The 144,179-nt window shown below is 38.8% G+C and overlaps 1 protein-coding gene across 1 annotated transcript; it reads left to right on the top strand.

The window, feature by feature from the left end:
• The first annotated feature begins 55,307 nt into the window (after positions 1–55,307).
• On the top strand, positions 55,308–137,559 carry LOC149227039 (purple acid phosphatase 23-like). Its single transcript, XM_089377679.1, has 7 exons — positions 55,308–55,618; positions 55,716–55,907; positions 76,535–76,871; positions 110,566–110,783; positions 111,036–111,226; positions 136,721–137,002; positions 137,099–137,559. The coding sequence occupies exons 1-7, from the start codon at positions 55,330–55,332 to the stop codon at positions 137,369–137,371; spliced, it is 1,782 nt and encodes a 593-aa protein (XP_089233805.1). The 5' UTR covers positions 55,308–55,329; the 3' UTR covers positions 137,372–137,559.
• The last annotated feature ends 6,620 nt before the right edge of the window (positions 137,560–144,179 follow it).

Below are 144,179 nucleotides of genomic sequence, written 5' to 3'. Positions count from 1 at the left end.
ATCTTCATCCTTTAAATATTAAAAAATACACTATTTGTAACATTTCTTCTCATACAAACGACTGTTTTAAGAGTACTGTCCTAACACATGACCTAATATATCTATGCGATTACCAATAAAAACTTAAACTTTATAAAATAACACTATTTTGGAGAAATCCCCCTTCGGCCGGGGGGTCTTTATTTCCAATATTATCTAAACGTGACATGGAGAGTTCCACTACCTGAGATTCCATAATCATTCATCTCTTGTTGCACTCTAGAGGTTTCTTCTTCTTCATCGTTGTCCCCTGCTTCTTCAGATTTGGAAGGAAAAACAAAGGCACAAAGCTTAATGTTGATTTAGTCACATGCCACCAGAAAATCTAATTTCTTGTTTATCAGCTCAACACGAGCTCTAGACTCTAATAGGACCATTTCACCATACCTACTTATTAAACTAATTATAAAATCCATTGAAGCCAACAGGTGAACGATATAATAGTTGTTACCCTCCTGCCCTGAGTTATTGCGACTCTCCATTAATTATGACATATTCAACTCTCCCTATTATGTCTTGCAATCAAAGTGAATCACCAACAAACTTCTCTGAACATGCGAGGGAAATCCCTCTCTTCTTATAACCAGGGCCTTCTACTTTTTCCTGGCTCGTGATCATTCCTACATAATGAATGACGCATTGATGCCTCTATAGCCATCAAACATGCAAATCCTAAGTCATGATTTGCATCCTGAATTCTAAATCTTTCCCCATTAATTTATGCTTTCTTGAGTGTGTTTTCTGGGCAGCTAATGCAAAGGTGCTAATAATAAACTTCAGATCAAATTTAATAACAATGGGAGGAAACTTCCATATGTGCCTTGATAGATCTGGTGATGCATGGGAGAGGAGATTTGGTACACAAATCGGTATCACTTCATGAGGAAAGGGCCCCTAAAACCTTATGAATGACATATTACTTAACTCGACTGATGACGTCTCTTCCTTTAATTTGAATATTGAATCCATCTGCGATATGCATAATGAGACAACCGATGTCTCTTCCTCTAATTCCAACATTGAATCCATCCACAATATGTATAATCAGAGATCCATTGCATAATTGTGCCATTTAATGAAATTAAGGGTAATGGGACTGTCGATGTCTCTTACTGGTTTTCTAACTTGATTAGTTAAAGTTCTAAATTCTAATACAGTGATATGGGGTTTAACGGTAAGTTTCATTGGGTGAAACCCACGAGATGAGGGTTCAAATCTCATTGAGTATATATATGCCCTGTTGTGTCTTGGCTAGAAGAGTAGGCGACCCCATAGCGAACGTCTTGGCTCTTGTTGAGGCATAAGTTTCCTGCTATTGTGCGGCTTGCAAAGGGTTGCACGTAGCCTAGGTTTATAGTGGCAGCTAGTTAGATTTGATCCTGGGTCTATTCAGGATAACTCTCACCAAGGGTTGCACGTAGCCTAGGTTTATAGTGGCAGCCAGTTAGATTTGATCCTGGGTCTATTCAGGATAACTCTCACCAGTTACCGATTATCCTAGATTTAAAAAAAAAAAAATTAAAAAAAATAAAAATTCTATATCCATTGCATAATTCCAAATTTAATGAAATTAATGACAACGGGAGTGCTCTCATCTCTTACTCATTTTCAAACTTAATCTAGTTAAAGTTCTAAATTTTAGTTCCATTCCATTATTCTAAATTTAATGAAATGTGTTTGCAATAGGTTCTTGGAATATAATTTTTCCAATTTTACGGAAATATGTGTTTTATGTTGATAGGTGTGTTTATTATAATGTAAAAGGGCTTTTATAATTTTAATTTAATTATCAATAATTATTAGGTGTATGGTAGAGATTTAACCTCCATAGAATATTATAGAATATTCATAGTTGTATACACAAATCAAAGGTTGAAATTTATCTCCAAAGTAATTATGTCATTTTTTCCTTTTAATTAAATTGATTAATTAAAAAAAATGGCATATGAACAACTGTCATATGAAGTGAGTTATGGTTTTTTGGGCATGCGGTATTAATAAGCCATTGTATTAGTCCATGGTATTGTAACAAATCCTATTTATAGATGAATAATCTCCATGACAAAGTGGGGCTAAATCTCCATGGTTAAGACTCTTGTTCCATGTTTTTTATATTATATATATATATATATATATATATATATATATATATATATATATATAACTTTTACATATCAATCCTTTTAATTACTTATTCTTAATAATAAAATTTAAAATACCCCCTGATCGGAGTGACAACCAGGGAAAGCATGTGAGGGGAGGGGAGGGTTGGCCTTCACCATCACCCAACTTCACTAAGGGAGGAGAAGATGTTAGTTTTCCCTCAACTTGGCATCAAGCCTCAATGCATTAACTCATGATACTCTCTTTGATTACTACACCTCCCAAGGTGCTCTAGGGATGCCTCAATTTGATAATTCCTTTGTATTATCCGCTGCGACGAGGTCTATTTATAGTGGTGAGTGGTAACCTCAAGCGACAACTTGCCATATTTCTCACTACTCCCTTGTCATTTGTTGTTGTTTCCATCATTGTTAAAGGGGTAGGTCTAGGTCCTTCTGACATGACCTCCCTTGGAACCGTTAGTGTTTCCCAACTGCTCATAGAGAATCTAATTTCAAGAATTGTAACAATGATGATAGTCTGAGTGACACTTGAAATTTTCTTTGTTAATGCTCGAGAAGGTAGTCTTATGATTCCAATATATTCTCGTCATTAGTGCACACCCACATTAGAGAAATTTTGAGGTTAAAAATGGGCCTCAAAACAAAAATGTACAACACAAATAAACTTTATAAGAACCAATAGGATTCAATATGATGATGTCAACCATGAGGGCTAATTCACTATTTTTTGAGTAAAAAGATAAAAAGATAATAATAATAAAAAACACGTTTTCAACTCATTTTTTCAACTTATGTCCCTATGATTCACTCAAATTTCGAGTGGGAGCACTTGTTGGACGTGGAATTTAATTTTGTATCCAAGGAGTACCCATGTTGTATATTTTCGATGGACCCTACTACACGAAAAATGTGAAATACATGAAAAAACATGATTGCAATTACATTTTTTATGTATTTCACATCACACTTTCTCATGTATTTCACATTTTTCGTGTAGTAGGGCCCATCAAAAGTATGCAACATGGGTACTCCATGGATGCAAAATTACATTCCACTTCTAATGAGTGCTCCCCCTCAAAATTTGAGTAAAATCATAGGGAGGTAAGTTGAAAAAGTTGTTTTTTCATTTTTTTCTCCAAAACTTGATGAGGTAATCTAATCTTATTTTATTATTTCCACTATTATTTTATAATATTCCTTAGGAGGCCCATTTTAGACCTCAAAATTTCTCTAATGGTACTTGCCTTGCATCTACTTAGGTGCTCTCTTATAATGGTACTCTAAAGTCTTTTATGAAGTGCATCAGTCTAGCATTTAAATTATGTTTTTACCAATATTTTTCCAAGCTCCGATTTAGTCTCTCGTTATACTTTCCATCTCATCTCTTTTCCGGTTAATTCTAGTCACAATTCGAGTCCACCTATGGAGGTACTTTGTTGCAGTGTTTGACCTATTATGGGCCTCCCTTAGAGTCTATCTTTTATTGCATTTGTGGTCTCTTTACACTCCCCTGGAAATTGCCTTTATTTTTCCCTCTTCTCGTCACCAAATTATAGTCAGTCTTTGTGTTTCTCTTTGTTTCAGCCCTCAAGAAGCTCATGTCCTTCCCTTTACCTTCCATTTTCACTCCTTCATAGAACACACTGTCACTCTACTCCAATATAATTACACCATTGACTGTCAACGCACGAGATGTCGACATGGCTCTACTAGTCGTGGTGAAGGTAGATCCTACACTGAGGCTACACCTGAGCACAATCATCACCGAATTTACCATGTAGTCATTGAATCTATGCATGTGCACGAAACTCACACTGATGATGATATATTTTCTCAAGTTGATTGAATTCTTGATCCTAGTCACACTCGTGGTAAACATAACCAATACTTGTGCACAATAGAGCTCTACTAGCACATCAACACTCTTAATAGTAAGGTTGTCAGAGACAATTAAGATAATAAAATAAAATATTCCCTCGAACTTAGCATCCTCATGCAGAAAACAGGAAGATGTCATTGGAACATAGAGACATGGAAATGAGGCTTGCAAAAATTGGAGTGCTCCTTCACAAAGGGAAAGGTACAACCTCTATGGTCACTCCTACTGCAACTTTTAATGTATCTACCTCTGCCTAGTCATCACTCCTTCTCTTGTTACAACGGTTGGAAGTGTTTCTCTATGGTTGGCATTCCCACAGTCACGATTGACCAAAGACAGAGTTTTGGGCATTTTGTTTAACTTAGCATAACATATATTTTTGTTATATTTGTATCTCATGATGATACTCTCTCTCGAGCCTGTTTTTTTACTCTGCTTATACTCTTTTGGACTATGGATTTACTTTCACTGATCTAGTTTCCCTAGTGGTAGATCGCAATGGAAAATACATTGATGTATGATCTTTTTTAATAATCAATAGAAATTTTAATTAAAAAAAAAAGTTATAATCTAGTCAGTTTTTATGATTTTTATTTTATTTTATTTTAGCAACATGAGATGTATCATGTAATAAGTGTTTGATATGTATTACTCCTTGCCTAGACCAGAATCTAACAATCGATTTGTAGTTTCACTGCTATTAGTTTAGCTTTGCCTTATGCAAAACCTAATGTTGAACTTTAGAAATAAATAACATATTTTTTATTATAATTAAAAGAATCATTTGTAAACACTTGATTGGACAAAATAATTGATGTATTATTTCAGCTTTAATGCCATTCATCTTAGTTTCACCAATAAGCTCTACACTCTGAGAAGTCATCGCTATTCACAACCATTATATGCCACCATGCTTTAAAATTTGACATCATACCATATTTATAGGTATATACAAATGCAAAACCCATATTTTAAAACTGTGATTGTTCACTAAATTGTGACTAGCAAAGATGGAATGTCATATGTACATGATTGTGGATGCATCAACCTTAATGTCATGATTTGAGGCCAAATCTAAGGTAACCAGTGCACTAACATAAGGTGGCCAGTACGTGATAGTTGTCAGTGATACTTGCCAGTGACAATTGTAAACATGATTTTGGAACTTTCACCGGAAAAGATGGATAATAAGTTTGAAGGTGACAAACATCTAATTCCAACCGGCCCCGATCCGCTACATAAAAAATACTGGAGTTCGAAATATCATAAATGTGTTGAATGGTGTTGTCATTGTTGTCAACATCAGTTCTTGAATGCTCTGAATATACATTATGAATTACATCAATGGAAAACTTCAATGAACAAGTAGTCCTGGAAGGATGGCAAGAAACCCTAGTAGCCTCACATTTGCTAAAGTTTTTGAGGATGAAGATCAATGAATTTGATCTCAATATCATTGTCATTAAATGCTCCTCCTCAAGTTGATTCTGGTGATATGTGGCATGACATGAGAACCCTCACAGTTTGAGAAATATACCCTCTTCAATATGGCAACCATAAAGCCCAAAACAATAAATGATGTGGCGCATGGCACATTGATGTTTTTGTGGGTCTCACGTTTATTTTTAAATTCAAATACAGGAGGGATTGTTTGTTTGAATCCAAATGAAATTAAAACTTGATCCTAATAAGTAAACAACCTGTTAAAATTAAATTAAGGATTTCCCCTAAAAAATCTGTGTCGCCTCTCACCAAAAAAAATAAATTCTTCCTCCCGGCCTCCCAATTATATATATACATGACTTACTGCTCTTCAAAAGTATCATGAATCTAATGCTTAACGTATTGAATTCTGAATTAAAATTTCGACCCTGTGGATCAATGCGTTAAATATTTTGGGATGTCGAGATTTGTTGACGTTTTGAAGTCTGGAAATATCTCACTGGTCTAGCTTGAACTCTAATGAAAAATTTGTCAGCCTTTGCTAATTACCTTGAAGAATCATGCAAGACATCAAGGGTTTTTGAAATTGTCTCTAAAACTTCTTGAAGATTAGAAGCCAGTGAATTTATTTGACATATCCTGTAACTTTCGACACCCTTTTAGGCCATTTTCTGAGCATTATATTGACATTTTGGATTCGGATTTGTTGAAAGATCAAGGGCCCCATATGTGCAGCGAAGATTCAGGAATGGTCTAAGGTTTATTGGGTATGATCTCTGAGTCTTGACCCTTCTTGGGGTATCACTTTTTTTTTCAGTAAGAAAAAAACTATATTTATATTATCAGATGGATCATGTACATCATAGCAACATTCATTTGCTCGTATCATCATAAAAACCAGAAATTTCGGGTTGCATGATCAGCCAACCCCTATAAAGTGACCTTATAAAGAGATGTACATACAGAGAGTGTATATCTAAATATGAACTGCATATGGAATATAGCAGATATATGAGAGAAAATTAAAACAACTAATTCCATCAAAATAGCTTTGTGATGAAACCATATCAACTTGTATTCATAGTGAATCATATAAAGAACCATATCACCCTCTGATTCCATTTTTTACATGTTGCATAAAAAAAAGAAAATCGCTTATACAAAAAAAAGATCATAGAGTATATGCAAAAACTATCCTGGAAACATGAACTCCACAGCGCCCATAATATTGCCCTCCATAAATATATCCATATGCACTTCTCCCACTTTTCCTTGCAGTCCTTTCTTTGAGAGCTCATCCGCAAGCTGGTTATGCTCTCTGCCGGTGTGGTTGATTGGAGGCCTCCCGAGCTGAAACCAAAGACTTTCAATTCTCCTTAACCAACCAAGAAGAGCTGATTGTTTGATCTGTGCCTTGCCATTTACATGATCCATGATAATCTTTGAATCCCCATATATATGGATGTCGGGATGTTGACAAAACTTGTGATCCATAAGATGCCCTATAGATCCATTGCCTCAGCCTTGTTATTCGATCCCATACCAGCATTCCAGTGGGCTCTGTATTGTAATTCATTTGACATCGCTATCCAGAATCCACAACCGCAGACATTATTTTGTGACGCACTATCAAAAAAAGCAATCGGGTACACCATGTGAGGGAAGTTGCTCCTTTGTTGATTTTTTTTGGAAACATTCTCGCGTATAGGAAATAGTGAGTATAATGATATGATCTTCTCATATACCAGTCCAAAATCCTTGGCAGAGTTCTCAAATATGTGTTTATTTGAAAACATAAAACGTCTTGGGGTATCACTTATGAACATAAAACGTCTGCGGAAAACTTCTGGACACACATCCTTTGGTTTCATGTGCATTTTTGAGCAAAATATTTCCAGGTTCAAGTGCAGATCAGTTAAATATTTGCGTCCTGGTAGAATCCACATGGAATTATAAATTGTTTGAGGTGTATACGCTGCTCAACAACTAAGGACTCTCTACGGCTTTGTGGTGCAAGACAAATCAAAAGTAGCTCGAATTGATTGAAGGTTTGTATGCTCCTTTTAAGGGTTATTCTACTTGAAATTTATAAAGTCAAATGTTGCAACCTTACTTCTGTTACAACAGAATCTTCCAATATATTAAGGGTTATTTCAAGGTTTGGTTGAAATCAAATTCCTGAAGCATTAAACTAAGTAGATTACAAATATTTTCCTTTAAAAGGTCACTGGAGGCGCAAATTTAGCTCAGGTTATAATATCCTATCATTCATTACGACTCAACTTACTTTGTTACAAGATCAAGCTTTATTGATCACTGTACACTGAACTTCAACTTGTATCACGCACAAACTGATATCTTCCACATTGCATGAGAATACACTTGTAAGCAATATTGATAACCTTAGATCTGAACTGTCCCTGAAGCATTTGAGGCCTTGGTAACTTGTGAGCAGTCTACATAGGGTCCCTTGTTCAAAGATAAAAAAAATTAAAGATCATCATCAACATATTCAGGTCTGTAGTAAGGGATTTTAAAAGGAAGAAATATAGTATGGTCTACAGTGACATTTCCTTCTAAGGACAGTAATTGAACACTCGTTGTGGAACTATTTTGTAATTGTTAAAGAAATCTGAAGAAAGGGTATTTTAGCCACAGTTAATATTTTATGATTTCTCAGTTGTTTCATCATCTTTGTATCAATTGCCCAGAAAATCTTCAATGCATCTATTGATAAGGAAGAGTGTTGTCATCATTCAGAATTGAAGTGGTCGGACTTCAGAGACATATCATTTTGCAGTAGTCTTGTCATCTTGCAGCACCAGATTCATTTGTTTCTAAGGGATTCATTGTTTCATTATTTGTTCTGGGATTTCTTTGTATTATTACATATTCAATGTACATTTGTAGCAAGATTTCATCATTCATACAACTGTAAGGGTTTCACTGTCTTATTATGCATCTGAACCAATGTTTTTAAAACCGGAACCGGTGACCGGACTGGTCCACCTAATTAACCGGTTTACTGACCGGAACCGGTCTAACCGGGACTGGTTTGGTCTAAACAAACCGGTTTTAGAAAAATACATTAAATAATTAATTTTTAATGAAACAAAACTATTTTTAAGATTTAAAACCACGATTCCAAGCCAATAGAGACAAAATATGCAAAGTTTGCTCATTTATATACCATGCAAAGGTGAATATATCGAAATGGCACTGAGTGCAATACATATCATCAACAAAATAGCAAAATACATAAGCAATGAGGTTCTAAATGGCCTATAAAGTCCAAAAACAATGCTGCAAGCTATGAGGCCATTGGCCTACTACAAGTCTACAGTGTACACATGATCAATCATCAAGTTCATCGCCACTACTAGCCACAGGATCATCATCAGGAGCTACATAGACATCATCTAGTTCAGAGTCTGAGGATGCCTCAGCCTGATTTGCAACCTCAGTAGCAATGCCACTAGGTGCTTTGTTCATCATTTGGTTCCTCCTCAGTCGAAGATTGTATTGCACGAAAACAAGGTCACTTAACCGTTTTTGTTCCTTAAAGGCTTGGAGAGGGTGTTTTTGGAGGGAAAGCACCCTTAATTTCCCTCTAAAACCCCTAAACTACTTTGGAAAAGCCGCACTGTGGGTCCTCGGTGGGCATGGCAGGTAACCGGCCGGTTTAGGACCAGTTAGGGCCAAATTCTCGCCACAGCGCCTCCTTAACCGGGTTTTTCAGCCAGTTCCAACCAGTGGCCCTACTGACCGGCCGGTTAGACCGGTAAATGGTTAGCTAGGCCAGTTTTAAAAACTATGATCTGAACCTCATTAGTGGTAAGAGTTCAATTGTCATTATTGAAGAAGCATAACAATTAGGGTTTGAGACAGTAGAGAGGGCTTGTATGATTTTGTTGCAACAGTTAAGACAATGTAAGGTTGGATACATGACAGATTGATGGCATCTAGGTTTGTGCTCTTTGCCACAAGTCAACAGTGGGAGCAGTGACAACTTTGAAAGATTGTGATGCTAGAACAAAGACAATGTAGAATGTTGTGATTGAGAATTGGATTCACCATTTCTAGAGTCATTAACATATATATCTATATGACGAGACGAACAATGTTTATCACAATTGTGGAGCTAGGGTTGAATTACAACATTGAAATTGACATTGAAAGCTAGGGTTTGATGTTCAAATTGAGCAAAGGAAGAATTGATTGAAACTTTCTTATGTTACAATATTGATATTGAGCATAGGTGGATCTAGTCTAAAAATTGTGAAACATGGTTCGTCAGCTGATAAGGGTGGCAGGGTGGTGCAAGGCAGGAAAGTGGAGTCTCCTTCAGGTTGGAGCTTGAGAACACTTTAGGGTAGCAGGATGGTGCTAGGGCAAGTCAGAGTCTGCACGGGGCATTGGAGTTGTTGAAGGAAATGTAACTAGGTTCGGTCTTCATAAATGTACTTTTGATATTTGTATTTATTCAAGAAAAGAAATGTTATTTTTATAATATATGTCAATGAGTTTCTTGCTCATTGAAACAGGTCTAGCACATGTTAAGTGTTATAGGTGAGTCAAGGAGTTAAAAGAAAATGTTGAAGACCTTAAGGGCATATTACACCATGAATGTTTATGTATTAGAGTCAAGAGAATACCTCCAAGCAAAGTCAACAAGTCTCCTCCATGCAACGAACGACACATACAAAAGAAGCAATTCGAATTATAAATGTCAAGTCGGCCTGCAGTCTTCTAGTCGTCCTAAAAGGAGGGACAATCCTCTATATATAGAGGTTGTCCACTCCATTATAACGTCAAGTATTCTCTCTGAAATCAACAAAGGTAGAAGGTCAAATAAAGGGTTGTTGAAGGACGAAAGAAGAGTCTCCAAGGGCAGGGAAGAAGGACAAGTCATCACCAAAGGGTTAAGGACTGTTTCTAGGGTAAAATGTAGTCACACATGCGAAAAGAGAATGGTTTTCCCGCGCTCAGAACAACAGCAACTTGCAGTCAACATATATCATCATTTAGGCTAAGAAAATAGGCCTAAAGGGTCTCCCACTCAAGCGAATAAGTAAGGAAGAAGAGAGAAGGTAATAGGATTGTTCTAAAGCCTATTGCAGTCACACATGCGAGGAGAGGGATGTTGTCCCTGCTGTTATAACAACCCTCCCATTACAGACATACAAGTTCGTTGGTTGGTGTAGAGAAGGAAGAGACCATTATAAGGGAAGGGTCTCATCAAAGGTATGTCTTCTAGAGCAAGTATAACAAGACTTACCAACAGTTGAAAGAAGAACAAAGTGCCGGAAGAAGGAAGACAAAATGCCGGAAGAAGTGTCGGGGAACAAAGTGCAGAAAGGAGGAAGGACTTGACTTGTGCTTGGAGGATATTCTTGTGAAGGGTCTAGGGTTTGGCATTGATCAATAAGAAGCTTCAATAAGAGAAATTTACCAAAGGGTTTTCCTCTCAAGAGAAGATAGGTTTTGGCCCTGGTAGAGAGCCAAAATCTTGTGTTCTTGTTCTTATGTTTTTTGGTAGCAGTTTGATGAAGTACACACACATGCATTAATAATAAGAAGAAGAAGATTAAGTGAAAAGACTCCACAAATTGTTATCAAGCAAGAAGAAACACACTACACCTAATTGCCCTTGATTCTTCAACAAGAGTGTCCTTCAAGTCAGAGCTGGTAAATAGGGTGTTGGAGCATCCTTCGGGTTGGAGCTTGTAAACTAGAGCGTTGAAACGTCCTTCCAGTTGTATCTGATAAGTTAGGGGGTTGGAGCTTCCTTCTAGTTGTAACTAGAGAATCTTGAAAGTTGGAGCTTTCCATTGATGTAATCTTGAAAAGACATATATTAAGAAGTGTTTGGTGGTTGTTCTCCTCTAAGTGTTTCCACCTAAAAATTTGTTGTCTACTGTCTTTGATATTATGCATTGTTGAATGATGTTGATTTATGTATTGATTTGATGCTTATAATTAATTAATGCTCTGAAAATAAAAATTAACTAATTGAAGAGAAATATTGATTCAACCCTGATCCGGATTTAAACAGAAACGCAACAAATTACAGAGAAAACCATAAACACAAAGATGCAGCGGAAATAATACTTCATTTCATTAATGTAAAACACTGAAATATGCTTACAAATAGCAATGGAAATAGACCAGCTAGGGCGATGGTAGCTTATCTCTGAGAAGAGATGTGGCGGCTACATGCCTTTGAACTGTCTTACAATGAGGCTCGAAGGCCTATTTATTGTTGAGAAATAATGGAAAACCCTCAACATCCAAAAACCTAACCCTAGAAGATGAAACACCAAACTGTGGGCCCCGTTTGGGTAAATTGGTAGATCAACTTCCCGGGGTTGTAACTTTGGCATACGATCTCCGTTTGACGTGTATAATATCTCGTTAGAAAGATCTATCCGAGAACTACAACTTTGGGAAGAGCAGCATCAGTCCATGGACCCATGTTGCTCCTAGTTTTCCCGAAAAATGTCGTTTAGGGCCTCAAAATGGCTCCGGAAGTTCAGGACCCGAAAAACTGCTAAAAATAGTAAACTGTGCTACAATTAAGGAAACTAAAGAGCTGAAAGAAACAATGGTGGGGGTCCAAGTGGACTTGGCAGGTGGCCGCCAATATCCACCTGGATCATTCCTCCCCCCTTAGGAAGCAATGGTCCCCATTGCATTGAGTTCCTCCATGAGATGAGGAAACTTCTGCTGAACTTGGTCCCTGGTGAGCCACTTGCCCTGGTGAAGGAGTTGTCCTACTTTGACAACTCGATATAGCTGGATATTCTACTGGCGAGTGTGCTTGACCTGTGTGTCCATGATCCGATCAGTTGTAGTTTGTTCTATGTAATCTGGATTTAACTCTGTGGGTGTGAGCTGTTGTGAAATGTCGGATGTGTCTAGTAATGGTGGAAAGTAAGGCCGAAGGTGGTCCACATTGAACACTGGGTGCAGGCCAAGGAATGGGGGAATGCTGAGCTCAAATGCATTGTCTCCCACAACCTTGGTAATGGTGTAAGGACCATATCGGAGTGGTTTGAGTTTCCGATAGGCTCCGGTAAGGCATTCCTTTTGCAAATGCAACCAGACTTTGTCGCCCACCTGAAACTTGTGTGGCACCTGATGTTGATCATGTCGCTGCTTGTACTTGGCATTTGATTTCTCCAGAATGTCATGGACCTACTGGCGAATATGTTGGATGTGCTCAATGAAGCTGGTTGCCTTATCTGTTTCAGACTGGACATGAACCGAATCTGCGTGAGTAGCTGCAAATGGCATGGCCACATCAATGGGACATAATGGCTGGAATCCCAAGCCCACCTGAAAAGGGATGTGGCCAGTGGAGTTGTGGAGAGCCTGGTTGTAGCTGTGTTGAACATAGGGGAGGCTCTCATCCCATGTGCGTGGATGCTTTGAGTTGTACATGCACAGAAAGTGTACGATCATCCTGTTGACAACCTCTATTTGGCCATCAGTTTGAGCATGGAAGGCTGTGGACTTAGCGAGTTTGGTGTCCAGCATCGATTAGAGACTGGACCAAAATGTACTGAGGAACCTGCTGTCCTGATTTGAGATGATAGACTGTGGGATCCCAAAGTGTACCCACACTCGTTCAAAGAAGAGTTTAGCAGTGGCTTCTACTGTGATATTCTTCTTGCAGGCCGCCATAATGGCCATCTTCGAGAACCTGTCGACGACCACAAAAACACAGTCATTTCCATGCTTAGTGGAAGGAAGGCCTGACATGTAATCCATGGAGATGGATTCCCAAGGTCGACTAGGGGTAGGCAGCGGGGTATAGAGGCCTTGCTTCTTGATGGTCAGTTTGGCAATGGCGCAGGCAGTGCATGATCTGATGTACTTCTCGACATCCTATCGAAGATTTGGCCAATAGAAATACTTTTGCAGTACTGCCACCGTTTTCTCGACCCCGAAATGCCCAGCAGCCCGACTGTAGTGTGCTTCCCAAATTATCTTGGCACGCTTGCTTGAAGGAACACAAAGGTGACCCAGGTGGCATAACAGAGCATCCTGGAGGTGAAAATCTGGAACATGTTGATCCTCCAAGAGTGTCTAGTATGTGTGGCCGAATTCTGGGTCGCTTTTGTAGAGAAGTGGCCAATTAGAAGTCTCGTGCCCACAAGAGTTGAGCATAGTGGTTAACGCCATGATCGGTGGTCGACTGAGGCAATCTACAACATTATTGGTGCTACCCTTCTTATACTTGATATTCTAATGGAACTGTTGCAGGTATGTGGACCACTTCTGATGGCGATCATTCTGCAATTTCCCTTGGGTCTGTATGAACTGCAGGGGTCGGTGGTCTGTGTGGATGATCGTTTCCTTCCCCAAAATGTAATTCTTCCATTGTCGGCAGGCTTGCACAATGGAATACATCTCTTTGTCATAAGTGGGATACTTCCGGACTGTGTCTGAAAGTGTCTCACTGCGATATGCCACTGGATGCCCGTGTTGAGTAAGGATTGCCCCAATAGCATAGTCAGAGGCATTTGTCTCGACTTCAAATGGTTGTTGCAACTCTGGTAATGCGAGCACTGGTACCGTGCAGAGGCGATCTTTCAACTCTGTGAATGCCTTTTGTTGAGATTAAGACCAAAAGAATTTTGCTTTCGCTCCTCCCTTGGTGACTTGACTCAAGGGCCAAGTGATATGAGAAAATCCCAACACGAACCTACGGTAGAAGTTGGCAAGACCTAGAAAGCTGCGGAGCTCTGTTAGAGTGGTTGGAGATGACCAATCCCGAATGACTTGGATCTTGGATGGATCCACATGCACCCCCTGTTCATCAATAATGTATCCCAGATACTGAACCTGGGTCATGCCAAAAGTGCATTTCTCCAAATTGGCACATAACTTGTGTTGTCGCAGTGTTTGGAGAACCTGTTAGATGTGGTGGAGGTGCTCTTCCCAACTCTGGCTGAAGATTAGGATGCCATCCAAGTATACCACTACAAATGAGTTGGTGAATGGTTGCAAAATGTTATCCATTAGCCTCATGAAGGTTGCAGGAGCACTCATCAATCTGAAAGGCATAACCAACCATTCGAAAAGGCCCTCCTTGGCTTTGAAGGTAGTCTTCCACACATCGGAGGGTTCGATTGGTACCTGGTGATATCTTGACTTCAAATCGATCTTGCTGAAATATTTTGCCCCCTTCAGTTGGTCTAGGAGGTCATCAATTCGTGGGATCGGGTACCTATTACGGACAGTGATCTTGTTCAGCGCCTGATAGTCAATACAGAGTCTCCAAGTCCCATCCTTCTTCTGTACCAACACGATCGGGCTCCCACAGGGTGATGAACTCGGACGGATGTGACCTTTCTGCAGCAGATCCTGAATCTGCCTCTTGATTTCATCGTTCTCCAGAACGGAGCGCCGATAGATTGGTCCATTAGGCAGTGGCGCACCTGGGGTCAGATCGATGGAGTGCTTGACCTAACAGTGCAGAGGAACCCCTGCGGGAGAGGTGAAGATGTCCTTGTACTCCTCCACGACCTTGTCCATCTGTAGTTATCGTGTGGAGGGGCCCTGTCTGGAGGTCGTGGCCACCGTCTTCTTCTTTCCTTGAGGGCGTATCATCAGGAAAACAAATTTCCCGGTTTTGGAAATGAGCTTACTGCATTGTTTTGCAGTAACCAAAGAGATGGCGGTAGGTGGTGCTACCTCCGATATCCTGTACAACTTATTTCCCAAAGTAACAATAACAGCACAGGGCCTTGATTCATACACAGCATGTCGCTTCCACAAGTATGGTTGTCTTAATAATACATCACAAACTTGAAGGGGAGCAATGTCACACAATACCTCATCCGTGAAGGGCTTGATGTTGTATGGAAGGCGACACTGTTGGTTCACGCAAAGATCCCGTCCTTGGTGAAGCCACCCGATGGTGTACGGTTGTGGATGTGCTGTGGTCGCTAAGCCCAGCCGCTTCACGACCTCTGCCGAAATGAGGTTCTTTTGGCTCCCTCTGTCAACAATGAACTATAGCGGGAAGCCAATGTGGGAGTGGAAGAGACGCTCCTCCTCCTCTGGATCTTTGGGTTCCTCCTTCTGGATCTTTGTAGTGGCAACGGTGGCGTTGGGATCCCCATCGATAATCTGCTTCCCTTTGTCATTCCCCTTGTCGGGTTTTAACTCAGAGTCGGAACATGCATCTGATTCTGAAACCTTTAGCTCGGCCACCAGTGACTGCTTGGCCCGACACTCACTTGTGTTGTGAGTGGAGCTCTTATGGAACTCACACCACTTTCCTGTGTCCTTTTTCGGCTTCACGACATTGTTCTTTGCTTGCAGCTTTGGCGGGTTGTCTTGGGCCGCCCCGCCTTGGCTTTGTCCTTTGTTCTGCGGTTTGGGGCACCTTTCCCTTGCTTTGGATTCGCAGATCCAAAGTCTCGCTTCTTCTGTTTAAACTTTTGCTCGACCTTGATGGCATATCGGTATGTTGTGCCGAGCGAGGGGATGTTCAAGAATTCTATTTCTTCCTAGATGTACTTGTGCAGGCAGCCACGGTATTTGAGTACCAAATGCTACTTTGAATCCTTGATACCCAACTTTATGCGAAGGGTATGGAAAATATTGGTAAACTCCGGCATGTCTTGGTCCCTTCCCTGCTGCAGCGTGGTCCACTTTATGTATTGATCCTCATAGCTTTCGACAGGGTAGTACTGCTCCTTGATGACATCCCGGAATGAATCCCAAGTGGGTGCGGCTGAAAATAGTGAGCCTGTACTTTCATCCTTCTGCTCGCAGTAGGTTTCCCACCAGTCCTTTATGTGGGGGGCTGTTTTGAGAAGAGCGAAAATAATCTTTTCCCAACTGGAAAAATCATGAAAGAAAAATAAACCTCTAGCAGATTTATCAATTTATCAATGGCATCTGCGTCTATCTGACCCTCGAATATGAGGATTTCAAAATTAACTTGTACCTTAAACGGTGTGGCGTTTCCAGAGTAGTTGTTGGAAGTCGATGTGTCTCCCCTGGGTAGTCGCTTAAGGATTTGGGCAAAGTTGTCCATCATCGCGTTCCTTTGTCGATCGAGGGCTTCTTCGAGCAAGATTTTGATAGGATCTCCTGCCTCCTCGTCTTTCTTTTCATCTGCCAGGGGAGGCCGTCGGGATTTGCGAGGCTGGTCTTGCAAAGGTTCAACCAGTTCAAGCCCTAACTCCTTATATCCTGACCTTGTTGGGGACATGCAAAGAAAAACAGAGAAAAAGCAGACCGCTCTGATACCACTGATCCGAATTTAAACAAGAACGCAACAAATTACAGAGATAACCATAAACACAAAGATGCAGCGGAAATAATACTTCATTTCATTAACGTAAAATACTGAAATATGTTTACAAATAGCAATGGAAATAGACCAGCTAGGGCGATGGTAGCTTATCTCTGAGAAGAGATGTGGCGGCTACATGCCTCTGAACTGTCTTACAATGAGGCTCGAAGGCCTATTTATTGTTGAGAAACAATGGAAAACCCTCAACATTCAAAAACCTAACCCTAAAAGATAAAACGCCAAACTGTGGGCCCGTTTTGGGTAAATTTGTACATCAACTTCCCGGGGTCGTAACTTTGGCATACGATCTCCATTTGAGGCGTACAATATCTCGTTAGAAAGATCTATCCGAGAACTACAACTTTGGGAAGATTAACATCGGTCCATGGACCCATGTTGCTCCTAGTTTTCCCAAAAAACGTCGTTTAGGGCCTCAAAACGACTCCAGAAGTTCAGAACCTGAAAAACTGTTAAAAATAGTAAACTGTGCTACAATTAAAGAAACTGAAAAGCTGAAAGAAACAATGGTGGGGGTCCAAGTGGACTTGGTAGGTGGCCACCAATATCCACCTGGATCAAACCCCCTCTCAATATTTCCAACAAAATGCAAGTTGGTTAATGCCAATACATGTGAAAATTTTCAAGTTATCCTCCAAATTTTGGTCATTAGGTTTTGAAGATAAGTCTGGTATCGATTGAGAATCTCCAAAGCTATAAGGAAGTGGTGTTATGCTTGTTTGCTCGACTTGCCTCTTTTATTTTCCAGCTTTCCCTTCTTTTATAAGATATGTGTGAAACAATAGTTGAACACATTTTATCTTGTAATTTCTTGGAAATAGCATCTAATTTTATAAACTTCTCTGCTTCATGTACTAGCGATTTTGATTCAACTCCAGCATATAATAGTCAGAAATGTAAAATAGAGGAGATTGTTCTGTCTGTCCCTTAGTTGGGTTGATTCTTCATAGTAATCATGTCTCGCTTATATAATTTATTTGAATTTAATAGCAATATGGGTATCTTAACTGTATTGTTTGCAAATTTTTATTGGGTGTAATGATCACTGGGGCAATGTCTCATTTTTTTTTGTTTTGCTTTCAGGCAGTTGTTCCTATGATCGATGAACACATAGAAAATGCATCTGCTCCTATTATCGATGAACATATAGAAAATGTATCCTATTTGGGAAACTTAATTAGGAAGTCGAACCTGTGTTATAATGCACAGTTGTCGTTCCTCAAGGGGTCACTATTGAGACCAACAATGCAAGTTGAACAGTATTTTGGATGTGTGATTACTTGAACCATATGGTTCGTAGCCTGTACTGTACTGTCTCACTATTTGAATACTTTCTTTGATTTCTTTGTGTGTAATTGCAATATCAATCTCTAGCAGGAATATGATTGAAATAAAAACTGAATGGGGACAAATTTCCTTATCTATGAGTTATAGCTGAAAAGCGTAAACATTTATTGCTGGCAGGGAAGCGAGGTGATCTTCAATACTTCGTGTACCAACAAAAGAAACCCAAAAAATGCTAATGTTGAATTTAATTTAAATGGTAGCCAGTTGTCGAGTTCTTCCTATAAAATTTATTTAAATTTTTAAAGTTGTCCATAAATCCTATCCTATTTTGAAACTGTTGAAATGAAAAATTACCGTGCTAATATTAGTTCATTAGCAATTGCAGTATTTCTATTTCTGGTATCAGTGTCTAGTGTATTCTGTATTCTTTAGCAGCTTCAATAGATTGAAGACAAAGATATAGACAAATTCCACTTCATCCTTCTACAAAGATGTGATATATTGATTAAAACTTATTGCAATGTTTGAAAAATCTTGTTAGCATAATTAGATTTTGATGGACTCGATAGTCCTAAAAATAAATCCTGTCATTAAAATTTGTCAAAATGTTTTCCTTGCATTGTACCATAAAAATCAAGCTTCATAATATTAACAATTCCATGATAATTATGCTTGAAAATTCACAGTATAATGAACGTCTTCTGTATCTTTTCTAAACAATTGCGTAACAGGTATAAAAAATGGTTATTCAAAGATAAATAGAGACTGTAACTATAAATGAACCACCAACTCACTGCAAGTTTTTGGCGGTCATTGCACAGTGAGGAAGTGCTTTGCCTATTTTCTATGCCTAAGTTGAACTTTTGGAAGTTGCTCATCTAAGAGTCGTGGCATTTATAAGTAGCAATACAATTAAAATTCATAACCAAATTCCATTAACAAATCAGTAATCACTTAAGAAATAAATTATAATCTAGGGCAGAATGCAAGAAGTTTCGTGTGAACGATAGTATATGCAATCTTTTGACTTTTTGCACAGCAAAATATAGATGCAAACACGTGTTTGGTTATTCCCCGGATAGTTATATGAATATCTTTTTACGAAACAAGAATATATAAAATTAAGTTCTGGAGTAATGGAAACAATACAATTAATTAAAAATTAAATTTTAATGTTTTTATTCATATCATGTTTGAAAATTTTTGTTTTACTTATTATTAGGCTTTACCAACTATTTAATTTATATAGTTGTGCTACTGTATATTTATTTTCATTATGATGATCATTCTTCATAACTATGAACAATTAATTAATTAAAGTATTTTGATAATTATGTTGATAGGTGTGTTTATTTTGAAATAGGGATTCCAAATTTTTAATTTAGTTGTCAATAATAATTAGGTAGGCAACTATTAACAATTAATTAATTAAAATATTTTAATAGTTCGCTGATAGGTGTGTTTATTTTGAAATAGGGCTTCCAAAATTTTAATTTAGTTATCAATAATAATTAGGTAGATGGCAGGAATTTAATTTCCATAGAATATTTATAGTAGTATACACAAATGGATTGTTGAGATTTATCTCCAAAGTAGTTATGATCTTTTAACCTTTTAATTAAATTGATTAATTAAAAAAATGTCATATGAAAAAGTGTCATATCAAGTGAATTATGGTGTTTTGGGCATGTGATATAAGCCTATTTACAGAGTAAGAATCTTCATGGTAAAGTGGGGGTAAATCTCCATGGTTAAGAATCTTGTTCCATGTTTTTTTGAACAACTCTAGATGTATTATAGAGTGTTTTGATGCTTATTAGAGATTGATGCCTATTAGCATTTACCAACCATTTAATTTATATAGTTGCCCTAGTTTATATATATATAAAGAGTATGAAAATAGATAATGTTGTAAAAATGATTTTTATGTTTATATAACTTTTGTATTAAAAGGTCATGAGAATCCATCAATTCCATGTTGCAAGTTAATTTGAACATTTAAATGGCCCGTTAAATCTAAAATATTTATATGATTCCGCCTCAACAATAGGGCTTTAACTTGAGGCATTATGAAGAAACAAAGTTTTGAAGGACTTAGTAGATGTTGTCTTTGGGAAGTTGATTTAAAAGCCAATTTCCATCTCATCATCTCTTCCCATATTCGAAACAATTCTAGAGAGATATAGATGGACTAATATGTTTCCATAACTTTCACGACCTCAGGGCCTCCTACGGTCATAAGGTGCCTATTGCAATCCCTTGAGCATGCGACACTAACATGTATCATAGTTGCTTAGTGTAGCACAGTGTTACTTCACCCGGACTACGCCTCACAATGTAATTACCTGTGTTGTTTTTAATATTTATATTAATGTGTGGAATCCATCAAACATAGAGTTATAACAACATTGTCACATCATTTTCCATTAACAAAAATTATGTACATCATATGCAATATATAAAACATCGTCATAAGCATATACAATTTCAAAGGAGATGATCCTTTGGCCTTCTGCTTTTATTAAAATATCAATGTACAGGGAACCAACAAGACAACGAATCAGTCCAACCAAAACATAAACCAAAATCACTAGGAGAATAGGAAGAAACCAACTAAGAATCTTGTTGACCTTAGCAAACCACCCTACCACCTATCCCCTAGGTTGTTTCAGGTTGTCCTCTTTTCCTCAGTTAGGTTAGTCGATTGGTCGCCTTCGCCCTCGGGCCTTGCCCTACCGCAAGCCCGAACCATTCAGAATCATTTCTCCATCCTTTGCATCTTGTTCTGTCTCATTTTTTTGGTTTGATCAAGTTTGGTTCATTTTGTCCATGTCTCAACTCATTCCACGTCACTTTATTTATATCGCATAAGCTCGCTCATGCTACTATGTCTTCGCCCATTCATGCAAGTCGGCTTGATCACGCCAACACTCGTCCCACATCTGATGAAATTTTTTGTTTAGTCAGGTGCCAAATTCCATTTGACTCGTTTGTGCTTTTGGTTCGTCCGTCCTTATAAGGCCCCAAAATTTTCGTATTTAATACATCCTTTTGCCCCTATGATAACCTATTTTGTTCCCTTGTCTTACTAATTTTGAACCTCTACCTTGTACTTTCGCGTCCATTTGATGTAATAATGAATATTTCTGCTCAATTTGCATTTTACCTAAAAAACCTTCAGTTGTGTGAAATTTTCAAGATTTATGATTGTTTATAAGTCACTAACAAAGGTTGCACAATTCTTGTACTATGTATAGAGGTCATGCACCAAGGAAATGAATGCGTGGACTTCTTTGGCCATTGAAGTATGCCATGAGGGCCAGTGATTAATCAATATTGTGTACCCCTGTTAGAGATCTTTTTGGAGTTATATCAAGGTCACAGAGTGCCCATTATGATTACAGTTAACTCCAAACTGAGGAAGAAGGAACTAATCTCTAGCTCTTCTTGTAGCAAATCTATGATTTTCTTATTTAGTTTGTGGTTGCACCAGATTTTCCTTCAAGAAAAAGTTGTTATGATTCTTGTTTTGTATTCGATTGGTTGTTTTGAAGCCCAATGATGTATTGTAACATTTATAAAATCCAAGCCATGACCATGTGCCTAAGGCAGGTGGTATTATTGTAGATCTATATTTTTTATTGCTTCTTTGGTCAACTGGACCTGAGACATTGATATGGTGTAGAGACTAGGAAAATCTAATACAAAGTTTTATGCCAGGTTCCATCTTACGCTTTTTGTGCATTTGTTGAATTAAAGTTTCTTTGTGATTTAAATTTTCTATAGGAGGCACGAGCTGGTTGGATGGGCCCTCCAATCTAGCTCATTGTCCTCCTCCTTGTGCATTCATTTAGCTAGGTTTTAGATTTGTTGATTGATGCTTGATATTTATCCATTTGTTGTGCTAACTTGTGTGTTTGATCTCAAATCTAGAGGTTTCCTGTGTGAAAACTACACACTCTGACTCCCTGGTAGATAAGTCTTTATTCTATGTTTTCTTTACATTTACGAATCTGGGAGTGTTGAGATTACAAGCATGATGCATTTCCATGGAAAAAATTGCACATATAATTCACTGTTGTAATATATTTTCATGTGATGATATCTATAAGCTACAACAAAGATTGCTTATGCATATTGTAATGATCAAACCAACAGATATTTTGTTTTCTTACGATCCATCGCTTAGGGTTTCGATCTTTAGTCCCAATCTAGATTGCTCCATTGAATGAGAATATAAGGTGTGTTGGATCTAATGAGATTTGGGTTTTTCTCTCATAACAATGAACAATAGATTGACTGAGATTTAAAGTTCTCCTTGTATAAGTATAACAATTCTATTAAGATGTGGGATCCTTTGGTAAATTTATAGTTTGGGTTATCACAAATCTATTGTAACTTTAAACCGGTTGTTGAACAATTACGAGAACCATATTTTATTCACTATTATTCGTTGAGTTGAGACATGAATTGCTCTTTGATTTATCTATGTTTGTGTAGAGTTTATATAAGTGTTGCTTGGTGTATAAGACTCAATGATAGGGATGTTTTACATGTATAATGTGTTGTCACCTTTTTGAAAAGAATTAATCTCTTGAGGATTCGAATTATGGTTTCAATCCTGAGACATTCCATCTAGCACAAATCGTATTAGAGCCATTGAAATCCAGTATCTGAACTAACACAAGTTGTAATGCGACTTGGAGTTATTGATTGATTTGAAACATAAGCTACAAATCTAGTGACCCTCTTATGCTTGTGCACTGAAACATAACATATATGTATTGTTGTTTCGAGGTTTCACAACAATGGTATAAGTGATGCATTGTCTTATCTACTCGGATACATGTCAAAGGAATTGTTTATAAGAGGGGTTTGATTATTTATAAGGCTATAACTTTTTCATTGTAAACAAAGTGATGATTTATGCTCTGAAGGATTATAAAATTACTTCTTTCCTATGTCCTTTTTATGACCAAGATATTCTCTTTTAGAATTCATATTTGATTGATTTTGCTTAGAAAGATTTGAAACTTTTATACTAGTTTGAAAAATAATGTGAATAGATTTACTTGCAACTTTTATGAAGCTTTAAATGAGTGTTGTGTGTATAAACTAAGTATGGACCTTGTTATTCATGCATATGGTGTTTTACATAGTTTGCACATATTTTATAATGGACTGATGTGTGTGTGGAACAAATTTGGAATCTTTCTTTTATTTTACATAGAGTGCAATATCAAAATAGACTTAGTTGTTTCTTTTGATTTAGAGGCTTGCATTGAGTGTGGAAAGATTTTACAATGTGTGGATTGACTAAGATCTCAACTCTTTTTCCCTTCAAAGACAATCTTTACATTTTCTCAGTCGATGCTCAAGTTTCCAATTAATTAGTAGCTAGGGTTTTCATTTTGATAGTTAGGGTTTGTTCTTTAATTGTCAATAGTTAAGGGTTTGCCTTTCAATTATCAATAGTTAGGGTTTTCTTTTCAATTGTTAATAATTAGGGTTTGCTTTAAAATGTTGGTAGATTGCAGGATTAGTATTTGTAGTAGTTAGGGTTTCGCTTCAAATGAATGCCTTTAATTATAGGATTAGACCAAGGAAATGATTATTGCTTGTCAGAACTTGAGATGGACAATTTCTAGACAAATTAGTGCTTTTTTTTGTAGGTCCTTGGAGTCTTTCTCTGACATTTCCAGTGTTGCGTCTCGAAGTCTACGAACCTCATATTGATATTAAATTTTGGTCCATTAATCTACCATATACTAGATCCAACAATCCTGTCTCGGTTGATGCCCTCCACTCGTCTCACCTCATGTGATTTTGGCATGTCTTTCCCAAGTCGTCTCGGTTGGCAGACACAACTTTTCTTTACGACACGTCCTCCATAATGATACATTTCTTACAACAGGGGTGTCACCCCAAATAAGTCGCCTGGTCAAGGCTTCAAGGAGCATGCCTTGGCACCATGGGGCTTGATATCCTCCCCCACCCTGAGTTGTTTTCGTCCTCGACAACCTTGGTACTTCCAACTAATGCTTCTCCTCATAAGCTCTTAGATCCTTTTCCCATTTCCACAAGGACTCACGGGTCTCCCATCCATTCTCTTCCGGAGCATCCTTTTATTTGACGAAGCACTCGCCCTTTCTGTTGCTTCCAATGCCTGAATTATAGTATCTTGTGATATCATTAAGCTCTAACTCTAGAGGATGAAAAATCAATACAGGGGCTTGTGGCGGCTCTACTTTGCTCAGATCCTCTATATCCACCTTTCCCTTCTTCAATTGACTGATATGGATCACTAGATGTCGAGCTCACAAGTGAAAGGAAATTATAGCTTGTGGGTGATGTTATCTGCTTATATGTACATGTTAGGAAACGAAGACTCCATTCCCTAATGGACAGGGCACCTATCAATTTTTTTGAAGATTTGAAGTCCAACAAGGCATTTTGCCTCTTTTGACTCTCTATATTCTCTCTTCTCTATGTAAATTCCGCAACTCCATGGGGGAATTGTAATAAATGACACTAGCATGATGAAATCATGTAATAGGCTTAGACCCTTGGGACCTGGTTACTAAGAAAGTCACTCTAGAGTGTTTTTCTTACTTGATTAATAATTTTCGCTTTTTAACGATAAATAATTAATCAAGTTTTTTCACTCATATCATACAAAGTTGTAGCATGTCTTAATAGTAGGGCTTTGAGTGTGTTTTTAAGTCTAGTGTCAATGTATATTAGCATGCTAGGAATTTCCCAAAGTCTTACAAACTTGCATTTGGTATTTTTAGGATTTTTTAATAATTAAAATTTCCTTTAGAACAAGAATTTTTAATAAATTTGGATGTAATAAGTTAAAAAGTGGCACTGGGAAATTGTATGGCATTTGAGTACTTAAAATACCAATATTATCCTAGTACCCACATTAGGGTGCAAAAAATAAACATTTCCCCAAGAAAAATCATTTTTACTCATAAAAGTGAGAAAAAGACAAGGAAAATTCAAAATTAAATAATTGGGAACAACCCAGAAGCATGTTTTGAGATGACTAAAATTCACAATCAGTTAAGTGAAGTGATTTGGCATCCAAAGGCTGAGTTAAGCCCATATTAAAGGGCCACCTAAGAGCATCACGAGTTTGTCCATGTGGAGGTCGAGTTATCCCCTGGATTGTTGTAACGAGTTGCCAAATATAGGAGGTCAAGTTGGTTCTCTCATTGCTGCTAAGATAACTTGAAGTTAGTGGGAGTTATCTCCCCCTTCACTCCTCTCCTCCATACTTGGAAACCAAATTCCATATGCATGCTTGTGACAACCACCACACAACTCTCCATAGCATCCACACGTGACACATTTGGTTGTCCCTCTTGTTGTCTACGCATAGTTAGGAGATATGCTACAACCACTTGTATCATCACTTGAAGAACTCGCAAACCATCTCAACCACCTTGCAACCATATGCAACACTCAAGGGGCAGTTGTCTACACTTGGATATTCAGGGGCATTGTAAGGAGATCCACGCTGCCACTTATAGCCACTTGGAGTAGTTCATTGGCCTTGGTATTATCATCAACTTGGACACTTCTAAACCATTTTCTCATTGGGATTTTCTCCCATTATTTTGTATATTGTAACCACCTCTCTCATTGTAAGCTAGTGTTGGAAGCTTGAGCTCGGGGAATTGTTGTTGGTACTATTTTGCAATTGTTTCATATCTATCAATAAAAAAAGACATTAGAGGTCAAATGGTGTCAAGAATTGTGTGGTGTGCTTGAGATATTTGAGGTAACTTTGTACATGTTCATATTTTGAATTGCTTTCAATTTTGTAGCCTAGGCCCTAGAAAGGGAATTGTTGTTTAAGGAGAAGGTTAGTAATTGTTTACTACCATATTTTTTACTTATATTCTAGACTTTATTAACACATGCATTTCTTGGTTGAATAACATGTTTAATCTTGTCATTGTGTAAGTCACCACCTATGCCACTAATATTGTTTTGCAAGATTTTTAGTGTGATACAGGTTACCTCTATGTTGGAGTTGGCGACATTCTCGATTGAACAAACCATCTTCAAGCCTACTAAGAAGCAATAATTCCACTCACATCAAGTGATTCTAAAGGACTTTAAGAGGAATTCAAGAGGACTTCAAAGGCCCCAAAATTTCTCTCTTCCTTCCTCATAAAATTCTAAAATTCTATTCAAGTTTCTTGGTTCTATTTGTGAGGGCTACATTTTTATATTTAGCATCTCAAGGATTGTTATTTACAGTTGTTATGACAACAACCATTTAGCGAAGAAAAGACCAAGTTATCTTTGTATTTCCTTAGCTTTGTTTCCACTGGAAAAATCGTAATCTTTCATTGATTTAGAAAAATTACATATTGTAGATGCATTTAGCATATGCTGTAAGTTCTTCCACCACACATGTGGATAGCTGTATGTTCTATTCTGTCTTTTCAAAAAGCAAAAATCATCTCGCAGGATGTTCTTTGTTGTCATATATACATATTGCCACGCAGGGCTATCAGTTATAATATTTATCATCTATGTACAAAATTGTTCAAAAAAGTATCTGTTCATATCTGTTCTCATGGGTTGGCTGCCCTATGATACTATGCATCTATATATGGGCGATGGTAGTACTGATATGCATTCGTTCCTCGCTGCTCCTGTATCATCCACTCTCCTCTGGGAAGTGCCGTGGCCTCCTTGGATAGTTGGCCGGCACTGTTGTTGTGTTCCCTGTAGATGTGATGACAAGTGATGTCATTAAATTGATCCTTCAGTAATTTAATTTCATCCAATATGTTGCTGAGTGTGTGAGAGTGGCAAGCGGTATTATTATTGAACCAATCAATGACAATCTTTGAATCCCCATATATGTTTATGTGCGTGCAATTGTGACCCAATGCAAAATGTAGTAGATGACGGAGGGTGATAATCTCAGCAAAGTTGTTAGTGCCAGCTCCCAGACCCAGTTTTGCTTTATAGAAATGCTGTTCATTTATGAAGAGAAGAAAACCCCCTCCACATCCTTGTTGTTGGGCAGCGCCATCGAAAAAAGCCCATGGGCTGTTATGATCGATTTGTGGAGGGTCACGAGGTCTTCGAACCTTTGGCTGTGGTGGCTCAGGAGTGTCATTAAAGGCTGAAATGATTTTGGCAATTAGGTGCGGCCAGTGCACCGATTTATCCTCGAAGATCAATCGATTTCGGACAAGCCAGAGGTACCAACAGGTAATGATGGGCAAGCTTTGCAGCTTGGAGTTTTTGTGCTGATAGAACCAAGATTCCCATGTTAGATTAACGTCTTCACCCTCCCATTTGCCGGTATGATGTACAGTAGAGGATATTGAGTGCCATATATGCGTCGTAGCAGAGCATTGAAGGAATAAATGTGTGCTCGATTCGGATGACTGTTTGCACAGGATGCACCAAGACGGTCCATAGACCGCTCGTCGCATGAGATATTCCCCAGTGGGAACGACACCCTTTAAGATGCACCAAAAGAATAGCTTCTGCCTGGGTGGGGCGGTGAGTTTCCAAATGGAGTTCCACCAAAATGATATTGAGTCCGGAACCTTGTGAGATATCAGAGATAGATAGCCGGATTTAGGGGTGTAAATACCGTGCTCCGAATGATGCCATATAAGTTCGTCATGTCCCTGCTTGATCCTAATGTGCGATTCGGTTAAAGCATTGATATATGTCAGCCAATCTTGATGCCAGAGTGGTGGAATATTTATCTGAGATACGGTTTTCCAGCGCTGTTCGAAAATGGTGGTGTGATGTGGATCATCAATATCCGCTATGAACTTGATCCCTTTTGAATGTAGGTGCCGGATGAGAGCTTCAGGCAGTATATGCCTTCCTCCGCTTCCATTCCAAGGATCCAGTCCGATCCTAGCCTGAGTGCCATCATTGATTTTCCATACCAAGTTATCTCTGATAAGTGGCATAGAATGTAGAAGCGCTTTCCATACTGATGATATGCCAGCTTTTGGCCAGGTCGGAAGGCGAATCCAATCCATTATTTGGAGGGGCCATATATATTTGTGGTATGCAATGTGGGTCCATAGGTTGTCTCCAGTGAGTAAAGTCCATCCCATCTTTGCTGCCAGGGCCTGAGCGAAAGAAGGGAGATCTTTGAGCCCCCAACCACCCCATTTCTTTGGGATGGCAATCCTCTTCCATCCAACCCATGCAAAAATGTGTTTCTCCTTATTCCCATTCCATAAGTACCTATTGCAGATTTGCTGTAGTCTGGCCAGGATGCTGCGCGGGATCCAGGCTAATGCCATCCAAAAGACCGGGGTAGCCTCCAGAACAGCTTTTATCAGAACAAGTCTACCAGCTCTTGAGAGGTATCTGTGGCTCCAGATATTGAGCCTCTTCTCCAATTTAGCGACTAGCCAGATCCAGTCCGCTATTTTTGGGCTGATAGGCTTGATCCAGTACCCCAAATATTTAAGACCCTGATCCAGGGGGTGGATGCTATAAGGAAAAAGCCGAAGGGCCAGATGAGATTCATGGATAGTGGTTCTGGATAGGATAATGGATGATTTCGAATGGTTAGCCAGCATCCCGGTGGCGGCAGAGAAGAGAGTGATGATATTTGAGAAAGAACGAGAGTCCCGGGTGCTACCATCAAGGAAAATCATAACATCATCCACAAAAAGAAGGTGGGTAAGGAAACAGTCTTCTGATATCTTGTATTTCCTTAGCTAACTAGTGTAGGAAACTTAACAGTCTAATTGTAGATTTTTCACTTGGTTTTCTAACACATGCTAATATTTTTTTAGGTTTTCTAAACTCGTTTCCATAATTTTCTAAGCTAATAGCTTGAAATTTTTTAGCAGACCGATGCTTTAACAAGGGGAGATGCTAGTGATATTTCATCAACATTGAATATTTGGAGCATCCAAAGAAGGCCTATAACCTTGTACCTCGTAAAAACATCAATTTTAACCGTTATAACCTCTCTAAGGGCCAAAATAACCCCATTGTTTATAAGGGAAATCATTTGTAACTCCATATGTCATTTTTCAAGACCCTTTATTCATAAGGGATTCCTTTTTCTCTTTTGACCCCTTTGATTTCAAGGGATTCATTGCAGCATTGTAGCTCTTTTAGGAGTTAGGGGAGTCCCCAAAACATCCCTACTCCCCATTTGGGGATCTTCTTGTGGTTCTGTCTCTTTGTGATTTGCTATTGTTTTTTGCATATAAAATTAACTTTATAGTATAATAATCACATTACAATATAATAGATTATAGTTTCTTTTGATTTAAATTCACTCATGCAATCTAGTGTAGATTTACTTTCATTTCATTAGAACAATCTAACTATAGTCTAGAATAGTTTTCCTTTTGTTCTTATATTAGATTAATTCTAATTTATTTCTTTAGATTAGATTTTATATCATGTTATTACCTTAAATTTCATTTCTTGAAAGGAGTAATGAACCTCCATCAAACTATTTCCTGCTCTCTGCCATTGCAAGCTTAGCCTGATCTTTGTGTGTGATCATGAAAGAACCTGCTGGTTGAAGTAGATTAATTAGGTCCCACTCTCTTCTATGTTTTCTTATTTTGATATGGGGGAAATCGGTAAACGTTTGACTTGCTAAATTAGGCTAGGGGCTCATTATCCTTAGTGTTAGATATGCTTACGAACATGATGAATTGTGGGCTCTTGGGGATACTCATTGAAGCCTAATATTCCCCTTGTAGGATCCCCTCACAAATTTTGTTAACCCAGCGAGGATAAGACCTGAAAAGGAAACCAACTTTAGATTAGTTTTATCTTTTACAGCCACACATTTCATGTTGTGGACTCACACACTTAATCAATCTAAATATTAGCTTTGTAACATTGAACAAGTGTTATAGTCTCAACTTTGGTCAGAGAGGTTAAGGAACATAGGAGCTCCAAAACCCAGAAAAAATCTTAAAGATAAAACACCTAGAGATGTCTCAATTAATTTAATTAATCAATAATTAAATATTTCCTAAGTATAACTTTGGAAAAGTGATTAATTAATAGTAATTGATTGAGAAAGGTGAGATTTCTCTATAAATTCACATGGATCGACTTAGAGATGATCTTAGTTGTTGATGGGGATCTAATCATGGTCGTTGGTTCACCAACGAGAGATTATAAGAGGATTTCATGGGGTTGGAGATAAATATACTAGAGAGGTTATTTTCCTTGGCAAATTGAGCAAAGAGAGTTTGAGGCAGAAGGGAAGCAGAGACATAGATGGAGTAGATACAGTGAGTCAGGAGGAAGATTTTCAGTTTTGGAGAGGCAAACGCAAGAGGTCGAGTTATTCCACTAGAGGTTGCACAAGGACTGCGTAGACAAATTCAAAGTGGCAGATCGATTTCGCTGAGCAGGGGGTCGATTCAGCGTCAAGAGGCCGAGAAAATTTCCAGAAGGCCGAAAGATCACTTCCAGCAACAACAGTAGACAAGATGTCTGACTCAGAGGAAGATTCCATGAGTGTGAGTTACAGGCTACACAACATATGTGAAGAAGCCTATGCAGGGGTTTTGGATGGCCAATTTTATGAGTGGTGTTGTGCTGAGATTCCCCATGGAGGAGGGAGAAAGTCCCTCAATAATTTTTGCTAGTTTTTCTTGCTAAGGATTTCCAGTTTTCAACATCCAGATTGTACTCAGATGATTCACTATTGCATAATAATAAAACCCTCATTTGTTGCACCGATTTTCCCACATTGGTTTTTTCCGGGGACAATTGTCCAAAAATAATTGTGTCAATTTTATTATGTGTATGCTAGCATTTTCTCAGTTTCCAACATTTTCCGCAACATTTTTTATGGTGAAATTGCAGTTGTGATTTTATTTTTTATTTGTTGTAGCATATAAAATGCACTTAATTTTTAATCAGTTAGAAGAATAATTTCCAGTTGCTGTAATAGGTTAAAAATATCACACTAAACTCAAGTGAAAATCTAATCTTAACTAAAATTAACCAAGTACACTCCATCACATTTCCATTTTGCAACACCTGGTATTGGATCATTATCTCATTGCCACTTTACCTTTCAAACTCATTTACTTTTGGCAAATTTATTTCCAAGTCCAAATACATTTATATTCAAGCACTTTATTTCTGAAATACTTTTACTTCAAGCATTTTACTTTCATGTCTTTACTTTTCAAGTAGTATCTCACGATTTGATCATTTGCTTTCCAAGCTATGTGACTTTGCACTGGTCTCTATTTGGTTATCATTTGTGAGCATTTCATTCAATTTCTTATCATTGTTACATATATTGTTTATGAATGATCATGGTGCTTATGGTTATTTTCTTGTTAAAACATTTACATGCTTTGAAGATTGCATGTTGCAATTCATTTATTAATGGTTGAATGTATCTTGTGTAATTTCTTTTAACTCTTATAACTTAATTTAGTTTAACTTAGCTTAAATCAAGCCTTAGTCTTTTTTGTCTCATATGGTCCACCCCTTGGCTTCGCTAAGAGTTAGCTTAGACATAGAAGTTGAGATTTGAGTGACAGGTATTCAACTCGAGACTTGTCCCCAAGGCCATACCAACTGGAGTTAAATATTTCCTCCATGTTAGCCTAGGTGTGGATTTAGGCGACAACATTTTTTGGCGCCATTGCCGGGGATAAATCTTGGGAGACCCATACGACTTCTTTCTTGACTTTATTTTTGTTTTTTTAATGTATTTTTTGTCATTATAAATTGGCTTGTGTCCAACTGGTGACTCCACTCACTGAAAATTTTGCAAGATATTTTACTAGAAGAAACTCAAGTAATTTTCTTAATCCCATTCTTGAACCTGAAGGGGATTGTAAAAGGAGATTAAATAGACTCCTTGCAAGTCTTGGATAGGAATTGATCTCTGATATCCACCATTTTGAAGCAAATAGTAGCCAGGTAGAAGAAATCAATGATTTATTTGCTCCATGTGAATTTTCTAACATTAATAGTTATCCTCATAAAAGTCCTGACAAAGCTATAAATAAATTGTCAATCTTTTCAGGGTAATAATGCAATAAGTGTAAAACACACATAAGGAACTTCAATCGTTGCATTAATAAGTGGTGCAATAACGCAAATTATGAGGATGTAAAGATGAATTTGTTTGTCTTGTCATTAGAGGAGGATGCTTTAGATTGGTTTGAAAAACAAAATAAAAATTCATTCACAACTCTTAAGCAAATCATTAATGCTTTCAAGAATAAGTGGGGAGACAAAAAATAAGATTATCACCTATTGGATACTTTGAGTGGAATTAAAAAGGATGAGAATGAGACCATGGAAGAATTCAACAAAAGATTTAATGATATAGTCTAGAGTCTTCCTCAAGACATTAAACCTCCATTAAAGTTTATTCTCATATACTACATTAATGCATTTAATGGTGATATATCATATGAACTAAGAGGTAAGGAACCAAGAAATTTGAGGCATGGACATGCTATGGTTATAAAGATTGAAAGGAACCAACAAGCTTTGGGAAAGTATAAATTCCTTGGTTTTATAAGAGGGGCTTCTTTAATGTCTCATGAGTCTAAATGAAAAGAAGTTAAGGAAGTAGCTAGTGACCCCATTAGGGAATTAACTGAATTAATAAAAAAAATGGGGGTTAATTATGAAAACAAAATTAAATCCAGGGAAATTAGCCATGCAAACCAAATGAATGCTATTTAGAATCAACTAATTGCCATGGAAAGGTCACAAGCTAGTAAATTCCCTCCTAAGAAAAATGGTAGGTGGCAAAAAAAAAATCCTTCTCAAGACCAAAGGCCACCTAATCCTCTGGATTCCACAAATATGGTTGACCATTCAATGATTTATTTTTGTAGGCCATGTAATGATTTCCATAAGGAATCTACTTGCCCTATATATTATCAAATTGTTGAAGGGGATATGGTTGGGACGAGTGAGCAAATAAACAATGGTGGGAAAAATGTATACTCTTTCCATGGAGGATTAGATGGAAACCATTGAAAGAAGTCATAGGGTTAATGATACACTGCTACTTGTAGTATTAACAATATGTTTGATTATTGTGATAATGCCACTAAAATTTATGAAGAGAAACCGACACCGGAACAAGTCCTTACAATGGCTAGGCACAATGGGTTGACACATCAAAGAAAACGTAATAAAGATCAAAGTGAATCACAACATAGTATGACTGAGGTTTTTACTCCTTCTACATTAGATTTAAACATTGATTTAGGTGGCTGGATTAGCAATGCAAATTTTTTTGTTCCAGTGGCAAAACTACTTAAAATACCATCCTAGGGCGAAGTTGTTAAAGGATTTAGAAGTCTTGCAAGGAGGAGCTAGTGAAAATATGTTGAAAGATACAACTAAGGATGCTCCAGTGATATTACAGAATATGGATAGGGGCATAGGAAATGAACAACATCGGCCATTCTTTATAAATTTGTCAATGAATGACCACCTCTTACATAATTGCATGCTTGATTCAGGTGCATCTTCAAATGTAATGACTGAGAAAGTCATGGAGCGACTAAATCTAAGAATATCTATGCCATACCACAATATTTGTGTCAACGATTAAAAAATAATTCAAGTATATGGGTTGGTAAAGGATCTATGAGTTCATTTAGCAACATACCCAAATAAAATGATCACTATGGATATTGCGGTAATAGATGTACTTGATGCATGGGGCATGCTCTTATCTAGGAAATGTGCAACACACTTGGGTAGTAGCATCCAAATGGACTTATCATATTCCACCATCCCAACAATGGATAAAACTTTTGTCATGCTTGATCAGGAATTTGAAATAATATACCATGTGCAAAAGCCATAAGGAGCCAAACGATGAGATAATTTGTGGGTCATATAAGCATGGGAGTTTGTGGTATTGTCAAATTCTTTAGCACCCATGAATGATAAAGTTAAATATGACGAGGATGATAAATTTGGGCATTCAACAAAATAATTTGATATATCAAACTTAAATACAATACCTAAGGAACCAAGAAGTAAGGTAGAGAAGTCGGGTGTTCCATCATCACATCAACTCATAGAGAAATCGACAAAAAATTAGCAAAGAAAAAAGACAATCACCTTTAGACTGTTAGCACTGGACAATGTAGATCATCAGTGGGTTGGAAATCATAAAAGAAAAATAAAAAGGAGAAATAAAATTGGTGGCCACATATAGGTTAGCATTGGGACAAGTCAAGATCACAAATTGGTCAGAATGGGAAAAGTCGCATCGGAGAAAGAGCCAATGGATTCCCCTGTGAGCAGGAAAGTACTCAAGGTGGGCTTCACTGAGAACATCTAATGCCTAAGGGGCATTCTATGTAAAATATTTCTTCCCTTGCCTTTTATTTCTTGTATTTTATTTCAACAATTTCATTTAAGCATTGTCATTTCCTTTTATTTAAGTTGTTAGAATAATTATGACTTTATATGATGCATCTGTTTCTAATATCTTTTGTTGCAAGATGTTTGTATATATTCTAGATTCTAGAGTTCTTGCATGCTCTCCTGAAGATCTAGCACACGTCCCCATGTGGAGCCAGATGTTCCTTTCTCATATGTACATGGAAAGAAGTGAAGGCCCCATTTCCCAATGGATAGGGAACCTATCAATTTTTTTGATGATTAGAAGTCCACTGGGACATTTTGCCTCTTTTCTCTCTCTGTATTCTCTCTCCTCTCCATGCAAATTTTGCACCCCATGGGGGAATTGTAATGAATAACACTAGCATGATGAAGTTATGTAACAGACATACCCTTGGGACCAGGTTACTAAGGAAGTCACTCTAGATGTTTTTTTACTTGATTAATTATTTTCGCTTTTGAGAGATAAATAATTAATCGACTTTTTTCGCTCATATCTTCCAAAGTTGGAGTGGGTCTTAATAGTTGGGCATTGAGTGTGTTTTTAAGTTTAAGGTCAATGTATATTACCATGATAGGCATTTCCTAGAGTCTAATGAAATTGCATTAGGTATTTTTAGGATTTTTTAATAACTAAAAATTTCCTGCAAAACGAGAATTTTTAATAAATTTGTATCTAATAAGTTAAAAATTGGCACTAGGAAATGTTGTATGGCACGTGAGTACTCAAAATTCATACTCATAGTACTAGAATTATCCTAGTACCCATTTAGGGGTGAAAAAAAAAATATTTCTCCATGAAAATTCATTGTTACTCATAAAAGTGAGAAAAAGCCAAAGAAAATTCAAAATTAAATAATTGGGAACATCCAAGAAGCATGTTTTGATTTGAATAAAATTCACAATTAGTCAAGTGAAATGATTTGGCATCCAAAGGCTGAGTTAAGCCCAAGTCAAAGGGCCACCTAAGAGCATCACGAATTTGTCCATATGGAGGGAGGGTTCTTCCTTAGATTACTGCCACAAGTTGCCACATAGAGGGGGCCGAGTTGGTTCTTTTATTGTTGTTGAGTTGACTTGAAGTTAGTGAGAGTTATCTCCCCCTTCACTCCTCTCCTCCACACTTGGAAACCAATTTCCATATGCACACTTGTGATAGCCCCCACGCGGCTCTCCATAGCATCCACATACAACACAATTGGTTGCCCCTCTTGTTGCCTATGCATAGTTAGGAGATATGCTTCAACCACTTGTACCAATACTTGGATAACTTGTCGACCATCTCATCCACCTAGAAGCCATACACAACACTCAAGGGGAAACTGTCTACACTAGAAATTCATGGGGATTGCAAGGAGATCCAAGAAGCCACTTACAACGACTTAGAGCATCTCGTTGGGCTTGGGATCACCATCAACTTGGAAACTTGTAAACCATTTTGTCATTGGGATTTGCTCTCATTATTCTATATATTATAACCCCCTCTCTCATTGAAAGCTAGTGTTGGAAGCTTGAGATTGGATAATTGTTGTTGATATTACTTTGCAATTGTATCATATTTATCAATAAAGAAAGACATTGGAGATCAAATTTGAGGTAACTTTGTACATGTTCATATTTGAATTGCTTTCAATTTTGTACCCTAGGCCCTAGTAGGGGCATCGTTGTCCAAGGAGAAGGTTAGTAAGTGTTTACTACATTTTTGTTCGCTTACATTCTAGAATTGATTAACACATGCATTTCTCAGTTGAATAGCATGTTTAATCTTGTTTAAGTCACCACCTATGCTACTAATATTGTCTTGCAAGATTTTTAGTGTGATACAGGTTACCTCTAGGTTGGATTTGGGGGCGTTCTCAACTAAACCAACCATATTCAAGCCTACGTATAAGCACTAATCCCACTTGTTACCACACAATCTAGCAGGGCCCTATGAGGGGAAACCTAAGGGACAACTACTATACTAAGTAATAACAATGACCCATTGTCACCTCAATCAATGTCCCTTGCTCTTTATGAAATTTCACGGATGGGAGGAGTCCCGGTAGGTAGAAAATCACTTGAAATAAATACGTCAGTAACTAGGGACTTAGTGATTGCATAAATCCCATTCAAGGAGAGACATAATAAAGGCTCGATGCTCCAAAGAAGCTAACACACTCTCCAAGAAAGACATTAGGGAGAGAAGATGAAGACCTGGGGTTTGAGATATGCAATGATAATATGTATTCATAAGGTCAAGACTTTAGGGGATGGGGTAGGGCCTCACAAAGGAGCTCTATGTAATAATTTAACACTTCTAAAAGTCTCTTCACTCTCTTTGAAAGAACTAAGGAAGGTTTGCTCTAGACTTAGGTTTTATGAATAAGCGTGGGAAGAAATACTTCCAAGATACTCGCTAGGTCAAGGAAATGAAGGAGAAAGGATTTCTTATGATTTATTCCAATGAATATTAAGCTCATACAACCCTCAAAGAAGTCCCCAAGGTGAGAGAGAAATACCTAGGTTTCCCCTCTTGGAGTGACACCTAGGGAAAGAGATTTTATGGAGCTTAGACCCTAAGCTTGATGTGCGGACCCTCAGATTCCCAAAAATCACCTCCCTAAATTTTTTCTGTTAGCCCTAGATTTCTGCCCTACCTTTAGGGGATAAAAATTTAGAAAGAGAAAATATGGAGAACAGAAGAGTTTATCACCAAACTTTTTGGATTAGTGCCTAGTCCTTTGTGCTATGGAGTCTTAGATGATTTAAAATTGCCCCAAACCGTCCTTAAGGAGGCTAAAGATTGATGCCACAGAAACCAACCTTTAACATTTACCCACTCAAGATTTATGGAGTTTTATGGAAGAAAGACTAAATTTCATCCACTAGGAACATTCATCATTTGTCATACAATGAGTAACATATGCAATTTCCAACCAAGAAGCTTTCCAAAAAATGATTTTCAATAATTAGGGAAAAATAACATTAACCTAGTTGCAACAATTCCATACATTAGACCAAATTCCAAGAAAATATTCAACAAGAAGCACTTGCGAGATGACAATATGATATATCCATCCACAAATCATGAGATAACTCCAAAGAAGATCGAAAAATCTCAGCTTCAAATGTCAAAATGCATCTAAGAGAAGAATCCAAGTGATGATGATGATGCTCTCACAAATGAGAGTCATGTTTATTTATATGATGCTCCTATTAATTCAAATTATCCTAATAGCCCCTACAATGATAAAATAATGTGCAAGTAACATGTCCTTGGTGACAAGCCCACCAAAGCTCATAAAGTGATGAAGAAGCCATAAGTGAGCCAAAATGATGAAACCATGGTGTAGAGGCGTTGTTGGAAGGCTGAGATGAGTCCTCAAGGTGCCATAATGAGGGCGAGGGCTCCATGAATGATGAACAAGGGGTTGGTCCCTCAATCTTTGTGCAAATGATCATGTGGTGCTCCAAAGTGGCTCTAGCACACAAGTAGTGGTCTTATAGGTATCTTGATGAAAGATAAGCCTACAAATTGCTCTAAATGAGGGCATGGAAGATGGTGCTTTCCCTCCCATGTATCAAGGATGAGACAAACCTCCTCTGGGCCTTGTATCATCTACCAAACCATGTATATATTGCCAAGTCGGTTGGGGGCACTGCTGGTCCAAGTGCATCATCTCACATATTATGTGGGGCAATGAATAAGTTGATGAAAGTGTAGAGGGAACCCATAAGATGAGACAATGCTATCTCACATGACGGAGTCCCATGGCTCTCAACACATCCCCTACAAGTGTTAATATGATCCTCTAGTGGGATTGGGACCCAGTTAAGTTGCCCAACCCATGATGAAACCATCTGCTAATCCTGTATAAGATCTAATGCGTCTCCTCACCTCATGTACAATAATTCATTAGTGCATCTAAGTGAATCAAACTTGTTATTCTAGGGAACAAATGAGACTTTATGATGGGTTTCCCTTCCAAATTTTTGGCTTTGAGCGTGTAATGGTGTTACCTCCCTAGGCAAGAGTGGTTAATAAATAACCCTATTAGGTTTTCCTAGCCCCTAAAGAGAAGGACATGTCTAAGGTACATCCTTCAAGTGGTAGGTGTCATGTGGATAATGATGAGGTGGATTGGGACATAGGGGTCTCAAGGCCAAATGCCATGAGCTCAAGGGTGGTAATGACGAGGGATGTCCACATATTTGAGTGTATGAATGTAGGAGGGATCGATTGTGGTACATGAGTTACCCTGACCTTTATTTTTCCACCCTTCTTCATTTTCCTTTTGGCTTTTATTGAATTTTCTTTTATTTCACTGCTTGGGGCTCCAGGGGATGAGAGCATGTTGTGTATGATATAACATAGATTACCCCCTTAAGGTGGCGTAGTTCATTTCCCAACAAGGGTTGGGACATGCATGAGTTCCTTAATGACATAGGGGTCACTCAAGGGGGCCCTACAAACCAGGGTGATGGCCATAATGATAATGCGTAGAGCTCATGTTTGTTTTTTTCCCATGTGCTAAATTCATTGCCCCGACCATATTTTGCATTTTGTGGTATTATTTCCTTTTGTATGTGGCCATGATATGCTTTTATCTTTATTTTTTTAGTTGCATCAACTTTCGAGGCATCATTCTAGGCCCGACCGAGACATGTGGACAAGGGGAGGGTGAGTACCAGAGCCTTGCGAACCCCGTGGTCATGTGGACCAAGAGAGGGAAGATGATGAAATAAGGCATGTAATGTGTGGCGGGGAGTGAAAAATGTGGAATGGGAAAATGAGACTGCACTACCAAAATTGGGGTTTCCCAAGTAGTGCCCATCCTAAATCGTAAGCCAGTAAGAGAGATCCCATAGGATTAGGGTTGAGGATTAACCCCCCATTTAAGGTGAGGGAACAAGGCTATAGTTGAAACTCTTCCTCCTTCCAAGTCACCAAATAATCCATACCCAAGTGTGCCTAAGATAAAAACCACAAATACCTGATTGCACAATGAAAGACATACCTTTCGTATTGGATGGACCACCTTCAAACATACACTCTCGACAGATGGGCGAAGGGACATATGAGTGGCTTAGGGAGATAATATTAACTGGCACGATATCGACTACATTGGTGGTTGCAAGGTTGCTGGCTTCCCACTGAAGGCAAAACTAAAAGAAAAAATTCTACCATGGGGTCACCCACTGGTGGTGGGTAACATCTAGCTCCAACTGGGACATGAGATCTCTATGGAGTGCACATGTACTCGAACGAGAGGTCATGAGAACACTAGAAATCCTCTGGGACCTCAGATCTATATCATGCACATCACAAACAAATGTTGGATGCATTTGTCCTGCACATACTTTATCACCCATGTTTTCATCAAAATAATAAAACCATATAAAAATAAAATCTATTCTAAAATGAAAATTTAATCTACATGCATCTACTCTAGCATGAGAACATGACATGATGATGTTAGATATGCAAAAGCAATATGTAATGCATCCCACTCTAACGTGCATATTCCATTATGCATATGCTAAGTGTAATCATAGAAACAATGTAACCAACATATCATTAAATCAATATAAGGACACTTTCCCTTTTGATACCTCATGCTATAAGTCCAAGAGAAAAGATAGGAACAATCATATGGAAGATCACAAGGGTGGGAGGCGGGAAAATATGAGATCCATACATTATAGAAAGGAGTAATGGATAAAGGGAAAGACAACAATTTGCAAAATCAGATCCTCTCCTATAAACAAAGAATGGAGGATTGAATGACCAAGTTCATGAACTTTATATCAAGATCCTTCTTAGTGATGTTGTGATCCATAGGGTCCTTAGAAACGTGATGAGAAGGATGAAGGGCTAGCTGGTATGAAAGGCCATAACCATATCTAGGAGTGGGAAATGACATATGCTCGTCATCATTAATAATTATGGATCGTGGAATGATGAGGGTATCTGTGGATGGCTCGAATATACCCCCATGATTATAATGAAAAGTAGGGAGATTCAAGGCCACTGTTGATCTTATCATCATCAACATCATAGATAAGGTCCTTATCAAAACGATGTCCATCGATCTCCCACTTCCCTTCTTCAAGATGCATGTAATCACTAATGTCAACGTTCAAGGGGTTAATGGGGTCATCCCTCTCAAGGTCCTCCTCATGTTCAATGAAGGCTTCCTCTTGAATATCTAATGCTTGGAAAGCTTGTTCCCTAGCTCGAAAATGCTCAAGGAAGTTGTTAAAGAATGGTTCAATTAACGAAATGCTCCTAGGCTCACAATTTTTAGAACCATGAGTTGTGACCATAGAGGGACCTTATGAACAACATTATGAGGCCATCATGATGAACCACCTTAGCCTTTGAGGTATATGTAGCAAAATTTTCCAAATGATCAATTGCAGAAGATGGATCACCATCAAACTTGGGCACCCCACATATTGTGGTCTAGGTGACATGATTAGGGTGTTTAGGAATGCCAACGAAGTCCAAGGTGCATATTTGATCAAGGTAAGACATTCTATTAGGTTAAACATATCAAATATGCAGGAGTCACCAAGGTGGATTCAAAATGCCTTGAGAGATGCTTGCTTCACCCTACAAGCATTGACTTTGATGTTCAATGAAGAAGAAGGGCTTCGTTCTTCCAATGGAGTCACCAAAAGAGGATCTATATTGTCTTAAAAATAATCACTTATTCAAATATTAGACCAAGGAAGTAGACCTGCCTCCTCCCCGACAACGATGCCAAAAATGTTACCAGAGAATCTAGAAAGGCCCTAGGAGGGGAAATCTATGGGAAAACTACTAGACTAAGCGACAACAATGGGAAAATGACCTACTGTCAGCTCAGTTGATGTCCCCTACTCTTTACGAACTTTCATCAATGGGAGGAGTCCCGACAGGTAGAAAATCACTTGAAATGGACATGCCAATAATTAGGGACTAAGTGATTTCACAAAGCCCATTCAAGGAGAGACACAATAAAGGCTCAATGCTTCAAAGAAGCTAGCACACTCTCAAAGAAATACCTTGGGGAGAGAAGATCAAGACCTAGGGTTTGAGATATGCAATGGTAATATGTATTCCTAAGGTCAAGACATTAGGGAATGAGGTAGGACCTCTCAAAGGAGCTATATGTAATGATTTAACACTTCTAAAAGGCTCTTCACTCTCTTTGAAAGATCTAAGGAAGGTTTGCACTAGACCTAGGGTTTTATGAATAAGCGTGGAAATAAATACTTCCAAGTTACTCACTAGGTCAAGGCAAGGGAGGAGAAAGGGTTTCTTATGATGTATTCTAATGAATACTAAGCCCATGCAACCCTCAAAGAAGTCCTCAAGGTGAGAGAGAAAGACCTAGGTTTTCCCTCTTGGAGTGGCACCTAGGGAAAGAGATTTTATGGATGAAATTCGGGCGAATGCCCACCGAACTTGGAGCATAGGTAGCCTAGCATCTAAGCTTGATGTGTGGACCCTCGGATTCCTGAAAAATTACGTCCCTAAAATTTCGTTGGAAGCCCTATATTTTTGCCCTACCTTTAGGGGATTTAAATTTAGGAGGAGAAATTATGGAGATTCAGAGAAGAGTTGATCACCAAGCTTCTTGGACTAGTGCCTAGTCCTTTGCGCTATGGAGTCTTAGATGATTTAAAATTGGCCAAAACCATCCTTAAGGAGACTAAATATTGATGCCCTAGGAACCAACCTTTAACATTTACCCACTCAAGATTTATGGATTTTTATGGAAGAAAGACTAAATTTCATCCACTAAGAACATTCATCATTTGCCATACAATGAATAACATATGCAATTTCTAACCAAGAAGCTTTCTAAAAATGATTTTCAATAATTAGGGCATAATAACATTAACCTAGTTGCAACAATTCCATACATTAGACATAATTGCAAGAAAATATTCAACAAGAAGCACTTACAAGATGACAATATGATATATCCATCCACAAATCATGAGATAACTCCAAAGAAGATCGAAAATTTCAGCTACAAATGACAAAATGCATCTAAGAATATCCAATAGTCTCCAAAGAAAAAGTGTGAGTTCTTTACAAGAGACGAATCCAAATGATGATGATGATGCTCTCACAAATAAGAGATCTTTATTTATATGATCCTCCTACTTATTCGAATTAGCCTAATAGCCCCTACAATCATAAAATAATGTGCAAATAACATGTCCTTGGTGACAAGCCCACCAAGTAGCTCATAAAGTGATGAAGAAGCCATCCATAAGTGAGCTGAAATGATAAAACCATGGTGTAGAGGGGCCGTTGGAAGGCTGAAATGAGTCCTCAAGGTGCCATAATGAGGGAGAGGGCTCCATGAATGATGAACAAGGGGTTTTACCTTAATATCTTCCCAAATGAGCATGTGGTGCTCCAAAGTGGCTCTAAGGCACAAGTAGTGGTTGCATGAGTCTCTTGATGAAAGATAAGCCTGCATACTACTCCAAATGAGGGAATAGAAGATGGTGCTTTCCCTCCCATGTCTCAAGGATGAGACAAACCTCCTCTGCGCCTCGTATAAGCCTCCAAACCCTGTATATATTGCTAAGCCGACTGGGGGCATTGTTGGTCCCAGTGCATCATCTCACATATAATGTGGGGCAATGAAAACGCTGCTGAAAGCGCTAAGGGCACCCATAAGATGAGACAATATTATATCACATGACAAAGTCCCATGGTTCTCGATGCATCCCCTACAAGTGTCAATATGATGCTCTCGTGGGATTAGACCTCAGTTAAGTTGCCCAACCCATGATGAAAACCACTTGCCAATCCTGTATAAGATCTAATGCATCTCTTCACCCTCATGTACAATAATTCATGAGACTTCATGATGGGGTTCCCTTCCAAATTAGGGGCTTTGAGCATGAAATGGTGTTACCTCCCTAGGTAGGAGTGGTTAATAAACAACCCTATTAGGTGTTCCCAACCCCTAAGGTACGTCATTCAAGAGGTACATGTCATGTCGATAATGTTGAGGTGGATTGGGACACAGGGGTCTCAAGGATGGTAATGCTGAGGGATGTCCACATATTTGGGTGTATGAATGTAGGATAAAGAAATTATGATACATGAGTTACCTCGACCTTTGTTTTTCCACTCTTCATCATTTTCCCTTTGCCTTTTATTGTTTTTTTTTTTATTTTACTACTCGGTGCTACAGTGGATGAGAGCATGCTATGCATGATATAGTAGTGATTACCCCCTTAAGGTGGGGCAATTCATCGCCCACTAGGTGTTGGGACATGCATGGGTTCATTAATGATGCATGGGGCACCCAAAGGGGTCCTAGGAACCAGCGTGATGGCCATAATGATACGGGGTAGAACTCATGTTTGGCTTTTTCCCATGTGCTAATTTTATGGTCCCGACCATCTTTTGCATTTTGTGGTATTATTTCCTTTTGTATGTGCCCATGATATGCTTTTATATTCTTTTTTTTCTGGCTGCATCAACCTCTGGGGCATCGTTCCATGCTCGACTCAAACATGTGGACAAGGGGAGGGTGAGTACCAAAGCCTTGTGGACCCAGTGGTCATGTGGACTTATAGAGGAAAGATGATGAAATAGGGCATGTAATGTGCATAGGGGAGTGAAAATGTGGAATGGGAAAACGAGACCGCACTACCAAAATCAGGGTTTCTCTAATAGTGCCCATCCTAAATCTGTAAGCTAGTAAGGGAGATCCCACAGAACTAGGGTTGAGGATTAAGCCCCCATTTATGGTGAGGGAACAAGATTACAATTGAAACCCTTTCTTCTTCCAAGACACCCAATAATCCATACACAACTGTGCCCAAGAAAAACACGCATAAGCACTTGATTGCATAATGAAAGACATACCTTTAGGATTGGATAAACCACCTTCAAACATATACTCTCGACAGATGGGCGAGGGGACATAGTATTGGCTCAGGGAGCGAAGATGAACTGACACAATATTGGCTACACTAGTGGCTATCAAGGTTGCTAGCTGCCGATTGAAGACAAATCTAGGAGAAAACTTTCTCATATGGGGTCACCCACTGGTGGTGGATAACACCACTCACATTAAGTTACTCCAAAGGACTTCAAGAGGATTTCAAGTGGAATTCAAAGGCCCCAAAATTTCATTCATCCTTCCTCATAAAATTTTAAAATTCTATTGAAGTTTATTGGTTCTATTTATGAGAGTTACATTGTTATATCTAACATCTCAAGGCTTGTTATTTTTTGAAGTTATAACAACAATCATTTAGCTAAGAAAAGACCAAGTTCTCTTGATATTTCCTTAGCTAAATAGTGTAGTAAACTTAGTGGTTTAATTGTAGAATTTTCACTTGGTTTTGGGATAACACATGCTAATATTTTTTAGGTGTTTTAAACTCATTTCCATCATTTTCTAAGCTAACGGATTGATGGTTTTTAGCAGGTCCATGGTTTTACAAGGGAAGATATTGGCAAAATTTCGTCAATAATGAAGATTTGGAGCAACCAAAGAAGACCTATAACCTTCTACCTTGTAGAAACATCAATTTTGACCATTTTAACCTCTCAAAGAGCCAAAATAATCCCATTGTTTATGAGGGATTTCATTTTTAATTCCATCTATCATTTTTCAAGCCCCTTTATTCACAAGGGATTGCTTTTCCTCTTTTGATCCCTTTGATTTCAAGGGATTCATTAGAGCATTGTAACTTTTTCGGGAGTTAAGGGAGTCCCCTAAGCATCCCTTCTCCCCATTTGGGGATCTACTTGTGATTGTACCTCTTTGTGATTTGCTTTTCTTTGTGGGATCTAAAATTAGCCTTAGAGTAGAATAATCACATAACATTAGAATATGTTGCAATTTCTATTTATTTAAATCACTCATGCAATATAGTTTAGATTTACTTTCATTTCATTAAAACAATCTAACTACAATCTAGAATAGTTTTCCTTTTGTTCCTAGATTATATTAATTCTAATTTCTTGCTTTAGATTAGATTTTATTTTATGTTATTAGCTTAGATTTCATTTCTTGCAAGGAGTAAAGAACCTCCATCAAATTCTTTCCTATTGTCCGTTGTTGCAGACCTAGCCCAATCCTTGGAAGAAATCACAAAAGAGCCCATTGGTTGAAGTAGATTAATTAGGAACCCCCTCTTCTATGTCTTCTTATTATGAGATTGGGGAATATCAATAGATGTTTGACTTGCTAAACCATGTTAGGGGCTCATTATCCCTATTGTTAGATCTACTTGTGGATGGGCTCACTTGTGGGCTCTCGAGGGTACTCATTGAAGCCTAAACTTCCCCTTGTAGGATCCCCTTGCAATTTTCCTTAACCTAGCAAGGATAAGGCCTGAAGAGGAAACCAACTTTAGATTAGTTTTATTTTTTGCAATCACACATTGCATGTTGTGCACCCACACACCTAATCAATCTAAACCCATGTGAAAATATAATCTTTAATTAAAATCAACCAAGTACACTCCATCACATTTCTATTTTTCATCATTTGATATTAGATCATTATCTCATTGCCACTTTGCATTTCAAGTTGATTTACTTTTGGCAATTTTATTTCCAAGTTCAAGTACATTTATATTCAAGCACTTTATTTCCCAAGTACTTTTAATTCAAGCATTTTTCTTTCAAGTCTTTATTTTTCAAGTAATATCTCACAATTTGATCTTTTATTTCAAAGCTATCCTACTTGGCATTGGTCTCTATTGGGTTATCATTTGTGAGAATTTCATTCAATTGATTATTGTTGTTACATCTATTGTTTATGAATGATCACGGTGCTTATGTTTATTTGCTTGTGAAATCATTTACATGCTTTGAAGATTACATGTTGCAATTCATTTATTGATGGTTGAATGTATCTTGTGTACTTTTTTTTAACTCCTAGAACTTGATTTAATTTAACTTAGCTTAAATCAAGCCTATAGTAGTTTTTGTCTTGTAAGGCCCACTGCCCTTGGCTTCACTAAGAGTTAGCCTAGATGAAGGAGTTGAGATTTGAGTGACAACTACTCAACTCAAGACTTGCCTCCAAGGCCACACCAAGTGGAGTTAAATTTTTTCTTTATGTTAGCCCAAGTGTGGATTTAGGCAACAATATGTGACATCACCAATCCGCTCCAAAACTCAAAATGGCCCCTCAAACCTCCTAACCAATGATCTAGACATCCCAATAGGTGACAATAACTACTCCTTAGTCATCTTAACGAAGACCATATTTCCCACACTAAACTCTACATCTTTCCTATTCTTGTCTACCCACTTCTTCATCCTCTATGATGCCTCTATCAAGTGCTCTCGGGCCATCTCCAACATCTCTTGCCAACAATTCATGAACTTCAAAGCCAAAGGATTCCTCCCATAGTATCCTTGCATGACCATGTGTGGAGTGATGGGAATTTTCCCTTGAACAAACTCAAATGGACTATACCATGTAGAATCACTTTTCTACAAGTTGTAATTGAACTAATTTGCATCCAACAAGCTTGGATAATTCTCCTAATCGACCCTCACATAATGCTCGAGGTAATCCTCTAGTAGGGAGTTGATATGCTTCGTATGTCCATTTATTTGTGAATGAAAACTAGAACAATGCAACAACTTCATTCCCACAAGTTTGAATAAGGAGGTCCAAAACTTCCCTATGAATCTTGTATCTCTATTCAACACAATGCTCAATGGTAAACCCCAGTACTTCACCACATTTTTGAACAAATTCTCTTTATTCTCTTCTGCATTGCATGGTATCTTTGCACATCTTTGTAGGTACAAGATGACATACTTAGAGAATCAATTCACAATTACCAACACTCCATTATACCCTTGCATCGCCGACAACTGCAAGATGAAGTCCATTGAGACACTTTCCCAAGGCCTCTCTAGAATCAGTAAAAGGTGCAACAATCCTACCTACACCATTGTAGGCCCGAACCATTCATAATTGTTTCTCCATCCTTCACATCTTGTTTTGGCTTGTTCCATTCCGTTTCAGTCAAGTTCAATTAATTTTCTAAGTATCTCAACTCATTCCATTGTCTCTCTACTTATATCACACACGTTCTTTCGTGTGACTTTGTCTCCGCCCATTCGTGCAAGTTAGCTTGGTCGAGCCAACACTCGTCTTGCACACAACACCAAATTTTGTTATACCAGGTTCTTCTGTAGGGAACCAAATTTAGTTTCGTTGGGAACCAAATGTCATTCCAGCCGATTTGTCCATGCCTTCGGTCCACCCATCCCGTCTCAGTCGTTGCTCTCAACTTGTCTCATCTCGGGTGCTCTTGGCACGTCTTGCCCAAGTCGTCTCGCCTGACTGGCACAACTTCGGTTTTTCGACCCCTCCTCCATAACATCACATTTCTTGTGACAGGGGCATCACCCCAAACAAGTCGTCTCATCAAGGCCTTAGAGAGCGCACCTTGGCACATAGTTGGGATGAGGGCATGCCTTGGCGCCCTGGGGCTTGACAATAACACTTGTTAATGGGACACTATTGGGGAAGCTTTTAGAAGATGGTGTTCAAATAAGGAGACAAAGAGATACAAAGCTCTCCATCTCAATTATGCTTGATGACTTTGGTTGGTTACAAATGCCAAAGTTTCCAAAGGTGTGAGCATTCATCATCTTCAATGTGCCACACAAAGTCTCAACATCATCTACACTTTTCCTCAAATGTCTTTCTCTTCCTCACACTTTTTTAACAAATCACATAAACAAAGGAATTCATTAGGTTCTCTTTTGTTACATCCCTAGTTTGACAGTTTTTGCAGGGAGCTTACTAAGCTACTCACTTGTTCATGAGTTGGTTTCCATACAACTAGGCTCATTAGCCGGTTTCATTTCCTTTCCCGTTGGCGTCAATGGTCACGCATCCTTGGCCCTCCTTTCTCTTCTTTTTCTAAACTTTGAAAAATAAGACAGATTTGACCTCAGCCTTACTCTATGGCATAGAACCTTAGGTTCTCTTTTGATGGAGCTTCACAAGGAATTATATTCGTATTCCCTAGTCATATAATACCATTTAAAGTTGGAATGAGTCTTGTAATAAACCATTTTTGTGAACGAATGACTCTCAAATTGGTTCTCAAGTTGGCTCAAGAAAGACAAGTTACACAAATTCAAATATTTGGAGACTCACTTTCATTCATTCCATGAATGGATCACAATGATGAAGTTGTCGTAGCCAGCAGCGATATGAGGGAGGTGGATGGAAAAGCTATTGACTCTTCTGTCACGGTCGATATATATGTCTTGGCCGATGTCATGAGTCATTTGAGGACCATTCATCTAAACAAAAGCATCAGAGATTTGGGAGAGCTTCAAGTGAAGATTGTGAATTTTGGAACACAGAGTCATCTTGCCTTCTTCAGTGCGTCAACTCTTTGTAACATTTATTCCTATATATTGAAAACTGTTTCAGCAAAGGATATTGTCCAATTGCAAGCAATACAAAGTACAGAAAACGAGATAGCTCAGGTGCCTGAAGAAAGAAAAAATTGTGGATCTTGTCCACCATTGGAGTATATATACCATATTTTTAACAAATTTGCAGCCAGTCCTGCCCTGTTTAGTGAAGATAAGAGGGATGTTCTTTTCAATGTACTATTAAGCACCAAAGTCGACGATCAAAACTGTAATGATCATGCATTTTAGAATGTCTTGAGATCTCTTCGTCAACAACTGAAGAAGGAAAAAGGTAAAGATTTCTCAAACATAGAGATTCAAATGGATGTAAAAAGATTTGATCCATGGATATCTGGGGCTCGGTTGATCTTACGGGCTTGACAATTAAGGCTATGGGAACATGGATTCGCACCCTTGCTTGCCTTGTTCCTATCCAAATAGCCTGAGCAGAAAACAATGGACTGCTTTCTCTCAAGGACGGGCTTCAGATACCAACGGAACTGAGTTATAAAGACAGTTTATCTCTGGCAAATTTGATTACTTTTGGAATTTATGATGCAGTTCTTAGAAACTGGGAGGGTGAAATTATGGTGATATCATCCATGGGAAAACAAAGTAGTGGAAAATCTTATTTGTTAAATCACTTCTCAGGGTCTCTTTTGGATGTGGCAGGTGGAAGGTGTACTGATGGAGTGTGGATGACTGCGAGAGCAGCAGAGAAACGCATCTATGTCGTGCTGGACTTTGAAGGACTGGGTAGTTTTGAGCGGACAGAGCAAGAAGATATGCTCCTATCGGTTCCATATGCAGCTAAAAGCAATTTAACAATCTTCAGCAACTAGACTTGTCACTCACATTATAGTTGCAAAAGAGTCATGATTTTGTCTTGGACATTCAACGAGGCCAAAAATTCTGGCATGGATCTGGGTGATTGTAAAAGCCTATCATTCTGGATACCAAGGGATTAACAAATGCAAATTGTGTGCAGAGTAACTGTCAGCAGTTCCCTTGCAAAAGATGGCGACATGACAACTTTTCTCTGCTCAACTCAAGCATTATTTTACAATTACAAACAACTTCCTATTCAACGCATGCTAGACTTTGACTTTCTCTGCAGTTAGTTTCCTTTTGCTTCTTCAATGGCTTCGTAAATGTTCTCCTTACATGGGGAAGCTTGCACAAAACATTTGATTCAATTTCATCTTAATTTAGTTATAGTATGGTGGAGGATAGCTGAGATCAGTTTTGTTTACATTTCAGGTAGAGAGACAACGTCTGTTGCTGGAATCATCAATTCTGGTTCCGAAGAATTTCAGAAACTGTTCTTTGGGAAGGAAGAAATTGCCATACCTGTTCATTCAGCATGAGTCTCTTCCCTTACTCTGCGGCAAGTATTCTATGGGTGTTTTGTTTCAAATCATTTGAACTTAAAATCTTGAATGTTTTTTATAACACTTCTGTGCATATTTTGCGGTATTGAGGCTGCATACAAAGCCCATCCGATGTCTTCATCAATTTTGCATCGTTTAGAAGGCACCTTTAATAAATTTTTGCTGTGGGTTTGATTTTATTCTTATACCATCTTCATCTTGAGATATGGAAGATAGGAGAAAGGAATATTGTCTCTCCCGGTAGCTCTCTCCTGTTCTTCCAGACCATACCATTATAGTTTCTGCTAACCATATTCTCAACAGTCTTCATTTGAACCCTCTCCCATATCTGCTGCTCGCTAATCTGTAAAGAGAGTGCATGCTGTCTGTGCAGTGCATTTGCTTCCCCCTGCCTGCTCTCAAGCAGCCAACAATCAGAGTAGCAGCTATAATAGCAGGTGTCCCGGAAGGAGATACTAAACTTTTGATTGCTTATGCCCGTGCTAATAATAAGGTAAAAACAATTTTCATTAACATTATTTCCCGGATGGTTTTTGATTATCTTGTTCGCCAAGAAAATCTAAAAGATCGGCTGTGTGAGATGAGACAAGGAAATTAAGGGATGGTTGTCACTTTAGTTTTTTATTAAAGGTCCCCTTTCAGTGTTATGGACTTTATGAAGGTTACTATAGAACAGAGTCAGAATTACCCTTTTCCTTTTTTTTTTCCTTAAAAAAAACCGTAATTTTATTTAATGATAAAATGACCTTGCATGCATTCGAAATAAGGGTTCATAAATAGGATCAGATCCCCAGATAAGGCAATAATCATACAAAAAGATTCAGAGTACATGTTTAAAAATGTAAAATGCAGTGTTAAACCACCATAGGCAAGCATTTATACTGTCCACAAATGACTAAATATAGTCCTGATGCATATCTATATAGTCCTGATACCGTTTTCCTAGTTGATGCTAAATGCTTAAAAATGTACTGCAGCTTATAATTGGGCCTGCTACTGTAGGTGGAATTCAGACCGGAGCATTCAACATTGGTGATACAGCTAGCACAATTGACAACATTATTCAGTGCAAGCCGTACAGACCAGGATCTGTTGGCTTTGTTTCTAAATCTGTAATTATCTTAAGCTCCCTCTTAGGTTGGAGTTGTCTTGAGCAATACTCTGCTCTAACATGTTCCTAACTCTTGAATCCACTTGTATCTTGAAATTTTGCTGTAATCACGAAACCATTTTATTTGTAACGAGGTTTTGCCATCGTGGTCGTCATAGAAAATTCGCTAATTGAGTTGTAAGTTTATAATCACCTTGGGGTTGCTCCAGGTTTCGGGGAAATCAAACTAAGCTTGAAGTTGATTTTTACTCATTATCTTTTCGTACTTATAGATGTTTACCTTAATAAATATATGACAGATTTTAATGGAAGTGAACAGATATTTAACATATTCCAAATGAATGAATAAATACATGACATATTTTAATGGAAGTGAATAGATATTTAACAGATTCCAAATGAATAAATATATGACAGATTTTAATGGAAGTGAATAGATATTTAACAGATTCCAAATGAAGATAGATTTTTCTTAATTATTGTATATTATATATATAATAATAATTAGTGTGTTTTTTATCATTAATATATAATATATAATAATAATGAGTGTGTATTTTTTTATCATGAAATTGAAATATATTTCTTATAAATTTAATGAATATGAAATTAAAATGAATATAGATTAATTAATTTGTTTTTAAATAAATTCATAAATTAAGATAATTTCACACTTAATTAAATTTAGCAATTTTTTAATTTTTTAAATTATATAAATTTAAATTATTTCATTCATAATTAAAATTAAGGAATAAAAAATAAAAAAAAATATTTTAAAATTAATGAATAAATAATTAAAAATATATTTTAAAATGAATCATCTAACAATTTTATTGAGCTAGGTTAGTTTTCTATTCATCCATTATTATAGTTTTCCATTGATCCAATTGGGTAAATGAGTTAAGTACTTTATTTATTTGAGGAAGCTACCCTATATTCTCAATTTGATTGTGCTATTTTCATATTGACTAGTATAATTTCACTGTAAAGTTAATCAATTAATGGGCTGAGATTGTAGTTTTCAAGTACTTGTGATTAATGGTGCTATATTATCTTAGTTTGAGTAATTTAATTATATTCCCTTTTTAAAATTCGAAAATATTAGATCAAATATACTTGTTGTTGAAATTACTACAATTTAACAATCTTATTAAAGTCTCATTACACCTTCTATTAGCGTCTCTTCAACCCTGTAATCAACAAATAGCTTAGTTTTCTAAATATAACTACACATGCCTACATTTAAAGAGAGCGACTAAATAACTTACAGATAGCAACATGTTAACTGTTGCAGAACAAACTTAATGGGTTTCAGGACATGTAGTTCTCTTCGTGCAAAGCCATGTAACCAACGAATAGCTTAGCTTAGCTTTGCAGATCAACTGTTGCAACACAACCTTATTGCAAGTCAACTATTACAGCCCAAACTTATTGGGCTTGAGAGACATATACTCCTCTTGAATCAAACCCATGTAAACGACGAATAGCTTTGTTCTCTAGATCTGAACACTCAATTAAGATGCGATTAAAGCAAAGCTACTAAATAGCTTATGGCTAGTAACAAGTCAACTGTTGCAACACAAACATATTGGGCTTCAGATATATATACTCTTTCACTAGACCGATCTAACGAACGAATAGCTTAGCTTAAACGCTTTGCAGGTCAAGGTTGCAGCATAAACTTACTAAGCTTCAGAGATTTATAATCCTCTTCAGCCAAACCCATATAATCGGCGAATAGCTTAGTTTTCTAAATCTAAATACCCAATTTAGATGCATACAATTAAAGAAAGCTGCTGAAAGGCTTATACCTGGTAGAAGGTCAACTGTTGCAGCACAAACTTATTGGGCTTCAGATATATGTACTACTCTTCACCCAAACCCTTGTAGCCAATGAATAGCTTAGCTTAGCATTGCAGGCAACTCTTGCAGCACAAACTTATTGGGCTTCAGACATATATATTCTCTAGCTTAACCAACTAAACATTTGGCCAGGAGAGCCCAACGAAATGGCTTCTGCTGTTCACCCCACCAAGGGAAAGTGTCCAGATCACTTATAGGCAAAAATACTGAGCAGGTCAACTGGAATAATTGAAAATTCCTGACACAGAATTGCATTCAAGCCTGAGCTTTGAAACGCAAAAATTCAGCACCCACATACCTGCAACCGTGAGCCACTTCCTCAAGCCCCCTCGCAGATAACTCAGAGCACTTCTCGAGTTTGAGCTACTGCAACATGTGACCTCGACCCCTGACGAGAGTGGCGAGATCATCATCGGTAACAATCATTCTGCCCAGATGGAACGCCTTGAGACAGAGATAGGTGAAGGAGATCTGGTCTATCCAGGGCTTGGCATAACCCCCACAATCGTCAGGTAGCAGATTATACATTGCGGCCCTGGGTTTCCCCTTGACCGTAAGGGACTCCAGCCTGGTGAACCTGCGGGTGAGGTCGCTGGCTTGTATCGAGTAGCAGAAGGCCACGGTCACATGCTTCCTTGTGAAGGCATCCACGCCGTACCACTTCTTGCAGCCCAGAGAGACCGAGCCGCGGTCTCTCGGATCCTCCAGCTGGCCCATAACGCACTCCAGGGCCTCGTCCGATATGCATCCATACCTCGCCCGCTTCACGGCCATCACATTCAACACAGAGAGGTGATATACTCAATGAATATATTCATATGGATTATATACACAGAACGCATGCTCGACCTCGGCCTCTGATCTGGTTGGTTCCTTGGTTGTCTTATCTCTATCTGCGATATACCTATCGCTCATTGCTCACTCATCGCATCTTACAGTAAAAATCTAAGCTTCCTGTAGGTCGGGAAAATCTCTCAGACGACAAAAGGGAAAGCAAACCAATCGTGGCCGCAGGGGAGTGGATCCGTCAGCGTCGCGTGATGGGGTTCGATTTCCGCGACTATCAAACATTATGCGAATTGTTTTTACTGAGATTTTTTTAAAGTTTTTTCATCTAAGGAAAATCTCTCAGACGACAAAAGGGAAAGCAAACCAATCGTGGCCGCAGGGGAGTGGATCCGTCAGCGTCGCGTGATGGGGTTCGATTTCCGCGACTATCAAACATTATGCGAATTGTTTTTACTGAGAATTTTTAAAGTTTTTTCATCTAATTTTGGTGAGAATTTATTGAAATATGGTAATATGTTGATTTCTGCCAGTTCTCTTTATTAAAAAAAATTGGAAGTTTTTTCCGTATTTTTTTAAATTTTGTTGAGAATTTATTGAAATCACAATTTTGATGAATAGAAGTTCTGCTAAATCATATATAGAATTGAAAAAGCAATTTAAATAACACAAATCAAGATTTCACCTCAAATTTTTTAGAGTTGTGTTTATGGAAGCAGAAGAATTGTCGGAACAGCAAAAAGTGATTAGAATTCAGGGAAAAAAATTTCAAAAAATCTTGTAATAACAATGTTTAGATCATGTTTTTGGTGGTGAAAATAAATTAACCACTATCAAGCACCCAAAATATTAACTTGACAGTGTAAATTTAGAAAAATTTTTATAGTAACCAAATTTTCCATAATATTTTGAAAAAAAAATTGTCGACTTACCACGACAATTTTTTCTACCCAAGTTCAAAAAAATCGCATTACAGACAACTTCATATTCTCTTAAATTATTTTTTAACCAAAAAAATCCATTTATTATATATCACAAGAAATATATATGAATAAAAATGTAGATGTAATAACAAATATTTATTTAAAAAAAGTTAGTCTCAAATTTATCGATGGCAACGGTTCAACGTCAAATTGCATCTCGTTAAGCCATTAAATATATTCCGAATATTCTCTCGCATCTTCAGACCCGATATATCTATATATATATATATATATATATGCGAACCAGAAATTTGAATGCAGTGGCAATGGGGGAAATGAGAGCAAATACACGTGTGTCACCGTCTATATCGTTTTTGGTATTAATGCTGTCATTCCTTGGGGTAGTGGAGAAAGGGGGATCAATTCCAATTCCAAGCACAGCAGATGGCCCGCAGAACCCAGTAACAGTGCGTTTTGATCCATCCCTTCGTAAAGGCAGCGATGACCTTCCCATGGACAATCCCAAACTCGCCAAGAGAGTCCCATCGATATTTCCAGAACAAATTTCTCTTGCTCTTTCAACCCACGATTCTATGTGGTTGTCATGGATTACAGGTATAACCACCTTAATTTTCAATCAGATTAGTCAACATATGGATGCAGATTATAATAATTTTTTGATTTAAGTGAATAAATTGGCTTTGTGCTGCAGGGGATGCTCAGATGGGGCCTACAGTTAAGCCTTTGGACCCTTCAAGTGTTGCAAGTGAGGTCCGCTATGGGACAGAGAGTGGGAAATATAAGTTTGTTCAAACTGGCGCTGCTTCTGTGTATAGCCAAATATACCCATACGAGGGCCTTCTCAATTATACTTCTGGCATCATTCATCATGTTCGTCTTCAAGGTAACTATTGCCAGAAGTCTTTTTAATCTTCGCCACAAGGGGAAAATATTTGCAAATTGCAACCTTCCCTGTTTTCGTATTCCATTTCATGAAGGCTTTTCGATGGCCTCAGGTTCCCAGCCCTTTTTAATACAATGCCATATTTTGTCTATCAAATTAGGGAACTATTCGGAGCTAATGTGGTCTTGAAATTCTTGAATTAAGATAATATTTTTTCGCTTAATGTAATCACGAAATCTGGTTACCTCACCAAACTCACAAGTCAGTATGAGTCAGGGTCTGTCAGTTATGTTATAAAAAATAATCGCAGAGATTATTCATGTGGCAACAAATTTGTATGGAGTATCATTCTACAATATCATTCATGTGGCAATTTGGAATAATGCTTACATTAGTATATAGGTAGGATGGTGAGAGTGGGTTGTTGGAGTTTTGTTGAGAGATTTTCTCAACAATATTCTTTTTGTTTGGAATCTGTTGAATCTAGTGACCACTACTGCTATTTATGTGGCTTGTAATTTGGCTTTGTGATGGTAGGATTGGGTTGTTGGAGTTTTGTTGAGAGATTTTCTCAACAATATTTTCTTTGTTTGGAATTTGTTGAATCTAGTGTCTGTTGAAGAAAGTGTAACGAGGTTCGGTATTTACAAATGTAATTGTGATCTTTGTACTTGTCAAGAAAAATAATATTATTTTTGAATTATAAGAATGAGTTTCTTCCTCATTTCATAGGTCTAGGAAAGTCAAAGAGTCAAAGAGCTCTTCTTGAGCATATTTGTAATTTATATAAGTCTACCTAGTGACTAGATTAGCTCTCCAAGACTAGCACAACCTTCATGAAGAAGACAACAAGCAAAACGATAAAGATTACAATCATGTTGGCCACAAAAATATATATATAACTATCATGTCGGCTCAATAAACAAACACAACGTTTCACACTGTATGTTGGCTCATTTATGGAGACGTGACCACTATAAGTACCCCATCGGGGTCACCACAGAAAACATGGGACTTCGCATAAGCCTCTGCAACTTCAAATATCTCTGATAATTTCGGATAAGTGTTTGCAACTTGGGATGATGATAGATGTAGGAATTTCCAGGGTAAGTTTCTCAGACAGAACACCAAAGGACACCGCTCACAAACAGATCACAGATCAATACACCAGTATTGTTGACGTGGTTAAAACCCTCAAAGAGGGAAACAGTCCACAGCCTGAGCCAACGCGACCACTTCAGGCAATTTATTAATAAAAAAATGAAAATTTACATAGGCTTCTCTCATGAACGGTTACCCTACAAATGACCCTCCATGCTCTTTAAATAGAGATCATGGACCAATCGGGTGTTAAGCCACGGATCAAGTGTCGGTAATACCGAGGAGAGAATGAACTGTTGGATCACTACATATCGTGACCGTCGGATTGTAAGTTACAAACGTACATAGTAAAGAAACACACTTTACCTAACTTTACACTAGACCAAGTTATACTTAACTATTTCCTATGTGTCGGAATATCCTAACATCCCCCCTTAAGAACAACTTGGGATAGGATTGAAGGATGTACAAATATGACACAATAGGAGAAGGAAGGAGGCACTAGAGCCTATCCCCCCTTAGTGACAACTTCTTGAACTCCAACCATAAATTGAAGTTTAGTAAACTTCGCCTCTGTGAGAGCCTTTGTAAAGATGTCTACAACTTGATCATCCGTTGAACAATATTGCACTTCAAGAACATGGTCATGAATGAGCTTTCTGATGAAGTGCATGTGCAGTTCAATGTGTTTGCTGCGCTGATGTTGGACTGAATCTTTGCATAGTTGAATGGCACTTTGATTATCACACCAAAGTGTAGTCGGATGCTACTGCTGAAAGCCAAACTCTGATAGGATCTGACAAGGCCACAGAGCTTCCTTACTAGCTTCTACGGCACCACGATACTCTGCTTTTGCTGAAGAAAGAGAAATGACACTTTGTTTCTTGCAAGCCCATGTAATAGGTCCTGAACCAAGAGTGAACACATAACCTGCAGTAGACTTCCGATCATCAGGGTCACTAGCCCAATCGGAATCAATGAAACCAACCAATAGAGGAAATGCTTCTGCACTGTAATGAATCCCAAACTGAACTGTACCTCGAACATAACGAAGTATTCTTTTAGCTGCTTTCCAATGACTTTCATGTAGGTTTTGCATAAACTGAGCAATAAGGCCAACCGCAAGGAAAGGTTAGGATGAGTATGGGTCAGATACAAAAGTTTTCCTACAAGTTGACGGTATAAGGTAGCATCAACTTCAGGGGAAGTACAAGTGACTGAAAGTTTGGCTCCAGACTGAAAGGGAGAAGGGGCTGGCTTACAGTCTTCCATGTGAAAATGGCGTAGAAGATCACAGACATACTTGGACTGGGAAAGGGAAATACCTTCATTGGATTGCAAGACTTGAAGACCAAGAAAATAATGCAAGTGTCCTAAGTCTGTCATTTCAAACTTCTTTTTAAGGCTGGACTTCACATGGTTTATAAGGTTGGGATCACTACCAGTAAGGATAAGATCATCAACATAAAGAACAAGAATGATAAGAGACTTGCCCACTTTCTTGGTGGAGACAGTGTTGTCAGAATGACACCTAGAAAAGCCAGTTTCTAAAAGAAGCTATCCATTTTGGCATACCAAGCCCGAGGGGCTTGCTTGAGACCATAAAGGGATTTCTTAAGCTGACATACAAGACTGGAGTCTGTTTGTATAAAGCCAGTAGGTTGTTCCATATAGATTTCTTCATGCAAGTCCCCATGCAAGAAGGCAGATTTAACATCCATTTGATGGACTTCCCATTTGAAAGAGGAAGCAAGGGAAAGAACAAGGCGGATAGAGTTCATTTTGGCAACAGGGGAAAGAACAAGGCAGATAGAGTTCATTTTGGCAACAGGGGAGAAGGTTTCAGTATAGTCAATGCCTTCTACTTGTGAAAAACCCTTAGCAACAAGACGAGCTTTATGTTTATCAACTTTTCCATATGGTCCATACTTGGTTCTGTAAACCCATTTGCATCTAACAAGTTTTCGTCCCTTTGGTAGACGAACAAGATCGCATGTATCATTTGCCAATAGCTGCGTCCCAATCTGGATGGCCTGAAGCTTCTGCAAAGGTGTCAGGATCATAATTAGCTGAAGCTTGAGCTAGTAAAGAAGAGGCTCTATCGAACTGAGAATGTGTACGTCGCTGATCTATAGGATCACTGGCAAGAGCACCTGCTGCATCCCGAGTAGCACGGACCCATTTTGGAAGCTGAGGAGCTGAAGGAGGATCTTGAGAAGGCGGGGGAGGATTGTCATCCTCGCTGTCATCTGAAGAAGAAATATTTTCAGAAGTAGAAGGGATAGAGAGAGGTGGCACATCCGCCGAACTAGGCTCGTAGGCCGATATATTTTCAACAAACTTTACATCTCTTCTAATGATAACATTTTTGGACTTAAGTGGAATAAGTCTGTATCCTTTGACATCTTCAGAATATCCAACAAAAATACATTTTTCACTCTTAGGTTCTAAAGCTTTATGTTTCTCATCTGGGATATGGGCCCATGCTTCACTTCCAAAAACACAAAAGTGACTTACATTTGGTTTAATTGAGCTCCATGCTTCTTCTGGAGTGATATTCTTTAAAACCTTAGTAGGAGTGCGATTTATTATGTAATTTGCACAGTTAATTGCTTCTACCCAAAAATTAAGACTAAGTCCTTTAGGTTGAAGCATACAATTAGCCATTTCCTTTAAGGTGCGATTCTTCCTTTTAGCTACACCATTTTGTTGTGGAGTATATGGAACAGTATGTTGCATTTGATTTCCATTCTTAGTGCAAAAGTTGATGAATTTGTTGTTAACATATTCTCCGCCATTATCAGATCTTAGCTTAAGAATTTGATGTTCAGATTGTTTTTCAACAAAGGCCTTAAAGGCCAAGAACATGTTAAATACTTCACTCTTGAGTTTTAAGAAGTATACCCAAGTGCGTCTGGAGAAATCATCAATGAAAGTTAAGAAATACTTGTAGCCAGAGAATGAAACAACTGGAAGTGGACCACATAAATCACTATGCACAAAGTTATAAAGGGGTTGAGGTGTGCCAAGAGGCACGTTTTTCAAAACTATCCCGATGATGTTTTCGGAGTACACATCCGGAACAAACACCATCTCTGCAAGATACCATTGGAAAACCTGTCACCATATTTTCTTTACATAGATTTTGAAGGGAGCGATAGTTTAAGTGACCAAATCGCTCATGCCAAAGTTTGCTCACTTCATCATTATGAGCAACAAATACCAAGGGAAGATTTGATGACCCAAAGTTGTTAAACTTATACAACCTTATAGAATCATCAGCAATGCCAGTAACTAAAATCTGTCTAGGATCTCTCAGCTCCTTAATTACAACATCGTAAGGTGAAAATTCAATGATTTTACCTTCACCTGAATGAGTTATCTGATATACAGATAGAAGGTTGCAGGATAAGGTTGGAACACATAATACATCATTAAATTGACCATTGTCTATATGAACAGTTTTAGTCCCTACAACACTAAGAGATCTATCATCACCAACATATATATTTTTGGTGTTACAATCATTTAAAGAAGAAAACATGGCTTTGTTTTTGGCCATGTGATAAGAAGCTCCAGAATCAATGAGCCACTCATGAGAATGAGAAGAAGAAGATATGTTTAGTGCATATCTAGACGGAGATGCTTGACAAACACATGCAGAAAGTGCTATTCTTGAAGATGAAGTTGAAGTTGTTGAGTGCTCCAAATGGATGTTATGCTTTTTAATCGCTGCTTCCAAGGCTTCCATCTTCTTAAAGCATTTGGTTCTAAGTGGCCATCTCGATTACAAAAGTGGCAATGTCTATCAGTATTCTTCCCTTTGTTTTTATTTGCCTTATCATTTTGTTGAAATGATTTTTCATTTTGAGACTGAAATGGCTTAGGACCCTTGTTTGGTTTAGGACCATTCTTTTTAGGATACGACTTCTTAGGATTCCTTGAATTTGGTTGTTGCTGAGCGGCTAAGACTTTCTTAGAAGAGTTTCCAAGATTAAAAAGACCAAAGATGTAAGAGTTTTTCTTGTTCTCTTATTAAAGAATCACAAAAGGCATCAAAGGAAGGGGACTTGTAGTTTTGTCCTTGAGAAATGAAGGCTTCTCTTGTAGAATGGAAGGTGGAAACAAACACAGAGTAGGCTTGTCCCAACTTAGTAAGAATGGAATAGATAAGATTACCATTTTCTTTCTTAACCTTAACACCTTCCAAGAGAAGTCTAAGGGTCTTGAACTTGGACAAAAAATCTTCAATGGAAGAAAAATTATTAGGGTCCAATGTAAGCAACTCATTTTCGAGTTGATTGGCTCTAAGTTCATTTTTAGTTCCAAAAACTTTAGTGGTATGTTTCATTGCTTCATTAGGAGTATCATGTTTAGCGATATGGAATCTAAGGTTTGGAGAAATAGACATCCCTATCAACCCACGTGCTTGATCTTGCCTATTTTCCCATTTGGCTGCCTTATCTTCATCTTTCGGTTTGGTTTTTTGGCCTGAGGCTATTCTGTAAAGACCTTTACTTCTAAGTAAATCCACAATGTAGGACCACCATTGGAAGTAGTTGGTGCTATCAAGAATAACGTGGCATGGACTTTCCAACAAAAACTGAAGCTATAGATGCTGAAACTAAGTGTTCCAATGGAAAGATCTCAAAAAATTAGGCTGATTAAAAAAAAACGGCTCTGAAAATAGCTTCCGGATGAAGAAGTTATGGCTTTTTTAAGAAAAGAGTTGAAGATGCCGCCGAAGTGCGAGAATGTGCGGAAATGAATGATAATGTTATATTAAAAAAAAATTCCACCCTCTTTCCAAAATTAATCTAATTAGCTCAACAAAAATAAAGATTTGAACTTAAGACCTCTATTCTCATAAAGTAGCTTTGGACCAAGTGAGCTAGATTAAAAGGTTAGTAATTTTTGGAAAAGAGGAACGGGGGTTTTTTTTTAGTCACTGAAGCTTTGGGGTGCGTGCTTACTTGAGAAAGCTCTTTTTTGCCTACAAAACAAAAAACACAAAACCCAACACAGACATATAAAAAAAAAAAAAAACCTTATGGCTTGAATTTAGCTTTACCCGGAAACTAAATATTTTTATCAATGTTTTTGATTTTTCGAGATCACACTAAAGTGCGGCGGAAAAGAGCATATGCATGAGAAAAATTCTTCCTTTCTGTTTCTGATTTGCCCAGATTGCAGAGAGCCGCGGGGCAAAGAGCATACACAAAAATGAAAGGTATAGATCCGGTAATTAAAAAAACAGAGAGCTAAATAAACCGAAATAAACAAAGAGAAAATAACTAAAAACTGCAAATAAACACTGTATACCTCAAGATCTTAAAAATGATGTAGCTAGGGCTACCAGAAACCTTTTCGCGTGAAACGAAAGGGGTTCCTCACTGGAACAGATGCTCCTAACACAATAGAGCAGTTCTCTCGGCTCGAAAGCAGTCAGTAATAGTAGATCTAGGAAACGACAGTCGGATGCATTTCCACCGGCTTCAGATTTGGATCACCAAAGGATGTGGCCCTCAAATAGCTCTGATACCGTGTAGGAATTTACAGGGTAAGTTCCTTAGACAGAACACCAAAGGACACCGCTCACAAACAGATCACAGATCAATACACCAATATTGTTGACGTGGTTAAAACCCTTAAAGAGGGAAACAGTCCACGGCCTGAGCCAACGCGGCCACTTTAGGCAATTTATTAATAAAAGAATGAAAATTTACATAAGCTTCTCTCATGAATGGTTACCCTACAAATGACCCTCCATGCTATGGGATGAATTTCCCTAATAAACTCAATTACCCCAAGGAAAATTCATCTTGCCCCCAAAAGAGAATTTAATTTGGATAAAGAAATATTGTTATTATTATATTTGGCACTCCTCCCATTATTATTTGATGTGATGAATTTATTTGGGCAAGAAATCGTCAAGGCACTTACAAGCAAATTTGAATTTATGATTTTTTCCCTCCAAATTCACAAGTCAACCTCATAAATTTTCAAGTTGGCTTGCCCTAAAGGACGTTTCCCTTCGTATGTGGAAACAACTATAAATTGGCACCTTGTCGCCATCATTTGGCATGAAACTCAGACTTCTTCTGTGGTGGATTTCGGCCTCCTAAGGCATATTTCTGTGGCCTCCTAAGGCATATCTTTGCAGCCTATTTCATTGGATCATTTGTGGCCTATCTCAGAACATATGTGGCCTATCACAGTGGTCTCTTTGGTGATATTTGCGGCCTAATGAAGGCATATCTCTGCGGCGTTTTGTATGGATCAAATGTGACATACATCCCATACCTAATGCAACCTTTCACTATGATTTATTTGTGATCTAATCTCTACAATATGTATGGTTTCCGGCCTATCTTTGTGTATATATGTGGCTCTCTTTGTATGATCTGTGACCTACCTCTATGATTAGATGCGGTCTTTTCTTTATGTGTATATGCGGCCTAATTCTTTGTGGTATATGCAACCTCCTTTTGTGATTTATATGAGGCCTAATGTTTCCTTCTTCTGCTTCTTTTATATATCAACTGCGACCCTTTTCTCTATGCATTTGGCCTAATCATGTGCGACCTTTCTTTGTAAAAAAAAGACTATTCTAGCGGACATTATTTGTAGTCTCTTTGGCATAACTTGGTGTGGTCCTGTTGGCCCTAACCTCAACATCTAGGGTATTGCTTTGTGGTCTCTATGAGGTTTGTTAGAAGACCTTTTGCGGCTTCCCTGAGCAGTGTTTACGGGCCCTAATTGTTTGTGTTTGGAAGTAATGTATGGCCAATATATTTGACAATAATCTTGTGACAGTGGGCAGAGATACTTGTTCCTGTATGGCAGTGTTTCCTGTGAAAGACAATAATGTATGTCAGTGACCTTATAACAATGTTCTCATGACTGTGATGTAAGACAAGTATTGTATGATAGTATCTTTTCTGGCAAAGTTATTTTGTAGCATCCTTGATTGAAATGTATGGAAGTGTTCTTGTATGGAAGTATTCTTGATGACAGTGATAACAATAATATCTACAATACTCTTAATGATAGTGATAACAATAATATTTACAGTACTCTTGATGACAACGATAATAATAATGTCTACATTACTCTTGATGACAGTGATAATAGTAATGTATACATTGATCTTTTTGACAGTGATGAATGGCGGCGGTAGTTGTTCTCTTCGCAGTGAGCTTATGTCGGTAATATTTGGTCAACAACAATTGTCCTTGTGACAAAGATGTATGGGCAGTTATTCTTGTAAGTATGATAGTACCCCTGGCAGAATCATATATGACATGCGAGACAAAGATATATACCACTTACAATGATATGGAAGAAGCCCTAACAGAGATCTTATGATTAGCTCCTTGATAGAGTAGTTTGTTTCCATCTTATGAGGATCCTGTATGATCCAGGGTTGGTCCTAGAAGGCCTAATATGATTGAAGATGAAGGACTTGTGTCTCAGTATATTTGTACATCGTATCTCAACTGAACATCTGATGAATATCTAAATATGAAGAAAATTTGATTTTTTGGGTTTTCCCCCTTGTGGGGTTTTGCCCTGGTCTCCGACCAAAATCCTACTATTGTTGTATGCTTTTCATCTGTTGTTCCTTTCTGTTACGCTGCCTTGTTGATGTTATTGTTCTCTCTATGATGATATGGGGTGTATGTAATGTGTAAATTGTTGAAAAGTTTAAAAATGTGATGCTTTAATGATCATCACTAATCCAATAGTTAAATCTAGGTTTCACGTTTTTTGCAGTTTGTTCGACATTCTATATGTTTTTTGTTGAATATAAATGGATCAAAATATATTAAAATATGTATTATATAAAAAAAGCTTTGCCCTTGGAATCTTTTGGAAATTGCACTTTTCACTCTCACTCCTGCTCCTTGATTCGAACAACCTTGCTCTAGGGTTCTTGTTGGGGGCCATCTATAAGAAACATTAAGCTTATAAATATGTTGAAAATATTTTTATGAACCTTTTTTGGACAATTATGTCCACTAGGAGGATATATCATCCAATATGGATTTAAGTCAAACCCTTGTGAGCAATGAGCTAGAAACTTGTGAGCACATTATTTTTCCCTTGCAAAGTGGTTATAATTCCTCCTTTGAGATAGCTAGTCTACACATGCAGTATAGGTGGCAAGGTTTTAACTTTTTTATGGAGTCCTCTTTATTTTTATGGAACAAAGTAGCCAAGGAAGCAAAGGACAAGTTTCCCAAATGCGTGCTAAGTCCATATACTATGTTGTCAAGCATTAGCTTTTGATTTTAGAGCAAGTTATTCTTTTCCTAGTAAAGGATGATCGAAGGAGAGATTGATTCATTAGATTCCATTTTATTGATACTCTCTCACCATCTAATGAGATCAAAACCACATGTGATATATTCTATTTTTGGTGGAAAGATGCTAGAAAAAACAATGACCAAAATCAGGGTTGCGGGGGACGCCCCCCCCCCCCCCTCTCGCTCTCGCTCCTAATTCGCGCTCCGAGCGGGAGCAGCTCCGGAGCATGCTCCCGATAGAATGACATATCAGAGCCATTCTATCCATTCTGTTCGAGGTAGAAGGGAGAAACATATCTGTTGTAAGCGAAAGTTGAAGGTGTCTTTCGCAATAAGTCCCATTGTTGCTGAGGAAAGGTGTTGTTGGGCGTAGGGTGTGACCCGTGATTGCAAATCTGCAATTTTTTAGGTGCTTTTAATCCTTTTATCTTCATCAGTATGGATGCTAGGCAAAGTTTTAATTTCTCTACTGAATCTCATAAAGCAGCACATGAGAAAAAATGGGCATGGCTTACAAAGTTTTTGAACAAAAACAATACAGATGTTTTGTTTGATACTAGAGTTGTAGAGCAGGAATTTAATCCACAACCTAATTGGGAACTACCAAACATTGAGATGGAAAAAATATATAAACTCCTAGTTTTTTAGTTCCATGCTGCTACACTGTTTAGATTTTCCTCTGTAAATGTTCCTGTTTCTATTGGTCAGAGTGTATATCAAATTCCTCTCATTAGAAAGGAAGATGTAGAATGGGGTCTGAGTCATGATTACAAATACATACATATCGGACTCATACAATTTGGGATTAATCCTCTTGTACGACCAGGGTTAGATAACTCATGTCTAACTTGTGTTCTTGATACCAAACATAATAAGTTTGAAGACGCATTGATAGGAGGATTCCAAAGTCCCTTAAATAATGGTCCTGTTTGGTCTTCAGTCATCCCAAGATACCAAGTGTCACTTACAGATCCATATATTAATGAATTTCTCCAAGCTTACATACAGTTCCATGGATATGATACCGCCCCTCATACACAAATAGCACAACTCCAATCTAATGTCTGTATTAGATTTGTCTCCTCTACTATGCCTCCACTACATCCCAATCTATCACAGCGAGCATTAAAAGAAGGTGTCATTGTTGGTCCCGGTAATACTACTCCGTTGCAAGTAGGATTTTGTGAACTAAGTCTACCATCTGAATGGAATAGTGAGTATACTTCGATGTCTCAAAAGTATCCACAACTAGCAAGCTCTTCATCTCCAAACCAATTAAAGTTAGTTCCAAACCTTGATGGTAGTACCAGTTTACAGTTCCAACCAACTACTTCGCAAAAACAATTACCAAGAAGTCAGTCAGTCAGAGTCCCTCATTTTGTACAAATGCCACCCAGACTGTCAATATCTTCCAGTAGCCATAATCATTGTCAGTTACCAGATTGTGTATATTGCCATGAAAAAGAAAAAGAAAATTCAAAAAAGAAATACCAAACCATCAGTTCTACATCACACCAAGGACAACATTTAGACTCTCTTGAATGCATTATGTTCCCTGTCCGAGACCAGAAAATGTTCAGTCTACCTAGAGAAAAGATAGGGGCAAAAGCAGAATTGTCGGAAAGAAGACTGGAACCTGGTAGTAGTACTCCTAAATTAAGAGATGGTGCTATCTAGAGCGATTTGCAATTTTTGCATTATCGATCAGCCACAGAGCCTAAACCAATAGAATACTTAAAAATGCAGAATTATGCTAACTACATGTCTGTCTATGTGGCCCAAAACATAGATGATCTGGCAAGAGACATTGTAGAAGTAAAAGAGCATGTCAAAAATATCCACCAGAGCACAGATACAATGTATTCTCACCAAAATACTCATGAAAGTCAGTTAAGAGCAATTAATGATCAATTAGGGGTAATAAGAAAAGCAGTCACAAGTTTTGAAACTGCTATGAGTAGATCAAGATCTCCCCCTAGATATTCTGAGATAGAAGAAGAAGGCCCCAAATTCACCTTGATAAAAGCTTCCCAGTCCTCATCCAGTCTCTCTCTCAAAGTTTTTGAAAAGGATGAAAGCCAGTTTGAAGCCTTAGCAAAGGGTACCGAGTTAGCATGAGAAAAATTAAACCTTTTGAAAAAGAAAATTTCAGAATTTTACACGAGAGAAATAAAGATGGCAAGCTAGTCAGGGGATGAAGGTGGATCCTCTACAACTAAGCAGAAAAGAACAAGTTCTTTCAGCTTTTCTAACAAAGCTACAAAGACATCAGAAGGTGGTGTTAGCTCTCATCATAAAAAGAGTCCATTCCATTCTTGGACTCAACATCTTGCCTCTACAGAAGTTAGAGATGATATGAATGTCCAAACAAAATTTGGAAATCAAAACAATACTTTCTTTATCAATTTTGATTGTCTAAACAGGGATCAGACATTAATTCTCCTGCAACAGATTAATGCATGGGCTTCTCAGAAGAAAGTAGACACTAAAGCTTCATGGAAAGAGGTAGTCATATTAATCACATGGAACCTAACAGGGAATGCCAGACTATGGTGGGAAACGCTTAAGAAAGAAGAGCAAACATAAATTCTTGAAAATGATGATCCTTTGGAAGCTATCTTGATGGCTTTCTCCCATGAATTTCTAGGAGTTGTTTCCTTTGACAGTGAACATTATGCCCAAATGTTTATGAGTCAAAGATTGTGCAATTTAGATTTATTATCAGAATAATATTGCACAATGCAAAATCTTTATTATAAAATCCCTGATCACCATAATGTGGCTTATCTCAGGCACTACATAGCCTCCATGCCAGGCAAAATACCTGAATTAGTTCAACAGTCACTGTCCGCACAACACATTGCCATAGATACATTGTCACTAGCCACACTTCACCAACACATTCTTACCATTCTGAAAAATGAATGTGTCGCCAACAAAACTTGTAAGAATGTCAAAAAGCAGTTGCATTTCAGCCCCACCATCTGTGACTCCTTTACTAAAACATATCATTTTGGGTGTTATAAGAACCACTCCAGAAAGGGTTCTCAAAAAGACCAAAGTGGTAAGTGTTCTTGTAGGTCGAGACCTCCTACTAAGAAAAAGCAATATCGGTCAAAATCTCCCACAATCGGAAGATCAAGATTTATTTTCAAGAAAAGGTCTAAACCAGCTAAGCAGTCCAAATGCTTTATTTGTGGTCAGACTGGTCATTGGGCTAACAGATGTCCCAACAAAGGAAAGAAAGGAATCTAGAAAAAGATTGCAGAAGTTTTTAAATCCTCTTATGACCCAGTTGATTGGGACATAGTTTCCTAGACTGATTTTGATTTTGAATGTTTTTCTGTACATAGTACTAATTCAGATAATAGCTATGACATTGATGAAAAACTCCAAAAGTTTTCTCTTTCAGACAATAATAGTGACAACAACGAATGTACATATCTGTCTAATTGTTTTATGTTTTCATTTTATGATCTCCAACATCAAATTGAAGAAATCCAGAGACAAAAGGCCTCTCTTCATCCCAGCTTGATTATTCCTCAGAGACGTCTCCAAGAAAAGATTGACCAGTTGCAAGCTTTTATTCCTCATGGAGAAGAATTTGAGATTTCAGATTGGCATATAACACCGGAAGCATCACAAGAATCCACAGATAATACTGCAGAAAAATTATTGGATAAAATTAAAAGGGTAGAAGAAGATCTCCAAAGAGACAGAAACCAGATGAAGCAGCTTGCACAACAGATTCAAGCCAACATGCAAGAACTTGATAGTCTGAATTCACAGTTTGTTTCTTCTACTTTCCTTTCCTCTCAAACTCCATTACTATCATCTAGTCAATACAGTAATGAAAACATTCATGACATCAGTGGTATTGATGATAGGATGGTCATCCCTGTAAAAATAAAAGTGCCAGGCTACAAAGAATATACTCTTGATGCTCAGATTGATACTGGAGCTATGAGAAACTGTTGCAAATTCAAGGCCATTCCTGCTTACTATTGGAAACCCACTCAAGTCCAATTTAGAGCAGTTAACAAACAACTGATAAAAATCCCATATATTGCTCCAGACTTCCCAATACTCTTAGGTTCACAAGAAGTATATGCCACCTTATATAATTATGATACTGGTGCTGATATGTTACTTGGACAGGGTTTTATGAAGAAATTCATGCCAATCACCACTGAAAAGAATCTGATAATTTTCAGCATTCAAGGAGACAAGGTGCAAGTCCCTGCTAAGAGTAAATACACACTCAGGGTAAAACTTGATGAGGTAAGCAATTTTGATGAAGCAGTAACAGATCTTTCCAAGATCCAAAAAATTGTCAAACATGCAGAAATCCATGGCCCTGCCATTTTGTCTGATATTGTAAACAAATTGAAAAATGACTGTACAGCAGAACACCCTGATGCATTCTGGTTTAGGGAAAAGTATTTTGTTTCACTTCCATTCCAAAAAGAAGGCTCCGTTAAAGCACAAAAGGCATCAACAAATCACATGAGCCCGTCCAAACAAGAGCTTTGCAAAGCAGAAATTAACAGTTTGATAGAAAGAAAATTGATAGAACCGTGCAAGAGTTCTTGGGCATGTCCAACTTTTTATGTCAACAAGCACTCAGAACAAAAACGTGGAAAAAAGAGGTTAGTTATCAACTACAAAGCTCTGAATGAAGCTCTTGTGCCCATTAAATATCCTCTGCCTAATAAAGAAATGTTGTTATCAAAGATCGCCAAAGCAAATGTGTTCAGTAAGTTTGATCTTAAAAGTGGGTTTTGGCAAATTGGCATTAATCCTGAGGATAGATATAAAACAACATTCGTGGTACCTGGAGGACAGTTTCAATGGACAATTATGCCATTTGGTTTGAAGAATGCTCCATCAGAATTCCAAAAGAGAATGGAAGATCTTTTCAAAGATTATTCTTTTATTATTGTCTACATAGATGATTTGTTAATTTTTAGCAAAGATATTAGTGAACATAAGAAACACTTAGAGAAATTTTATCAGGTTGTTTTCAAGCATGGTCTAGTTCTCTCTGCCTCCCCAGATAAGTTCATCATTGCACAAACCCGGATTGAGTACTTGGGTTTAATCATATCCCAAGGGAAAATAGAATTACAACCACATGTATTGAATTCTTTATCAAATTTTCCAGACTATCTTCCAGATGTTAAGACTGTGCAAAGATTTTTAGGATGTTTGAATTACATCAGGCAATTTTATCCAGAGCAGGCCGCAGATACAAAGCTTCTGCAACAAAGATTAAAAAAGGGCAGCAGTTGGAATGACCAGATGACCAAAGCAGTCAGAAACATAAAGCAGAAAATCAAACAGCTACCACCTTTGGCTCTTCCCCACAGTGACCTACCATTCATTCTTGAAACAGATGCCTCAGATTATTGTTGGGCAGCAATCTTATTGCAGAAACATGGCAAAAAGGAAGAAGTATGTGCATATGCCTCTGGCACATTCTCAGAAGCTGAAAAAAATTATCCTTCTTCCCATAAAGAAATTCTAGCAGTAAAGAAAGGTATAAAAAGATTCAGGTTATTCCTTAAAAGTGTCCACTTCATTGTTAAGACAGATCTCAGGCACATGAAAGGAATGTTGCAAAACAAAAGGTTGCTAGAACAAGGTAATTCCAGAGTTTTAAGATGGGCTTTGTGGTTAGATGGATATGATTTTGATATCATATATAAAGCCGGTAAAGAGAATTATCTTGCAGATTTAATGACCAGAGAAGGAGCAATTATACAGATAGAATATGCAGTTAAAAAATTTGAATTTGGTGAATGTTCATCATCCTCCCAGAACAAATCCCAAGTTACATTATGCTCTTCCTGCCATTATTCTTTTTGTGTGGATTGTCTTTTAGGAAAAGCTTCGTTTCTACCCATGAAAATCCAGAAGATCATTCTCGAGAAATAGTTTTGGTTCTCAGATACAAGACACAACTATGATATTCCATTAGCACCTATCAAAAATAATCGTGCTTATTTTGGTGCAGTAAGATATCCATATCATAGACTTGTTTATATTTATGATCCTAAACTGAGATGGATAGATTATTATGCTATTCTTCAATATGCTCGTGCTTATGAAAGAGTTTCAATCATCATCTATTATGAAGACATCATGTCTCCATTTAGTCATTGGAGTAGTTGGATGAATCTCCTACTTGTTTCATTTGTTCCCAGAAAAGAAGATCAAGGCAGGCTCTGTCAGCAGTTTGCCCTTTCTATTTTGTATAATGACATGCAGGATGGAGCAAAAAGATATGATATATTTGAATTCAATTTATTATATAAGGGCACCAACATGAAGATCAACTAGGATAGTACTTCTCCTACAGGTTATAATTTTACTATTGAAATTGACTATTTTGGTGAAGTCGTAATTCCCCCAAATAAGCTAGATCCATTCATGTGTTTCTCAGCTTTTTCAGCTAGCTTCGGAAGGGAACCATCATGGTTACAACAACTTCCTGGGTTAAGTCTTGACAGGTATGTTGAAGAATACGAGTCTGACTATGATCCTGACTATGACTCTGACCATAGCCCCAAAGGCTGGTGACCAAATCTTCAAAGAGATTTTATTTTAGGCTTTCGAGGGTTCTCCTTAAAAGAATCTCCTCTGTGTTGATAATCATTGTACCTAGTTTACTTTATTTTAGGCTTTCGAGGGTTCCCCTAAAAGGAATCTCCTCTGTGTCAATAATCATTGTACTTAGTTTTGCTTTCGTGGGTTTCAAGATATTGGAATATCCACTGTGTATCAACTTTTAGTACATATATGATTTCTTCCGTGAAGAAACATCTACTGTATATAACCTTTTAGTACATGCATTATGGCTGTCGTGGATTCCCCCAGTCAGAATCTCCACTTTGTATCATATCATTAAGATTTTATGTGATATGAAAAATCTCTTGGGGGAGGGGAAAGATTCCAAAGCTGGAGCAACACCCCGAGGGTCCATCCTATATAAGGAAGCATGAGCCTCAGCTCAAGACACTTGTAAATTTCCGAGTTTTTCTATAATATGAAAGTTCTCTTTGAGTTTTAAGTTCAAAATATCTGCATTCTATGTTCTGTGATCTTTGAATTCTGTGTTCTATGATCTTTGAGTGCGCTAGTGCGTATTAAGAGTGAGGAGGGAGCGTTTTCGGGAGTGCGCTCCTTAAAAAAAAATGCTCCCTGCCTTTTCGGGAGCATTTAGCCTTTTTTTGCAGTAATGTTCCAAATGCAATTTTTTTCAAGGAAACAAATAGGTTTTGAGTGGGCCATCTTAATGATCAAGCCTATGGCCCTAGTATTGATATGCGATTCATGGTAATGTTAAATTCTTAAAGTGACATTCTCCTTAATCTTCATTTTCATCCTTTTACTTAAATTTTTAACATTACCATGAAATGACTCAGAATGCTTGAGAGTGGTTCTGACCTCATTGGATTTCATATGGAGAAAGTAGAATTTTAGATTTCATTCAAAATCCAGTAGACTTATCAGTTTTTCAGGATTTCAGGATTGGGGGATTGCAATGTTTCCATTGAATTTTGTCATGTATTAGGCTATGGAACTCATATTTAATCAAGAGCACCAATCCCTCTATGTACCTTGATGTTAGTGACATTGGTTGTTGAACTCCTCTGTCATGACCCTCCTAAAAATGTGCGCATCACTCAAACAAAATCTTGACTTGACATGCTATGCTTTTTCTATCTTATGTTAATTCTTAGAGGGTGATATTAATGACAAAGTTCCCTATGCAAATACAGAGGTAATGACAAAGATACCTCTGGATATTAATGCTTAGAGGGTAATATTAAGGACAAAGATCCTGATTTTCCAACAAGACTAAAAAATTAGACATTTCTCGTGGTGGCAAGAGGCCCAAGCATAAGCAATAGATAATAGATTTACTTGTCTCTTCTAGTTTCTAGTAGTTTTTATAACTATTGACTCTTTCATATTTATTATGATATTTTTTTAAACAATATATGACAATTTAAGTTTGAAGTTGGCAATTATAACTCATTAGTAATGAATTATGAATATGATGCTTCATGAAAGTTGAAAGTTGTTTCATTTCATTTCATTTATAACATTTCATTTCATGTTAGATATTATTTGTTGTAATGGTTACACTTAGCTTACAAGTACGACTTTGGTGATCAATGATGATAAATGTTATATATTGAATTTTGAAAGCTTGAAACTTTAAGATTGATGAATCATGAGACTCAATATGTTGTATGTTACTAACTTGTGGACGTGGTTGATGAAGATTATAACTTCTAGATGATTGTTGTTATATGGTTCAATCTATGTTTTTCTATATTTTCTATATCTAATTCATCATTCTACATGTTTTTGTTGACATATATGTATCAAAATATAATATAATATATATATATATATATATATATATATATAAAACGCTCTGAGATTTGCTCCCAAAACGAGAACTTCTGAAAATGTCGCTCCCGCACCCGTTTTCACTCCCTCTCCCCGCTTTCACTCCCGCTCCCAAGTAATGCCGACCAACATCATGATTGACATGCATAACTATTTGCAACAATTTGGTTTACACTAGAAATGGATGAAAACCAATATAATTTGAGAAATTAAGGGAAGTTGATGATAAATGTTATTATGGAAATAATTCCACCCCACTTTCTCCTTGATTTCATAGCGTGTTGAACTTATGCTTATATTGAGAGTGGGGTGAATTAGTATAAGATCCCCCCTTTTTTTTAATTTTAAATGATCATTCATTAAATTCAAAACATTAAATGCATGTAAACTCAAATTACAACACACAGAGTTTAATGTGGAAACCCTTGTGGGAGAAAACCACAAAAACTTATCTTTATAAATGTCTGTAGGCACCAACCTATTGTTACAAAGCTTGTAGGCACCAACCTACTGGAGACACCAATCTCCTTAGCTAAGCACCAATTCAACAAAATATTGTATAGGCACCAACCTACTGGAGACACCAATCTCCTTGGCTAAGCACCAATTTTGCAATTCTTGTATAGGCACCAACCTAAGGTCTTCATACACAGAGTACTTCTGACTTCACCTGCATGCTTCATATTTCATGCATTTCACAGCATCATCATACCCTTAACTTTCATGCTCCAATGCCTCTCCTTGCTTCATACCCTAGACATAGCTTCAAACCCTAGTCAGATTTAGCCTTCATGCCCTAGTAAACCTTATGGTATCATTCCCCATAATATAATCCCAGACTAGTGCACTTCACAACATCACAACCCCAAAACAACACACTTCATAGCATCATAGACCTTAGTCCTTGAAAGTGCACCCTTAACACTCCAAGAAAACTCCTTAGACTCCTCTTGCACATGTGTAAACTCCAAGAGTACTCCTCAACTCCTCTAGCACACATCTAATCTCTTTTGGGCACTTGTACTTCATCTTCTTGTTTGGAGACTCTTCAAATGTGCTCATGTATCGTTTATTTATTGTCTTTTTATGTTCACTTATGGGGCCTGTTTTTTTGGCTAGGCTGATTTGATAGAATCTTTCATATTTCCTCATTCCTATGGAGTTAGAGGGAGTGCCATATACCATTAAGAAGGTTTCAGAATAAGTTTTTCAACCATATATTCTATGCTCCCATTTGAGTTAGGTCTTTAAGTGTAAAAATACCTTCAAAGATAGGGCTAAGTCATAGGGTTCATCAATCTTGAACCTTTAGGTTCAAAATTGGACAAACCTCAAGAAAAAAATTGAGGTTCGTTTAGGTTCATTGAACCTCAAATATGAATCTAATTTAAATTTTTTTGATGTTAGACGACAAGTTTGATTTTGGGTTTAGTTTGAATAAAAAATTAAAAAAATTGGAAGACCCATAGGCGATCATTTATGAACTTTGAGCTGGACCTTCTACAACATTCATTTTTCCATTCATTTATTTGCTATGTCTCAAGGGTCCCTTGCCACTGCAGTCTGTGCGTACTGTGTAATCCCTCCGGTGTTTGCTCACCCCATCCTACATGTAATACCTTCGCTCGGTCCATTATCTCCCTTGTAGCGACTTGTAAACCTCAAGACAGTCAGCACCGCCTGCCTCACCAAGTTGATGTTCCCTGTAAGCTCAAGTTGCTTCCTGTAAACTAGCTCAACCATACTTAACAAAAGCTTTTGACTTCTTAGGGGTGACCACTTTTGTTTGTTCATATATGTATATATATATATATATAGAGAGAGAGAGAGAGAGAGAGAGAGAGATTTGAAAAATGTATAAAGCCAAACCTAAAGTCGAACATCATCTAAAAATTTAAACTTGAATAGAATTTAATAGTTGTCAAACCTGAGCTCGAATCCTAACTATGTGACTTAGAGATAGGGTATATAAACTGGGCACCAAAAATCCAAAAACAATATTTCCAGGAATCTTCATCTTGCACTCTTTATCTTGGACATTTGTAGTCTCCCCTTGTCTTTGACATCAATGACAACAATATTTCCAACGTAGTGAACCTTATTAACACTTAGGACAAAGGTTTAAAAAATCAATATAACAACTAATGCAGCATCTAAGGAGTTTATATCAATTCCATGGTCCATACCTTGCCAGACAAAATTATACACTGAATATGACATTTAGCTGCTTGTGGAAATGAAAAGGTTCCAATATGTTTTCCTTATGTTTTTACAGGTTTACAAATATTTAGTTATGTAATAGTTGCTTCTGCATGCAATATATTAGTGAACCATAAGTGATCATACCCTGCCTTCTCTTAGGTTTAGGCGTTATGAGTTTTCCATGTCCTTTTGCACAAAAAGTTCAACCATTTTGAAAATCAAAAACTATTTCTCATACTCTAAATATCGTAACCATTTTATGCTTGGTTCTTATCAGAAAAAAAAATAAAAAATCTGAATGAAAATTACTGTGGGTATTTCTAGTTTTTTCCAATGAAGTTGAAGGGTATAGTGTGGTTAGTTCTGAACATATATTTTTTAACGACTGAAAATTCAAATATTGTTAAAATATTCTTTACTCGAGTAATTGATGAAATTTAAACATATTGACATTTATTCTGCTGAATGATGTGTCTCTGTTTAGCTCAGTGTGAGACTTGTATAAAAAGAATAAATGTTTGAAAAAAAGAAGGTTGACATTATTTACTGTTAGACGAGACAGTGAAGACTGAATATTTACAATTGGTCCAGGTCTTTCTTCAAATACAAAATACTACTACAAGTGTGGCGACAGTTCCTTGTCAGCTATGAGTGAAGAACATGTTTTCATTACCCCACCTTTGTCAAGTCCACATAGTTATCCTCATCGGATAGCAGTAATAGGAGATTTGGGTCTTACAAGCAATTCATCTACCACTATTGATCATGTTGTTAAAAATGATCCTTCATTGATTTTAATGGTTGGTGACTTGAGTTATGCAAACCAATACATTACGACCGGTGGTAAAGGGGCATCTTGTTTTCAATGTACATTTCCAAATGCACCTATTAGAGAAACATATCAGCCTCGCTGGGATGGATGGGGCAGGTAATTGTTCTATTCCAGGTTTCTAGAAATTACATACTAACAAATGTTCTATTTACTACAATGCAAAATCAATTTTTGTCAAAGCTTCCCTGATTCCATCTTGATGGTTGTCTTAAGAACTTGATGAGTATGACGTATGGAGACATGAAGTCACCTATCTAGTATAAACACATTCCCTTGAAAACTTATTAGTGTGAAGTTATCGATTTTGCCTCTTACTTTTGTTATGAAAGCCAATATTTCTGAGTTTGAATTTAAGAAATTGCAGAGCACGTTTCAGGATTTTTCAAAGATTGGTTTCAAACAAAAGCTTTAGTGGTTGCAGCTGTGAACTATATTATTTTTGCAGACAATATTATGCAAATTAAATCCTGATTTACAACATGTATATGCAAGCTTTTATTTTCTTATAGTTGTTGTGACTTAGTCCAAGCTTCAAATAGGGCTTTTTTTGTAATCCAAAAGAGGATTTTCTAAGAAATATCCCATTCTATCTTTTATTAGAATATTTCTAACTGTGATCAACTATGGAGGAGCATGCATAATTGGAGGGCTAAAACCAAACTAGGGTTTTACCCTAAGGGAAAACAACTAAGGCAAGCGAGACTATGGACGAAATTGGAATGAATGCCTATCAAAGAGGAATGATTTTGAAGCAACCACTTCACCCTTGATATTTGGACTTTCCAAAAGCCAAATTTCCCTTCCTAGCCAATTTGCACTAGGCCCTAGGTGGTGGCTTGGCCTTAAGAGGGCTGAATTAGGTAAAGAGAGAGAGAGTAAAATTTATGGATAAAGTTTGACTTGATCACCAACAAAGGATGGCTAGTGCCTAGTCCTAAGGTTGATGGAGTCTATGGGTTCTTTAGTTTGCCTAAAACTTGCAAAGGAGTAAGGATATTTTGATGCCCTAGTATCAAAACCCTAACTATTACCTTTGTGAGGGATTGAAATTCACTTGGGAGAGCTAATGTAAGATCACCAAGGGGATTGCCATTCACATATCATACAATGAGTAATGCATGCAATAATATGACCTAGCTTCCATAAAATTGATATTCAACAAAATTAAGGCACAATATTTAACCTAGATCACCAATTTATTCCATACATTAGACATAAAATAAGAAATTATTGAAATAAAGGCACTGACAAGATAATGTGCATGTGCAATCCAATCATCAATCCAAGATAACTTTTCCAAAAACAAGACAATAGCTCCAAGAAAAGACTTGCTCCATAAATCACATCTCTCCAATAGGAAAAGATGCCAAAATTCTCAGGAAGAGAGGTTGAGTTCGCAAGTGATGATGATAAGAAATCTAATAGTTCTCTCCTCTATCTATATGAGGAGGAATAGTTCCTAATTAGCCTAAAAGCCCCTAGAAAAACAAGTAAAATCATATTGATGCATTGGGTTACAAGCCAACCCACTAGCTTAGACATAAAATCAAATAAATTGCCACACTTGTGAGCTGTGAGGCTTTATTATGCTGATGCCATCCATTAAGTGAGCTCCATGTGGCATGTGTTGGGGCTCTAGAGCACCATGAGTGGTGTAGAAGCCTCTAAAAATCATGATGTGAGGGTTGGCCCTCAAATCTCTATCAATATCCCTTTGTGGACCTTGTTGTCACTCAGATTGTACAGGCATTGCGACAATGACTCAGGTCGGGGGTTGTCACTCTGATGCCCAACCTCTTCGTTCTAGCTGTCTCCCAACAACAGGCTATGGGGGGTAGTCCCTATGAAAATGTGAAGATGAAGGACAAGTTGGCAACCAACTGAGTCTGGGAGACATGATTGAATGGCCTAGCTACTTGGTTAATTTTAGCAAGACTTAAAGATTAGATCAGATTTAAATGTGAGACATGTGCCTTATGGGGTCAACTTCTTGCTTCTTACCAATTAGATGCCAAGTAACCGGATGAACAATTGCTGCTTAGATACTTCACTATCCTATATGAGATGCAAATCCTACCAACTAGGTGAAATGCAAAATCTTGGTTAATTTTAAGTTAGATGCCTATTCTAAGTGTAACCTTACTCTTAATTGTTTTGGAACTAGTCTCTAGAGTAGGTTGTGGGATGAAAGCTAATGGGAAGCAAGCAAAGGCTTGATTAACGATACCTCCCCCTGTGTTCTAACCACTCGATGCCTCCGGTGCTGCAAAGACTGTGGCTCTGAGGGGCAGGGATAGTATCCGAAGGGAAATCTTTCTCGGTCAAAGAATACTCAGCAGAGAAGAGAGAGATCCAGCAGAGGCAGCGTAGAGCCACGCAAAGACAGCGTAGAAGCCAAGAGGGAATCCAAAAATTTGTTGAAGGAATCGATTGCAGAAGTCGGAACCCGAGGTGTGAGACCGGGAGGTGAAAATCGAAGTTCCTGGATAGACAATTGATCAATAGAAGTGGTGACGTTGTCTCCCAAGGGTGTGACATTGGGCTGACGCAGTGACTGCATAGAGGTAGCGCAGGGGCAGCCACGGGCTGTTCATTCAGTGGCTGGATCAGCCAGGATTTCCAGTGATAGTGTGAGGTAACCTCACTTATCTCTCTGTCAGTGATATCTTTTATAACTGGATTGCCGGGAAGGCATCCAGAGATTGTATTCAGAAATTACTACTGCATAATAATAAAACTCTCAGAGTTGTTGCACCAATTTTCCCGCATTGGGTTTTTCCAGGGACATTTGTCCAAAAATAACTGTGTAGATGCGTTGTGTATTTCTTTCTTGTTCAGTTTCTTGTTTCCGCATTTTATTTAAATGGTGAAGGTGGCAGTGTATTAGTTTCGGTGTTTACTGTAGAGAACAATACATAATTTTGTTCAGTAATTAACAAATAGAAGAAACATAATCAGTTGCTGCAGTAGAAATTTGGGCATCCAAATTTTCACATTCACAACATGGTCAATTACTTAACACCAATTCAAATAGATTAGAGGGCTTTAAATTTCGATTTATCAATGACAACATGGGAGCACTTGTTCACCAAGTTTCCAATTAGATATCAAAAAGAGAAGCAATGTGACTTAGATCAATTGACAAGATACCAAGATTTAATGAACACTTAGATTACTTCACTTAGGGAAACAAGGTCAATGGATCATGTGCTTTGGAGAGTGAGTTAGATGTGATCTTATGAAAATTTATTAAACTCACAACCACAAAAGTGTTAGTGCACTTGAAACAATTAGAAACCAACTTGCTATAAAACCATGAAACAAGACAATTATGTCCCAATCACATTCAAATGAGCAATTATTCAACCCTTTAGGACAACAGTATGTAACTTCTAATTTAGAGCTCTTTCAAGTGCAAAATGAGAAACATATACTTAGCCAAATATGAGAAATAAGGATCCAAATGTCAAACCAATCTTGCCCACATGAAATTATTGTTGAAGAATCTTAGGGCATGCATGTTAAGGTGATTCTTCTTTGACATGATAACTATTTGTGAAACATTTATACATTTTTATCATAGCTTGATGTTACTTCATTATTAACATATGTGAGTTAGCTTCATCAAACTGCTATCAAAACAAAAGAGACAAGAACACAATTGTTTGGCTCTCTGCCAGGGCCAAAACCTCTCCCTCTTGGAGAGGAAAACCCATGTGTAAATTCTTCTTATGGAAATTCCATTGACGAATACCAAGACCACGACCCTTGACACACTCTGCCTCTCCAAGACCAAGAAATCAATCCTCTTCTTCCTTGCTTCTGGAATCATCATCCTTGCTGCACCTCTGATATCATCACTACGTCATTTCCAAGAACTTCATTACTGCTGCAAGATCATTGCTACACCATGGAAGCCATTACTTGTTGAAATCTTCATTGTTGCTTTTCCATCATGTCAGCAAGATCCATTGAGATCTTCACTGTGACAATCATGATGACTGATTCATCATATTGATTTAGATCATGTCGAGAATGTATTTCACTTTGTTCTTATTATGTTGAGACAATATTGTTTCTCACTGTGTTGTAACCCTCTTTATCTTCACAGGGTCTCCTTCTCATTATACCGAGACCACCACAGTGAAATCGTTTGGATCCTCTTTAGTATGACAAGGCTATGGCAATGCTATACTGAGATATACATCGAGATCACAAGGCGACAGATGTAATGTTCACCAAGACTATATGTATAAATTGTATTCCTTCATTCACCGAGACAGTAGCAATCACTGTCTTCACCGAAATTCCTTTCAACAGAGTATATGTATGCCGAGTTCATAACTGGAATGGTATATACATAAGCCGAGGTTGATCCATCCATAGATGTCTGCGCTTTTGGAATAGACTCCGAGTTGGTGTGCTGTTGAAGGGTTACCGAGATACACAAGTCTATACACCAAGACTGCTCCTTGTAATGCGAGATCCTTTCTGAGCACTTTCATTCATCCGAGTTCTTCCTCACACCCATTCGAGATCCTTATAGAAGTTTGCCTGCACCTTATACCCATCCGAGGTGCAGTCAGACTCTTTGCCCTAATGCCATGCGGATCTGTTCCTCTTTTTCTCCATGTGAAATCTCAAAGAAAAGCGAGTTCTGTTCATTCACGTTTTCGGATCCTCTGCACCCACGAAATTTAAGAGAAAATGTGGATTTATTGTTGTGTTATTTGCACTGACCCTTCATGGGTATTTATAATAGTTTGCCCACATATGTAAGCCGACATGATGGGATGAAACGACATGTCTATTTTGCCAAGCCGACATGACTTCCATTTATTTACTGTTGACGGTGCTGGACCCGCCAACATGTAAGGGGATCTCCCCGGTAAGAAGTCCCAATTAGACCAAAGACCGTTTGGTGTAGGAGTCCTAGCAGTGGGTAGTATGGCAATGCCTTGACCGTGAGTTCGCACAGAGACAAGTTGTTTTGCTCTTAACCTGCAAGATGACACCAGAATACCAAATATGCGAAGAAATATACATAGAACAGTGAGAAATAACAACAAGTATTTTATTATTCAGAAAGTAATGTTCACTTGCCTCTTCGAGGGGGCAACCTCCAATAGAGTAGAGCAGCGAGCTCGATTACAAAATAAGACACGATGCTCCTCGAGGGGAGTCTCTATCCTTTATATAGTATTCATAAATGCAATACCATGGGGCAATACCATGGTTCTTATTAATACCATCTATCTAATACAATGGCCCATTTGCAACTAACTATGGTCCCTTCATTAATTGCGGGTTAACCACTTACAATTATTAATATGGGCTTTATTGACTCTTTACTTAACTATAACTATGACTCGATCCTATTACATAAATAAGGGGGTTAGGGTGGGATCCTAACATGCCCTCCCCCATAAGAATAGCCTTGTCCTCAAGGCTGAAGCTGCGGAAACTGTTGAAGAATAGTGGTTGGTTCCTAGGTTGCATCTTTCGGAGAGGTGTCTTTCCACTTGACGAGGACTTCCTTGATCATGTGGCCACGCAGGTGCCTTTCTCGTGTATCAAGAACTTGTTCAGGTTGGAGCGAGATTGACCCTTCTTCATCCAGTTCAAGTAGATTGGTTTGAATTCTGCAATTGTTTCCAATCACTTTCTTGAAGCATGAGACATGGAAAACTGGATGGATTTTTGCAGTGGGTGGCAAAGCTAGCTTGTAGGCAACTTCTCCAATGCGCTGAAGTACTTGATACGGTCTTAGAATTTTGGAGATAGTTTCTAACAATCCTTGTCTTTGAGTGATGTTTGCTTATATGGTTGCAGCCTCAAAAATACCTGATCCCCTTCTTGAAATTGGCATTCTAAGCGATGTTGATCTACCTGTTGCTTCATGCGGTTTTGAGCTTGATGAAGATTCTCTCTAAGGTGAGCCAGCATGGTGGTGTGGTTCTGTAGGAGTTGATCCACTGCTTGTACCTTCGAGCATCCCTTGATATAAGAAGTAGGGGAAGGAGGGAGTTGACCATAAACTGCTTCATATGGAGTCATTTTGGTGGTGGCATGATAGTTGGTGTTATACCACCATTCAGCTAGAGGTAACCACTGTACCTAGAGATGTTGCTTTTCTGAAGTGAAACACCTAAGGTATGTTTCTAGACATTTGTTGACTGCTTCAGTTTGACCATCAGTTTGTGGATGATAGGAAGTACTGAGTTGTATTTGGGTACCTTGTAGCCGGAAGAGTTCCTGCCAAAAGTTATTGGTGAAGACCGGGTCACGATCAGACACAATGGAAGTGGGCATGCCATGCAATTTGAAGATCTGATCCATGAAAGATTGAGCAACCAAAGTCGGTGTAAAAGGGTGGGGTAGGGTGCAAAAATGAGCATACTTAGAAAGTCTATCCACAACCAACATGATGACTGACTTGTTTGCTGACTTTGGAAGACCCGTAATGAAATCCATAGAAACTTCCGTCCAGATTGAGGCTAGGATGGGCAATGGCTGTAATGTGCCTGGGGATTTGACTGTTTCTCCTTTGTGGCGCTGACAGACGTCGCATTCAGCTACAAAAGTAAGAATGTCCTTTTTCATGTCTGTCCAAAAAAAGATCTTCGAGTGCGAGCATACGTCTTTTGAAAGACTGAATGTCCTGCAGTGGGAGATGAGTGCAATTCCGCCAAAATGCGGCTTTTGAGGGTGGATGTTGGTGATATTACGACCCTGTCCTTGTAGCGAAGAATCTCATCCTGCCACGAGTAGCCTGCTGTGGAATTTGGATCCCCTTGCAATTGATTAATGAGTTGGGAGAGCCAGGGATGTGAAAACCATTCTTTGCAGGCCTCTTCAATCCATTCTAGAATGGGAAGGGAAATTGCGAATAGGGTACTTTCCTCCTCAAATTGGCAGGATACCGCATCTGCTACAATATTCGCGCCCTTTCTTGTAAATTATCTCATAATCATATCCTAGCATTTTGGCGAGCCATTTATTTTGTTGTGGTGAGGATAGGCGTTGCTCTAAAAAATATTTAAGGCTTTGATGGTCGGTGCGGATTTGGAAACGTCGCCCCAATGAGTATGGTCGCCAGGGATCTACTGCATGTAAAATGGCCATCATCTCCTTCTCATAGGTAGATTGTCCCAGATTCTTCCCACTTAGTTTTTGGCTCGTGAAGGCCAAGGGTCGACCTTCCTGCATTAAGACTGCCCCAATACCTGTACCCGAAGCATCACATTCAATCACGAAAGATTTGGTGAAGTCGGGTAGTGCTAAGATTGGAGTGGAACACATGGCATGTTTGAGAGCTGTAAAGGCCTATTGTGCTTCATCATTCCAGAGGAATGAATTTTTCTTGAGGAGTTGAGTGAGGGGCCTAGCAATGTGACCATAATTGCGGACAAATTTGCGATAGTAGCTTGTGAGACCCAAAAATCCTCTCAGGCTCTTCAATGTCTTAGGTTGAGGCCAATCTTGCATTGCCTGGATCTTTTTGGGGTCCACCCTGACACCTTTACGCCCCACAATGTGGCCCAAATACTCAACTTTTTCCATTCCAAAAGAACACTCGGACATCTTGACAAATAATTTATGCTTGCAGAGCAGTTGTGAGAGCAGATCTACATGCTAAAGATGTGCGGCCCAGGTGCGACTGTAGATGAGGATGTCATCAAAGAAAACAAGGACAAATTTTCTGAGATATGGTTTGAGTAGGTGGTTCATAAGGCTCTGAAAAGTGGATGGGGCATTATAATGGCCTTCTTGAGTTCGGAAAGTAGTCTTTGGGATGTCTACTTCTTTCATGCGGATTTGGTGGTAGCCTGAGCGAAGGTCAAGCTTAGTAAAGAATTGAGCCCCATTTAGTTCATCCAACAAATCATCAACAATCGGGATGGGAAATTTATCTTTGACTGTCAACTTATTAAGGGCCCTGAAGTCTGGACACATACGTCATTCCCCATCTTTCTTGAGCACCATGACCATCAGCGATGAATAAGGACTAATGCTGGGACGAATGATGCTTGCTTCCAAGAGTTCCTTGATTATTTTTTCTATTTCATTCTTTTGGGCAAACGGATATCTATATGGGCGCACATTTGGTGGTTGGGCCCCTGGGACCAAAGTAATGCTATGATCATGTTCCCCTCTCGAGGGTGGAAGCTCCTAAGGCTTGTCAAAGACTGGTAGATGGTTGTTTAAGATCTGTTGTATCTCAGGATGAATATGAACAGGATTGGGTTCGCAGGCCTGGATGGCATTAAATTGAGCTATGATTCCATGGTGGCCTTTTTTTACAATTTTTCCATTCGATGTGAGCTGATGATAGAGGGAGCTCCTGCCTGGAGTCCGCGGAGGGTATGTGTGTGGTTGTTCTGCTTAAAGCTCATATATAACTCCTGGAAATCCATTGTGATTGGGCCAAGTGTGTGAAGCCATTCAACACCGAGGACAATGTCGCACCCTCCCATGTGTATGGCAAACATGTGGGTCTTTAATTGATAATCCCCCATTTGAAGTTTGACATTTTCACAACGGCCTTCACATTTCATTGTTCCCCCATCAGCAATTTGGACCTAGAAGTTAGAAACTGCTCGGACAAAACAATGCACTGCTTCCGCGACTCTTTGATGGATAAAATTATGTGTACTTCCACTATCAATCAAGACTACTACTGGTTGATGCTTAATAAAACCTCTGATTTTGAGAGTTTGAGGCGAAGAAATCCTTGCCAAAGCATGCAGCGAGATAACTGGTTCTTCAGGTACATTGTCCTACTGGTTGTCCTCTTCTTCCTCCTCTGGTTGCTCAAGTGGTGGGGCTTCCTCCGATGCACTGTGGTCAGTAGCATCAATCTGAAAAAATTTGGGCTCCTTGCATTTATGCGTGGGGGAGTATTTCTCATCCCAGTAGTAACATAATCCTCGCTTTCTTATTTTCGCCATTTCTGCTGGTGACACCTTTTGAACCTTGAGTGTCTGGGTAGTGCTTTGAGCCTGTGGGGGGCGACACTTGGCGATGAAATTTGGGCAATTGGACTGGGCCGCCAACGCACGTTCGAATTCACGAGCTATCCTGCAAGCATGCAGCCATGAGCTAGGGTGGTGCAGTCGGACGTGGGCTTGTATGGCTTCTTTGAGACCACTGACAAAACATTCCGTGTAGAACTCATCTTGTAGATCTCCAATGCGAAAAGATAAGGCTTCAAAGGCTGCAATATATTCATTCACTGTTCCTTTCTGTCTGAGCTTAGTGAGATGTCCCAAAAATTTAGATTCATGGTCAAAGCGATCCATAAGAGATTTTTTAAATGTATCCCACGTCAAGGGCCTTCCATAGCAACATTGATGCCATTGCCACCATTGCCATCTTTCATTGTCCAAGTACATGATACCCACACTAAGCTGAGTCGCATTATCCAGGATGTAATTCAGTGTGAAATATTGCTCCATTTGTGCTATCCATGCGGCTGGATGAGAGCCATCAAATTTGTACATGTCCAACTTGGGTGGTCGCGGATGGGATTGTTGGGGGGTGCCAAAGAGGTGAAGAGACTGGCTAGACTCACCCTCACTATTTTCATTGCCAATATATGCCTCCTCGCGTGCCTCCACCTTGCCCTTAGAGAGTGCTGTAGTTAATTCCTTCAGCTGTGATTGGATGTCTTTCAAGGATGATTCAAGGCTGTCCATCCTCTCATTCGCCATAGCTTGAGCTCTAGTTTGTACCATGCACTGAGCCGATTCACTTGAAATTTAGGACCACCCGAATTTTTTGGCACTAACAATTGAATGGTACCACCTTGCTCAGCTCGTCGTCTTGATTCTTATGGGGGGTCTTAGACCTTTTTTTTTTTTTGTAACTCCTAACGGAGTTTTACTCCTTGCTTAGGAATACTGCAGTAGCCGAATCCTGAAAATGTCAATGCTGCCAAAAGTCCTATGAAAATCACGCCCAGGTATAGGAACCCACACAACTACTCAGATTTGGATGGTGGATCTGATGAATCTGAGAGATTTGAATGGCTGATCGGATAGATCTGAACGGTGGAACTGATTGCTGCTATGGATATGATGGATCTAATAGATTTGAATGGCTGTTTTGATAAATCTGAACGGCAAAACTGATTGCTGCTGCTGCTGCAAAACCCCACTTGCGAGATCTGATCTGGCAGAGATTATGCGTGATCCAGAGATAGAGAAGGGAACTATGGTCTCCAGGAGTGTCAGGTGCTACAAATCGCAATATACATAAGGGTCTGACAGTAGCACTCGGCCTAATTTTTTAGGGCACTAACCAAGGAGGATCAACCGTACCCTTAGCCGTACAACCCGACTACCCTATTGTACAGGCGAGTAATCTCTCCGAGTGCTGTTCTCAGTGTACTGTAGCAGCAAGTCGGCCGACGGTTTATCTATGGCGAGGTTTCAAGGGAGCTAGGGGGGCTTCCGATATACCCAAAGGGTACTTGGAAGACAGTCTGTGCCCGGTTCTGTCTAATGCGCTCCTACTTGAAGGGGTACCCACAGGGGTTATAAGAGAGTCCAACAAGCGTGACCACCTCTTGTATTTCCTGCGTGCATGCCTCCCCAAATCCGCAGGTTTATGCGCTCAACGACAGATCCTGTGGTTTAAAGACATCGGAACACGTCTCTAGCCAAAAAAAAATTTTGCTAAAAAATAGAGATCCCACCGGCCTTGGAAAGTGCTTTGATACCACTTGTTATGCTCTTAACCTGCAAGACGATACCAGAATACCAAATAGGCGAAGAAATATACCCAGAACATAGAACAGTGAGAAATAACAACAAGTATTTTATTATTCAGAAAGCAATGTTCATTTGCCTCTTCGAGGGGGCAACCTCCAATAGAGCAGAGCTCGATTACAAAATAAGACACAATGCTCCTCAAGGGGAGTCTCTATCCTTTATATAGGATTCATAAATGCAATACCATGGTTCTTATTAATACCATCTATCTAATACCATGGCCCATTTGCAACTAACTGTGGTCCCTTGATTAATTGTGGGTTAACCACTTACAATTATTAATATGGGCTTTATTGACTCTTTACTTAACTATAACTATGACTCGATCCTATTACATAAATAAGGGGGTTAGGGTGGGACCCTAACACAAGTAAGATGTCTCTATTGGTAGCAAGGGTGTGACAGTAGCAGCGAGCCAAGGAAGGTGCATGGGAGGTCCAAACACATGGGGGTGAAGTGAGTGTGCCCCTTGGAAACCTGTGATAGCACGGAGTTAAGAAGGAAACACACGAGCAAAGATGCATCACAACATGGAAGGCAAGTTAGCTAGCAATCCAAAGTGATGGTTAAACCAACAACACGTTTCAGAAAGATTCATACATACAAACATAGAAAAGTCCATACATGCATGTGTAAGCAAGCAAATACATATATCATTTAGAGTAAACCGAATAGCATAGAATACAATACAATATATGCATGAAACGTGCTGGCTCTGTTATATTAATAAGTGTAAGTTCCAGTCATACAATACACCCATGTCTAACCACTAGTTCCGACAGCAGAACGTTACAGCCATAACGCCTACTCCTCCAAAGAGATCTACTAGCTCTGCGTAGTGGAGAAGCCAAGGCTCGTTACAATACTGTCCAAGCTCTCTCTAAAATAGTCCTATTGGAAACTTGGCTGACCAAAAGCCTTTACAATGAGTTATTAGGTTCTATTTATAGCAAAGGGTGGGGTGACCCTTGACATTCTCCTTTGTAACAGTTCATCTACCCTCATGGATCTTCATCTACTCTATGACTGTTACATCCAACTATCAACGCTTGAACTTCCACTTGACAAGACGTTACATTACAATGCACATGTGCCCATGTGAGACAAAATGGCTTGAGCAAGCCATGCAAGACATCACTGATACTCAGACCGTTGTGGTGAGGCCAACTCTTTGACATGCTTATGATGGTCGAAGGTGGTGAGCTGATGGAAAGCTTGGTTGTCTGTGATGGTGTCCATGCGCTCAATGGTGACATCTTGCTGAAGCGAACTCTTGCCTTCGTTGCATCTGGGTGCACTGATATGGCTCCTTTGTCCAACTCGTCTAATAACATGCGCATGGTCATCCTGGTGCGACCGGACCGACAACATGTTGATGCATAGTGTATATGCTGCTCTCCAAGCATGTGCTAGTGGCCGTGCGCATTAACTTGTTGGAGCACATGTTCAGCTCCAGTCGGACTTGCTTCTTGTCTTCGCCTCGGTGAGTGTGCTTAATGGGTGGGATCGCATGCATGCGCACAATGACATGCATGCTACTGTATTCCCTTGCATGCGATCAACAACACTGCTCACCTTGTCTACTTCGTGCCAGCTGTTGGGACGAATCTATAACTTGTACGAGTGCAGTTTCATCCGTCTGTGCATGTTGCGCCCCCTGCTATACCTGTTCTTGTTGCAACTCATTCTCTCGTCTGTGCAACTCCTGTTCTTCCTTGAGTTGCTGCTTGAGCACATGCAACTCCTTCTCCGTTCCGATCTCTGCCTTCGCATGATCTTCATGTCGCGTCGTCACCTCATAGCTTGAGTCTCCAAAGTTGCTTTCACCGCAAGTAGATCTGCTTGAGCTTGCAACTTTGTTTCGCCTCTGTGTTGTCAACAACCTTCCTCTTGCGTTTGTTGAATCCAGTATGCTGCCTTCAGCTGCTGTTCATGGTGCTGCTTGTTGTGATGTTGCTACTGTCATATCTTGATGTCTTTGTCTACGAATAACTTGATGTCTTTGTGGGTAGGCAAGTTCATAGACACTTGATTGACTGCATCCCCAAGTGTGCTCTGAACAGTGTCTTCGACTCTGCTCTCCTGGAAACCATTGTACCTGTGCTATTGAGAGGCAAATGAACACCTGTGATACCTGGAGACATGACAACACTCATGGCAAGCAATCTGTTAGTTGAAAACCAAAATGAGCTTGAGATCTAACTTCCAACATACCTGTGTGACTGATCATGAAGGTTGCGCAATTTCCGCTGGGAGGTCGGGAGACTGACTGCCAAGACTGCGCAAGGCACAGTCCAGGCTGTCAGGAGGCTGACTGACTACTGGAACTATGCAATGCACAGTCCAGCCTGGATGCTGATTGCTGGAATTGCGCAATGCGAAATCTCAGCTAGCAATGGTAGCAGGCTTAGTGCCTTGCACAATTTTTTGGGCCAATAGTCAGTGTCCCTCAGAATTGCGCAATGCAAGACTAGAGGACAGTCACTGGGCGAAAATGCACATTTCCTGAGAGGAAGACAGAGCCTTCCCTTTCAGGATTGCACAATGTTGTCTTGGTGAGGCAAAGTCCGGGCCAAGGCTACCCAGACCCACCAACGGGTAACTGAAAGAAAATGTGAATGTGAATGCCTAGCAATACTGATTATAGGTGATGGCCTTTTTCCAGTGACATCTTCTTGTAGGTATCAACATCCTGCATACATGTTGACTCATCTCCCAACAATATCTGTTGTCAAGGGTCTTCATCTTTTCAGACTTCCATCAGAGTCTTCACATCATTCCGGGAGATTTCCTGGTCAAGTCTTCATGATCCTCTGGATGTTGATTGCCTTCATCATAGTTGCATGCTTCACGATCTCTTTCATCCTCATGTCTTTCATTCCCAGGAGCTCTCAGAGTTCTTCAATTGTAGTCAACTACCTCATACTTCATATGAGGACATATTATGTTGATTTCATCTAGTTTGACTTATGTCTTTCTGCATCCTTTTAGAGGAGGAGATCCTTTCCCTATTGATCATGCTCAATCCATTTTACCTGCAACCATGTATCATGACATTATGATATCAAATACAAATACAAATACAAGCATACATACCTCATTTTCCCTTTAGGCTACTTTCAGCAGCTTTCTTGATTGAACGGATCTTCAATCCCTTGATCTGCTTCATCATGTCATCAGTTCTTCATCTCATGATTTCCATAAGTTGGAATTCTTGATGAAGCACTTGCTGCCTTCCCAGACTAGGGGATTCTCCGCTGAGGTTTCCATTAGATATTCTTCAGGATCTAGTATATCCCCATTTGGCAAATGTTCCCTTTGTCCTGGATGACTTCTTCCTTTCCTTCGATGTTCAATGAGATTCCCAAGAGCTATGTTCTTCATGATTCATATGAGCTCTTATTTCCATGATGCCATGATGCATCTTCTTACCATGATCATATCTGCAAGGACTTCTAATAGGATCCTTTTGAGAGGGACACCATCTCATTCATAATGGAGATCTATTACTCCCTCTTTCCCTGATCCTTTCTTCATCTTCCTCCATCCTTAAGGTAATCTTTCCATAGTACTATCTTGTCAACCTTTCCTTTGCACATATTTGAGTCTTTTGTCTTTCTCTATTCAACATAGAGACCACAAACTATTGATCGAGGTAACCTTCTTATTCATGGACATTTGTTACCTTGCTTATCAATATCAATATCAATGATGATTATTTTCTCATCGTTTTTCCCAGATCTCGTAACCGAGATCTCATGAAGATATATCTTCATTATTCTTTACTATATTTCAGATCGTATACCCTGTAGCATTTCATGTATCCTTCTTAAGTCTCCTTCCTTACTTTATAGAACCTTAAGAGTTCTCATAACTTTAAAGGAAACCTTGATGTACTGACTTCTCTAAGGATAATGACAATCCTTCTCATTCCATGCAAGACCCTTGATGACCCATCCAATATAGGTCTTCTTGCAATCATGAAGTCATAAAACCAAATTTGATTATAGAATGAAAAGGTACTTACTTGATTGTGAAGATGAAGTCTTCACTTTGATCATGTTGGCAGTAGTTGGAGCAGATGTTTCAATGTGGAAAAAGTCAAAGTCGGGATTAATTCGGCAAGGGTCCAAAAGTTGAAAAACTTGTTAAAGTTGGGAGTTTTTTGAAAAAGTCGGCAAAATTAAAAAAACACAAAAATATTCATTTTTTTAATTTTTTTAACATCTAGAGTATCCACAACATCAAATAAATGCATTTCCACATAAACATGTAAAGAAAGCTAATATATAATATGTATATGAAGTCTAGTGCTACATCACATATCAAAATAGTGAATCAACTCCTGAATCTTGAGTCTTGTCTGAGTCTCAACTCTCAAGACAACAGACTTTTTGGGTCGACTCCTGATAAAATCGGGCATATAACGAATAAATCACGATTTTTTTGTTTCTGAAAAAGTCTGCAAAAAATCGGAGGATTAAATCGTTTTGTTGAAAAAATCGCAATTTTAGGATTTAATCCCGATTTTTTGCAGACTTTTTCCACACTGATGTTTTGATGCTTCCATTGACTAAGAGTCTTGATAGGAAGATTGCCTATCAACAAATTGTTGATACATATCGAATTGAAGTTGCATGCCATGATGCATAGCAATCCATTAGATAGTACAGCTTCTGATTTGAGTATTGTCCATATGCACTCCCTAAGATATGAAGGCTGTTGACTTCCGAAATCCTTGCTGTTGTAGACTAATCTCTGATCTAGGGTTTGATCATGACTAGGGTTTGATTTTCCATCCTTGAGCTTGCTAGAACCTTGATTCTTGTATGTCTCTTTTGTGCCCTTTCTTTGACTGCTGAACCTAACCCTCTGATACCATGTTGAAGAATCTAGGGCATTTATAAATTACAATGATTCTTCTAATGCATGATAACAATTTGTGAAGTTTTTATATAATTTATCTTATCTTGATCTTTCATTCATTATTAGTGTGTGTTTTCACTTTATCAAACTGCTATCAAAAACAAAAGAGACAAGAACACAAATGTTTGGCTTTCTGCTAGGGCCAAAACATCTCCCTCTTGGAGAGGAAAACCCACGCAAAATTCTTCTTATAAAGATTCCATTGACGAATACCAAGACCATGACCCTTGACACTTTCTGCCTAAGACATCAATCCTTTCCTCCATCACTGTTGAGATCATCATGATTGCTGCACCATTGAAGCTATCACTTAGATCCTCATTACTGCTTCTAATATCTGCTCCATGACTGATCCTTGATATTTCCATCGAGGTGATCTTTGCACTCTTCATCAAGACTATGATCTTCGATAAACAGATCATGACTTGTGACAACACCTTACTGTAACTTGGGATAATGTGTAACATTATGAGATCATGATCCTTGTTGAGACTGTTCGTCCTAGTCATCAGTATCACAGTTCCCCTCATTATTCCGAGATTGGAACTATCATAGTTGCTTACTGCTCCCTCGAGACTGCAGGACCTGATTTGATTGTCACTGCTCTTTATTATGTTAGGACTGCAGTAGACACAATCATCACTGAAATTTTCTTTAACGTAATTATAATATATCTATATGTTGATACTGAGATAGCACCTTCAGGATCACTGTGAAACCAGGTAAGGTGCCCAGGTCATGGGCTGTGGAACCACATGACAATCACAACAGAAAGTCTAGAAAGCAACCAATCATTAGGGACAATGTTAATTTTAGGTATGTTCTATGCTAGAGCAATTTATTTAAATTTTCACAGTTAGCAATCACATCAACATTAAAGTAAACTGCAGATAGAACATAAATATAAATCGCAGAAGACAAGCCAAGACAAGAGGACACAAGATGTGGTGCTAGCCAGGGACAAACCCCAATGCGGGGAAACCCTTGATCAATTCTTATTTTATGTTCTTCAAAGTTCAGCACAGAGAGAGATAGTACATTTACAACAGAAGTCAACACTTTGACTTATCTAGATCTGAGCATAGATCATCTCCTATAACGATGAGATCAGTTGAAGACATTCTGCTTCAACTGATTCTCCAAGGTGACGGCTTCACCTATCGTAGTGCTGCCTTTCATCCATTTGCTGCACATAACTGTGTGACACCATGCTATACTGTCACATGTGTTGAACCTTGATGACTGAGTTGCTCCTGCTCTCATCATCATGCTGCTCATTATTGATCATGCCCACTGTTTCATTCATCATCATACATCACTGCTTTGATGAGAGGATTATACACCATAGCTGTTCATCCTTATCATTTTCATGATGTCGAGACTGAGTCCTTTTACAGGTTCGCTGTAATACCGAGATCATCTTTATGGCATGACTGTCTTACTGTTCCATCTCCATCCGATGTTTTGTAGCTACAGGAGTATGATGTCAAGACTGTTCTTATTCATGCGAAATTAGCCCAACACTGGAATGCCGAGATTGTTCAAACGTTATGTCACTGTTGTGTCTATACGCTCCAGTTATCCGAGGTCTTGACTGTGACTGCACCTAATACCCAATCGAGGTGCAGTCAAGCCCTAGATTTGGATCTGCTCCTTCATGCGAGAGGAATGCGAGATTGTTACCTCAATTGTTGATGCCCTTAGACAAGTTCTGTTGCTCCTTCATTTCGGATACCCTCATATCTTGCCTGCAACTTCAAGTTTTGACTGCGGCTCCATGTCTAGAATGCGGCCTCATGACAACGACTCCTTTTCCATGTGAAATCACAGAACCATCTGAATATGCGTGAGTTCTGTGCTTCTATGGCTGAGTGAACAGATCTCTGCGTTTAGGGCATCAACTCGTGAACAGGTCTGCGTTTAGATGTCTTCATGACTACGTGGAAAGTGTCAGCGTATTCTCCATGTTGTGCGTATATATTGCTGTCCCATTATAGCGTATGAAATGCTGTGCATATATATTGCTGTCCCATTACAGCGTATGAAATGCTGTGCGTATATATTGTTGACCCATGACCTGTGTATATCACTCTCCATGAACAGCGTAGATATGTCACCATGACCAGCGTATATATGTTTCCATGACCTGTGTATATCAGTCTCCATGAACAGCGTATGACTGTCTCCATGACCAACGTAGATATGTGTTCATGACCAGTGTAGGATAAGGGCATCATCTGCAGCTAGGGCATCCAACGTACTCTTTAGTGTCTCTCATTCTCCAAAAACCCAAGACGTGGAGAGGAGATCCCATAAAGAGTGTGTGTCTAATGACTTCAAATCCTCTTCTATTTATACTAAAAACGTAGAGGTTGAATAGACACGTCAGTTGGGCTTCTGAGCCTACTTAAGATGTTGGCCGACTTAACAATTTGTCCATAACATAAATAAATTCATAACTTCATAAATACTTATCGGAATCAGATGATCTTTAGATCAATCCTACACCTCTCAATGAGAGGGATCCAATAAAAATATCAGCTGCCATAAATAATATGACCCACATGGAGTTTGGCCCTAGTTTCCAATTTAATAGACAATAATCATTTTTTGCATCTAAGTGAACCAAGCTTGAATGTAAAGGACTATTTAATACTTCAAATAAGGCTTCCCTTCCAAAATTAGGGCCTTGAACTCACAATGGTGTTTCCTCCCTAGGTAGGAGTGGCTAAAGAACAACCCTATTAGGTGTTTCCAGACCCCAAGGGGAAGTAACATTTTCTCAGTCTACCCTTAAATTGATAGGTGTTAGTGAATAATGATGGTATGAAGGACAAAATACTTCATGGCCAAGTGCCATGGTCAAAGGGACCAACATGATGGGGATCCACATCCTAAGTGTATAGATGTGAGGAGGGAGCAATCATGGATGCATGAGTTTCCAATTTGGCCTTTGTTTTTCCACCCCTCTTGTGCGCCTTTTACTCTTGCTTGAATTTTCTTTGTATTACTGCTCATAGCTCAAAGGGTTAGAGCTGACTTCTATGATGTATAGTCGTTGTATTACCCCTTAATGATGAGGCAACTCATTACCCATCAGGTTGGGACATGCAAGAGTTCCTTTCATGATTTATAGGAGCAACATTTGCTTAGGAACCGAGGGATGGCCATAATGAGTAAGGTATATCTCGCGCTAGGTTTTTTCCCATGTGCTAATGTATATGTCTCGACCATCTTTTTCATTTCGATATTCTTTTATTTTATTTTGTGGCCATGATATGCTTTTTCCTTTTCTTTTAGCTGCATCAATCTCCCATGGCAAAGTTCTAGGCCCTACCTATGTTTGTGGATGTATGGGTGCCAAATCCCAGAGAACCAATGGTCAGTTGAACCCGAAGAATGGAGGTGGAATCAATGTTATCAGAATCGAACCTGTGATTGAACCAAAAAATCTTGTGGACTGGGAACTGGTCAAAATCAGTCTGGAACCTGTAAAAGAAATGGACCAAAAAACCGGTTGACCAAAAACAAATAAAATAGTCTAATTTTAAAGAAAAACATATATATACATGTGCATCCATATGAATCTAAACCATTTATACACAAATAAGAAAAATTTCTCATTTATATAGCATGTAAGGGTGCCCATAACCAAAATAGCATTGAGTGCAATCTATCCCTGAATCGAAAATACATCAACAAATAAGCTCTAGATGGCCTCTAGCATCCAAAACAAATCATGCTACAATGAATACCTACATATCATCAAAATCATTGCCTAAATTGGGATTTTCGTCATGAATATAACCCTCTAAGCATTAAAATAAGATAGAAAAAATGTAGCATGTCAAGTCATGGTAGAGGAGTTCGACAACCAATACCACTAACATCCAAGCACATAGAGGGATTGGTGCTCTTTATTAAATACTAGTTCCTTACCCTCATACATGACAAAATCCAATGGAAATGTTGCAATCCCCACAATCTTGAAATACTAAAATTCTTAAACATACCATGAATTGCATAACAATAATAGGACCATAGGCTTGAATATTAGGTTGAGGACCATAGGCTTGAATATTAGGCTGGCCTAGGGGAGAATTAGAAGTGGGCTAACCAAATGAAAAAAAAAAAAAATAATAAAAAAAAAGCAAATTTTTACGCTGACTCGGGAAGGTACAAACCGCATTGGAATAGGCTAGTTCATTACCGAACTGGCCTATCCTTGTTCGGACAGGTTTTGGGCCAAAAACGACTGGACTGGCCAGTTCCACCTGTTCTAGTCCGGTTCTGACAACATTGGGTGGAATATGGGCTTGTAATGTAAGATGGAAAGTGGTAAGTATGGAATAACGATTGATGGAATATGTTATCTCAATCAAGTCTTCTCGAGTAGTGCCCCTCCTATACCCATTGGGCCATTAGGGGAGGTCCTATTGGACTAGGATCGAAGATTAAACCCCCATTTAAGGTGAGGGAACAAAATCACAATCAAAACCCCTCCTTCCAGGTCACCCAATAATCCATATCAAATGCACAAATACAAACAAGCATAAGCACCTGATTGCAAAATGAATAAAGTACCTTTTGTTTGGAAGCCCACCTGTGTCCATGTGCTCTTGCTGGATGGGTGAGAAGGTTTATGACTAATGTATGAAATATCCACGAATGCAACAATTGCATATTATTTTCCTAACTGATTAGCAGTTTATTTGTTTACGACAAATACCAAATAATTCACTGATGCATTCTTCACAAATAAAATACGCTGCCAAAGATAAAATTCAGGGACTGAGAAATAGATACACACATAATAATCGGAAAAATTATTTTGGACAAAAAAGTCTTCGAAAAAATCCCGAAGGGAAAACCCATGCAACTGATGAGGGTTTATTTTATTATTATGCAGCAATTTGGAAAGTACAATAATCTGGATGCCCCACTGGCAATCCTCTGGAAAATATTTTGGCTAAATATTCAGGAGATAATTTTCTCCCTTTGCAAATCCACCGGGCCTCCGTTGGCCTGCTCACACTCCTCACTAGAAATGCGCATTGTTGGCCTAGAATAATTCACACGACTTGCTCGCTGGCTCCAAGTGAGTCGTCCTACCTCCCTCTGCCTCTAGAAAAATTCCCTCTACCTTTCAAATGATCTATCCGTCCTGCGATAACTAAAACGATCTCTCTCCGACAATTCGCACTAGGGTTTCTGGTTGCTCACACTGGCTTTTGTGGCCTGTTTTGCAGATAATTCGACCTCCTTCCTCCTGACAATGGAGAACCACTGGAAAACCTTTGGATGCCTCTTCCTCAAATTCTCTGTTGTCCCTCTGTTTGATGTTTGATATCTAGCTCGAACCACGCCCTTGCTGAATCACTACAACTGGATAGTTCGATCTGCCTTGGCTAACTCGCTCTCCCTCTTGTTGTTATTCTCCATCCCATCAACTTGCTCTTATAATCTCTCTCTGGAGTTTCAATGGTCAAGATCTAATCGTGATCGATGGCTAAGATCATCTTAGACTTGATCCAAGTCATTTTCTGGAAGTCTCTAGAGCATAAGTCAATCTACTCAATTAATTCCCCTTAATTAATCAATTTTCCTAAGTTAGACTTAGGCATTTTTTAATTATTAATCAATTAATTTAATTGAGTGGTCTCTAGGTGTTTTCTCCCGAAACCTTTTCTGGGTTTTGGAGATCTTGTGTTCCTGAGCATCTTAGACACAAATCGAGACTAGAACACCTGTTTGATGCTATCATATTATCCAAAAACTAACATGATGCAGGTGGCAAAGATAAATTAGCATGTCATCAACTAGTGGTGGCTATTAAGGGCTACATGGTTGTTTGACTGGATGTGAAGAATGGGAATTTTTTTTCTCCTATAAGGTCACCCACTTTGGTGGGTAATAAGGCATACAACCATGTGGAGGCTCCTCAAAGCCCAACACTCATCTCAGGAAGCCAATGCTGGGGCTGCAGGGTCACATGTGCTCTCAAAACTGGGCTAGACGTCCTCTTTATTGCGTTGAAGAGGTGTTAAGCCATCCCTCAAGGGATCTTTGCTACATGTGTGATGAACCACCTTAAAATTACTCTTAAGATCAAGTGAGATCAACATCATTAGGGACAAAAACTATTGAAGTATCGTAGTGGACCATATTCATGTTAGTTTTTGTAGTATCAGATAGGTCTTCCAGCTAGAGAACTACAATAAGGAGATGGCCAAGGCGAAGACGATGATCCTTGATGGAGTTCGAGATCATATAGTTCCACATATATCTAACAAGAATACTGCCAAAGAAATGTTGGATGTTGTCGCAAAGCTTTTCCAGGATCCTTCTAAGAACCAGAAGATGCTTTTGAAGGAGAAGTTGAGGACTACCAGGATGCAGAAGGGTGAGGGAGTGACTCCTTATCTCATTAGAATTCAGAATGTCCGAGATGAGCTTGCAGCAGTTGGAGAGACACCTCCTGACAGTGAGCTAGTGCATACAACTCTCAACAGTTTCACCGAGTGGGCAACATGTTGGAAAAATTGAGAGGGGGGTTGAATCAATATTTCTTTACAATTGTTATTTTTTACCAGTTTAGATCACTTATAATTAGAACACAGAGTAAACAGTGATAGAATAATAATTTTATTAATCAATGACGAGGACTTCAATCCTCCTTTTACAATAATCAAGTATAACAATAGCTTAGGGCTCCAACCTTGAAGACTCCAATCTTCAATCGACCAGGGTCCAACTTGCAAGGTGCCAAGCTCAACTTGGTCTAGGTGCCAAGCTCCAACTTGGTCTTTATGCAGCTCCAACCTTTAGGGCTCCAACCCTCTCCATTGGCACATGATTCAACCTGATCTTCTTGAGGACTCCTATCCTCTAGGCCCTAGGGTTCCAACCCTTTGCTCTTCAATATGGATTCAACGGTTCTTCAAAACTTCCAATGTATTCTGCAACAAACCATGGTAATGCTCTCAATCAATCTTCAATAATCCTTCTTTCATCAATGACAACTTTATGGTTCTCAAAAAGTGTCTCCACAACTCTTCATGTCACTGAAACAATTTTCTTCAAGGTCACATCATGAGGACTCCCATCAGTGCATTATGATCTCCAAGTGTGCCTTCAAGATTGGCTTAAGTCTTCAATAATTCTTTCCCAATATGTCTTCACAATATCCTCAACAAGGTTCTTAATTTTGACTTCAAGAGGTCTTCATGCAACTCCCCTTTCATCATACTTTCCTGCTTTTGATAATGTGGCACAAGAGAGATGCACATAGTTGCATTTCTTCATGGGACAAACCATCTCCCCTTGCTTGCATAAACTCCTCTTTATCTTATTTTTGGTTATGGAACCCATCAGATGTGTAGTGGGGACAAAGAATCATGTTCTTTAATGGACTTTCACCCCATAACAATATGCATGGTCTTCTTCCTAACTGGCAGATCAACAACATGAGTTGATGCCTTGAGAGTCCAAGACACTTTCTACTTCAGTTTGCCTTCTTCTCCATGCTTGTGTGACTTTATTTTCATGCTTGGGTGTCATGGTTTTAGCTTGTTTAGGAACCCAAGTCAAGTTACAATCACGAGCCATATGTCCAATCTTATGGCATTTGAAGCATTCCATCTTGTTCAGCAATGAGGAAGCATGAATTCTTTTTGCAAAGCTTCTTTTAGGACACTAATGGGGACCATTATATTTGTCCTTGTGGTATGCCCTACAATCCTTTGTCATGTGTCCAAAATTTGTACAAGAATAGCAATAACCAAAAAATATACTTTGGTACCTGCAGGATGGAGCTTGTCTTGATGTACCTCTGAAGTCTTTTTGCCTTGTCACCCTTTGATGATATCCATTGCTTTTTGCATTCTTGACATTATTTGCATATCTTCTTGGAGTAGGGTTTCTTCCAATGTCATCTTGACTCTTCTACCTGCTTTTGCTGGAACTGGGGGCATCAATATTTCTTCTAAGCTTCTCCACATCCTTGTTGTTTGATGTATTAGGGTTTGAATCATTTCTGTTTGAGGGTTCACCTGCATAACCAAGCCCTGATTTATCAAGGGGAGATCTTTGATGACCTAGGATGTCATGTAGGGTTTGAGAGCTCTTTAGATTCTTGTTCAAATGATCAACTTCTTTCCTTAGGAGATCAATTTCTTCTTTTATCATCTTATATTTTTCATCCTTCTTTGCTAGACTGGTCTCCATTTCTTCCTTCATCCTTGTTGCTTCACATGTTTAGGCCTTGAGAGAGGTGATATCTGACTTTAATTTGAAAATCTCTTCATCCTTTTCTTCTAGTTGGCATGTCATGGTTTTTCTTTCCTTTTTTGCTTCATCAACTTGTCCTTCCAAGAGGGCCAAAACTTCCATCACCCTTTGAGCTCCTTGTGCTTGTTTCTTCGCTTCTTCCAACTGAGATTTAAGGGACGAGACCTTTTCCTTGTATTGACCAATATTTGCTTCAAGTTTGTTCAAGTCCTCACGTCCTTGTTCAAGTTGAATTGACAAAATGTCTTCCCTTTGCTTTGCTTTATCCAACTGATTTGTCATGGATATGACTTCTTCATGATTCCTTTTCTTGTTTTGATGCAATTCCTCCTTTAGCTTGGTGAGCTCCTCATCTCTTTCTTGTACTTGAAGCTTGAAAATGTCAACTTCCTTCCTTGTCTTGTCAAGGTCATGGTCAACATCTTGCGCTTGCTTTTTGAGCTCCTTATTTTCTTTTTTCAATTTGCTTATATCTTCTAGGGAAGCTACAAGTTTTGCCTTAAAATATATTTCAACCTCTACTTCAAGAATTTCTTCATCATCATCTTCCTTTATACAATTGGTCCCTTCATTTTTGCTTTCATTTGTCTTCTTTGTTTATCTTGATGCTCTTTGTCATTATCTTTAGCTTCCTTAATGGGTTATGGATTTCTTTCTTGTTTTCCATCATCTTCTTGATTAGAGGTCATGGTCAATGCTCCTTTTGAGTGAAGATCTTGAAGTTTGTCCCACATATCTTTTGTTGATGAACATTTTTCCACTTTGGCCTTAATAGGATCTAGTTGCCCACTCAAGATTCTTTTATTGCTATTGTACTATATTTCTTGGATTCTTCGTCTTCTATTGTACAACCAGAAATCACTGAATCCCAGACTTCAAAACCTTGAGTCATCAAGAGATTCTTTATTCTTGCCTTCCATATTTCAAAGTTTCCATTGAACAATGGAGCTTTCCCAATTTGATTATCCACTAAGGAGGTGACACCTTCAACGGGTTTGCAAGCCTTCTTCCTTGACTTTTCCATTTGTGTTCTAAGGATCTACCTTCAAGCTGTTAGGCTCTGAGTGAAGGCACTGGCTCTGATACCAATTGTTGGAAATACTGGGGGGGGTGAATCAATGTTTTTTTACAATTGTTATTTTTTACCAGTTTAGATCACTTATAATTAGAACACAGAGTAAACAACGATAGAATAATATTTTTATTAATCAATGACGAGGACTTCAATCCTCCTTTTACAATAATCAAGTACAACAATAGCTTAGGGCTCCAACCCTAAAGACTCCAATCTTCAATCGAACAGAATCCAACTTGGTCTTTATGAGGCTCCAACCTCTAGGGCTCCAACCCTATTTTCCACAAGGCTTCAACCTTGTCTTTATGAGGCTCCAACCTCTAGGGCTCCAACCCTCTCCGCTGGCACAAGATTCAACCTAATCTTCTTGAGGACTCCTGTCCTCTTGGGTTCCAACCCTCTGCTTTAGATCTTCAATATGGATTCAACGGTTCTTCAAGGCTTCCAATGTCTTTTGCAACAAACCCTGGTAATACTCTCAATCAATCTTCAATAACCCTTCTTTCATCAATGACAACTTTATGGTTCTCAAAAAGTGTCTCCACAACTCTTCATGTCACTCAAACAATTTTCTTCAAGGTCACATCATGAGGACTCCCATCAGTGCATTATGATCTGCAAGGGTGCCTTCAAGATTTGCGTAAGTCTTTAATAATTCTTTCCCAATATGTCTTCACAATATCCTTAACAAGCTTCTTAATTTTGACTTCAAGGGGTCTTCAACAATGCTTTGCCTAAACCTTCAAAATAGCCTTTCAATCTCAACACAATCCTAGGTCTTCAATGTCCCTTCAACAAGCCTCAATAGTGCCCAACAAGCCTTCAATTTATGCTTCAAGGAATTCCTAAGGATACTCCTTCAAATACTGCTCATAAGTTCTTCAAAGGTTCTACAACTCTACCCTATTCTGTTCTCAAGAGAAGACTTCAACAAGCTCTATTTGTCCAATCCCAATAAATCAACACTTCGACCACGACAACGACAACAACTTCGACCACAGCAACTACGACAACTTCAACCACGACAACTTCAAGCATGGCAACTTCAACCACGGCAACTATGGCATCTTCGACCAAGACAACTACAGTAGCTTCGACCACTGCAACTATGCCAGCTTCAACCACCGCAACTATGCCAGTTTCAACCACGACAAATACGACAGCTTTGACAACAACATCAACGACAACTTCGACCACGACAACTACGATAACTTCGACCATGACAACTACGATAACTTATCTGCTCCTAGCTCGAACCTGTGGGAGACTACTTAACCCAAGAACAATTCCACAAATTTGTCTTCCTTGTGTTTCTAGGCTGCGGCTACTTCTCTACCTCTTGTCTTGTCTCCACCGAAAAATCTGAGCTTGAATGGACGAATTTAGTTTTATATTTATAGTGAGTTTTCCATATTCTGAAGGGACACGTCTCTTTGCCAAGGGTTATGAGCCTACTCAAGTCAGCTTGGACAATTTGACAATTTTTGACATATCCTGATTTCAAAAATTGATCTCTTCAATGGTAAGGAATTAGGAGGCAAGTGAGTACTCATTGGAAAGCTTATGACCTCCTCTATTAGCTGATATAGTATTCCCTTCAAGATATGACCTCTAATGATGGAAATTTAATTTTTCTTTCATCATATGCATATTTTTTTATAACAACCCTATTAAAGAATTTCTTTTATGGAATTAGAGCATCAAGTAGATTAGAATTTTTTCACTATTATGACATGCATGTGATCTTCATGCATTAGGATTGCATACAAGGGCTAGGGTTTCTTTGACATATTCATACATCTAGGCTTTACTAGATTAGGGGTTCATCACATGGGCTTTTAACTCATTAGGATTAGGGCATCATTTATTCATTCTAGGACTTTTAGGTTAACATGAGCATATTTAGGGTTTCATCATATGAATGAGCAATGCAAGGAAATAGACCTAGTTTTTCATCAAATAGCTTTAGGGTTGGTGTCAACAAGAGCTTTTCTATGTATCTAGGGTTTTCATCCTCAACAAGCAATGCTAGGGTTAGAGTTTTGTACTCATATTGACATCAATGACAACTTTACCAACACAACATTCATTCAAGGCATCATTGGGCGAGATCAACTACCTGGATGGGATCAGTTGTGGAGTGATTTCAGGCAGGAGGAGATGAGGCTTTCTCTTGTCGAACGTAATACTAACAACAACAGTAGCAAAGGACCAAAGACTGTGAAAGATCAAATGCTTTAGGTGTGGTTAGTTTGGTCACTACAACACTTAGTGTCCTCAAAGGAAGAAGGACAAGAAGGAGAAGCAGGAGCAAGCAACAACTTCGGTAGAGATCGATAGAACACCTTACTCGCTAAGAGGGAGTGTTAGTTTTTGTAGCATCAAACATGTGTTTTAGTCTCGATTTGCATCAGAGAGGCTAAGAACACGAATTCTTCAAAACCCATAAAAGGTTTCGCGAGATAAGCTTTCAAAACACCTTAATTAAATTAATTAACCATCATTTAAATATTTCCTAAGTCTAACTTAGGAAAACTGGTTCATTAATAGCAATTAATTAAGGAAAGGTGAGAATGCTCTAGAAACTCACATAGATTGAGTTGAGATGATCTTAGCCGTTGATAGAGATCTAATCATGGCCGTGTTAGTTTTTGTAGAATTGGAGGTGTTCTAGTCTCGAAATTTCGTGGAGAGGCTAGAACACAAGTGTTCTTCGTAACCCAAAAATTGTTTCTAAAATTCCATCTAGAAATGTCTTAATTAGATTATTAGCCCATTTTTAATTATTTCCTAAGTCTAAACTTAGGGAAAGAAGTTAATTAATCATAATTAATTAAGATAAGGTGTGAATCATCTGGAAACTCACAGAAATCGATAGAGAATTAATAACCTTGATTAAGTTTTAATCTTGGCCATTGGAGGTCCAACATAAGATCAGTGTTTTTAAAACCTGCCGGTTCTAACCGGTAATCGGTCAAACTGGCTGGTCAACAAGGCCACCGGTTGGAACTGGCTGAAAAACCTGGTCAGGAAGGTGCTTTGGCCGATTTTTCGTCCTAACCGGCCGGTTTAGGATGGAACTGGCCGGTTTGTAGTCAAACCAGCCGGTTCTGTCCTAAACCGACCAGTTACTATATAAAGTTTATGTGAATGTCAAGGTCAGATTGTCAGATAAAGGGGAGAGAGGGTCAAGGTCAAATGTGAAGCTTTCTTACCATCCATGGTCAAAGGAAAGAATCTCACTATGGAAATCTAACTAAAGGAACTAGATTCAACCTAGAGGATATCTCTCTATCTAGAAGAGTTGACCCTCTACCAAAAGCCAGTGAAAGGTGGCCACCTATTGGTTATGTGTAAGTTGTCTCCAGATCACATACAACCACCCCTTCTAGGCCTCATTGCCAAGGGTTGTCCTTACCCCTAATGTTTGAAAAAATTGAGCATCGAAATGGCATTGCACTCTATCCACCTCTTTGTGCCTCTATGCATTGGGAGCATCAAGAAGAAAGATGTAATCCTCTAAGTAGTGCCCAAAAGAAGTGTCGGGACAAAGGATATGAGATCTAAGTCTAAGTGCCTCTCCCAAATATAACACTAGGCAACTGTTGAGCTAGCAACAACTCCCCCAAGTTGTGCCTTTGGTACAAAAGGATAAGAAAAACTTGTATACCCTTCCTGAATTTTTTTAAGCTTCAAGATGTGCAGCTAGTAGAGGTTGTGACTCAAATGAAACAAGCTTGAGTTGGAATCAGCGTCCATTGCCACTTAAAGTCCACCTACATCTTGAAACAACTACATTTTACCTACAAGCTCCTTGTTTCACATTAGATCTTTAGCTTGTGTTGTTTAAAGCCTCTTTGGCATTGAGCTTATGACTTGTGAAATTTGTGGAGTGTTGCTAAGCCTTAATTTTCCATCTACTAGTCCCTCTTTTATATTCACCTCAAGTCTTTTGTTGAAGTTTTCAAGCTTTGACACACCTCCTCGAAAGTTACTCTCATTGTGACACTTTTCATGTCACTTAAACTTAGAACTTGCTAGTCCTAGCAACATTCACTAATTTTTGGCAACCTTCCATCTTTGTAATATGGCATGCATCATCGAAGCTTTTAACTTTTTAATACTTATGACAAGGTGAAAATCTCCTAGACTTCGAACCTTTTAAGCCTATGTCATTTGATCAACTGCCACTATCTTTTGATTTTTTGTATCAACCTATGGCACAAAGTTTGCAAGTTTTGAAGTTCAAAGTTACCACAACATGTTGCACAATGATGTACCTTTGGGTATCAATAAAGGTGCAATAAGACCATAAGAGCCACAAATCAAAAGAAACAAGTTTGGAACTTTCAATAATGTGCATCAGATCACATGTAAATGAAAGATTGAAAACTCCAATCCTTATGATAGGGAGCAAAAGGAAAAGAATTTGCAAATGTTGCATTTTGCAAGCTACTTAAACTTTCAAAAAATCTCAACCTCACAAGAAAGTAAAACTTCAATATCAAGTAAATTGCAACAAGGAAAAGGGCTTATCATGATAAGTTGTAAATGAAAGCGACATGTTGCAAACATCATAACGACTGAAAGATTCAACTCACGCAACAAGACACATAAGAACGACTGAAAGATTCAACTCACACAACAACACACATAAGACGGATCAATAGCGATGCGCCACATCACAAGTTGCAGATCAGGCTGAGGCATCCTCAGACTTTGAACCAGATGATGTCTATGTAGCTCCTGATGATGATCCTGTGTCTAGTAGTGGTGAACATGATGATTGATCTTGTGTACACTGTAGACCTGTAGTAGGCCAATGGCCTCATAGCTTGCAGCATTGTTTTTGGACTTTATAGGCCATTTAGAGCCTCATTGCTTATGTATTTTACTATTTTGTCAATGATATGTATTGCACTCAGTGCCATTTTGATATATTCACCTTTATATGGTATATAAATGAGCAAACTTTGCATATTTTTCTCTATTGGCTTGGAATCATGGTTTTAAATCTTAAAAATAGTTTTGTTTCATTAAAAATTAATTATTTAATGTATTTTTCTAAAACTGGTTCGTTTAGACCTAACCAGTCCCGGTTCGACCGGTTTCGGTCGGTAAACCGGTTCATTAGGTGGACCGGTCCAGCCAACGGTTCCGGTTTTAAAAACATTGCATAAGATTATAAGAAGAAGTTGATGGGTAGATGGAAAACACACTTGAGAAGTTCGATTTTCTAGAGAGCCAAAAGTTGCCTAAAGAGTTCTCACTTCAGAAGGGAAGCATAAACAGTGAGGTTGGAGGAAGATATTCAAATCCAACGAGTGCATTTGCAGAGAGGCCAAGATTTCTCCAAGAGTTGTGCAAAGGTAGCGCAGAGCCTCAAGAAGGCAGTTCGATTTGCTGGGGAAGGAAGACTTTTTCATTTCCAAAGGCCGGACAGAGGTTCCAGAGTGCCAGAGAAGCATTTTCCCAGTGAACAACAAGCAGGACGGCTTGATTAGCAGACGATTAGGGAAACATGTGTGGCAGGAAGCTTCAAAGTGACACCAACCCTGCGCAGGCCCAGTTGAACAACTTGCTTTTCAGTAGCAGTCAAGAATCGGGATTGCTTGGAGTGAGGTTAATTTCCCTCAAGATATTTTTGCCAGTAATTTCTTTGTAGAATTGCCAATATTCAACATCCAGATTGTACTCAAAATTTCTCACTGTTGCATAATAATAAAAACCCTCAGCTGCTCATTTGTTTTCCCAAGTTGGGTTTTTCCGGGGATATTTGTCCAAAAATAACCGTGTTAATTTTTATGTGTGTGTGCTAGCATATTTCTTAGTTTCCAACGCTATTATTTTCCGTAGTTTTATTTGTGAAAGCTGTAGTCTAAGTCATAGGACACGTCGCTCAGGGTCTCGTGTCCCGTATTTCACGTGTCGGACACGAAAACCACCCTAAAACGTGTCAAAAACGTTTTTCTTCGTGTCCTCCAATCAAGACACGTGTTTTGGACGTGTCGAAAACGTGCCCTAACGTTTTTGGTTCTTAGGACACGTGTCCCATGAAAAGTGACATTTAAAACCTACAACATGGTTTATTTTTGGGTTTTTTTTGTCATTGTTCACCACCGAAGTTGAGTTTGCTCGTCGCTGGAATCCAATTTGTTGTGTAGTGTGAGGAATTCCATTAGATTCGAGTGCAATGCTCACAACTTCACATCGACTTGGACCTGGAGATGTAGGAGACAAGCGTTCACATGCTTTGCTGAGAGTTTGGAGCACTTAAATTTCTTGTAAGTTGTGTTATAGCCTACGGAACTTAACTTAATTATACACGAGTGACCACGTATAGATCATGTGTTGAAATAAAAATCCCAGCTCCCTGTCATGTGCTCATTGCTCACTACACCTTCGAGGTCTAAAGGGAGGGAAAGCTCGATTAACGCTCTGGTCAACAATGAAGTTTGAACACATAAATTTATAGTTCATAAACTACCTTATGTGAAGTTTGAACATGATCAAACTTGTTTGAAGTTAATAACAAAAATTATAACATGAATAATGAACATTGAACTGTGAACATCATTGATGTAGTAAATTAATAAACTAATTAGTAAATTACTAAATAGTAAATAGTGTATACTAAATACTAAATAGATATCATCATGATTCATATCTATATGGATCAAGCACTATATATATATATATATATATAAAACGTGTCCCACGTGTCTTGTTTCCGGGGTCGCTACGTTTCGTGTTGAATACTCGTATTTACGTGTCATGTGACTTAGGTTGCAGTGTGATTTATTTAGTATTTGCAGTAGCAAATAAATTGTTAAATTAATTAACAATTAGAAGAAGAATTTGTAGTTGTTGCAATAAAATGTCCGACTTGAAATTTTCACACGCTATTGGTCCATGAACGAGAGATTATAAGAGCAGGTCGATGGGGTTGGAGATAGACAAATGAGAGACACGTCGAGCAAGAGGGAGAGTGAGTTCCTTGGGCAGATTGAGCTATCCAGTTGCAGAGATTTGGCAGGAGAGAGTTCGAGCTAGAGCATCAGTTATTGAGGGATCAACATCAAAGTTTCTGTGAAGTTTCAGTGTCGAAGAGCCAGTAGAAGAGAGGCCACAATATTTCTTCCATGAGGCTGTGCAAGGCCTGCGCAGAAGCTTCAAAGGGCCAGTTCGATTGAGTTGAGAGCGAGATCAATTCATCAGCTAGAGATTGGGAAGAGATCCAAGATGTCAAGCGAATCATTCCCAGAGGTAGAGTCAGGTAGAGAGAGATTTCAGTGAGTTCCAGAGGCAATGCAGAAAGAGCCTGCGCAGAGGCTGACCCAGGGGTTTCGAGTAGCGCAGACAAAGCCAGTTTCAGAGCTTAGATCAGTTGTTGGGTGAGACAAATTGTCTCACTAATATTTTGGCGAGATTATTTTGCTAGAGGATAATCTCCCAGGTGAAGTATGGGAACAAGAGTACAATCGTCAATCATCCAGCTTAGCCTGTGATCCACATTTTGTATGCCCCAAACATTAAATGAAAGCACATGATTACAGAAATGGTTAGTGTACCTTCTGACAGATGATACACCTTCCTTTAAGAAGTATGCTAGATGGGAGAGAGCACTAACTAGAGCATAAGTGGAGAGGTCTGAAGTAAAGCTATCTGTGGATCATCATAGGGCCACTGGCTGGCTGGCTGACCAATACAGAGAAAAAAATTCTCGTTGGGGTTACCCACTTTCGATGGGTAACATGGCCCATTATTATGAGATATCATGAAAATATCTCCACATTGGTTCAAATAAAATTTGGTTCTGGCATGTTTATTGAAACATATAGAAAAACGACGTATAGGTAGGTAATATTCTAACAACTAGCAAGTATATTGTTACTGGTAAGTTCACCAAACCCAGGGTCAACATAGAGATAATTGCCAACATGGCCAACTTCTGCATTCTATCTGTAAATGCCAAATTTTCTTTTCTCAGGTGCTCAGCTGTGTTTTAACAGTGTCATTCAGTAATTATAACTTTTTCCATTTCTATTCATATGATTTCATCCATTTAGTTGAAAATGGTTGACTTTGCAACATCCATGCATATGAGCATGAACTTGATTCTGCAAGGAATGATTAGTGTTTTGTCTGATTCAAGTGAGCCGTTACCTTACTGGTCTGCTCATGAGGTGATCTTCTCTTGCACTTAGTACTTTCTCATGATAGAAGAAATCTGAATTGATCCCCAAATGTCTTTCTATATTTGGTATTTTGTACCTCAGCAACATCTTTATATGATTTATCATCGTCAATTCCTGTTCTTTCTTGCCACAACGCTAATACCTGAACAATCACAATATATGCCTAGCAACTCTTCTTGGTATTATTTCAGAATGATCTTTCTATGTATCAGAATGAAATATATTCACCTCAAGAATGAATACTTATGCTTCGTCTCTACATTAACCAATTCACAAGCCGCTCTATTTAGTTTTGCTGGAATATTTTGCTCCCAGCATCCCTGAATATTCTTGAGATATATGATGCTTTATTTTAGACTGACTATTTGGACCTTTCAAATGTTAAATAATGATTGATGACATCAATTAGATTGTACTTTCCTTCCATCTGGATTCATGACGAGGGGTCAGTTTGACATAAATTTTCGTACAGCTACGAGTCATGCACTTGTGTTTTCTAGATTAACCAATTTTTCTATCTTGCTCAGATTTATGGAGCCCTTGACCTCAAGAGTGCCTATGATGGTGATAGAAGGAAATCATGAAATAGAGCCTCAAGCAGAAGGGGAAACATTTGCTTCTTACAAGGCTCGGTTTGCAGTCCCATCTCAAGAATGTAGCTCAAACAGTAGTTTCTACTACTCTTTTAATGCCAGTGGAATACATTTTATCATGCTGGGAGCATATGTGGACTACAACAAAACTGGTAGACATTTGCCTCTAAGCTGTAAAATAACACATTTCATGCAAAACTTGGTGCGTGTAAGATTCATATTTGCCTTGAAGGACACGTGTCTTATAATGCTAGCATTGTGTAGTAATCAAGATAGCAGCATGCACGGTGGAAAAAATTACGTTAGGGGGTTTTGAAACTTTGTATTGGTGATGAATGTGTGGAACCATGAGAAAAACTATACTTTTAAAATAATCCATTAGTTTATTTGCTGCTGTTATTTAGGCATGCAATATGCTTGGCTGAAGCAAGATCTGGCGAATGTAGATCGTGAAGTTACACCATGGCTAGTTGCAGCATGGCACTCTCCCTGGTATAATAGCTATTCTTCACATTATCAGGAATTTGAGTGCATGAGGCAAGAAATGGAAGAACTTTTGTATGGATTTGGTGTGGACATAGTCTTCTCTGGACATGTAAGTCATTATAGCAGCCACTTTGCATGCATCATATAAAACTTCTTTGACATACAACATAAAAGGTTTAGTTAAAAGGAGAAAGGAAATGGAAATAACAGATGTCTAACAGAACCATAAGCATGTGTTTGGATTATAGATTATTTTATCGTATTTTTCCGTTGCTTTTATCATCAGATGCAGACTTAGTATTGTCATCAGCACCTCTATTGGAAGGGAAATTTTTTATGGAAATAACTTAGCATAAGTTGATCTCAAAGCCAGAGCACCACACTGGGATCTGTTCGTACTTTATTGCAAATGTATCTTTGTGAACCTAGGTCATGACTCATAACTATAGATAAGTTAATCCTGGTTTGAAGGGTAACAATAGTTAAGAGTATCATTTAGGTTTGTAATTTATCAACCGGCTTTAAGGTAAAATTAGTTAAATTAAGCATATCCAGGTTAGTTCAGTGGTCTGCATTAAGAGTCATGCAATATATGACTTATTGAGACCCTGTTTCATTATATATGTGTATAATTTGGACTTGGAAAGGAATCACTTTCAAGTTTCAATATGTGGTAGACACGACTGGATCTGAAGATGCAAAAGTAACTTTCAAAACCTGAATTTTTTAATTTTTTGATAGTGCCTTCTTTTTCCATGTTCTTTGGAAATTTAGTTGTCGTTGTAGTAGTTCAGCAAAGGAAGTATAAGAGATTGTCAGTGGCATCTAAGAAGAGGAAAATTGGAAATCATAGCTTTCAGAAAGCTTGCATTTGCTTGAAGAAAAGCATTCTAACCTTTAAGATTTGTGGGACAGATTGAGGAGCCCCATGTTGTCTGATATATTTCTGGCTTGGAGCAGAGGTATTACGAGTTACAAAAGTTGATAGAACTGTATTCTTGCATTTGGAAAGAAGAAAACTGTGTACCAAAATTCTTAAGGGAAAATTAGATTTACACAAATGTAACTGAAGTTTTTGACACTATGCAAAAGAATTGATTACTAAAATAAAACAAGTATTCCAAATATTTAGAATCCTTGACCAAATTGTTATGCTGCCAGTTGGCTTGAAGTCTTTTCCTAGAATAAAAACCCAATGGTACTAGACAGATGTGTAACAATATTATGAGATCTTTCAATAATCTGTGGATTCATTCTATTATAAAATCAATTATAAAGAAGAAATTGAAAAAAGTCATGAAAAATGATAAACTGATAAGGGAATAAACAATCACAGCCGGGCTTAGTTTCGGTGGTTGGAGCAGATCGTGGGTTCCTATCTACATGGTTGAAGTAGGGTAGAGAGGGAGGTCTTACGTTAGTCCCTTGTGTTATTTGTATCATGCCTAAGGTTGAGGCTGGGCTTGGTTTAAGTGATGTGGCTACCTAGGGGAGTATTCTTGTAGTGAAATGGGTGGTTCATTATGTGGAAGTGTTTGGCCCTTGGTAGGTGCTATTATTCATTGGTTAACTTCAATGTAGCATGTGAGAAAGGTTTGGGGTTTTTGGACACATGCAGCATTATTTCTTCACCCCCCACTTGTTCTAGGTTCTCGGCTTGTTGATTCTCAAGAGTATTTGGATGACTAGGATAACTATGGGTTGTTTGTTTGATTCAATGGAACACCAAGGACAATAGATCAGGATGGGATTTCGCAGGGTGCCCTTTTTGGTGTTGGACGATGTAAGGGTGTTGTATTACAGAGATGCTCACTTCTAGGCTTGTCATCTGAGTAGGAAGGGCATCTTCTTTTGGTAGGACTTGTGGGATTTAGCAGCATGTTCTTTAAAGAATTGGTGTTCTTTGATGCATGAATTTTATTTGCTCCCTTCAAATCATCTTGTTACCCCTTTTTAGTAGGAGTACCTATATTCAATGTCACACGGTTCGAGTTCGAGTTCGAGTTCGACAATGATTAAGTTCGATTCGAATTCGAATTTTTCGATCAGGTTCGAATGAGGTTCGGCATTAGGTTCGACTATACATATTTTTCAATATATATATATTTATATTTATATATCTATATATGACAAAATAATAGAAAATTCAAAATCGATCCATAAACACATGAACATAAATTCTTATTAGTAAACATACAAAATTAAAAGAGAAATAAATTTTAAAAAATCTAGAAAAAAAAATATATTATCAATATATATCAAAAAGCTAACAGCCGTATATATATACAACAAAAAGCTAACAGCCGGACTACGCACAATCGTCACCGCTACTTACAGAGCGGACCCATTGTGCGACTGTTTCCCATTTTCTCCGTCAATACGAATGAATCTTATCTTGCCGGACGACGCACAACCGTCACCGCTACTTTATTCGGTAAATAAAACAGAGCGGACCCATTGTCCGACACTTTCCCATTTTCTCAGTCAATACAAATGAATCTTATCTTGCTTTCAGTATTTTCCACATACATATATTTATTTAAAACAGGGACCGACGATGTCTTGGTTGATATCGATGCTATCCTTACGCACCATCATTCTCCGCGCTGCAGTCAATTCTTGGGGGTCCGCGCCATCACGATATTTCTTTCTTACCATATCACATCGCCATCACGATATTTCTTTCTTACCATATCACATCTCATCTCTGCAACTATTTGTTTACCGATAGTGACGTTGAATAAGACTGGCCAAATACTTGGGGAGGGCGCGCCATCATGATATCTTTATTTCTTACCAATTCGCGTCTCAGTTCTTTCAGTATTTTGGGTAAATTTTTCCAACACTGATATTGAATAAGAATTCAAATATTGAATAAGAATTCAAAGAATTCAAATTCGCCGAACCTGAACGAACCTCAGATTTTTTTTACGGGTTCGGCGAATTTCGAACCTGAAGCTTCAGGTTCGCCGAACCCGGTGACTTAGCCTATATTGTACCATTTCTTCACACCATTGTATTCTTGTAGCAAAATGGGTGGTTCATTATTTGGAAGTGTTTGGCCCTTGGTAGGTGCGATTATGTCATTGGTTAGCTTCAAGGTAGCATGTGAGAAAGGTTTGGGGTTTTTTGGACATGTGCAATATTATTTCTTCATCCCCCACCTGTTCTAGGTTCTCGACTTGTTAATTCTCAAGAGTATTTGGATGACTTGGATGATGATGGGTTGCTTGTTTGATTCGTTGAAACATGAAGGACAATAGAGCAAGATGGGATTTCACTAGATGTCCTTTCTGGAGTTGGAGGATGTATGGGTGTTGTATTATAGAGATGCCTCACTTCTAGGCTTGTCATCTGAGTAGAAAGGGAATCTTCTTTTGGTAGGACTTGTGGGATTTAGCAACATGTTCTTGGAAGAATTGGTGTTTTTTGATGCACGAATTTTATTTGCTCCCTTCAAATCATCATGTTACCACATTTTTTAGTAGGGGTACCTATATTGTAGCATTTTTTCACACCATTGTAAGCCCAAGGTCACAAGTCAAAAGCCATGAACAACCATGTGAGTCCCTATATAAGGTATACCTTGTGTCATGTTGAGTCTTGTTGTTTTGGTCAGACCATGTCCCGCCCCTTTGAGTTCATCTATGTTTCCTTTTGTCCTAGATAGGCTTGGAGGGCCTTAGGTGAGCTTATATGTGGAATCATGGTTTTATGGGAGTCTGGTTTTGTAAGGATGATCATTGGTGTATGGGCTAGTCTAGCCCGCATCAAGGTGCACCTGTCTTTCCACATGGTTATGAGCAACGTTGCACGAAACGGGGACGTTTTTTGGAAGCAGGGACGTGGAAGCTTCATTTTCTAAAAATCTAGGAAGCGAAGCGTCTCAGAAGCGCCTACTATATATATATTGCATTTATATCCAAAACAAACATCCCAAATACCAAATTAGTTGTAGAAGACATGAAAACATACATATTTTTTACATAAATCAAGATAAATATGGCATCCATGATTCCATTGTACATCAATGATTAATTATTCGAGCATCAACCATCTATATTCTAGCAATTGCAAACATACATCAAATTTTTAAGCATATTATAAAACATAAAACATAAAGCCTATTATCTAGCAAGTGAGCAACTGTCAACATTAGTCATGTCCAAAATTCAAATAATAATGTTTACAAAATAGGCCACTTGGCCACCACCAAGACAAAAAGGTTCAAATTCACAGCAAGCCTACAAGTCTAATGATTAATGTATGACAAAAGTAGTAAATTGTGAATATATATACTAATCTCTCCTCCTTCCACCACGAAGAGTAGGGTCCTCCATGTGGTGGCAATGAAGAAGATGGTGCTCATGGAAGTTGCGGCATTGAAACTGATGAAGACGAAGCCCCTGCTGTTGGTGTTGAACCATGGAACCTAAGAACCAAGGGACCATATGGGGGTGGCATCTCAACTCGATCATCATCATCTTGGAATCGCTCAAAAAATTCATACAAAAAAAAACCACTAGTTAACAAAAAAATTAAAAACAAGAATTAGAGAAATGCTTTATAAGCAAAATTGACACATTTGAATTCAATGGACATACCACTTATTGACTGAATTTTGAAATTCATACCAAAATGGACATACCTAGATAAGAGCATCCTCTAATTTCTCTAATCGCAACACTCCATCCTCCAAATTAGGCTCCTCTAGATTCCTATCCCAAACCTTAAGGTCTTTATTAGTCTTTGCATCATCACAGTAATGGGACAACAATCACAAGTTGTAATGAACATAAACCAAGCTCTCTGCCCGGTCTAAACTCAACCTGTTCCTTTTAACACTGTGGATGAAAGAATAAGAGCTCCAACACCTCTTTGCAGAAGAAGTGTTTACCACCTGTGATAGCACCTGCAATGCCAAAGTCTGTAGAAGTGGAGTAGCACCTACATGCATGTTCCATCACTTGAGAAGAAAAACTCTCTCGATCTCTAATTGCATGCATGCTTCCAAATGGACCAGTGCTAAGCGTATAGTTGCTCAACTGTTTTTGTACCATGGCAACCTCCTCCTCATCAGGGACTAATTTATCCAATGCAATCATATATTTTTCTAGAACCTTTGGATCTGGGTGTGGTTTTCTCCTCCTCCCCCCTAGGCGCAGGTGTTGAAAACCATGATAGATGATAGTATTTAGGTGTCAAAACATATGCTAATGCATGCAATGGAACATTTAGCATTTCCCATCGATTTTCCACCTCTACACGAATATAATTGTACAAGGTGATATCTCTAGGCTCAACAATGTCTTTAATTTGTCTCAACATGTTATCCATTTGCTCATACACCTCCCCAATTATTGGCCGATTTGAATCTGCAAACTTGATTATGTAATAAATTGGTTTGGTGATTTGTAAAACATATTTAACTTGTGACCAAAATAACTTGTCAAGAATAGTGTCCTTGGCTACATTAGCACCATCTCTATCAGTGTTAATTTCCTCCCATGATTCAGAGGTCACCATATTAGTTAATGCTTATCTCACCTTCACTAGCCGCTTAAAGGTGAGGTAATAACGTGCAAATCTTGTTTTTGCAATTTTAAGCAACTACAACTTGGAGTAAGTGCCATAGAAGTAGTTTACCCTTGTATGCCCTATGATAAATTTAATGAGTTGCTTCCGTCTCGTGTAAAGCTCATTAATCCACCCACATTCTTTATGCTTCACAATATCATGATTCAAAAGGTTCAATGTGTGCACCAAGCACCGAGACCAAAAGATGTGTGGATGAGTACGCTCAATAACTTTTCCTACTGCCTTACAATTTGTTGCATTATCTGTGATCACTTGAACCACATTATTCGGACCAACATCTCTGATTGATTGCAACAGGAGATCTGCAATGTTTTGGGAACTTGCATTGATGGAGGAGGAGTCATGACATGTAATAAATACTGCACCACTAACAGAAACACCAAGAACATTGATCAAATGTTGGTTTCTAATATTTGTCCACCCATCTGATACAATGGATACCCCACAATCCACCTACTCATTTGTAAAACGTGTCAAAGCTCTTTGAACCTTTGCTTTTTCTCTTTCTAATAACATTGTTCTAGCTTTCTCATAGTTGGGGGCTTGTATCCTTTTGGGGCTTCATTGACGGCCTTTACCATTTCATGCCAATAGATAGAGTGAAGCACCTTGAATGGTACATCGCAAGCACAAAGAAATCGGACTATCTTTCCATCCACATCATCCCTCCTAGCAACATTCAGGAAATTCCGTATTGTTCTTTTACCTCTAGAGCTTGCAGAAGTACCATGAGGAGATGAGCTACCAAATCTAGAGGTTGCACTTGATTCACACTGAGTATTTTGTTTCTTTCTTTTTTGTTGTGCAACCTCCTCTATTTGGATGTATTTTCTTCTTTGTTCAACTGAAATGTTTGGGCAAATTTGTATCACCACAACACCCTTTTTATCATCACTGTCCATCATCCCACAAAGATGCCTCGTCACGCGGGTATATGAACCACTAAATGGTTTTTCTCCATGACAACCATGAGGGCACAAAATTTTGTAGCTTCCACCACCTTTTCCCCCTTCAAGTTTGGTCACATAGTTCCACAAGGGTGTCAATGCAGCTTTCCTCTCTAGTGTTTCAATGTTCCCTTCAGGTTCATCCCCTTTCTCTTCAAACCCATCCTCCTCATCATACATTGGGTCACTCAAATGGGGACCACTATCCTCTTGTTCTTCTTCCCTTCTATTCATACTCCCCTTTTCCATCATTAAAACGAAAAGTGGAATGATACATAGAAGCCAAAAGAACACCATCTTGGAATATGAATATAGGTGGTGGACAACCTAAACTTAAATGAGCAAGAAGAAAGAATGGGAAAGAGTAGGAGAGGGAGAAGAAAAATACAAAAATCAATTACAAAAAAATGAGGGAGTTTGGAGTTTGCACTTACCTCTTTAGCTCTTGTAGATGGAAGCTTTTTTTTACATCTCCAAGCTCCTCCTCCTTCTTCACTCCTCCAAGCTCTCCTCAAGTCTCTCCTCTCTTTCTCCTCTCTTCTCCTCTCTTCTCCAAGCTCTCAAAAAATACAAGTGAGCAAATTGTTAGGATATTCCGACACATAGGATATAGTTAAGTTCAACTTGGTCTAGTATAGAGTTAGGTTAGAGTTAGGTAAAGTGTGTTTCTTTACCGTTGTACATTTTGTAACTTACAATCCGACGGTCACGATATGTAGTGATCCGACGGTTCACTCTCACCTCGGTATTACCGACACTTGATCCGTGGCTTGACACCCGATTGGTCCATGAGTTCTATTTAAAGCGCATGGAGGGTCATTGTTCGGGTAATCCGTGCATGAGAGAAGCTTATGTAAATTTTCATTCTTTGATTAATAAATTGCCTGTAGTACCCACGTTGGGACAGGCCGTGGACTGTTTCCCTCCTTGCACTCTGAGGGTTTTAACCACGTCAAAAATACTGGTGTATTGATTTGAGATCTGGTTGTGAGCGGTGTCCTTTTGGTATTCTTTCTGTGGAACTTACCCTGTAAATTCCTACATGGTATCAGAGCTATTTGAGGGCCGCGTCCGTTGGTGATCCAAATCTGAAGCCGGTAGAACTGCATGCGGCTGTCGTTTCCTAGATCTGCTGTTTCTGACTGCTTTCGGGCCGAGAGGACTGCTCTGTTGCGTTCGGAGCATCTGTTCCAGTGAGGAACCCCTTTCGTTTCACGCGAAAAGGTTTCCGGTAGCCCTAGCTGCGTCATTTTTCAGATCGGGAGGTATACAGTGTTTCTTTTGCAGTTTACTGTTATTTTCTCTCTGCTTATTTCGGTCTCAGTTTATTTAGCCTTTTTTTTAACCGGATCTATACCTTTCATTTCTGCGTATGCTCTTTGCCCTGCGACTCTGTGCGATCTGGGCAAATCAGAAACAGAAAGGAAGGATTTTTCTCATGCGTATGCTCTTTTCCCTGCACCTTAGTGTGATCTCGGAAAATCAGAAACATTGAGAAAAATATTTAGTTTTTCGGCTAAAGCTAACTTTGAGATTTTTTTTAAAAATTTCTAGTTTTTTGGCTAAAGCTAACTTCGAGCCGCAAGGTTCGTTTTTCTTTGCATATTCGTGTTGGGTTTTGTGTTTTGTGTTTTGTAGGGAAAAAGAGCTTTCTCAAGGCAAGCACGCAAACCAAGGCCCCCCCCCTCCCTCTCTCTCTCTCTCTCTCTCTCTCAAATTTTTTGTATAGATCAATTGGTTCAAAGCTATTTTAAGAGAGTAGAGGTCTTGGGTTCAAGTCTCCATTTTTTGGGGCGGATTTTTTCATTCCCGCACATTCGTGCACTTTGCCGGCAACGTCAACAATTTTTTTTTTCAAAAAGCCATAACTTCTTCATCCGAAAGCCTTTTTCAGAGCCGTTTTTTTTAAAACCGCCTATTTTTTCGAGATCTATCCGTTGGAACACTTACTTTCAGCATCTTCAGCTTCAGTTTTTTTTAAAATGGAAAGTCCATGCCAAGTCATTCTTGACAGCACTAACTACTTCCAATGGGTAGAATACATGGAAGATTTACTTAGAAGTAAAGGTCTCTTCAGAATAGCCACAAACCAAGAGAAGAAACCAAAAGATGAAGACAAGGCGGCAAAATGGGAAAATAGACAAGATCAAGCACGTGGTTTGATAGGGATGTCTATTTCTCCTGATCTTAGATTCCACATTGCAGGACTTGAGACTCCTCATGAAGCATTAGAAAAACTTGCTAAAGTTTTTGGGATTAAAAATGAAATTAGAGCCCATCAACTTGAAAATGAGCTGCTTACTTTGGATCCTAATAATTTTTCTTGCATTGAAGATTTCTTGTCCAAATTCAAGACCCTTAGATATCTCTTGGAAGGTGTTAAAGTTAAGAAAGAAGATGGTAACCTTATTTATTCCATCCTTACTAAGTTGGGACCAGCCTACTCTGTATTTGTTTCCACTTTCCATTCTACAAGGAAAGCTTTCATTTGTCAAGGACAAGACTACAAGGCCCCTTCCTTTGACTCCTTTTGTGATTCCTTAATAAGAGAACAAGAAAAACTCTTACACCTTGGTCTTCTTAATCTTGGAAACTCTTCCACGAAAGCGTTAGCCGCCCAGCAACAACCAAATTCAAAGAATCCTAAGAAGTCATATCCGCAAAAGAATGGTCCTAAACCATCTCAGCCTCAACATGAAAGATCATTTCAGCAAAATGATAAGACCAATAAAAACAAATGGAAGAAGACTGATAGACATTGTAACTTTTGTAATCGAGATGGCCACTTAGAATCTAAATGCTTTAAGAAGATGGAAGCCTTGGAAGCCGCAATGAAGAAACATAACATCCATGTGGAGCCTACTTCAACTTCAACTTCCGGAATGGCACTTTCTGCATCTCATTGTCAATCATCTCAGTCTGGTTATGCATTAAATGTATCTTCTTCTTCTTCTCATTCTCATGAGTGGCTCATTGATTCTGGAGCCTCTTGTCACATGGCCAAAAACCAAGCCATGTTTTCTTCTTTAAATGATTGTAACACCAAAAATATATATATTGGTGATGATAGATCTCTTAATGTTGTAGGGACTGGAACTGTTCATCTAGACAATGGTCAGTTTAATGATGTATTATGTGTTCCAACCTTATCCTGCAACCTTCTATCTGTCTATCAGATAACTCACTCAGGTGAAGGAAAAATCGCACCTTAAAGGAAATGGCTAATTGTATGCTGCAATCTAAAGGTCTCAGTCTTAGTTTTTGGGCCGAAGCAATTAATTGTGCAAATTATATAATCAATCGCACTCCTACTAAGGTTCTAGAGAATATCACTCCAGAAGAAGCTTGGAGTTCCATTAAACCAGATGTAAGTCACTTTCGTGTGTTTGGAAGTGAAGCATGGGCCCATATTCCAGATGAAAAGCATAAAGCTTTAGAACCTAAGAGTGAGAAATGTACTTTTGTTGGATATTCTGAAGATGTAAACGGTTATAGACTTATTCCATTTAAGTCCAAAAATGTTATCATTAGAAGAGATGTAAAATTTGATGAAAATAAATCGGCCTGCGAGCCTAGTCCGGCGGATGTGCCACCTCTTCCTATCTCTTCTACTTTTGAAAACCTTTCTTCTTCAGATGATGAAAGCGAGGATGATAATCCTCCCCCACCTTCTCAGGATCCTCAACTTCCAAGATGGGTCCGTGCTACTCGGGATGCAGCAGGTGATCTTGCCGGTGATCCTACAGATCAGCGACGTACACGTTCTCAGTTTGAAAGAGCCTCTTCTTTACTGGCTCAAGCTCCAGTAAATCATGATCCTGACACTTTTGCAGAAGCTTCAGGCCATCCACATTGGGAAGCAGCTATGAATGAAGAATATCATTCATTAATGACAAATGATACATGGGATCTTGTTCCTCTACCAAAGGGACGCAAACTTGTTAGATGTAAATGGGCTTACAGAACCAAGTATGGACCAGATGGGAAAGTTGATAAACATAAAGCTCGTCTCGTTGCTAAGGGCTTTTCACAGGTTGAAGGCATTGACTACACTGAAACCTTCTCCCCTGTTGCCAAAATGAACTCTATCCGCCTTGTTCTTTCCCTTGCTGCCTCTTTAAAATGGGAAGTCCATCAGATGGATGTTAAATCTGCCTTCTTGCATGGGGACTTGCAGGAAGAAATCTATATGGAACAACCCATTGGCTTCATACAAACAGACTCCAGCCTTGTTTGTCGACTTAAGAAATCCCTTTATGGCCTCAAGCAAGCTCCTCGGGCTTGGTATGCCAAAATGGATAACTTTCTTTTAGAATCTGGCTTTTCTAGGTGTCATTCTGACAATACTGTCTACACCAAGAAAGTGGGAAACTCTCTTATCATCCTTGTTCTTTATGTTGATGATCTTATTCTTACTGGTAGTGATCCCAACCTTATAAACCATGTGAAGTCCAGCCTTAAAAAGAAATTTGAAATGACAGACTTAGGACATTTACACTATTTTCTCGGTCTTCAAGTCTTGCAATCCCAAGAGGGTATTTTCCTTTCCCAGTCCAAGTATGCTTGTGATATTCTTCGACATTTTCACATGGAAGACTGTAAGCCAGCCCCTTCTCCCTTTCAGTCTGGAGTCAAACTTTCAGTCTCTTGTACTTCTCCTGAAGTTGATGCTACCTTATACCGTCAACTTGTCGGAAAACTCTTGTATTTAACCCATACTCGTCCTGATCTTTCCTTTGTTGTTGGCCTTGTTGCTCGTTTTATGCAAAACCCCCGTGAAAGTCATTGGAAAGCAGCTAAAAGAATACTTCGTTATGTTCGAGGTACAGTACAGTTTGGGATTCATTACAGTGCCAAAGCAGCTCCTCTGTTAGTTGGTTTCACTGATTCTGATTGGGCTGGTGACCCTGATGATCGGAAGTCTACTGCCGGTTATGTCTTCACTCTTGGTTCAGGACCTATTACATGGGCTTGTAAGAAACAGGCGGCCATTTCTCTTTCGTCAGCAGAAGCAGAGTATCGTGGTGCCGTGGAAGCTAGTAAGGAAGCCTTGTGGCTTCGTCAGATCCTATCAGAGTTTGGCTTTGAGCAGCAGCATCCAACCCCACTTTGGTGTGATAATCAAAGTGCCATTCAGCTATGCAAAGATCCAGTCCAGCATCAGCGCAGCAAACACATTGAACTACACATGCACTTCATCAGAAAGCTCATTCATGACCATGTTCTTGAAGTGCAATATTGTCCAACAGATGATCAGGTTGCAGACATCTTCGCAAAGGCTCTCACAGAGGCGACGTTCACTAAACTTCGATATATGCTTGGAGTTCAGGAAGTTGTCACTAAGGGGGGATAGGCTCTAGTGCCTCCTTCCTTCTCCTATTGTGTCATATTTGTAAATCCTTCAATCCTATCCCAAGTTGTTCTTAAGGGGGGATGTTAGGATATTCCGACACATAGGATATAGTTAAGTTCAACTTGGTCTAGTATAGAGTTAGGTTAGAGTTAGGTAAAGTGTGTTTCTTTACCGTTGTACATTTTGTAACTTACAATCCGACGGTCACGATATGTAGTGATCCGACGGTTCACTCTCACCTCGGTATTACCGACACTTGATCCGTGGCTTGACACCCGATTGGTCCATGAGTTCTATTTAAAGCGCATGGAGGGTCATTGTTCGGGTAATCCGTGCATGAGAGAAGCTTATGTAAATTTTCATTCTTTGATTAATAAATTGCCTGTAGTACCCACGTTGGGACAGGCCGTGGACTGTTTCCCTCCTTGCACTCTGAGGGTTTTAACCACGTCAAAAATACTGGTGTATTGATTTGAGATCTGGTTGTGAGCGGTGTCCTTTTGGTATTCTTTCTGTGGAACTTACCCTGTAAATTCCTACACAAATGAGAGGTGAAAGAGCCTTTTAATCCCTTTATTCCCTACCCTAACCCAACTTGGACCCACCCCCAACCACTAGATAAAAAAAAATGTTTTTGTGGCGCCGCACGGCGGAACCAGCCGATTTCCCACGAAATCGATCGTGATTCGTATGGATCCAACACGTAAATGCGGCATTTCAGTCGGGTGATCCACCGCCCGAAACGCGTCCCAACAATTTCGAAATGCGGATCGGACCGGATGGTTCCCACAGGGCAGGAAGCATCTTTTTCGGCCTGATCTCCGTTTCGGACTTTCCGGGACGCGTTTCGGGCGGCAGATCACCCACAGATCTATACGGGTCGCGTTTGAGGGTTTTGATCTAAGGGGGGGGCATTTCATGCAACACTGGTTATGAGTCTATCAAGTTTGTAGGTGGCCTTGGATTTGGTGTCATATTCCAAAGGCTCAGAGCGAGTTGACTTCTAGCGGGAGCTTGCAGATTCAAAGGGAGACTTTGCAGCCCAAGAAGAGTGCGTGGTCAGTAGAGAGCAAGGGTGCTTCCACATTTGCCAAGAAGGAATCATGGAGAGAGTGGAAGACATTTCAGGAGAAGAAGAAGTAGGATGCTGCTAGTGACAACGACACTTTCGAGAGAGGCGTAGTTCATACTACAGGGATTGCTGCAGTGGTGAGCTCCAAGAGTTGGGCGAGTTTTGCAAGTAGTTATGATGATGATGAGTTAGTTCCTAGTCTTGGAAGTACCTCCCTCGCTAAGAGGGATTGTTGCTTTTTTAGTAGTTTGGGAGGTACTCCAAGCCCTAGGGTTTGGGGTTTGGGGGGGTGAACCACCACAAGAGTCACTTGTGGGCTTGGAACCCAAGGTTGGGCTTCTGCATCCATCGATGTTTGGGCCAAAACCCTGGATCATTTTGGACATGAGATGGATGGAGATGATAGAGGACGGCGAGGAGAATCCAATGCTTTGAGAATTGTCAAAATCTGAGTTGTCCTTAGTGAGTTATGAATTTTTGAAGTTGATAATGGATTTTTGGATAGTCAAGTCATGTAAGCTTGAAATGGTTAAGTCCAAAAGACATGTCCATTGGTGAATTCAAGTAGCCCTTCTAAAGTGTATAAATAGAAGGTGAATGTGTTTCATTTTAGCATCCAAATGTGCAAGAAACATAGAAGATCAACTTCAGAGGTAGCCACAGCTCTAGAAGAAGGCAGGCCGAGTTTCCGCAAACTGGGTTTCCGCAGGTAGCGAGTTTCTGCAAACTGGGTTTCCACAGGTAGCGAGTTTCCACAGATTGGGTTTCGCAGGCAGTGCGTTTCCGCAGACTGGATTTCCGCAGGAAGTGCGTTTCCTCAAACTGGGTTTCTGTAGGCAGTGCGTTTCTACAAGATGGGTATAGGCCGAGTTTCCGCAAGTAGGGGCTGCAGTTTGACAACAAATTTGAGGTATGGTGATGTTGATTTTATGTTGAATTTGTTGCTAGTTGGATGGTCCTAGTGTGGATAGAGTTGTAGCAGCCTATGGGAGCCAATTGGGAGGCTTGTCTTGATGGTTGAAAGAATCATCTAGGAGCAGATCTCATAGTGATTGGATTGGGCATCATTGGACTGGTGGAGAGCGTGTTGATAGCCCAAAGTAGCCCTTGACAAGCAGTCATAACGAGAGCTTAACAGCTGAAGGTTGGGTGAAGGATTGAGCCTATGTGTAGCTCTTTGATGGACGAAAGAAGCTACTAGAAGGAAGATTGGATCAACCTGTGTTCATTGAAGCAGAAGCGACTTGCAGTGGTGATAGGTGGCAACCCTCCTAGAGACTCTATGTGTTGTCTTTTGATGGACTAAGGGGTAGCTAGAGAGCAGATCGGAAGCGAAGGACCGACAGGACAAGATACGACATAGAGACTGCAACAAGATTATCATTGTATCTTGTATCCCTTGTATGGGAGCCCTAGACTGTTGTATTACTCAGTTGGTTTAATATAACGAAGATTGGGTTGTTGTACATATTTGTACAATATTTTGTAAAAAGTTGTCTATACTTGTGCATGTGTGATTTACTGCTTTATATTTTTCGCTATGCAAAGTAGCTTTAGTTGAGATTCTTGGTTTGGTAGCGTCAAAGATTCTAAGATTCTATCCTAGACCCAAGATCGTGGAAATTCAACAAGGACCATGAAGTGACATTTACTCCAGTTGCTAGGTACATTTCTATTAGAGTTATTACTTCTATTACTTCTGTTATGGATTGGAGATTACATCAAATGGATGTAAAGATCATTCTGCTCAATGAAGTGATTGAGGAAGAAGTGTACATAGAGCTACCTCGGGGCTTTGAGGTAGATGAGAGGGAATCCCATGCTTGTATATTGAAGAAAGCTTTGTACAAGACCTCGGGTATGGATATAAAATGAGTCCTGGTTGATCTAGTTATAATGTGGCTTATTTTTGACAGAAGTAGAAGGACTCACGTGATAGAGGGTGCAAAGTGGCAGGAGGATTTGCTTCCATGATAAATGGAGTAGTCAAGCCCTGCTTCAGTGTCAGAGGGAGTTGACCTTTGAGTTCGAGATGAAGGATTTTGATACATTATTTCTTGGGACTAGAAGTGTGGCAGAAGCCAGGTGAGATCTTCCTTGGTCAAAGGAAGCATATTATTATGGTCCTTCAAATACTTGGGATGATGGACAGCTAGTCCATGACCACTCCCATGGTAACAAATCTGAATAAGCTAAGTGGCAAAGGGAGCAGCTTGGATTGCTACAGCAGGATTTGCTTTAGTATCAAACAACTATGGTGATGGATCCAGTGAAACCGATTAGTTTATGGTTGAGCCAAGGCATGCATCATAAGATGTGTCGAGGTATTGACATGGTACATGTCTAAAATGATGAAGTAAAACTGTAGGAATATACAGATTCAAATTGGGCAGAGAGTGCTGAAGATAGAAAGAGCACATCAAGATGATGATTTAGTTTGGATTCTGCTTGGGCAGGAAGTAGACATCTGTTGCACTTAGGACTGTAGAGGCCAAGTATATTGCAGCTAGTTTGGAAAGCTGTCAAGTAGTGTGGCTTCAGAAGCTATTTGCAGGATTGTTTGATCAAGTGCAGGAGACGACTGTGATGACAGGTAGAAGCACATCGAGATCATGGTACCACCACTTCTAGGACATGATACAAAAGGGAGCGGTGAGGCTTCTATGCATTTCTACAAATGAGAAAGTTGCTGACATTCTCACAAAGTGTCTGTCCCAAGATGAAGTTTGTATACTTCAAGGAAAAGCTTGGAGTGGTTGAGAATGTTTCCCTTGGTTAAGGGGAGTGTTGATGTTGTAGCATCAAGGGGCAGACATTCTCCTTAGGTCAGGATACTGACAGGTCAAAGGTGTTGATCAGGGGCCATGTAATGTGGCTAGGGAAAATGGCCTAAAGAGCATCAAGGCCCAAAGTGCTCACCCAATCAGAAGGTTCTGCCCATATTGCTAATTCTTATTTGGCTAGTGGGTCGAGTGAGTGCCTTATATCATTGGGCAAGTGTTTTGCCTTTCAATAACATGTGACAACATGTGGGAATGGTAAATGGGCCCAGGTTTTCACCATAGTTCACAAGTGTTGACCAGGTTCCAGGTGACAATTTGGATAATTGTTGACCTAGGACTAGCCTTGACCCTAGAAGGCCAAAAGGTATTTGGGCAATGGGACCCCAGAAGGCCTCTGGCCAGTGGGTGACTAGATCCAATTGTAAAGGGCATGTGTCTAGTGGGTGACTAGATCCTTTTGCATGATGTTGATGCAAGATGTTTTCCACATGGTTCTGGCATAAAACATGAGGTGGATGGATTCATCAACATAGTTGAGCTCATTCAACCTTTTATTGGGATAAAGAAAATTTTCAACAAGAAAACATTTGAAGAAGTCAAGGCAAATACCTCCCTAGCTAAGAGGGAGTGTTGAAATTTGGTAGTTGCGATTGGTATTCATTTATTGTATAAGCCCACAAAAATTAAAAGAAGCAAAATTCAAATTTGGATTCAAGTTGGCTCCAAAATAAAAGAGGGAGAATTTGAATTTTTGATTTTTAAAATTACCTCCATACGTTAAGTCGGCCCAACATAAGGTCAGGTCAGCCCAGCCATAAAGACACACCTATTTAGGCCCATTCATCCACTATATATTGCTATTCATTCTCCTCCATTGGCATCAATTTAGATCATGAAAATCATCTAATTTTTTTGTTCATCCATACGAATGGGAGAGAGAGTAAAGGAGAGTTGTTTAGCCAGCATTGACCAAATTTTCTAAGGCAGGATTTGACCGAATTTATGAGGAAGGTTGACCGCAGGTCTAAGGCAAGTTGACCGACTTTCTAAGGCAGTTGCAGTAGGTCGAAATTCGGCTTGTGTTTGGACAGTTGACCCCAGGTTGACTGATAATATTTTGTGGGACGTTTGACTTGGGCTTATTTACTGGTTAGTTTGACTTTATTTGATTGGAAAAATCAGATTATATCTCTTGTTGAATTGGACAATTTCCCTAAGAAAAGGTTGTTGGGTTTTTCCCTAGGTAAGGTTTTCCTAGGGTAAAATTTTGTGTCCCCTGTGTTTGGTTGTCTCTTCATGATCCTATTGTCATTATTATTTTATAGTTGAGATTTTCTATGTATAATTGCTTAATGATGAATGTGACACAAGAAAGATTAACTAAGAAATCATTGGAAGTAATTATCAAATTAGAAAGTCTTGAAAAATCAACACACTGCATCTTTTCTAGACTCATTCCTAGTTGTGTGAGCTCTAGATGAACTTAGTTTTCCTTATCAGGTTGATATTCTTCTTGATTTTGATGGTTCCCTCTTGAACAACGCTGAGGTTCTAGGGGTCCTTCTATTTTAGGTGAAAATCTAGCTTGCCCTCAAATGCATCAAGGTAGTAAATGAGGATTCTTAGCTTTGGGGGTTTGATATTAGCATGGACTGTTTGGAAAATTTAGTTGAATCTTTTATCAAACTCATTGATCGTTTCATTCTCATTTTTGTTTGCGATATTGAGGGAAACCAACGAATACCTATAGTATTTCATTTCTCCCCATTTTTCCATAAATATATTTTCCAATTCTTGCATGTTTTTTATACTATATAAGGGTAAGCTTGTGAACCAATCTAAAGCACCATCTTCTAGGGAGAGTGGAAATAATTTCATGTGTTTGTTGTTGTGTTGTCCTCATGTCGTACAATTCAATTTATAAATGCCCTCTAATGATCTATGGAAAATACAACATTATTTCCTTGGAACGTAGGCAATTTGTCAATAGCCTTCTCAGGTAATCATGAGGATGTCCTTGGAAGTTGGTAAAGTCAAAGGATCTAAAGAGCTCATGACTCCAATCAAACTTTGTGACTTGGGTAGGATCAAAAGGATTTTCTCAGACAAACACCTGATATATTCTATGATAAGTGGTTTTGCCCTGTTTGGGTTCCATATCTTGTTGACTTATCTTCTATAATAATTTTCCAATTCTAGGATCAAACAAATTAGGCATGTTACCCACCAAAATGGGTAACCCCATAGGAGGAAAATTTTCTCCTACATTTGACAGCTAGCCGGACATCCAACCAGATGGTAGCCTTGATATTCACTATTCGATAATCATATGCTATACTCCTCCACCATCTACATCAAACACATACCTCTCACCATCTAGAATTTCCACCTAGATGAAGGTGGGATACTATTCATCACATTTGTTTCTCATCATCACTTGTGGAGTATTTCGACCTCCATAGAGGATTTCGGCCTAGCTATTGTGACTTGTATTGTTGTGGAGATGTGATCTATTGTTGAAATTTTTTCTTTTGGGAGACTAGCTCTTGTTCTGGAGACATCACTTTGGGAGAATAAAGGACTTCTTCATGCATATGTTGTAAGTATTCTTGATTATTGATTATCGTTTGAATGGTTGTTGCTAGGGTTTCTATGTTCTTGTTAATTTGAATATTTTTCCTATGGAATCTTGGCAAATTATTGCATGTTTTAACTAGAGAATGTATGCCATCCCTTGTAGATCTTCATGAAAGCTCTCTTCATGATTTTATCCCCTCATAAAGTGGTAGTTAGGGTTTTTGAAAACTATGGTTTTTCTTTCCCTTACTCCATCCTAAGGTTTGATATTTCCATTAGTAGGTTTCCCTTAGATTCCATCACCCAAGGATTAAGCACTACCATTCACATAGGTGATCATATATCATTGGAAAACCTTTTAAGCCTATTTCTCTCTCTCTTTAACCTTTTTTACCCTTCAAGGCAAACTGTTAGGCTAGGGCATAGGACCAAATTTAAGTAGGAAGAGTGCATTAGCATGTGGTGAGGTTATACACGTGGGCTAGCTCTCATTGCATCAAAATCCAGCCTTTTCCATGGTTATTTTTGCCTTTTTAGGGCTGACGTCACAAACCCTATGTAATTTTTCCCTAGGGAAACCCTAACCTAACCCCAGGTTAAAACTTAGGGCTTTTTGAGGGCTTGTTGCTCCAATTGTTGATCAAATCAATCTCTAGCAAGCCTTTTCTTGGTCTTATGCACCTTGGTAGGCCTTTATCCTTGCTTATTCATTAAACCCTAGGTCATAAGTGCCCTTGATAGGCCTCTTGAAGTGCACACCTTTCCTTTTCTTTGTTGGATTAAGCCTTGCCCTTAAGGTGAGTGCCTTTCTTGAGCTTATCCATTTCTCATGTCTAAGCCATAGACTTAGAACACCTATTAGGTGACCAATACTAGGAAGTCTCCCTTGTGGTGAAAGTCCACTAAAGAGTAGGAGGTGGAGTGTTGTGGTGATAGTGGGCTTCCACTTCATTGTTGTCCCTCGGTCTAGTTCTTGTCTTGTGAGCCCTCTCATAAGATCTACTAGATTTTGAGGCAACAAGGCCTTGAGAGGATGTTCTTGTGAAAAACATCTTGGACACAAGTTCACCTTGTGGAGTTGCTATACGAGCTTATATTGTGTTGATTACAATTTAACTTAAGTCTCATCAATGAATAAATCTAAGGTATTCTAAACACAAGGTAATGGACTTTGTGCCTGACAACTGTGCCAAAATGTTACCTCCCAAGTTCTCACTTGGTGCAAAAGTCCCCTAAGAACAAGTTATGAAACCCCAAGAGCAACTTAGGAAAACTACCCACTGTCACCTCAGTGGTCTTGCCTTTCTCATTTTAGGCTAGCAAGGTTTTAGTCTAGGGGGGAATCCCAATGGTCAAACTAAACTTGTATCATTGTAGGGTTTAGAGGGATGGTAACTTAGTTTTGTTATCCAATTTAAAGTTTGTTTTATGAACTTATTTTCCAAATTTAAACCAGATTTCAACTAGCCTCCTTTAGATTTTCAAACCAGCATCAAATTTAGGCTAAAATTTGTGAAAATTCCACAACGGAATCCTATTGCAGCAACTGGAAATTATTCTCCTAATTGTTATTTTAATTTAACAATTTATTTATTGTTTCCTACAACAAATACTGAATAAATCACACTGCAACCTACACAAATGAAACTGCGGAAGAATAAACACTAAAAGAAATTCTAGCACACACATAACATAACACAGTTATTTTTAGATAAATGTCCCTAGAAAAACCCAACTTGGGAAAATCGGTGCAGTAGCTGAGGGTTTTAATATTAAGCAGTAGTGAAATAATCTGAGTACAACTGGATGCCGAAACTGGCAATCTTACAGAGAAATACTGGCAAGAAAAATCTAGTGAGGAAAGTTCCTCACTCCACAGGCAAATCCGTGCTCTAACCTCAGCTCAAATTGAGCCATCCAAATTGGCTTTGCGCAGCAACTGCATCACACTAGCGTAGTCCCTTCTACACTCAGTCCGAACCAACGTCTCCTCAAGTTGTCTGGTCTGTTGTTGTCTAGGAAAATGTCTCTCCTGGCCTTTGGAACCTCTGTCCAACTTCTGGCACTGAAACTTGTCTTTCCCCAACATAATCAAAACTACCTCTAGAGGCTACTGCGCTGCTCTACGTCAGCCTCTCTGTGGCTCTTTTGCCTCTTTGCAAATGCACTCACCAGATTTGGAATCCTTCCTCTGGCTTCACTGTCTCTGCCCCTCTCTCACTGCTTCGATCTCACTAGCTCTCTCTCCAGCAATTGATTGCTGCTACTCAGGAAATCGATATTCTCATGAAATCAAACTGCTCAAGTGTATTCTCCAAGTGCCCATCGACTTCTTATAATCCTTTGTTAGGACTCCAACGACCAAGATTAAATCTTAATTGATGGCTAGGATTAACTTGAAGTCGATCCGTGTGAGTTTCTAGATCATTCACGCCTTGACTTAATTAATTCTAATTAATTAACCATATTCCCTAAGTTTAGACTTAGGAAATATTTAAAAATTGGCTAATAATCTAATTAAGTCATTTCTAGGCGGAATTTCTAGAAACGATTTTTGGGTTTTGGAGATCTCATGTATTCTAGCCTCTCCTCAAAATTTCAAGGGTAGAACACATACGATGCTACAAAAACTAACAAAATCAACAATTTATTTTAGGGTTTTAACACGAAAATTAAGGATTTTCCTTAAGAAATAACAAGTTGATTTACAATTCTGTTTTCAATTTCAGATTCAAATCACGCCCTTTAAATGTCCTTTTAGAAATAGAAAACTGCAAAAAACAAGAGCCAATATAAGCAAATCGATTCACGTCTAAAGCTAGAAAGTCAACAATTTACTTTTAGAAACAAGAAGCGAACTTCAAGATAGTTATTTGAAGTGTAAATGGTTTGAAATGCTATCTGATCTAATTATTTTCTTTGTCGTAATTTTAGATTGTTTCAAAAATAGAAAAATAGAAAAAAAAATTGTAATTTTTTGTGGTTGGTTGGAAGGAATAATTACTGCCATAAATCATTGAGCATATGGGATCAAGTTAGTCTATTTTAGAGGGTTATTCTTATGAGAGATTAGGGGCTTGTTGATAGCCAATGACATGCAACAACAACCTTAATTGGTAACCCAGATCACAAATTTGTAAAGGGTCCATGAAAGATCCACCTTCAAGATAACACTAAGGGTAGCCATTGCCTAAATATTCTAACAAATGCAATTACTCTTTCAATATGAAAGCGTTAATTTTTCTCTTTAAAGAAGATGAAGCAAAGAGAGTTAAGGAGTAATTCTATCACACATAACCTCTTCTAATGTAGAATATTTTGCTCCTCTATGGCCCTTGAGTTTCAGTATCCTAAAATTTGTAACATTAGCTCCAATAAGCACCAGGATTCAAGAACAATTTATACTACTTTAGCAAAGAGACTTCACCATTACATAAAAGCCTAAACAAGCTAAAACAAATTGTTCCAACAGATTGAGAGCACTTTCGATCAATGTTATCAGAACTGGACCAGAACCAATTCCAGTCCGATCGTTTTTGGCCCAAAACTGGTCCGAACCAGGCCTCCAAACCAAAATAGGTCGGTTCGGCACCGAACCGACCGGTTCATGACTGGTTCCGCGCAGAAAAAATTTGCCTTTTTTTTTATTATTATTTCTTAGTTGGTTGGCCCACTTCTTACTCTCCCCTAGGCTAGCCTAATATTCAAGCCTATGGCCCTTAGCGTAATAATCAAGCCTATGGCCCTAGTATTGCTATGCAATTCATGGTAATGTTAAATTCTTAAAGTAAAAGGACATTTTCCTTAAATTTTCATTTTCATCCTTTTAAATTTTTAACATTACCATGAAATGACTTAGGATGTTGAGAGTGGTTCCAACCTTATTGGATTTCATATGGAGAAAGTAGAATCGTAGATTTCACTCAAAATCTAGCAGACTTAACAATTTTTCAGGATTTCAGGATTAGGGGGGATTGCAACGTTTCCATTGGATTTTGTCATGTATGAGGGTATGGAACTAGTATTTAATAAAGAACACCAAGCCCTCTATGTACTTTGATGTTAGTGGCATTGGTTGTCGAACTCCTCTATCACGACTCTACTAAAAATGTACCCATCACTCAAACAAAATCTTGACATGACATGCTGCGTTTTTTCTATCTTATTTTAATTCCTAAATGGTTATATTGATGGCGAAGACCCCAATATAGGCAATGATTTTGATGATATGTAGGGATTTATTGTAGCATGATTTGTTTTAGATGCTAGAGGCCATCTAGAGCCTATTTGTTGATGTATTTTTGGTTCATAGATGGATTGCATTCGATGATATTTTGGTTATGTGCACCCTTACATGCTATGTAAATGAGAACTTTTGCATATTTGTGTATAAATGGTTTGGATTCATATGGATGCACATGAATATATAAGTTTTTCTTTAAAATATGAATATTTTATGTGTTTTTGGTAAACCTTTTTTTCCGGTTTTTTACCGGTTTCGGTCCGGTTCCGACCGGTTCCCGGTCCACAAGGTTTTTCGGTTCGATCACCGATTCGGTTCTGATAACTTTGCTTTCAACAATGATTACAACGGAGGAGCTTCTTATTTATGGATCTATAACCCAACAACTCCATCAATAAAATAGCATTAGATCCATAACTAACCTTATATCTATGATCAAAATAATAGTATTCTCCAACTAACTTGAGAGGACAATATCAACAATAATTTTATATGGTGAATTAATGCCACATGTACATCAACAATAGAATAGATGGCTCAACAAAGTGGACACCCTCCTGAAAATAGCATAATAGATGTAGTTAGAGCATAACCTATCCCCTGTAGGGAGTTGACTCATCAACATGCAACAATATATCTTCAAAATGCTCTAACAACCTCCACATTTGTGGATCTATGGCATAGAAGAAGGGTCGTTCCCTCAAAATGCCCAAAGATGCCTCAACCAACCACGCCTATGAGGTGAATTCCAAGAAAGGAGGATTTCTCCCTCGAAGTGCTCCAAAAAAGTCCATATACAATGCCATGAGTGAAATGAGGAGGCACGTGTGGCCCCAATGCATGTGCCCACAGTCCAAGAAGCAAGTCACCCCCCAAAAAGATGATAGAGGTCCCACACGTGTGGCTTAAATGGTGTGGATGACCTTGTCACAAAGCCCAATGCAGAGGTCACAATGTGCTAGGCATAGTCACGATTCCCAATGCAAGTACACAACTCCCAATGAAGATATGCAATGCTCTAGGCAAATACATAGTTCCCAATGTAGGGGTGCTACTTCATAATGATGAGCCATACCTTGATATATGTGTCATTAGGTGGTGAAACTTTAAGTGACATCCTTTAACTTCTTAATGATTCATTTAATTTTGATCGTTTCCTAAGTTAAACCTTGGCGCAGACATCATTAACCTATATTACACATGACAACTCCTAAGACGAGAAGCACTTCCTAGGAATCTAAGCTAGGGATATGTGATGTTAGGGAGAAGGGTATTGTCATGTGTTGACCCTCATTACCACATAGGATGATGTAGAAGTCTTCCCTTTCGAGATTTCAACAGCTAGGGGTTATGATTTTCATTCCATGTGTGCCTTTAGGGAGGGAGTGCTTACTAGTGTTGAGTTACCATTCCTGAGCCTCTTTTTGTTACTACCCCTTCTTTGTCTTTTTCTTTATTTGCTTCATCCATTTCTTTAGATTTCACATTCCTTAAGCATGGGACTTCACGAAATTGGGCTTTTTGTAAGGTGTCATGATTCAAGCTTTACAATTTGACTTTTTTCTTTTGGCTGCATCAATCTCTAGCGTTTTAGCTCTTTTGACTTTATTTAGGCTTTTCAGACATGGGATTTCTTTGCTTTGGATCTTGCTATATGACTCATGATAAGACAACCATGAGAGGGTAAATGATGAGTGTGTATGAAAATGATGGGAAGATGACTAGGTGTATAAGATGGTTAGGGAAAATGACATGCTACACCCACCTAGTTCTCTAGTAGTACAACTTGAATAAAAAGGTGACAACACTTATCTAAAGGAAAATTATGTCTCGTCATCGTGCATCTAAGCAAAAGACAAGAGAGTTATGATTCATTATCAGATTACACCAATGTTCACCATGGTTGTGGCTGATACATGAAGCAATATTATCATACATGAGCAAGAATAGAAGATATGACAGTATTCACTACATCAAGCATTATCATAAGATTGCAACAACTGAAACATTGGGGCACTCTCATACATGTGTGCAAAATCATCATGTACCATCTGCATGTCAAAATCAACTCAACCATGCACAAAATTGCTACTGACAAGCTGATATACATCATGAAACCAACCGAGCAGGTCCACACTGTGAAATAGAACATGTAGCCAAAATTCTGTGAAAGATATTATCACCCATGTGCTTTGAATGACCAACCTGAAGTGCCACTTCACATCAGGTGTGAACTAGAGCATCATGCCACTGGAAGAGTGGTGCTCATACTGGAAGTCCAATATGTAATCACAATCTCCTCATGCCATATGAGGGGGCAACATTATGATCCATTGAAAACCAGTGTAGGCATTTGTTGAGAAGTTTCAAAAAACCTTGACATGCATTGTGCGTTTGTTCAGAGGCAGGTCAGAATTGATACCCCTGAAATGGAAGGGCTCTTTGAGGAGTTTTTAATCCTGCAGTTGCATGTCTGACCCAGGGTTTTGACGGGTCAAATGGTTCAAGGTGAGGAGTTCGTAACCTAACTACATTAACTTTTATTATATTGTTATAGGACAGATAATGATATACTTTGCATTATTTGACATAATTGTATGGGTGAGTAATGTTAATAAATTAAAAGGAAAATTATTCATAATTTCATATGAAAACATGTTAAAGATTTATTTTATCAGAACATTAAAAAAATTAAACTAATCAAAACTAACCCTTTTGATTTACCATACCATACGAAGTATTATTTTTATACATCTTTAATATGTAATTGATTTAACTCACATAAGAGTACAGTCCGTTGTTGTGCTTGTAGCCCCGATTGTTTTCCTTTTTAAATAGCTCTCTCTATCTCTCTTAATTGCATTAAGATTCATTTCATGGCCATGTATTGAGGAGATCCCTTTGGCTTTGGCTTTCACGTTTGTTTACTTGTGGTTTTGTTTGTATCCAGTTTCACCATGGTGTATGTCCCCAATTCTATTATTACTATATTCTTCATGTTCTTAATATATTGACATAGCTTAATGGCAGGTACATGCATATGAAAGAATGAACAGAGTGTACAACTATAGTTTAAACCCATGTGGACCAGTATATATCACAGTTGGTGATGGTGGGAACATCGAGGCAATTGATACAGATTTTGCAGATGACCCAGGTAAGTGCCCTGGGCCTGGTGACAATCCTCCTGAATATGGAGGTGTCTGCCACATCAACTTCACCTCCGGCCCTGCCAAAGGAAATTTCTGTTGGGACAAACAACCAGAATGGAGTGCATTCCGAGAGAGCAGCTTTGGACATGGCATTCTAGAGGTTTCATCTTCTAACTTGGCCATGTAATAAATATTTATGTATCTTATTGAAAGGTTTGATCATGAGCAAGTGGTCATGTCATTATGTTTCTTGCAGGTATTAAATTCTACTGATGCCTTGTGGACATGGCACCGAAATCAGGATGCTTACACAGATAATGCCGTTGGGGATCAAATATACATTGTGAGACAGCCTGAAATTTGTCCCTTCAAAAAGCGTAATCAGACCATTAATAGTCCACTTTCAAGCATCAATGCTAACTGTAACACACACGCATATTGTATGTATTTTTTATGTGGAGAAACGAATTTTAATCTCGTTAAAGGCATATTACTGCTATTATTATTCTCAATGATGTATATTATTTAGGAAATAAATAATATGCAAACAAGAGAAGGATCTCCATTTAGCAGTCAATGTATTATGACGATGATACAGAATAAAATATGTATGAAATGAAATTCATGATAATGCCTCAGGGAGTTTGTGCTACAACATGTACTCTACTTTACCAGATTTTCGAAAGAAATAAAGGCAAAATAAAAATAAAAAAGAGGTTTAGGAAAAGAATTTAGCAATACACTCGAGATTTTCACATTTATTACTTTGTAATCGTTTAGTTTATGATCATCACGATTCATCAATACTGACCTTACTATTTAATTTTGAACCTTTTTTTAATTTAATTTTGATTTTTTTAATTGCTTTATATATATATATAGGTTGACCAGCCCCAATGTTAGATGGAAGAATAGGTAAACAACGCAACACATAATAGACAGATTTATCATGGAGAAATTCAATGTGGAAAAACTCTTGCATGAAAATGGCTTGCTTGGCTCTTTATTGAATTCAAGACAATTGATTTACAAAGGTGTTCCTGAAGCCTTCTTCTCTGTCCAAATGACACAAATGCTACAGAGTGAATCCGTTCTTTGCTTTAATACAACTCTTATACCTTTTCTTTCTGGGCTGCATCAACAACCTTCATTGATTCTATTCTCTTGAAATTCTCTCCTTGTTTTTCTTTGATCAAGCTTCTCCTATACCCCAATGAGCAGTATATCCAAGAATGAATGTCAAACTCATCGAACAAATTTTCTGGATTAGGTCTTTCTTGTATTTATATATCTCTCAAGAAATGCCAATTGTCGATGATAAATTGTTTCCCAAGTCGGTAACTATCGAGCTTGTTTAAGCTTCCCATGCATTCATTCATGAAGGTGGTAATTGCTAGGCATATGTGGTGTACATGTGGTTCCTTGTGATTGGTGGGTTCCCATGATTTCTCACGGCTAGTTGTTCCATTGGGCTCGCCACCATTCCATAGTTGATCACGGTATAACTTTAAGGCACATCATTGAAAATGGGTGGGAGAAAAAGGAAGAAGGCTTTTGTTGCTTTGTTGATTTCAAAAAAGCCTTTGACATGGTCCCTAGGGATAAGCTTTGGAACTAAATGGAGGAACTTGGGGTTCCTAGGCATCCTAAAGCAGTTGTGCATAGGCTGTATGAAGAGGTGAAAGTCAAAATCAAAACTTCAGTGGGGATCTCCGAAAGTTTTAGGAGTGATATCGGGGTTAAGCAAGGCTTCCTATTGTCTCCTATTCTTTTTGGTTTATATGTTACCAAAACTTGAAGAGTGGTTAAAATCGCAAGGGGGTGATGGTGTCCATTTAAGCGAGTTTGTTATAAGGCTTCTTTTCTATGCGGACGACCTTATTCTGATTGTTAAATCTGCTCTTCGTTTGCAAGAGCGCTTACTTTCCCTTAGGCATTTTTGTTGAAGGGTGGGAATACAAGTCAATATTAGCAAGACGAAAGTGGTGGTTTTCTCTAACAAAAGAAAACATAAATAGCATAAGTTCTACTTTGAAAGAAACACTCTTGAAGAAGTTGCAGATTACAAATACCTCAGAATTGATTTCAACAAAAATCTAAGTTAGGAATGCCATAGAAAGAAAATAAGTTTCAGGGTTGGAAAGCATTTTATGCTTTTCAGAATAGGTGTAAAGAGGTAGAGTTGTGGGATTGGAAGACCACTCAAACTCTTTTTGGGCTTTTAGTGATTCTGATGATTCTCTGCGGTTGCAAACTGTTCGAATTTCTAAGTTTAACCTGTTAGAAATTCTTCTTGTGCTATCTAATTTATTTCTTCCTACTTGTTCAATTACTTAACAAGTTATTTACCATATAAATATTGAAAATAAATACAAGCACAGTATCAACACATACAGATCAGCAACTGAAAGTAAACAAGCACACAAGTAACACTTTTGTTTTTGGACTAATGCCCCCGGAAAAACCCAATGCGGGAAAACCAGTGCAGCTATTCAGAGGGTTTTATTATTAGTCAGTTTCAGAATACACCTGGGTGCCAGAATTGGCTCACCCAACAGAGAATGCCCTCGACAGTAGTACCTCTCAGTCAGAGACAGATATTCTGGCTAAATCACCGAATGAACGATCCCACAACAACAATGCAGCTTTTGTTTCTCTGCGTCACCCTATCCAGCTTTCCAGCTCCCAGTCTGTCCCACGAAAAATCTCCCAACGCTGCCTCTAGGCTCTGCGTCAGCCTCTCTAGCCCAACATCAACCTCTCTGGCCCAACGTCAGCCTCTTTGGGCTCTGTGTCAGCCTCTGGAGCCTCTGTGTCTCACATGCTAGCCCTTCTCTGGTTCTGCGCAACCCCTGCTTGCCTCTGCGTGGCCTCTAGTTGGCTCTGCATCAACCTCTCACGACTTCTGCGCTGATCCTCCCGGTACTAACTCTGCCTCTCTGTTATGTATTCAGTGCCCCTTAGTTGCAACTTTGATCACTCACTCAATTTCCTCAGCAAACCCTGCCCCAAAAAATCGAGTTCTTGATCTCTCTTGGTGTGTTCTCGAACTGACCCTCAATCCTCCTCTTATACTTTTCTCGTTGGTCCATCAACCGCTGAGATTAAATCTCTAATCAACTGCTAAGATTAGATTTGGCTTGATCCATGACTTTTGGACCATTCTAACCCAGTTTTATATTAATACTCATTAATATTTTATTTTTCCTAAGTGTAGACTTAGGAACTCCATTAAAAAATATTAATCATTTTAATATCTCCTAAACTGGTTAGTATCTGCCCAAACCATTTCTGGGTCTTGGAGATCTCATGTGCTTTAGCCTCTCCACCAATTTTCGTGGCTAGAGCACATCCGATGCTACCCCAAATCAACACTCCCTCTTAGCGAGGACTGTGCTCTAGTAATACTCCTCACTGAGTATCACCCTGATCATCTAGCATCGGTCCCTGTGTTGATGCTAGTCTCCCCGCCCAACATCATCTGCATTGTTGTATCTTGTACTACTACCCATGGCCTTGCCACTGCCACTACTGCATCTGTATGGCAGCTCCCTCTGCATCCGTGCTGCTACCCATGGCCTCGCCACTGCCACTGCTGCATCTGCATTGCATCCCCTCTCATCATGCTGCATCGTGCTACCCATAGCACTGCCACTGCTAACTGCTACACTGCAACTCAGTTACTGAGAAGTAAGTAACTGATCCTCCCAACTCTTACATCTCCATCAGGCTAGAAACACTCCCGATGCTGAAGCTCCCTTTGTCGCTGACAAGTGCTCCCTCTACTGACCTCTGCATTGCTGCAACAACTCCATGCATCTCGCATTGTTGCCTCACGCTGTCCAGGGACTCCTGCATTGTAGCTCTCTTTATCGCTCCATCTGCATTCGTCTCTACCGACATCCGCCAGTCCTGCTACTTCTCTTCGAGGCTCCTGTAGCAAGGTATAATCCAAGAGGTTGGGTACTTCAAGGATCCTGCCCCTCATCGCCTGTAGTCTATCTAACTACAGCTCGATGTCTCCCCACTTCTTCTCAAGTGGCACATGAGCATTCATGGCACAATCGTCATCCTCCTCAACTTCTTTCTCCGCCCTTGCTGGCGTTTCCTTGGTCTCGACAGCCTCTCCCTTTCCCTTCTTCCTTGGACATTGGTTTGCAAAATGACCCAGTTCCCCACAATGGAAGCACTTGACCTTGGAGAGTTCCTTTTTCTTACGCTTCTCCTGCTTTCCCACAGATGCTAGCGCCGCATCCTCTTCTTCCTCCTTGATCCTGACCCCTTTACCGCTACTCCCCGCCTTGGTCAACCTTCTGATCTCTTCTTGACGAAGAGCCGCCCACAGTTCTTCCCAATCTAGAAGCTTCGACCTGCCCAGTATGCTCTAGACAAATACCTCCCAATCTTCGAAGACTGCGTTCAGTGCAGTCCTCACCAACATCTCCTCATCGGGCATGGCCCCTATGAAAGTCAGTTGGTCCTGGATCTCCTTCGATCGACCGAGGAATACATCTATCTGCTCTCCCTTCTGCATATGGTATGACCGCAACTGATTTTCAAGTAACATCTTCCTCTGCACGGAAGTATGCTGGTACAATTTCTTTGGGGCCTTCCACATCTCATTTGTTGTGTCCTTCTCAGCAATATGCGGCACTACATGATCCTTGACCCCATCAAGGATGATGCACTTTGCCCTGGCCATTGCCTCCTCGTACTTCTCATTTTCAGCTGGGTCAACTGGGATCGCTATTGTTTTCAAAGCGAAATCCTTGATGCGATATCTATCTAGAATGGACAAGATCCTAGCCTTCCAGACCACGAAGTTGGATGCTCTGTCCAACCTATCCTGATCTCTTAGTCCATTCACGACCATTATGTTGTTCTTCTTTCGACTCCTCCGAGTCTCTCAACTTCCCGCCTAGAAGTCCTCTGTTCGACTCCTGCTGAGTCTTTCAACTTCCTGTCTGGAAGTTCTTGGTTCGACTCCCTCTGAGTCTCGATTTCCCTTCTGGAAATCCCTTTACCAACGTCAAGTTGCCCCACTCTGATCGTCTGTGCAACTGCACCACTGATCCAGATCCCTTGGCTAGAAATCTGCCTCGGCAATAACTCCCTCCACCTTGGTCTTGCCCTGTTAGGTACTGTTCTCACCACAGTACCCCACCAACTTCACTCCGCAACCTACCCACAACCTCCTATGCCCTAGCAACTGAAGGATTGAGCCACTTAGCTCTGCGCAATCCCGACACCGACAAAATCTGCACCTCCTGGCCACAACGTTAATCCTTCCTGGCTGAGAAAGATGATTAGGCACTGCGTAGGTCAGGTTTGCTCCTCTCTGCCACTGCGTTGATCCTCCTCCTGGCTTGAACTGATGACGCAAGCACTCTGTGTCACCCCTTCCTTGTTGCTTTCTTATAGGAATGACTTCTGTCACTCGGGACAATTGTTTTCTACTGCTACTGCTCTGCTTGGCTGGTGCCTTCAGTTATGCTGTGATCTGCAACCACGCTCTGATATCATGTTGGAATTTCTAAGTTTAACCTATTAGAAATTCTTCCTGTGCTATCTGATTTATTTCTTCCTACTTGTTCATTACTTAACAAGTTATTTATCATGTAAATACTGAAAATAAATACAAGCACAATATCAACACATACAGATCAACAACTGAAAGTAAACAAGCACACAAGTGACACCGTTGTTTTTGGACTAATGTCCCCGGAAAAACCCAATTCGGGAAAACTGGTGCAGTTATTCAGATGGTTTTATTATTATGCAGTTTCAGAATATAACCTGGGTGCCAGAATTGGCTCACCCAACAGAGAATGGCCTTGGCAGTGGTACCTCTCAATTGGAGACAGATATTCCAGCTAAATCATCAGATGAACGATCCCACAACAACAGTGCAGCTTCTGTTGCTTTGCGTCACTCTGATAGGGACTGCGTCACCCTATCCGGCTTTCCATCTCCCAGTTTGTCCCACGAAAAATCTCCCAGCGCTGCCTCTAGGCTCTGCGTCAGCCTCTCTGGGCTCTACGTCTCACACGTTGGCCCTTCTCTGGCTCTGTGCAGCTCCTGGCTACCTCTACGTGGCCTCTGGCTGCCTCTGTGTGGCCTCTAGCTAGCTCTGCATCAACCTCTCACGGCTTCTGCACTGATCCTCCCCGTACTAACTCTGCCTCTCTACTATGTATTCACTGCCCCTCGGCTGCAACTCTAGTCACTCACTCAATTTCCTCAGCAAACCCTGCCCCAGAAAATCGAGTTCTTGATCTCTCTTGGTGTGTTCTCGAACTGACCCTCAAGCCTCCTCTTATACTTTTCTCATTGGTCCATCAACGGTCGATCTAATCAACTACTAAGATTAGATTTGACTTGATCCATGACTTTTGGACCATTCTAACCTAGTTTTATATTAATAACCATTAATATTTTATTTTTCCTAAGTTTAGACTTAGGAACTCCATTAAAAATATTAATTATTTTAATATCTCCCAAACCGGTTAGAGTCTGCCCAAACCATTTCTGGGTCTTGGAGATCTCATGTGCTTTAGCCTCTCCACCAATTTTCGTTGCTAGATCACGTTCGATTCTAGCCCAAATCAACACGAACTGTGGGCCAAAAGTACATCTAATGTACAATGGAAGCAAATGGAGAAAATTCAAAAGTTCTTAATTACAAGCAAGTTTGAAATTAAAAGTTCAGTTCCTTATGATATCTTGCTAAGTGAAATGGGGGCTACTCCTATTAAAGCAATTGCTATGGTGCGACTCATAAGATAGATTAAAAATATTGAGCAAATGGAAGAGGGTAGATGGCCTGAGGTTGTCTTCAATGACATAATGTGCAAATGAAAGAAGGCTTGGATGCGGCAAAATAATAAATGGTTTAGTGAAGAGGTATTTATTTGAACATATGTCCCACAAATAGTAAAGAGATAAAAAAATTTGTTATGGGTAAGTTCCACATGCGTACTTGGAATAAAAAGCTAGGGAGAAAGAGAAAGTACTATATTGAAGAGTTTAATCCCACTCATAATCATCATAAAAAAGTGTATATAGGGGCCAATATTTCGTGGAGAGCCAAAATTCTTATTGCTCAGTTAAGGACTAATTTTCATCAACTCCATTGTGAAATAGGGCACTGGAAAAGACCAAAAGAAGTTTGGGAAGAAAGAGTGTATTTTTTGCATTTCCGTAAAAGTGGAAACAAAAAGCATTTCATTTTAGAATGTGAGGCCTTCAAAGACAAGGAAAATTATGTAAATATTCTGAGAGCTAGCTCTTGGGATAATTTACTCAGCGAGGGGATTGTTGAGAAGCTGAGAGCGCTC

This window comes from Pinus tabuliformis, chromosome J, assembly GCF_031772625.1.
Source record: "Pinus tabuliformis cultivar Carrire ecotype Pingquan chromosome J, CPIR1, whole genome shotgun sequence".
NCBI classification, from domain to species: domain Eukaryota; kingdom Viridiplantae; phylum Streptophyta; class Pinopsida; order Pinales; family Pinaceae; genus Pinus; species Pinus tabuliformis.
The sequence above is the reverse complement of the archived record's forward strand: the minus strand, read 5'-3'. Positions and strand labels throughout refer to the sequence as shown.

Excerpts from the sequence above, each read along its gene's own strand:
- LOC149227039 (XM_089377679.1), top strand. The coding sequence starts at position 55,330 with ATGGGGGAAATGAGAGCAAATACACGTGTGTCACCGTCTATATCGTTT. Across the intron at positions 55,908-76,534 it reads TCATCATGTTCGTCTTCAAG|GTCTTTCTTCAAATACAAAA; the intron begins GTAACTATTGCC and ends CAATTGGTCCAG. Across the intron at positions 137,003-137,098 it reads TTGGACATGGCATTCTAGAG|GTATTAAATTCTACTGATGC; the intron begins GTTTCATCTTCT and ends TGTTTCTTGCAG.